Here is a 129612-nt window from a genome sequence, read left to right as displayed (position 1 = left end):
CAGTTCTCCCAACATACAGCTCGGATGTAGTTTCCTTGGTTCCCAAATAAAGGAGAGTGCTGAAGGAAATCTTATAATGATTTGCAACTTGCATGGCTGTTTCAGAAGATATCAATTATCAGCTGAGCAATGCTAAGTCATGTCTTTTGTAGCTCAACAAAACATACCTGGACCTGCTAAACGACTTTGTGCAGCAGCAGTGTTAGAAATGAGCTTCAGCCTCCCAAAACAGCAGACATTGGCACCTCTAAAAGTTAGCAAGTGCAGTCATGGCCAGACATCTCTTAATTTCAGCTTCAGTGGGCTTAAAGCAGACAAGGTCAAATTGAGAATGACCAGCAAGGTTGTCTTGGCCCCCATTCTACTCAAGCTGAGACTAAGTGGAATTAAGTTACTTGCTTAAAGAGATAAAATCTGAACCCAGATGTTTTGTTTTTCAAGACAGGGTTTGGTTTCTCTGTGTACCTCTGGCTATCCTGGAACTCACTTGGTAGACCAGGTTGGCCATACTTCTGAGTGCTGGGACTAAAGGTGTGTGTCACCACACCAAGCCGAACCCATATTTTTTAAATTGTTTTTGGTCCCATATTCTTTTGTTTTGTTTTTTGAGACAGGGTCTGTCTATGTACCCTGGAACTGGCTGCATGAACTCGTCTGGCCTCTAACTCAAAGATTCCTCTGCTTCTGTCTCTCAAGTGCTGGGATTAAAGGCATTTGCCACCACACTCAGCACCTAGTTTTTGCATGGAACAACATTACCTCCCAAAAATCTACTCTTTAATGCCCTTAACAATTGAAAAAATGGAGTTGTTAGTTGAAATAGGATCTTACTAATTATCCTAAGCTGATCTGAACCTTATAATCCTCTTGCTTCAGCATCCTGAAATCTGAGATCACAGGCATGTGATACCATACATAGATTTTTAAAGAGTTTGTTTTGATGCACAATAGTAGTTCAAGGTAAGGGAAACACGCCTGATCAGGACCTTCTTCCAAGACTGTAAGAGTCATAAATGTAGGAGAAGTTAAGCCACATAGGCTTTTGAAACAGACCCAATCTTGAAATAATTCATTACAGCCCTATTGTGACAGCTCTTAAATGCCCCACTTGACGACTATTAGTATCCCATAATGGGGATTACATTTATTTTTTCTTATAGTGTGATGGCTACAACTCAGGACTTTAAGCAAGCTAGGCAAACGCTTTACCACCAAGCCAACACTCTTTAGTCGGGAGTACTTTCAATATAAATTTCAAAATAGATAAACCATATATAAATCATAGCTAAGTCTTGTTGAAGGAACAGCTAGGCTCCCAGACTCCCTCCTAATCTGGACAGTCAGGTGGTTGCACCCTCCTACCCTGAGGAAAGGCAGGAGGACTATTCTCCGGTAGAATAAATTAGAGAGACCTTGAGTAAATTAGAGAGGCCTTCAGCGGAGTGAGTGTAGGCAGGAGGCACAACAGCCCCTTTGCTCCTGGACCCAGGCCAATGAGCCAGCCTGGATACTACAAGTTTTTCTCCGGGGAGCTAAACAGACTTAAAGTTTCATGGATATTGCCACTGAAGGTTTCTAACAAAATGTTGACCCTGAGGCCTAAAGAGATAACTGAACAGTTAAAAGCACTTAGTGCTCTTCCAGAGGACCCAAGTTTGGTTCCCAGAACCCATATTGGTCAGTTCACAGATGCCTGCAACTCAAGTTCCAGAGGATCTGATGCCCTCAACATCCACAGGCTCTTGCAAGAATATGCACTTATGTACACCCAAGTACATGCCCACATATACTCATAAAAAATAAATTAATTAAAAATAAATAATTAACAGATTCAGACAGAAGGCTAAGGAAATTTTGAGTTTGGGAGAAAAACAACAGGCAGGCAAACTCTAAATCTTAGACATCTGCCCATGTCTAAGATGCAGATAGAAAAGAGATAGCCATACCTTCTATAATGGAGGCTGGCAGATAGACCCATGGCAGAAGGAATGGGTAGTGTCAAAAAAAAAGCCAACAGCCTTTGGAAAATATGCCTAGGCTTTGGTCAGCAACCAAAAGAAAAAAAAATTATTGTCATATCCTTCACATGTGTTCAGGTGAATTAGATTTTCGGTAGGGTGGACTCCTGGCCAGATGATTGACAGACCCAGTGGGAATCAATAGTATGTAATGTTCTAATCTTGGGAGCAGATCAGAATGTCATGTCTCCACCCATGGCCAGAGATATTCCATTCTTTTGACTAGGAGTGGTGAAGCTGACATTTACCTTTCTAGTGGTTACAGTGAAATGGGAAGTGGGGCCCAAAATTCATGAGGAAAGGGTTTATCCTCAGCGACCTCTAAGAGTACTGTAACTCACTCTCCCTCCCTACTTCCTGCCTCTATTGCTGCTTTCTCCCCCAATTTCATGTTGCCCAACCCTCAAACTTTTTATGTTGCTGAGGAGAACTTTAAACTTCTAATCCTCTTGCCTCTACTTCCCAAATGCTAAGATTATGGGTGGGTAAGAGTACACCCAGTTTATAAACACCACGTTCTTTTCAAAATTATTTTCTCAAGTTTATGCCGTACCCATTCATCTGAATTTCTCATTTCTGTGATTATATTTTTATATAACTTTCTTTTCTGTTTATCTTTATTTTTAGTTCCTTGCTACTGTTAGATATTTAAAAATCTGCTGTCTGAGAATATTTATTAATCAGAAATATATAATTATCGGTATAGTTATGTGCTAGTGAATCTCTTGTCATAAATACTTGAGGAAAAACAGCTTCAAAGAGGAAAGGCTTCTGTTGGCTTATGGTTGTATAGGTTTGAGTCCATGGTCCTTTCTTCCCATTACTGTGAGGTTTTTTTTTTAAGGCAGAGCATCATGGTGAAGAAGACATGATCAAGCAAAGCTGCTTACCTCTTGCTGAGTTGAAACAGAGAGGAGTGAGGAAGGCTCTGAGGTGAGCAAGCGCATGCCCTCCAAAGGTACTTCCTTCAGTGACATGATCCTCCAATTCAGCTCCACCCCAATAACCCATTCAGCTATGATGTTATCAATGCATGAACCTATTCATGAAGCAAACACCCTTATGAGGTAACCACTCTTCAATCTTCTGCCAACTAGAAGCTGAACACTCAGCACACAATCCTCGGTATGTGTATGTGTACTGGAGAGGATAATGGAGAAGTGAACATGAGCCAAGCCAAGGTATATCGTATAACTGTATTAAAATGTTATAATTTGGTGTACACCTTTAATCTCAGCAATCAGGAGGCAGAGGCAGGCATATCTCTGTGCGTTCTGATTCAGACTGGTCTACAGAGTTCCAGGACAGCCAGTGTTCCTTTGTCCCTGCAGCAGCCATCAAAGCAGCCATAGTGGTGGAGATAGCAGCCAGCTGAGGTGGCTTGATGCCGCTGCCCCCACTGCAGGATCAGAGCAGGCCGTGTACACCCCGACCTCCAAGGGCTGTGTCTATCCTTGAGCATTGGACCACTCAAGCTTAGAGTAGCACGCTGCCAGCCCCTACTTCCTGTCCTGGGGCTGTGGAGACAGGAGGAGACAAAATGGCGGCTCTTGTCAGAACATCAGCAGGAGCTGTCCATGGTGACTATTCCTGCCTCAGCCTACTGCTATGGGAATGAATACCTTTCCTGCCTCTGAATGCCTAGTGCCGCCTTGGGAGCTGTCCATAAGGATGACAACCTTTCCTGCTCCAGCCTACTACCTCACAGTAGCTGCCCACAATGGAAGCACCTCCTCTTTGTGAGCAATTCATGCTGCAGGGAAAGGCTTCCATGCTGTGGACTGCAGATTAGTAAACTTTGTATACTTTATAACCCCTCAAGGCAGAAAAGTGATCAGACCCCTGCCTGAGAAAGCTCCAGTAGCCCAGCACCAACCCCAAAGACCTCTGTAACTGTCATTTCCAGCCCCTCAGTAGGACTCATTCCAGATTATGGTAATTTGAGGTGAAAAGTCTGGACAAAAACCCTCCAATTCCTAGCAGGAGAACTGACCAATCCCTGTGCTTCCTGCTAAAACCCACCAATTTCTGAGCAGGAGAACCAACCAATTCCCAAACAAAAAGCCCACTAATCCCTGAGCTCCCCAAGATCAGGACTTGAAGTTCCACCAATCCTCACTCTGGAAATCCTTGCCCTAGAAATCTCTGCCCCACCCCTAGGAAATGCCCAGTTCCCTGCTGTCTTCTGGGAGCATAGAAGACACTCCTGGATTCGCGCCTCCTCTCCTGGATTTGTCCCTCCAATAAATCTCCTTTAAAAGATTTACTGCCTGGTATGACTCCCTCACCAGAAGAAGCAATGAAGGAGAGAAGCAGTGAAGGAGTGGATCTTAGGCTCCTAAGCTTCAGGGCCTGGGGTAACCCTCCCCTAGGAGTTGCAACAGCTGTAGAAGGAGCAGGGCTCAAACCAGCAGTTGGGGTAACCCTATCCTGGGAGCTGCACTGGCTGGAGAAAAAGCAGGGCTCAGGCTCCTAAGCATCTCTGCTCATCAGGAGTTGGGGGAACCCTTCTCTGGGAGCTACAATGTCTCTTCTGAGGAGGCTGCCTCTCAGAGCTGTGTGGTTCCTGGGCTCCCATGTCTCATGATACCCTTGGGACACTGTCCCACTTCAGAGATGGGATATATTCCCAAGCCTCGAAGCTGTGAGTTTCCTTTTATTTGAGTACCAGGAAGGCAGGCCAACAACAACAGAAGCCAGGGATACACAGTGAAACCCTATCCAAAACAAACAAACAAAATAGAAAAAAAGTAAAAGAAAACAAGTTATTCTACCAGGCTCACATCCCAGTGCCAGTGAATCTCAGGTATTGCTGATGGACAAATAAGAAAGAGCACAGTGACCTTTACTTCCATCTCCATGCTTATTTTCTTATTTTACAGTGAGAAACTTATTTACCTGGTGTGGTGCTGGCAATTAAGTCTTCAATGTGATCCTTACTCCAGGCTGGCTGGGCTGCAAGCTTCTGTATGATTCTATCCTTGTCCCCCGTCTCATTGTAGGGGTTCTGGGAGGATAGATGCACTCCACCAAGTCCAACTTTTTTTGCATGGGCTAGGCAAGGATTAAACTCTGCTTTGTCAGGCTTGGGCAGAAAACATGTTAACCTGATAAACTACTTCGCCATCTCAATGTTTCTTTTTCTGTCTCTCTCCCTCTACCTCTCTTTGGTTTTTCCAGACAGGGTTTCTCTGTGTAACCTTGTTTGTCCTGGACTCACTTTGTAGATCAGGCTGGCCTAGAACTCACAGATATCTGCTTAACTCTACCTCTCTGAGTGGGATTACTGGTATGCACCACCTTGCCAGGCTGGTTGCACACACTTTTAATCCTAGCACTTGAGAGGCAGAGATAGGCAGTTCTCTGATTTTTGAGGCCAACTTTGTCTACATAGGCCAGCCAAAACTACATAGTAAGACCTTGTCTCAAAAAATTTTTTTTCTAAAGTGACATATGCTCATAATTCCAGCACTTGGGAGGTAGAAACAAGAGGACCAGGAAATTTAAGGTCATCCTTGTCTACATATAAATTTAAGGCCAGCCTCAAATACATGAAAGCATATTTCAACCCCTGCACCAAAGAATGTCTACCCTTCATAACCCGATACTATCATACTGGGGATCATGTAGACCAGGTTGGTTTCAATTTTGTGGTGGTCCTTTTTCTCTGTCCTTAGTCTGGGATCACAGATGCACACTCTCTCACAATTAGCTGGGAATTAAATTCAACATAGGAATTTTGAAAGATGCTATGACTGAACATATTGTGTGCAATTTCATCTATTGAAAGTTAATCAATATCCTAAAACATTTTGGGCACCAAGGACCTACCTCCCTACCCATTACTATTCTACAATTCCTACTCTAGGGCTTCTTTCTAAGTCCAACAATATATGAAGTATTTACCTCCTTATATCAGCCAATAAAATAACCAAGGCCTAACACAGTCAAACCTACAAGAAAATAAACAAATTACTCATGTGATAGTGTGAGAAGTGAGGTCTTCAGGAAGTAATTAGGTCATAGGAATGAAACATCTATGAATGGGATTTATGATTTTATAAAAGAAATACTGTTGAGAACATAGCTGAAGCCATTTTGTATTCAATATCTATTTTTGTTTTAAGGTGAAATTAAGTTCAAAAAAGTTTAACTTACTTCCTAGAAGCTGTTGTTTATAGCTAACACTAGCAAACCATGTCAGAAGGTCAAATTAACATACACTAACAAATCCTGCCAAAGGGTCGTTAACCTTACATTTGATTATGATTCAATGGCGCTCTGTTATCTTCACACTTGCCTACACTCTAGTTGCACTCTGTTATCTCTACACTTGGATGTACTCTGGTTTTACTCTGAAGACCCTAACCACTCCCTCACTTATCTCACTTTGGACCAATGAACTGAAACATTAATTGATAATACTTTGTCTAGTTGGCCAAAATGTATTACTTCCCTTCCCTTGTCTTCTGCACTTGGTTTTCCTATAAAGAGACTGCCCTAAGAATATGTCAAGGTCACAGTTTGACTTATGAGGCCACTCTGTGTCCTTAATCCAGATTAGTTTCAGGGTGTGTGTTCAATAAGCCATCCATATCTGACCAAGACCAGAGTTTGAGTGGTTTGCACAGCTATTCTTGGGCTACAAAATACAAAATTGCTATTTAACCTTTTCATCTTTCTGCCATGTAAGGACACAGCCACAGGGTCCTCTGGAATACACAACAGTCAGTCCTCTCTTGGAAGCATATCTAGCCTTCACCAGACACTGCATCTGTTAGATCCTTGGTCTCAAGACTTCCCAGCTTCCCAAACGGTGAGGAATAAACTTCTGTTCATAAATTATCCACACAGGGGAACATCACCATTCAGACCACAGCAAGTATGGCACAGATACAAAATAAGACGTTCCGACAAACAATTCTCATAAATGAACACTCCCACATAACCAGCACTCAGAATAAAACAGGAGCTAAGGGTAGTGCAGTGATAAGAATGCTTATTTGTATTTGTGGGATTTCCCACCAAAAAGAGGAAAAAATATATAATGAATTTCAGAAGACCCCTTCAGTCACTGGTTCCCATCCACAAAGGTAGTTATTAACATTACTTATAGCATTATGCATATATGTATGTATGTATGTATATGTATGTATGATTTTATGTCTAGTTTCTTTTGCTCAATACCATTTACAAAAATTATCTATGCCTTGTTTGTAATTACTTTTTACACATTCTATTTACTTGCCTAAATATCCCACCATGTATTTGCGCATGGAATGGGAAACCTCTATATATTACACTTAACTATTTTTTGTTTGTTAATTGTCGACTTACCTAGAACTTTCTATGTAGATCAGGCTGTTTGAGCTCACAGATCTGTGTGCCTCTGCCTCCCAGGTCCTGGGATTAAATGTCTGTGCTTTATTATTTGAGAGAGGGTCTATCATTAAACCTGGAGCTCCTCCCCACCCAGGGCAGGGTCTTACCATGTAGTGCTACCACACCTGGTTAAGAAACAAATTATTGGGGTACCACAAGCAACTAGATAGTTTCAATAAGCAGTATAAAAAAGTACAGGAACAGTCTGCTGTTGGAGGCAGGTGGGCGGAATGCAGAATATAAAGAAATGAGTTGTTGATCTACTGAACAGATGTACCCACAGCACGCTCAAGTGAACGTGGCTTGGTGGAAATTCTGGGAAAGGAACTGAACTAAGATTTAGACCATATCATATAACTAAGAACCAAATGGGTGAACATGTGAAACTGCCAAGGATGAGTGTGCAGAGTACAACAGTGCATGGGCCAGTGACAGGCAACAATGTACCCATTTTTAAAGTGAAAGCTGACTATTTAGTGTAGTGGTTCTCAACCTGTGGGTCATGCCCCTTATGGCAAACATCTGTAAAATATTTACAATTCATAACAGCAGCAAAAGCAGTTATTAAGTAGCAATGAAAAATATGTCATGGGGCTGGAGAGATGACTCAGTAGTTAAAGAGCACTGTCTGCTCTTTCAAAGGTCCTGTGTTCAATTCCTAGCAACCACATGGTGGCTCACAACCATCAATAATATGATCTGATGCCCCCTTCAGCCTGCAGGTGTACACGCAGACGGGGAACTCATACTTGATAAATAAAATCTTAAAATACATGGTTGGGATTCACCACAACATGAGGAACTGTATTAAAGGATTATAGCCTTAGGAAGGTCGAGAACCACTGTAGTTAGGACACAGAAAGTAAAGAGACATGATAAAATTATTCTTAGAACCACTGTAATTGTAAAGATTATTTGGGGGATGAAGGTGTTGTTCAGTGGTAGAGCTCTTGCTTTGCTCCATCCCACCCCTCTAAAATCACTGATCTTCTTTGTTCTTTGTCAGTTTGCATTGTTGGACATCTGTGGTATTAGCCTTCCAGAGGCTGAGGCTAGAAAACCAAGATTTAGATGCTAGCTTGGGCTACATAATGAGACACTGTGTCAGAAAACAAAAACCAAACACCAGGGCCCCTCCCAGCTCCTCAGACCACTGTTTTGATGTGTGTCTTGGCCAGAAAACTAGCTATCCATGGCCACTCAAATAATTTCAGCCTTAGTGACAAAACTTTAGAGGCTGTTGACATAATTCAACTCATTTCTTTTTTTGAACTAAACATTCCCAGTTCCTTCAAGAATTCTGCCTATAATATCCAGCCTCTGGTATTCTTCTCTTGGGCACCTTGAAATCTGTTAATCTGTCAATAAGCATAATACATAAAGCCATCCTCTGGTAGAATGCTAACTTGGCCATAGCACAGAAGTATTGCCTGTTTATTAAAGACTATATTTCCATTAAGGCAGACAAGTTACATTGCTAGCTATTTAGATACATAACTAAAATGTAGTCCCTTTCCTTGAACATAAACGTGTATACTCTTCTCATTAGTTTGTTTTGAGGCAGGGTCTCTCTGTGTAGCCCTGGCCATCCTGATACAGCTGGTAGACCAGGCTGGCTACCAACTCACAGAGAGGCCTGCCTTTGAGTGCTGGGATTAAAGAAACGAGCCACCACTGTCCAGATAGGACAGAGTCTCTTATGGAGCCCAGGCTGGCCTTAATCTTTCCCTGGTCTTCAGTCTTGCCCTCCTTGGTGCTTGCAGTGTGTATGTGTGTGTCCTAATAATAGGTTTCACATTTCTGCCCATTTTTCTTTTATTCAGGAAAAGCTTTCTTCTCAGCCCTTTCATTAGTTAGCAGAAACTGGTCAAGACATCTGAGAGTAGAAATCAACAACAAAACATGCAGAAACCACCAATGGTAAGTGTGAAAGGTGACACAGACTGCAAACTATTCTGATCTGCAGTATTTTGATCCAGCTACAAGGTTCCAGTTTTAAGTCCAAACTTTGAGAAGATTAATAAGGAAATGGGTTAAGGCAACAATTCCTCCCGCAGCCCCCGCCCCTGAGACAGGGCTTCTCTGTGTAGCCTTGGCTGTCCTAGACTTGCTTTGTAGACTAGGACCAGCCTGGCATTGAACTTAGCTGCCTGCTTCTGCCTCCCGATCCCAGGACCAAAAGCATGCGGTACCACTCCTGACTCTAAGGCAATGACTTTTTGATTGGTATTTCCTTTTGGATCTGCCTATTTATTGGCAGATAAATAAATATATACTTTTTGCATTACCTTCAGAAACAGAAATCTCTGCATTATTTCATGTTTCGGCAGCACAGAACCAGGCCTCAGCCAACACCGATTTCTCTCTCAAGTATCAAACATACAGAAAATTCTTACTTCTGGGATACAATAGGACACACCTACATAAAAGTCAGTCAAAGACAAGTAGCATCACTACATTACAGCTGCAGCTAAAGGTTGAGGGCCTGAAGTGACTAAGCAAACCATTTGCTGAGCCATTCATCAAGGTGAAAGGGCCAAGATGCTACTCTCCACAAAACCAGGACACTAGATTGTTTTCTTAGTTCCCAACTTCTTCCCTTGTGTGTCCATCATTGGAGAGGAGCTTAACTCTTTGCCAGCATCACCCACTGGGTTTGAATCATAGCTCCATTCTTTGATCCTTGTGAGAACCTTCAGAAAGTTAAGCTGTGTTTAAAAAATGGAGTTGAGAGGGCAACTGAGATGGTTCAGAAGTTAAGAGCTGTTCTTCCAAAGGTCCCAAGTTCAATTCCCAGCAACCACATGGTGGCTCTTAACCATCTATGAGATCTGGTGTCCTCTTCTGGCCTGCAGGCACACATGCAGACAGAATACTGTATAAATAATAAAATAAAAATAAAAAATGCAGTTGATAGCAGTATTTTTATTGTGGTGGGCTTTTTTTTTTTTTTTAAAGATTTATTTATTATTTATACAACATCCTGCCTGCACACTAGATCTTACTATAGATGGTTGTGAGCCACCATGTGGTTGCTGGGAATTGAACTCAGGACCTTTGGAAGAACAGTGAGTGTTCTTAACCTCTGAGCCATCTCTCCAGCCCTGGGCTTTTGTTTTTTGAGATAGGGTCTTCTCCTGCAGTAGACCAGGCCAGCCTGAAGCTCTCAATCATCCTGCCTCAGCCTCCCAAATGCTAGGATTATAAATGTGAGCTACTATGCTTAGCAATAAGATAATTCATTTTAAAAGTGAGGAAAAGCCTCAAAACATTAGCATATATAAATCACTTAGAATCAGCCAGGTGGTGGTGGCGCACGCCTTTAATCGCAGCACTCTGGAGGCAGAGGAGGGCAAATGTTTGAGTTCTAGGACAGCCAGAGATACACAGAGACCCTGTCTTGAAGAAACAAAAACAAAAACAAAAACAAACAAATCAACCAAAACCAAAAAACCCAAAACACACACACATACACACACACACACACAAAAGTTAAAACAGTATCAATCAAACACATATTATACTTTAAAAGATGAGATACCATTTTAAGTCTCTTGGCCTTTAGCCAGTTTATATAAATATGTACAGTCCTCCAATGCTAGTTAGTGGGCCTGTACCATTAGGATTAAATTGTTAGCATGTAGGTAGTTGACTTACAGAAACAATACCAAAGGCTTAGGCACATAGTAGGAAACAATTATTATAGCTCCATGTTTCCATTGATTGGGAAGACAAGGCAATTTCCTCCTGCATGTAATTTATTCACACATGCTAACTACATAGCATACAACCACGGAAGATGATTGAGGAGTAGGTAGGGTTGTCAGGATAATTCCTGCTTCTGGTTTTGTTTTACATCAAGAAAAATAACCAAGAGAGGCATGAGGGGCATTAAGCATGAGGAGGGGGCAAAGTGCACAGTGTAGGAGGCAGCTCACAGTGACACAGGCAGCAGCAGCTCTAGCCAATCAACACTTTATTTTTCCAGTTAACACCTACACAGATGTTACTACCCACTCTAAACCCGAGCAGGGGTCTCAACTGGTCCAGTAGGTTTTGTTCTTCTTCTCTAAGACAGAAGGGAAGTCCCTCACCTCAAAGAGAGCAGGCATGCCCATCAACCCCAGTGCTGGCAAAGTGCTATGGGGGCCTGCAGTCCTGCATCGTGTGGGCTGACTGGGCAAGGGTACAATGCAAGTTCGAGGCCACAGTGGCCTAAGCGCAGCACTACTGGCCTTATACCACTCCAGGTTTATTCCTTCTCAGAAGAGAACCCACCCTAAAACTCGGCCAGTGCCTGTGAGAAAGAGGAGTTGGAAGAGTGGGGATCACGCTGCTAAGGACAGGACACGGCAGGGAAATGAAGCCAAGGGGAGTGTGGGACAGTAGAGAAAATTATAAAGTGCCTGAACTAAACAACCAAGTGGGACATGAGGGCGAAGCAGCACAGGTCCCTGAGGATAGGAAGAAAAAGAAAGGTAGACCACCAGGGCTTTGGACACAGTAGAATGGAAAGAGATGAGGCAGGGAAGCAAGTGTAGGCTATGGAAAGACTTCCCTAGCCCTGATCACATCCACTAACCCAAATGGAAAATTATTTACAAATGTAAAACCAATCCTAGGCACAGGTACTATACCACGTCCCAGGACAGCAGGCAGGCAGGCAGAGAGTAGGCTGGCTTCCATCTGACAGCCAGCTTCTCCACACAGTGTCTCTCCCCAGCGTGGCAGAGAGAAGAGAAAATGTGACATGCCTAGTCAGGAAGCCCTAGTATGCCTGCAGCTCATTCTGCCATGGCTCATGGCTCAGCCACTGCATTAGCCTCTTGGTCTGACTGTACCAGAGAATGACTGTCTGGCCCCAGAGGAGGAGGAGGCAGAACATCAGGGGGCTTGGGGGGCATCTCTGGTCCTAAGCCCAGCTCTGCATTCAGTTGCTCCAGCTCCCCCTGATCCAGCAACTCAAAGTCCTCAGTGGTGAGTGCCTCTTCCTCCTCAGGGACAGCCAGGGGTTGAGGTGAGTCCTGGGGAAGGGATGGGAGCACAGAGGGGGACAGGAGGGAAACTGGACCACTTTCAGCAAGGCAAAGTGGGGGTGAGAGGGTGCTGGGTGGAGCCATTACATCACCACTCACTGCCTCTGGGCTTAGGGTCTCCACTGGTCCTCCAGGAGAGCATTTCACTCCATCCTGGGGGGTTCCTGCCCCATTGAAGTGCGTATTCACAAAGTGAAGAGGGGATGAGAGCTGAAGCAAGGTTTCCTTGACTACAGCCTCCTCTTCTTCTGTATCCAGGGCTTGCTTTGAGAGGGCTGGAGGAGCACTTAGCAGGTCTTCAGGAGGGGCCAGCTCTGTCTCTTCTCCCTCCCCCAGGTCTCGGCTCAGAGCCTCTTCTGGCTCACTTGGCAGGCTCTGCTGGTCCAAATCTGTGCAGAGAAGAAAGAGTTAAAAATGGGATGATTTACCTTTAGTCCCAGCACTCAGGAGGCAGAGGCAGGTGGACTGTTTTGAGTTCAAGGCCAGCCTGGACCACAAAGTGAGTTCAGGACAGTCAGGGCTACACAGAGAAACCCTATCTCAAAAAAAAAACAACAACTGAAAAAAGAGCCGGTTTCTCTGACTAGCCACAAAAGCCAGTAAGTTCATGAAGATAACTTGGGAAGCCAGCCCTGTGGCACATGGCTATTGTAATATTAGCCAGCATTTGGACAGTGGAGACAGGAGCAATTAGGTGTTCAGGTCATTCTCTGCTACAAAGAGAGTTCAAAGCAAGCCTAGACTATCTAAGACCCTTTCTCTCTCTGGGAGTTTTTATTTTTATTTTTATTTTTACAAGATAGGGTTTCACTGTGTAGCCCTGGCTGTCCTGGACTCCATTTGTAGATCAGGTTTATCTCAAACTCAGTGATCCATCTGCCTCTGCTTCTCTGAGTGCTGGTATTACAGGACTGTATCACCACGCCCGGCTTTATGATCCTTTTTCAAAAAGCAAAGCAGAGCTGAAGAGTTGGTTTAGTGGTTAAGGGCTCTTGCAGAGGACCAGGTTCAATTCCCAGCACCTAAATGGTAGCTCACAACCATCTGTATCTCCAGCTCCAGGAGATCAGACGCCCTCTTCTGACTTTTGCAGGCTCTAGGCATGCATGTGGTGTGCATACATACATGTCATGCCGGCCAATACTCACACATATAAACAGACCTAAAAAACAATAAAAGAACAAACACACCACCAAGCAAAGCAAAGCAACAGGATGGAATAGTGAGCTAAGGTCTTTGGGAACTTAGGGTAGAATTTGAGAATGTTAGAGGAAGCACTTTTAGAACTCAAAGAACACAGCCAGCAGCAACTCAGTATCAGGAAGCAGGAATACCAAAGAAGGGAAAAGACTACTCATACCCTCAGAAACATCTGTCAGCTGTGGGGTGGTAGCCCGAGACACAGAGAAGCCGCCACTCTCTAGGATAGAGGCCTCCTCGTCGGACAGCTCTGAGTCTGTAATAGCCAAGGCCAGTGCTGTTTTCTTCACATCCACCTACAGGAGAACCAGGATGAATCCAACAGGAAGAGATAAGAACACTTTACCCCTTGAGAAGTGGTAGCTCTACAGCAGATGCATTCCCGTCCCATTCTGCCTTTTTGGTTTTCTTGGAGATAGGATCTTATTATTTGGACCAGGTTGGTCTCAAACCCATAAAATGAAAACCAGGCTCCTTTTCTATGTTTTTTTTTTCTATGTTTTTTTTTTTTTGTTGTTGTTGTTGTTTTGTTTTTTGAGACAAAGTTTCTCTGTGTACCCATGGCTGTCCTGGAACACCATCTGTAGACCAGGCTGGCCTTGAACTCAGAGATTCACCTCCCTCTGCCTCCTGAGTGGGATTAAAGGTGTACACCACCGCCACCAGGCTGGTGTTGAACTCTTGGTTCTTCTCCTTCCACCTCTCAAATGGGATTATAGGTGTGCATCATAATACCCAGCTTCCCTTTAGCCTTCTATTTGACACCCCATCTTCCCTGGACCTCACCACTGGAGAGAAGCCAGCCAACTCTGCCTCACTTTCACTCTCTGTTTCAGCCAGTGGCTCGTCACCTCCTGGGGGTGCATTCTTCCCTTGCCGCTCTAGAGAAGGGCAAAAAGGCAATGATGAGCAGAGACAATGGTGGGGACCATTACAGCTAAGGAACTAGAAATGATTTAAATTCCCGGACACATCATGAGCCATAAACTGCAGGCTTTCCCACCCCCTATGCCTTTCACTGTCCTGGGTTAAGAGAATCCCTTACTCCTCTTGTCATGTTTGTGGTGCAGGGCATCAGCTTCTGCTTTCATGCTGTAGTCCAGCTGCATGAGCAAGGGCTCCAGGCGCGTATACATCCTCTGGATCAGTTCATGATAAACCACCAGCGGCCACAGGAGGATACTCAGCACTAGGGGTTGGAAAGTCCACTCAGATCTCAGGAGGCTACTTTCCCTAGAGCCTTCATTCAAATGTCCCCTGAACAGGCAGGTCTAATTAGAGATGAGATCCTTTCCCAAGACAGTGATATCCACTTCCCCCATCTACTATTCTCCTCCCCTGATGGGTAACTGACAAAGAAAATGCAGTCTTTCCTTTGGGTCAATCCAGGGAAAGAAGAACAGAAAAGGCTTTGGAAACAACAGGGATGGCCTCCACTCACAGACAATGTAGGAAATCATAATTCCTGGAACATAGTGTCCCAACACAGCTAGCACAGCACAGCCAGAACAGACCCGAGCACAGAACTGCAGAGAAGAGCACAGGATGTATGAAAACACTGGGCTTAGACTATGTGCCCAGTCACCTGGAGAAGACACTACAATTCATCTGGCGTAAGGACGGGAACCAGGTCAGAAAATCTATAATAGACACTGCTCACACCACTCCTCTCCCATCCCCTCTGGCTCCAGGAACTGTTACAGGAGGAGCTTTACCTGAGCTGGGTTCTGCCTCTTGTACTGCAACAGCTCTTGCAGGTGAATCTGGAAGGTGAGCCAGCTCTCAGCCAGGTATCTGCACAACTCGGGCACACTCAGCAGGTGCGGCTGGGCGCCTGACCCCGCACCCTCACTGGGAAGACATGATATGACCCTTGGAAGCCTCAGAAACCAGCTTTCTAAGGCACTCAAATCACTTTGAGATTGCTGATGAGATCTTCAAGCTGGAGATAAGGAAAACCCCACCTCCCCCAAAGGAGGTCATCCTAGCCCTGGGAAGCCAATTTCCAGGGTACTCAACCCTGTACCCCGACAAGAGAAGGCACACAGCATCTACATACAAAGAAGCCTAGGGCCAAGCACTTTTGCCTGCTGTAAGTCTTTCACTATAGTAGGGCCCATGTCCACAGACACCACAGAGCTGCTCCCCTTTGAGCTGAACTGGCAAGGAGACCACGTTTAGGCCTCTTCTTGAAAAGGTGAGCTGTACTCACCTGTCAGAGTGTGGTTCCTCAAGAGGTGGTGCTGTGGAGAAAAAAGAAGGGTAAATTAAGAGTGCAAGGGGCATTGAGAGATTCTAAATCAGAAAGAGCCGCTTCTCTTTGGCATTCTTGGTCTCAAAAATTTTCAGCGATCCCCTTGTCTCTCACAGGTACAAAGTGAGAACACTACAGGAGGCCCAGAGCATTTCCTTCCTACACCAACAACATGCTGTTTCTGTTCCTGTCTTTCTTTTTTGCAGTACTGGGAATTGAGCCTGGGGCAAATGCTAGGCAAGTGCTCTATCACTGAGCTGCATCCCCAATCTTCTTCTTGAGACAGGGCAGGCCTATGCACCCTCCCCACCTGAGCCTCTCAAGTAGCTTGGACAGGAGGCCAGTGCTAGCAGGCCCATCTTTGTTTCCTTCTTTAGACTTTACCTTTATCAAACATAGGAGCCCACACTTCATTCTTCTGTGTCTCAAGTAATTAATACACAGCCAGATACACAGTAGCTCCAAGATACATATTAAGTGAGTATAGAAGAGCAGAAAAAAAAAGTGACAATCCTATTATGTTCTCTGTAGACACCCATTTAACCATCATGTCCTGTGAAGTCTGCAAGTCTCGTTTGTTTTGTTTTTTGACAAAGTTTCTCTATGTAGCCCAGGTCGTCTTGGAACTCATTCTGTACGAACAGGCCGGCCTAGAACAGAAATCCACCTGCTCTGCCTCCCCGATGCTGGAATTAAAGGCCTGTGTCACCACATCCAGTACTTTTTGCAATTCTTTACAAGGCCATACACCTGGCAAAGGGCAGAGTAGGGAATGGAACTCAGGTGCTTTGGCTACAAACTCCACAATCTTTCATTTTGATTGATTTATTTAGTTTTTGAGACATTGTCTCACAATGTAGCTCTTGCTGGCCTGAAATTCCCTAATCGAGCAAACTAGCCTACAACTCCCAGAGACCCCTTTGCTTTTGTCTCAGTAGAACTGGGATTAAAGGCTTGCGCCACCACACCAAGCTCTAAACGCTACAGTTTATACTACTAAACTCACAAGACCGTTAATTCTGGGCAAGTGACCATTCTCATTTCAGGCAATTTCTTTTTTTAAAAAAAGAAAAAACAAAAACAAAAACGAAGGAGGGGCGTGGAGCATGCCTAGGAGGCAAATGGCATTGCTGTGCTGCACAAGGCAGGTGCACAACAGTGCATGTGGAGTGAAGAAACTCACCTGAAACGTCGGGGAGAAAGCGAGGATGCCAGAGATCCAGCAAAAAATAGGTCAAAAGTGAGATGCTGAGCAGGAAAATGGGCCGGAGGGACGATGAAGACAACAACCTTAGGGAGACAGGTATCTCAGCCGGGAGTAAGTGGCTCCCAAACCCATCGAAAATGACAGAAAGACCCACTGACTGGGAGATGGTCCTCTAAGCCGTCACCAAGAGACTAAGAAACGGGGCAACCTGGTGATGATGGATCACCGCCCCAGCTGACAGCCCTCGAAGGGAGGGTGCACCCGGTCCTCCCGCCCCCGCTCTCCCGCGCAGCCCGGCCCCGCCCCCTCCTCCGCGGCCGTTACCAGAAGAGGCCGTTGAGTGTGGCCGCCGTGACCAGGCTGTGCAGCGGCTTCTCCCATACCAGCAGTCTCTGTGCGGCCGCCAGCACCGCCTCCCAGCCGCGGAGCCGCAGCCACAGGGACGTGGCCAGGCGTCCCACTGCCTCAGCCGTGGCCGCCTCCTCCTCCGCGTCGCCGGTGGCCTCACCCATGCCGAGGCCCAGCCCCAGGCCCAGGCCCAGCCCCGAGGCGCCACCCGCACCGGTGTTACCGCCACCGCTGCTCGCCATCACCGTGCCGCAGCCGCTGCCCGAGCCCGCGAGGAGCCAGGGCTGCGCGGCCGCCGCCGGGGGCGCGTCAGGCGGAAGGGGGCGCACGCCCAGGCGAGCAGAACCTGCGGGCAAGGTCACGTGAGGCGGCGCCGTCACGTGACGTGGCCAAACAGCCCGGATGGGAGGCCCGCGCGTGCGCACTGGCGGCTGCCGCGATCCCGAATCCACGCAAGGTGTAGCTCCGGGCTTGCTGGAGCAGTGATCCGGGCAGGCGTCGAGGCTGCGCAGCCGGCGGTCTTCCCCCCGTACCGTCTAGGCGGCTGGGGGATTCGCGGGCGACCCGTAACTCCTGTGAGGCCCCGCCTGGAGGGAGCGGGCCTCCAGGCTCCCAGGATCTTGGCTAGGATCTGCTTCGGATCGGGAAGGGCGGCGGCATCCCCATTACTCAACCCCCGTCGTCTCCTGTCTCCTCCCCTCTCCCCTCAGCGGATAAACAAACACCGGCGCGTGACTTTTAATAACTTAAAAGCAGCTTCACCAACATAGAAAAGTTGCTTCTTCCTTCCCCGAGCGTCGGACCTCCTCCCCAAACCTTTCAGCGGCAAACTGGGTGGAAGGCGTGTTTAAAAATAAAACGTTTACGTGCTGTTTACTTTTGGGAGCCTAGTTAACATCGTGCTTTGGGGCTTCACGTCTTCTGAGCTCATTTAATTACAAAATACAGTATGTATTCGAGTTTTACAATTTTAAGTTCTTAAGGGGCGTAAAGGTTCAACAGATTCCCTCCCACCTTGTCCACAGTTCTCCCACAGGTAAGTTTCTTGTTCATCTTTTCGTGTAAGCATTGCTGATTAAGTGCATCTTCCCTACTAAAATCCGGGAAACCACTCGCCGCGTTGCCTCTCGTGTTGATCTGGTTAATAGCTGCACCACAAAGTCTGGCCACCTTCTTCACCCTTGGTTCGTCACGGTTCCCGGGGAACCGTATCGAAAATCAGAGCCGGGTGCTTGGGGTTCCCAAGACCCAGAAGCTGTCAGTTGTAGGTTGGGCCGGGCGGGTGGCACTTCCTGCCCGTGGCGCTGAGTCGTCGGCGACACGCCCGCAGCTTGTAAACGCCAGGCAGACGCGGCACGGGCACAGATCACTTCTGGCCCTCGTACCTCTTTACACCACCACGCCTGGTGAGCGTCGCGAGAGTCGTTGGGCGCCGGGAGGCCCAGTCACACGCGGAACAGGAAGAGGCATCCTACAGCTGCCGGCTGGAGGGGAGGAGGCCCTCGGGAGAGGCGGGCTGTTGGGCCAACGGGTGAGGACCGCTCCGCCAGTCACTTACAATTCCATCCCTTCCTCCACCTTCGCAGGGTGGCGGCTGACGGCGCGATGGACCTGGCTGGGCTCCTCCTGGACGAAGAAGGCACCTTCTCCCTCACTGGTTTCCAGGACTTCACGGTGAGAGCACAGGCTCCCGAGGTTGGGAGTACGGACTCCGGGGCTTTCCCCTCCGGATCCGAGGGAATGGGAGATCTCTTACTTACCATACCGGGGATTGGGCGGCTGTTCTGAGCAATGCCTACTGGAGGTTCGGGCCGCTTGGGCCTGGAGGCAAAGCCTCGGGTTATAGGAGGGGAACTACTAGTGATTAGACTGGGGTCCCTCTCGTTTCTAGTTTTCTAGTCTCCTGGAAGCCCTCAGTGACGGCAGGGTAATCACAGGATAATATCTTTCTCCCCCTATGGACAGGTCTAGTCTGACATTAGCCCTGGGAACTCGGGGCTGGATGGATTTAGCCCCAGTGGCAGTGGCAGCAAAGCCAGCTTGCTACCCTCTAAAGCTTTCCAGTCCCGACCCAGGACTTCCACCAAACCCTTCCCTGCCCTTCACCCTCCATTACTCCTGGCCCTGTTTCAGTTCCTTCCAGGACACCAGAAACTGAGCGCTCGAATCCGAAGGCGACTCTATTATGGCTTGGATTTGGAGACAGACTGCAGCCTGGAGGAGCTCTCCAGCCCTGTGGCAGGTTAGGCTGTGTGTGGCTGTGTTTGTGTGTGTGACTGGGCAAGTGAGAGCCTTGAGGACTGGATTGTTAGTAGTCAACAAATGCCTGGAGGTTAGCCCTCTGTACTGCACTGTGTCTCATCAGAGCTAGCTCGGTTGGTACTTGGTTTGACAATACAGGCCATGTTTCACATTCTTTTAGCCCACATGAGTAAAAACAGCTCATAAATCGCAGTCACTTATTTTTAGGGCCTGTGTACGCTAGGCAAGCATTCTACCCCAGAGCTCTATTTCAAGTCCTGCTGCCCTTTTTAATTTATAGGTCAGATATTTAGTTTATAAGTATATTTGTTGTATGTTGCTCAAGCAGACAAGGCACACTTACTTCTCAGATGAACATCAGTGAAAGATAAACAAGAGTGACTCAACAGAGGAAGAAGCCTTCCTGCTGGAAATAGCTGAGACCACCCAAGCTTAGAATGGGGTGGAAGTATGGTGAGGAAATCAAGGGCTGAAGAGTTGAGGCATCGTCTTATTACATAGATCTGACCAGCCTGGAACTCACTGTATAGATCAGGCTGGCCTCCACCTTGTAGTAATTCTCCTGCCTCCGTTTCTTGAGTTTTGGGATTTCAGGCATGTTTCATCTTGCCTTTCCCAGCTTAGGAGAATTTGGTTTCTGGTTTTCTGTGACTGTCATGTGCCCAGGACCTACAGACCTAGCTCTTCCCTGACAGTAGTGCGGACTGGTGTGTATGTTGGGGGTTGCTTATTGAGCTCCCCTGTCTCCTTGCAGACATTACTGTGGAACTCCTGCAGAAGGCAGCACCCAGTCCTATTCGCCGACTCCAGAAGAAATACGTAGCCCATGTGTCCCGGTGAGCCTGGGATTGCAGGGGTAGATAAGAGTGGGTGTGTAGGATGTTACTGTTCTAAAGACAAAGTGTAAAGACAAAGATGAGCATCTTGAGAATTTCAAGGGCTGAAGGCCCCTTGGGTTTAATTACTGAACCTTTCCACTTCCCAGAGAGGCTTGTATTTCCCCTTGTGCTATGATGTTAGCTCTGGTGTATATTGAGAGGCTTCGGCACCGAAACCCAGACTACCTGCAACATGTGTCGTCTTCTGATTTGTTTCTGATCTCCATGGTAAGGTTCCCCCTCCCTTTACTTTCCTGGGGAGCCAGGCACCAGGTGTGGGCTCCGCTGATGCCGCCTCTGGCTTCTCTGCAGATGGTGGCTAGTAAATACCTTTATGATGAAGGGGAGGAAGAGGAGGTCTTCAATGATGAATGGGGAGCTGCTGGGGGAGTTGCTGTGCCTACTCTCAATGCCTTGGAAAGGGGCTTCCTGAGTGCCATGGTGAGTGATGCTTCTCCCATCTATCATTTATTTTTTATTTATTTTTGGGTGTTTTGTTTTGTTTTGTTTTGAGACAGGGCTTCTCTGTGTAGCCCTGGCTGTCCTGAAACTCTCTCTGTAGACCAGGCTGGCCTTGAACTCAGAGATCCACCTGCCTCTGCCTCCTGAGGACTGGGATTAGAGGTGTGTGCAGCCTCTGCCACCACCACCACCACCAGCAGCTTCTCATCTATCTTTATGTTCCTTCATTCTTTGTTCACTCTCAGCTTTCTGTTGTCGTCTTTAACTCTTTTTATGCATTCATGCATGACTTTATGCAGGCTTAGACCACATAACCTTGAGTGTTGTTCCTGAGGACCTGTCTACCTTGCTTTTTGAAATAGGGTCTCTTGTTTGGCCTGGCATAGGCTGCCTGGAAAACCAGCAAGTCTCAGGGGTCTGTCTTGTCTTTGGCTTGTTTGTTTTGAGTTTATAAGTACATGCTATATATCATGTCCACTTCTTTTACATGGGTTCTTGAGATCAAATGCTTGCATACATGGACTGAACTATTGACAGCCTCAGTTTTTGTTTTTGTTTTTTCTTTTTTCTGCCAGGCGTGGTTGTACATGTCTTTAATCCCTGCCAGATTTCTGCCAACATGGTCCATTTCAGGATAATCAGGGCTACATAGTCAGGCCCTGTCTTTTAATGAATAAACTTTAAATCGGGCTGTCCTAGAACTCACTGTGTAGACTAGGCTGGTCTTGACCTTGTGATGAGCCTCCTGTTGCTTCTGCTTCTACCTGCTTTTGCTGATTGTAGGTGTGCTTACTGTACTGGGCTTTGTATGTCTGACTTGTTTGTGTCTTTTTGGTAGGGTCTTCCTTTCCTGTCCTTTCATGACTAGTCTGGAGGTTCCTGGAGCAGTGAGTCTAAAAGTAGAGGATATTTCCCTCTTGAAGGACATACTCTGAGGCAGAACCTGCAGTGTTGGCTTCCGAATATTTGCTTTTAAACTTTTCCTGCCTTAGATTTTGAGCTCTGTACAGGCAATGATCATTCTTAGATTTATTTTCTCCCCTTGTACTTAATAGAGGGGATAATTCAAGGTCAGGTAGGTGGTGATTACATGACACAGTATATGCAAGCTCTTCAGATAGCAGCTGGCACATCTATTCAGCTGGTGGTGGAACTGCTCTGATCAGGTCTCTGGCTGCAGCTGAGCTTAGTGTGTCTTCTTCCCTGTTCTTACTTATTTAGGGTTTGTTGAGATAGTTTTATATTATAGCCCAGGCTGGCCTGTAACTTACAGCAACACAATTGTTCACCCTTCCAAGTACTGCGATCATAGTAATGAACTATCATGCCTGTCTTCTTCTTCTTGCACATAGGATTGGCGTCTCTACACTGATCCTAGGGAGATCTTTGAGGTGCTGAGTTGGCTGGAGAGCTGGTGAGTCCCAGGAATTGGTAAGAGGGGTTTGAGGCATTTGGAGACCTAGGCCAGTGCCATAGGAACTACAGATGAGATTTCTGTAAATGGCAAAAAGGATTGCTCAAAGTGCTCATCTTGTAACTCTTCTGCCCTCCTTTGGTGGTGGGAGCAGCTTATGTACAGTTTAGGTCTTGGTCTCACCTTCTGGGCCAGTGGGTAGTTAGGGATCTGTGCATTTAACTAACTCCTTAGTGACTTCTCATGGGTCCTGAAAGGTATAAAGGTACCCTTGGGCTAGCTGCAGGAGAGTTCCTAACCCCTGGTTTCTTCCTACCAGTGTGGCTGAGCAGCAAGGACGACGGCGGGGCTGGTATACCTACACAGACCTGTGTGTGCTGCTGGAGCAGCCAGTGTGGCAGCTCTCTCTGGGCTCCCTCTGCCAGAAGCTGGTAAAGGTGAGGAAGGGTTACAGAGGGGAAGGACTTGAGTAGGCTTGGATAAGCACATGTGAGTGTTGAGAAGCAAATTCTGAGCCAGGCACCTGTAATCCACACTCAGGAAGGCAGAGGCAAACTGATCTCTGAGTTCGAGGCCAGCCTGGTCTACAAAGAAGTCCAGGACAGCCAAGGCTACACAGAGAAACCCTGTCTTGAAAAACAAAAAGAAAGAGAAAGAAAGAAAGAAAGAAAGAAAGAAAGAAAGAAAGAAAGAAAGAAAGAAAATCCTGAAAGGCTCAGAAGAAGATTGAGAGTAGATGGGAGAGTGGGGGAGGCAGAGGGAGCTACAGGGAGCTTCAGCTTGAGAGACTGGGTGTGGGAATAGTTAAAGGCAGTCAACAGCTTACTGTCTTATCTTCTCTCCTGCAGCTGTCCTGCCTGTTAGCTGTGGCATATGTGAGCAGTGTGGCCCTAGCTGTGGCATCCGTGGCTGTAATACACCAGTCTTTGGGGCTATCCTGCAGCCCCTCACCAGGTCCTCCTGACCTCACAGTGGTCTCCAAGAACCTCTTTCAGCCCTGCATACCATCCCCTGGGCCACAGTGCCTGCCTAATGTCTCTAGCTGCCTGGAAGGCAACACAGAGTTGTCTTCGCCCTGGGGCAGTCTTCTGGCCCCGCTGACACGCCCTCCGACACCTCCTCCAGACCTTCCTGCTCCATCTACTCTTTTTCACAAATGTCCCTTTTGTCAGAAGTTCCAGAGGAGCTCCCCAAACTGCCGCATCTGCCACCAGCCTAACCATACGGTGTCTACTGGTCCTTCTCGACCCTTTTACCATACTTATGGTGTGGCCCCACCCTGGCTGTGGAGCCCAGTGGCCCCTCCATTCCTCCAACCCCAGCAGTGTTCTCTTTTTAGTGTCATGGAGCTGGCCCGACTGAAGTCTTTCATTTTCCCTGGTTAGATGGGGTTGGAGGAGTGCATTAAGAGGGCATGGGAGTTCCCTGAGAACCTGGAAGAAGAAAACTTGGATTTAGATGTTTGTTACCTCTCTGGGTTCTTAGCTAGTCCCCTGTCCTCCTGGGTAGGAACCTAAGGGGTTATGGGTCAAGACAAGGTCATTCACTCCCTTAGACCTCAGAACCTGGCTAGTAGGCCAGGGCACCGATGGTGCCTGGGACAAATTCAGCTCAGTGACCAGGGGTGTGTCACAGGTGACAGAGAAGCACCTATCTGTCTGCCTTCCCAAGCCTGGGCAGGTAGATTTTTTGCTTTGAAATTTCCAAAGATGGAAAGATAAAGGTGGGAGGTGTGGGAAGTGGATGAGGAGAGGAAAGAAGCACTGATGTGGTTCTGTGTGATGTCTCTGAGTCAGGAAAACCAGGGACAGATGGTACCAAGATGGAAGTTGCTGAGGGAGGGAAGGCTTCCTGAGGCTGGAAGCTTGCCACACTCATCCTGTGGATGTAGTTGTCACAGCCAAGGATTGCTGCTGGGGCCTTCAACCTTGTCCTTTTTGTCTTCCAACTTTAGCGTCCTGCTCTAAGGCTTCCTACTCTACTGGTTTCTTTCTAGGTGTTCTCTTCACAGGCCTTTCTGGCCACCACTGCTTTGTATCTGGGTTTTTCATGCTTTTGTAGAACTGAAGTTTCAATAAACGGTTTCTGTTGCATGGCCTCGCCTTTTCCTTCTGCATTGTCCCTGAGGATCTTCCTTCCCTCATCTACCTCCCAAGTGAGATGCATGATCCTGTCAATGCATAAGCGTTTTCTCTGAGCTGTTTTAGACATCCTGTTAGGTTGGTGGTTATTGGCTCCTGTTTTGAGCTTCCTTGCATCCCTGCTGCTGCTACCGTGGAGGCCCTGAAATTGCCGGATGTGGTGGGCCACAGGATACAAGTGGTGACTCTTCTAGGCCTGGGAAAGCCTTGTCTGTTGTTTCATATTCCGGGTGGGTACCAGCCTTGTGGATCCTTATGGCTTTGAAACACATACTTAATTGAGCTCCTAGAAGGCAAGCCCTGCTGACCTCTTCACCAGAGTGACTTATGGAAGTAGCTGTTGTTGAAGAACTAGAGCTGGGTCGTCAATGGAAGAACAGTCTATGGTGTTCTGGTCTGCTAGTTGACGGCTGAAGATCATTTAGGGAGTGTGGGGGCTAGGAGTAAAGGTCTGTGGGCTGGTGGGTGCAGCTGCCCTCTAGGGTCAGTGTGGAAATGTACTGACCTTTTGTTAACAATCTTTGAGAATGCTACTGGCATTTATTCAGCTTGAGTGGAATGCCAGATATCCTAAAGGGTATAAAACCTCCTTTACTATGAACAGTTCTCAAGACATTATGTTCATGCATATGAACATCCTGTTTCATCTAAGCCTGGAGTTGCCTGCTTTTGAAAATGGCCTCGCTAAGTCCAGGCTGATGTAGAACTTACTATCCACTAACATCTGCCTTCAGAGTGATGGGATACAGACATGTGCCACCACCCCCAGCCAATCATGTTATTTTTTAAAGTGCAAACATGAAACATTTTTGTGCATTTTGAAAAAAAAAAAAAAAAAACCTGAGGCCTTAACCCTACACAAAGGCAACTAAGGAATGCTGAGAGTGGGAATAATAATAGTTTTCCCCAGAGAATAGCATACCAACTGGTTATCCAACAGCCAATGCTCGGCTCTGAAGACATATGAATTACCATATAGATTGGCAGGCTATATTTAGGAATATCTAAGAACAAAGAAAAGGGACCGTGAATTGGAAAGATGATATGGAGGGGCATATGAGAGGGTGTCAAGGGAAGGGAGAAATAATGTAATATTCTCAAAAATAAAAAATTGAACTCAATTTCCTGGGAATTATACTACCATGTAAAGTAAATGTATACTTCATTCAATGTTTTAACAAAAATTTGCTCACTGCTTTAGAACACTAGGGTCACCAGTGTCAGTACTGTTTATAAAGACGCCTGAATTACCAGTAAAGCATCATTATCAGCTGACAGTGTAGCTGCCACATCCACAGTGATCCTGTTCATGGGTGTGGGCCGCAGACTGTTGCATTGTCTTCTGGTTTACTTGTGCCCAAGCTTTCACATTTTAAAACACAGGTTACTAGGACTATTGCTTCACAGTGAACGCATTATACGTAATGGTCATTGTCATACAGGAGGTGGGCATTTTATGCAGGAGTTTTGTTTTGAACATGTCTTGTTTGGTTGAGGAATGTGTACGTACGTAACCGAGACGATGCTGAATGCTGATGAAGTTCGCAATATTTCTTGAGGCTATTTTGATAGGTCTCCCCTCAACAGGGATTTCCAGAGCCTGGTCTGTAAGCAGGGGATGTGGATGAAAATTCTTGAGGGAGGGAGGGAAGGAGGGGTCCAGAACTCAGCTGCTAGGTTAATGGCTGATGGAATTTGCACAAGAGCTGGGCAAAGGTGAAAGAGCCGTGTCCTACTCCCAAACCCTCATCCCTTCTCTCTGCTTCATTAACACCCCCACCCCCTCCCTACTGCAGCCAGCTCACTCCACCCTCACCTCTTACTCTACTCAACTACGGCAGCCAAGACACAATCAAGTCAGGACAGCATGAGCCGATCACCTCTCCATCCTGTTCCTCTCCTATCTGTGGGCTCCCAGGATGCCCCTGTTCCCCTGCCACCATTGCTGCCCCCTCTCCAGAATCCCTCCTCCCACTCTTGGGCTTCTCGGTGTGGGCCTTCTACCTGGGGTCTCAGCTGTCTTCTGGCTCTACAGGTAGGAGGTAGAGGTATAGGAGTTGGCATCAGCTGAAATGGTTATTTGGAGGGAGTCAATGAACCATGAAAAACCTACATATAGGTACTTCTGAGGCTCGCCCCTCTCCGTTCCTCTGTCTGCAGCACTTCCTGGTCCTGGCATCTCTGCTCTGTGCCTCCCATGTATTGCTGCTTCACAGTCTTCCCCCAGGAGGCCTCTCATATTCACCTGCTCAGCTCCTGGCTTCCAGTTTCTTCTCGTGTGGTGTGTCTACGGTCCTGCAAACTTGGATGGGCAGCAGGTGAGGGGAACTCCTTTGAGAGAGGGAGTAGTCTCCCAGAAAGAGACTCAAGGGAATCCTGTTGACTGCCACATGTTTCCAAGCCTGCTGGGGCTGCTCTTCCTACAGGCTGCCTCTAATCCAGGCTCCATCCTTAGAGTTTCTTATCCCCGCACTGGTGCTAACAAGCCAGAAGCTTCCTCTGACCACCAAGACACCTGGAAACGGTAAGTACAGAGTAGAGGCAGGCTAATGGCAGAGGTACTATTGCTAGGCATTGTAGCGGTCTTGGGGTTATCCCAGTTATCAGCTAGGACATTAGAGCACTGAGTCTCCATTTATGTCTCTTCTCTGTACCCCAAACTTCCAGCCTCCCTCTCACTGCGCCTGTGTAATGTGACAAGCTGCCATGGCCTGGAGCTCTGGAACACTTCTCTCCGAGAGGTGGGCACTTAGAAAAATACAGCAGGAGAACCGGATGGTCCCAGAATGGAGAGTGTCTTATTTCCGTCATGTACATATTGATGCTATGAGGAAGGGACTAGGCAGGGGCCTGTCCCTGGAATTAGTTAGAAAGCCCAGGCTGAAGTCAGCCCTATTGAAAAGAAATTTTTCTATCTTTCCTTTCGTCTACTCCATCAGGTGTCGGGGGCAGTGGTGGTATCCGGGCTGCTGCAGGGCACAATAGGACTTCTAGGGGTGCCTGGCCGTGTATTCCCCTACTGTGGGCCACTGGTGCTGGCCCCCAGCCTGGTTGTAGCAGGGCTCTCTGCGCACAAGGAGGTGGCCCAGTTCTGTTCCGCACACTGGGGCCTGGCCTTGCTGTACGTGAGTCGGAGAGATGTGGGATGGTGGCCCAGTGGGTTTGCAGGCCCTGGGGAGGGCAGAGCTGCTCAGGTTCCATGGCTCCCTGGGCAGAGATAACAGTTTTTCCATTTGGAATCCAAGGAATCCTTAATTTATTCAGTCTCTCTGAGATTCATAGTCACATGCTAGGGTACCTTAGGGTATCTCCCTACCCTTTCCATTTCTTCCCAGGTACCTCCTTTTATGATAGTCTGCTCACCTGCATTGCCATAGTTCAGGGTTCTGATGCTGCCAACTCATAAAGCTTCTTCTCTTTGCTAGGCTCATCCTGCTCATGGTGGTCTGTTCTCAGCACTTGGGTTCCTGCCAGGTACCCCTCTGCTCCTGGAGGCCAGCTTCAACCTCAACTCACATTCGTATTCCTGTCTTCCGACTTCTTTCGGTAGGTGGGGCTCTGGGCAGATGAAGTTGGAGGGGCTAGCTGCTGTGCAGCTCCAGGTGAGGTGGCACACACCTGTGATTCCACACTGACAAGGTGGAGGCAGGAGGATTCAGGCATTCAAGTTCTGCCACTTAGAAAGTTTCAGCCCAGCCTGGGATACACGAACAAAACCCATTAAGACACTGCTGCTCTTCCAGAGGGCCTGAGGAGCCCTGTTTGATTCCCAGCACACATGTGGGTGGCTTATAACTGCAGATAATGCCTGCTTCAGAAGCCAGATCCCTCTTCTGGCCTTCAAACACTGTCCTCTCCCACCCCCCACATACACAAATAAAAATAAAACAGTTGAGTCAAACATGGCGGCACACATCTTTAATCCTAGCATTTGTGAGGCAGAGGCAGGCAGTATTCTGTGAGTTGGAGGCCAGCGTGGTCTACATAGAGAGTTACAGGACAGGCAGGGCTATACAGAGAGACCCTGTCTCAAAAATCTAATCTAATCTAATCTAATCTAATCTAATCTAATCTAATCTAATCAATAAAATTGTTGAAAGTGTGGACTTACATGGAATGTTGGTCCCCCCACTTCTGAGTTTCTGTTGACCCCACCCAAGCTGACTCAGAAGGTTCCGGGGGAGGAGGGAGCTCTTTTCCATCTCAGTATTATCCTTCAGGTGCTTGCCCCCGTGGCCTGTGTGTGGATCATCTCTGTCTCTCTGGGTCTGAGTGTTAATCCCCTGCAGCTATCCGACCCCACTGAGGCACCATGGTTCTGGCTGCCTCACCCAGGTAGGTTTGCTCCTACACCCTCATTCTCTTGCTCAAATCAAGGTTTCTGTTTGTTTGAACTCAGCATTTAATTCAGCCCGGTGAGGAGGCATGCATCTGTAATCCCAGTACTTTGGAAGTAGAGGTAGGAGGATCAGAAATTCAAAGTCATCCCCAGCTATATATCAAATTTGAGGCTAACCTGGGCTACAGGAGACCCTGCCTCAAACAAACAAACAGACAAACAAGCAAGCAAGCAAACAAGGCTCACAAAAGATTTAAGGGAACTCATTTCTCACTTCTGAGTTAAATTTTCTTTTCTCAAAACGCAGGTGGAGAAATCGCCAACTTACAGGGTCTCGTCATCCCATCCCCCATCCCCCTTCAGTGCAGTGTATTATTTGGGTCAGGGCTGGGAGACTAACATGTATGTTCAGTCTCTACCCCACTGCTTAACGTCTGACCAATTAACAAGTTTACATTGCCAGCCTCGGTGGGCATTTTTTGTTGATAAACTGTGTAGTTACAGCCTTGGAGTTGGTGTATGTGAAATTTTGTCATTCATGTTAATTTGTCATGGTGGTAGGGGTCAATCAATGCTAGCCTCATGCGTACACAGCAAGTGCTTTACACTGAAGTCTCTAAGCCAGCCCTTCATTTAACAGCATAACAATGGCCCGCTGAGTTCTGATTAGGCCCTAAGCACATGGTAGGCATAGTGGTTAATACAGGAATAATGATATCTGCTTTATGGAGCTGATGTTCTGTTGGGGTATACAGACAGGTATCAAGGAAGTCCCTATGTAAATGTGAGGTTGTTGTTGTGGAAGGCGTTACCTAAGGAAATCATGGGGAATTTGATGCTATTAGAGAGTTTGAGAGAATTTTTTTTAAAGAAGTGTTCTTTTTAAATATATTTTTATTATTTCTTGACATGTTCCATACATGTATACACTGCACCTTGATCTTATCCACTTATCCAACTCTCCCACTCCCTGCCAACAGATCCCCATCCCATTTTCATGTCCTTTAAAAAAGTATTTACTGAGTCTAGTTCATGCTGCCTGTGTGAGCATGGGTGTGAGGCCATCTAGTAGAGCAAATGACTGTCCCCAGCAGCCATCATCTAACATAGCTCCTCAGCTTGGGTCCCACTCATGCTTCCATGCTGGAGTTGTGACTGGCTTGCTCTTGTACAGGTCTTGTGCAGGTAACCACAGCTGGAGTGCAAAGGTCATGTCAAGACAGCATCACACAGCACCCCTCCCCAAGCTCCAGCTCTTACTTACATTTCTTTTTCTTTTTTTTTTTTAGACAGGATCTCACATAGCCTATGTTGGCCTTGCAATGTATTCAAGGATTGCCTTAAACTCTGAATCCTCCTGCCCGTACCTTGCAAGTGTTAAAATTACAGGGATGCATTACCACACCTGAATAGCAAAAATATACTTGAAGTAGTGAGATGAAATGTAAGAGCTGAAGAGAGTAGGACTTAGTTGGATAGGAGGCAGGAGACAACAGCATAGTAGGTAAATAGCAGATGCAAGGGCCATATGGTTGCTAGGAACACAGTAAATCCACAGCCTAAAGCAAGACTAAGGTGTTTGAAGTACGGTGGAAAGTGACAGGAAATGAGACTCGGAACAGAATTTAGAGTCAGACCAAAGATGACCTTGTAGATCATCTCCTGGAGTGCAGTGGTTTTGCCTCCATAGTATTATGTTGAAAAGCTTGAGCCTCTGGGATTCTTGTGGCAGGAGCATTTAAAAGCAAGGGATGTTCCAGGCTTGGGTCTGGCCTCCAGGTGACTCCTCTTTTATCCTCAGGTGAGTGGGATTGGCCCTTGCTGACACCCAGGGCCCTGGCTGCAGGCATCTCCATGGCTTTGGCAACCTCCACCAGCTCCTTGGGTTGCTATGCCCTTTGTGGACAGCTCCTGCATTTGTCTCCACCACCACCACATGCCTGCAGTCGAGGGCTGAGCCTGGAGGGGCTGGGCAGTGTGTTGGCAGGGCTGCTGGGGAGTCCCCTGGGCACTGCATCCAGCTTCCCTAACGTAGGCACAGTGAGTCTTTTCCAGGTACGTGCATCTGAGACAGGACTGGAGGGGGAATTGGAGGTACAGGGGCTGGAACTCACACTGATTGATGGTCAGCTGGGCTATCCCAATCAGTCAGTTCTCTAAGAGAGGTGCTTTTAGAAGTGCTATGAATGTGGCGAAACAGGAAATTGCCATGCCAGGTCATTGGGAGCTCTGCCAAGGCTCATTCCAGCGATGACTGAGCTAGAAAGAGCCCTGTTCTCTTGGGAACTTCATAAAAAGGAAGTATATAGCATAATTTGAGAGTAGTAAATACTATCAGGAGAAGAGAGGTGTGTGGGCTGAGTCAAAGACCTACCTTTGGATTGAATGGATTGGATGTTTAGAAGGGTCACATTTAAGCTGGGATACAAAGGATGAGAAGTGGGCCAGGCAAGGAGGTGGCAGTGTTTTCTAGTGTCTCTTCTTCATGCAGACTGGCTCACGGCGAGTAGCCCACCTAGTGGGGCTGTTCTGCATGGGGCTTGGGCTCTCCCCAAGGCTGGCTCAGCTACTTACCAACATCCCACTGCCTGTGCTCGGTGAGTGAACAAATGGGAAGACAGATACTGGAATACTGTTTCCCCAAGTTTGGCCCAACCAGTTGGCTAGACTCATGCCGTTTCTTTCTAAATAGCTTCTCTGAGTGGCTATGAACATTTGTGCTTGTTTTCTCAGCTGAACCGAGTCTCTGAATCAGAAACAAGCCTATTGGTGATCTTTCCTCATTACAACCTGCCTGTCCTATAAACCCTGAGCTTTGCCCTTTTCCTTCTGCCTTGTTTTCTTCTGTGTGAGACAGGTGGGGTACTGGGAGTGACCCAGGCTGTAGTTCTGTCTGCTGGATTCTCCAGCTTCCACTTGGCTGACATTGACTCTGGGCGAAATGTCTTCATTGTGGGCTTCTCCATCTTCATGGCCTTGCTTCTGCCAAGGTGGCTCCGGGAAGCCCCAATCCTGCTCAACACAGGTAGGTGGGGTGGAGAAGAAAAAAGGAGTTTCTCAATAGTGGGGTTGAGGTTTTAGGCTCTCTGAATTCTTGGCCTCACAATGGGATTTTTGCATATACTTCATGATGCTAGCAGCATTCCTTGGTTTTATTTCTGTTGCTGTGGTAAAAGCATTCAGACCAAAAGCAACTTAGGGGAGGAAAAGTTTGATTCACTAAACAGTTTTGGGTAACATTCAATCACTGAGGGAAGCCACGACAGGGACTCAAGGCAGAATCTTCAAGGCAGGCCTGCTTGCTAAGCTACGTGCTTTACTTCCAAACAAGGAACTCATTTCACAATGAAGTACAGCAGGAACCATGGGGGATACTGCCAGCTGGCTCGTAGGCTGGCTTACACTTGGCTGACAGGTCAAGACCACCTGTCTAGGGATGATTCTGGGTATGGTGGGCCAGGCCCTACTAAATCAATTACCAATAAAGTCAATCTCCCACAGACGGGCTCACAAGCCAATCTGATCTAGACAATTCCACAATTGGGACTGTCTTCTCAAATGACTCCAGGCTGTGACAAGTTTACAGTTAAAGCTAATTAGTTACAAAACCCTTTCCCTAAAACACATTTAAAACAAACAAACAGACAACCCCAGCTAACTAGGTCAGGGCACAAAAGTCCTTCTAGGCTGGGCGGTGGTGGCACACGGCTTTAATTCCAGTCCTTGAGAGGTGAAGGCATGCGGATCTTTGTGAATTTGAGGTCAGCCTGGTCTACATAGTGAGTTCCAGGCCAGTGAGGGCTACATAGTGAGATCCTGACCAAACCAAACCAAACCAAACCAAACCAAACCAAACCAAACCAAACCAAAAGCAACAACAAAAATCTGTGGTACTCAATGACAAAGAGCAGCTTCTGTCTGAGGTGATCCAACAGAACTGAATTGGTCTTTGAGGATGGAAAAACTTAAACATATTTGGCAAATGGCCATTTCTGAGTGTGAGAGACAGGGTCACATTTTGGAACCTAGACTGGCTTCAAACACTTGGCAATCATCTTCCTTCAGATTCCCAAGTGGCAGGATTATAGATGTAAGCCACATGCACAGCTAATAAGGTCATTCTTGATCACATTTCTATCACATACAAAGATAAAAGATAGGGCAGAAGTAGCAAAGAGCCTAGTTTATCCAGAACATTGGTTTTCAACTGGGGGATGATTTTGTCCCACAGGGAACATTTAGCAATGTCTGGAGACTCTTTTTTTTTTTAACGTCATAGTGGGGAGAAAAAGGACTGTTACTGGCATTCACTGCTTGGAGAGGTTGTTAAACATCTTTTGGTGCACTGGACAGCTCCTTATAATAGAATCATCTGGTCCAAAGTGTTACTAGGACTGAAGTCAACTGAGAGGTTCAGGCTAGAGCACAGAAGGTCAGAAGTGGGAGAGACTGGGGCTTCTCATCTGCCACTTTCCAGAGAAATGGAACCTGGGACAAAGGTTATCTGGAATGGTATGTGGGAGCTTAGAAGACACATTGTTGAGAAGGGATGCTAAGGGAAGGGTTTGAGTGTGGGAATGGAGTGTGTAGAGGAACAAAAGGTAGGTTGGGTGGAATGACAGCCTAGTGAGATGTGTCCCGGGCCTGGGACTTAGTTTATGTCTGAAAGGGAAGACTTATTCCCTGGGACAGTATTAGTTACCTTCTTGCCTGGCCCGAACCCTTTGTAGGCTGGAGTCCTTTGGATATGTTCCTGCGTTCTTTACTGGCAGAGCCCATTTTCCTAGCTGGTCTTTTGGGCTTTCTCCTGGAAAACACCATATCTGGTAAGTTGAGACCAGATGCTAGGGAAGTGGCTCAGTACTCATTACTCCCTGGATTGGCCAGTGACCTAACCAACCCTTCCTTTTACTTACTTAGTATTTAAAAAAGAATTTATTTTCATTTTAAATTACGTTTGTGGGGGCTGGAGAGATTGCTCAGCAGTTAGGAACGGTGAATGCTCTTCCAGAGGACCTGGGTTCAATTCCCAGCACCCACATGGTGGTTCACAACTGTCTGACCCGACACTCTCACACAGACATACAGACAGGCAAAACACCCATTATACATAAAATAAAAATAAATTATAAAAAAATCATGTGTAAGTACATGTGTCTGTGGATATCAGAGACCAGTGGATACAGACACCAGTAATGCCAAATTTACCCCAGACCCAGAGCTAGAGGCAGTTGTAAGCCATCTGATATGCTTGCTGGGTCTTGAGCCCTCTTTAAGAGCAATACCAGCTCTTAAAAGAGCTGAGCTACTTCTCCAGCCTGACCAATCCCTCTTTTACAGGTACACGGACTGAACGAGGCCTAGGTCAGGGGCTGCCAACTTCTTTCACTGCCCAAGAAACTCAAATGTTTCAAAAGTCCAGGGAGAAGGCTGCTCAAGAGTATGGGCTTCCTTCACCCGTCAAAAACCTGTGTTCCTGCATCCCGCAGCCTCTCCATTGCCTCTGCCCAATGCCTGAAGACTCTGGCGATGAAGGAGGGCCCTCTAGAACAGGAGAGACAGCTGATTTGTTGCCTAATTCTGGGGAGTCATGCCCCACGGCAAGCAGAGATGGATTTAGGTTCCAGTAATTACCAAAACCACTATTTTTGTCTTTATTAGTTTAGCAGTAATTCTCAGCCTGCTGGAGTCTCACCTCCAAGGCTGTACTTTCTCTCAGCGAGAAGGTGTGTGTGGCCCACTAGTAGAATGGGCTGCCTTTCCTCTTCATGGTTTAATGTTCAGGAGTAGGGGCCATGGTTTAGTGGGTGATAAGTAAATAAACGGGATTTTTGCCTGTGAACTGCTAATGCTGCCTGAATGACCTCTAGCATTCAAATATTTACTCAGTGCTTCCCATGAGCAAGGTCCTACATCCACAGGTATGAATACGACAGGGTCCCTGCCCTCTCCATGCACTTAAGATTTAAATTAGTAATGAAAATGTAAAGCGGTCTAAAATACAGATGAAAATAATGCTCATGGGGTAGGGAGGAAGTAGTATTTCGTTTCGATTGAGGACAGCAGGAAAGGAATTAGGAAAGCCGCAGAGCTACGAGTGGTCTCGCCAAGTTAGGTTTCGGGTCCCCGCCCATCACAGGGCTTGGCTCCGCCCCGTACCCCAAGACCCCGCCTTCCCGAGTGTGTGTTGGGGGGGGTGGCCTCTACCCTAGGCCTTTCAGTTTGCGAAAGAGCAGGCCCGCCGTGAGGAGGTTGGGAGTTCCTGCAGCCGTTGACGGTAGGTGGGATCGGTTTGGAGTCGGCGCCGAGATCCGGGTCCGGCCGGCCGCCGAACACCGAAGAGGAACTTGCAAAGCGGCTCTGTACTCGGGCGCTGTTTCCCAACAGGGACCGCGCACCGCGCGTACTTTGGGGCAGGCCTCCAGGAGTAGGCGGTCCTACGCATGCGCAGTCCCCCCCTTGGCAGCTAACGCAGGAGGCGCGCTTCTTGTTTACGCCAGCTGGGCTGGGTTAACTTTGTTTCCCGCTGGGGTCCTGAGCCATACCTGCGTGCCTCGGGTGCTGTGAAAACGAGAGACGGGAGACCGAGTTCCTGCCGGGGTGGTGTTTGGACGCCTCTGGCTGCAGGGCCTAAGGTTTGCCCTCCGGTGGCACAGGGCGTGGGCCCGCCTGCTGTTCTGTAGGGCCTTGCTGCCCTCTGTAGGATGTGATAGCAACTACCCCTGAGAAGAACCCTCGCTAGGCAGAACTTCATTCAACTTCACGTTCTCCCTCTTAAAAGACAATTAAATCGGCGAAGTTGCTTAACGAGATCTTTGAAGACCGGTTTGCCCGGGTTGGGGTTTAGGAGGGGTGGTGGCGATGGGAGGGGAGTAAAACCCCGGAGGACTTAGATTCTTTATTCCTCTCTCCATGCTGGGCACAGTCTCAGGTCCCAGTCCGTTCTACCACTAAGTTATCTTTTGTTTGTTTTTGTTTTTGAGGGCCTCTTGCTCTGTTGTCCAGGTTCGTCTCCAACTCAAGATCCTCTTGCCTCAGCCTCCTGTGTGCTAGGATTACAGGGCATGCCTCATCATGCCTGACTCACTGAGTTATACTTACCTCAGCCCAGGCTAAGTGGTAGGAGCAGCCAGCCTGGGTCTGGTGCTGAATGCCTTAGACATTTTTATAGGGCCAGTGTCCCTGGCCACATTAAAACGACTTCCTCCCATTCAGACAAAACCATTGACTTGTGGGTTTTGACCTTCAGAACTTAAGGAGGGACCAGTTAGGCCAATAAACTCAGTTTTGGTGACTTAGAGTGCATGCCGGGATGTGCCTATAAGGGAAATTAGAGGGTTTGGCAACTTTGTTTGTATTTCTAATCTTTCCCAATGTAAACTCTTGCCCAGTGATGACTCTTTAATCATTCCAAGACCAGTCTATCCTGTTGGAACAGCACATGATGGAAATAACCATCTCCACATACAAAGTTTCAAGGCTGCTGCCAATAACTACCGTACATGCAGTCATGTGCCATTTGAAATGGCCATGCTTTTGAGAACTGGGCTGTTAAGCGATTTCATCACTGTGCAGTTATCATACAGTGCACATAGTTGAACAAAGATGGCAGTCATGTCACTAGGTTCCATGATCTTAGAGGATCCCTGCCATGTATGCAGTATGACCATACACATTTATATTCCTCCTGTTAATTACAGTGCAAACTAATTATCGTCCTGAGACAGTGCTTTGAAAACTAGGAAGACTGATGGCTCAGACTGAGTTTGAAATGACTCTTCATCAGATTTAAACAGGAATTCCATTATTTTCTTTGAAGTCGTAAGTTTTCGCATCCTGGGGTTTCCCTTCCTTTCATACTTATAGCTGAAATAATGAAGGAAATTATATGACTTCTTGTGTCCGCAGGAAAAACAAATTCTGTCAGACAGATTTAGTTACTACATATTTAACTAGGTTGAGGACACAGCATTCCTTTTGGAGGTAGAAACATTGGTCTCCAGGAGTTCCAAGCTGCACAGAAAGCATGATGCTGGTGATGTGGGCCTCAGTGTGGGGAGGTACCTCGTTAGTGAAGGGGAATTGTCATTCCCCGTGTCGTGAAATCTGCTGCCTGTTGGTTTGTTGACAGGGACTCGGGACAGTTCTCTTGTTCTTGTTAACTCTTGTGTGTCACTGTGTGCCTGTCATGCCACTGCATCACCGTGTCACTGTCATCACAGGCATTACTCATGTGATGACGGTCATGGATATCTTCCATGATGCATGTACACATGAATTTTCCATAATTATAGAGGATTAATTTGAATGGACTTTGAACAAGAATTTCTGTTTTAGATAAGGGGGAATATGATCAAGTACATTATGTATGAAACTGTGGGAGGATAAATAAAGACTTAAAAATGAATCCCTGTTTTAGGTATTTTTTTTGAAACATGGTTCAAGCCAGCCTTGAACTCACTATGTAGTTTGAACTTCAGTTTACTTTACTTAATTGAAATATCTATCTATCTATCTTTCTGTCTATATTTATTTTGTGCGTGGGTAAGGATTTGTGTATATGTGTGTGTGTTCATATACATGTATATATAAGCACACTGCAAGTGAAGGCCAGAGGACAATTTCAGAGGTGGTCCTTAGGTGCCTCCTACTGTTTGTTTGAGATAGAGTTTCTTGTTAGCCTAGGACTTCATTAAGTAGGCCTGGGTAGCTGCCCCTCCTGAGCCTTTCTTGGCCTCTCATCTTGTCAGTGCTGGGATTACAGGTGCATATTATCTCACAGGCCATTTCTGTAGGTTCTGGGCAATCTGAATCCGGGTTCCTGTGAGGCAAGTGTTTTACCAGCCATCTTTCCAGCTGATCCTTGATCCTCCCACCACTCCCTCCCCAGTGCTTGGATTACAGGAGCAGATCAAGTCTGCCTTAGTGTTTTTTTGTTTATTCCCAAACTTCCTGAGTTTTGCCTTCTCTCTTTTTCTTCTTATAAAAAAATTATAACACCTATTTGGTACAGATGTGGAGGTCAGAGGACAGCTTACAGGAGATAATTCTTTCCTTCTATCATGAATCCTGAGGATCTAACTCAGGTCCTCAGGTTTGGACAAGTGCCTTTTTCTGTTGAGCCATCTCACTGGCCCAAAGTTTGCTTTTAGAAATTTTTTGTTTTGTTTGTTTTGTTTTTGAGACAGGGTTTCTCTGTACAGCCCTGTCTGTCCTGGAACTCACTCTGTAGATCAGGCTGGCTTGGAACCCAGAGATCTGCCTGTCTAAAGTCTCTGCAGGACTAAAGGTATTTGCCACCATGGCTCAATCAAATAATTTGAATGTCCTGCCCACTTAGGACTTCTGATTTTTTTTTTATGAGAATCATTTTTTTTCTTTCTAAATATTCTGGGAAAGATAGCATCAATGCATATTTTAGGATTTAAATAAAGAATTAGTAGGAATGGCTTGCATTTCCATATTAAAGGCATCAATATGCTGAGTTTAAAACACTATAGAAGAATCAGATCTGCTCCTTCTTTCCCTTTCCTCCTCTCCCTCTTTTCCTTTCTACTTTCCTCTGAAAGGTGAGTCTGTCTCATGTTGTTAGGTCCAAGAATCGCTGAAGGAAGAACCCAGACTCATAGTAGTATGTAAAAGCAAAGAGTGTTTATTCTGCAAAGAAAACCAGCATGCTGGGGTCAGTCACTCATACAAAATGTCACTGACCCTGAGGGGAGCTTGCAGGCAGGCTCCTTTTAAAGCCAGAAAGAGAAATTTCTGCTGTGACTATGTGACCTCAATTGGGATTGGCTAGTGTCTATGGAGGCTATGTGACTCTGACTCTTGATTGGGTCTGCCTGGCTCCCTGGAATTAAGTCTTCTCATTACCCCCTTAAGTAAGATCTTTTTCTAATGCTGGGCATAACCATGCAAGGGGCACAAAGCATGACCAGGAGAAACAGAACTAAGGGCCTCTTTTCTGGTTGGTCAATAGGTAGCCATTTGTCCCTTATGCCAGAGTTTCTTTTGACTTAGCATTTCAGCCTATTAGGTGGGACAATGGGTGATGCATTCTCTTCTGTAACTTCATGCAGTTGACATTAGGGCCCCAGGAAGGCTGGAAGTCTAGTCAAAGGTAGGCAATGGAGCACTTATAAAGAACAGGTGGTGTACTCATCTGGGGTCTGTTTGAGCTATGGCAGGTGGATCCACATCTTAAGACTTTTTGATTTCCTGAGGCTTGTATGAATTTTGGTTTACAAAAGGAAGTATATTAGTATTACCTTTGTACTGAGATCCATGTTTTAGAAAAAGCAGCTAACAGGTGTCTGTCTGTAAGACAGAAGGAGTAGACTCATACAGTTGAGACCTAGTAAAAGCTGTAGCTTTGGATTAACAAACCATAAACATTATTTTCTTGGTCCAGAGGGCTAGCTATATAGATTGGACAGAGGTGTTTTTAGCATAATGAGAAGCACAACCAAAGGGAAATTAAAATCTTGACCTTGTGACTGAACAGTAAGCAGCTAGTGCTCCAGTAGCTTATCAGAACTCTGTTGATCAGTGTTAAAACTCTGAACTTCTGAAATCTTATAACAACATAAATATAACAATAGCATAGAGGGGAGAGCAAAATCTGAAACATTTTTTCATTTTTATATGCCTTAAATTACTTTCTTATATCATTGCAACTTGCATTTACATACCTTAAAACACCTTCCTATATCCTCCAACCTTTACACCTTGCATTCACTGACCCTCAAACACCTTCTTAGACCCTCACTTTCTTAGAATATATATATATATATACATGTATGTATGCATGTATATGTATATATAACTTTCATTTGTCAACCTTAAAACACCCTTATAGATCCTCATAACTTAAACTTTTGTATCCTCAACCTTACATACATTTTACATTTTTCTCACTGTGCTAAATTAGGACTTTCCTGCAGATGGAAGAACTAGAACAAGACTTGTTGATGCAGCCATGGGCATGGTTACAGCTTGCTGAGAACTCACTCTTGGCCAAGGTGTCTATCACCAAGCAGGGTTATGCCTTGCTGATTTCGGATCTTCAACAGGTGTGGCATGAACAGTTGGATGCTTTGGTGGTCAGCCAGCGAGCCAAGGTAAGAATGTAAGCGTGAAGAGAAGTATCACATGTGAAGTAGTATGCTTGCTACTTGTAGGACATTAACATCAGCCAACTTGGGGGCCGGGGAGATGGCTCACCAGTTAAAAGCACTGGCTGCTCTTCCAGAGGTCCTGAGTTCCATTCTCAGCAACCGCATGGTGGCTCATTACCATTAATAATGAGATCTGATGTCTGGCATGCAGGTGTACCAGCAGATAGAGCACTCATATTTGTAAAATAAATAAATAAATCTTAAAAAGAAAAGACATTACTTTGCTGAGCATGGTGTCAAACTCTTTTAATCCCAGGCAGATCCCTGTGAGTTCAAGGCCAGCCTGGTCCATAAAGAGAGCTACAGGACAGTCAGGGCTATACAGAGAAACCCCATCTCAAAAAAACCCAAAATAAACAAACAAATAGGTAAATAAATCAATACCTTGGCAAGGAAGGCTGAATTTGTTTGAATCAACTATACGTTCAAATTATAGGTTCAACATTCCCTATCCTAAAGATCCAATATCTGAAATGCTATAAAATAGGAAACTTCACATCCTCAAAACTCAAGCACTAGATCTTGGATTATTTTAGATTTTGGGTTTTGAGATAAAAATCTACGCATGTGTTCCCAAATTCAAGAAACTCAGAAATCTGAAATAAATAAATATATATTCTATATATATTCTGTATTACAGTAATGCATAATGTCTTCTATATTATGTACACAGGCCCTGAGTAAATTGCTCTTGACCAGGACAGAGCAGTGACGCAAACTAGTAGCTCTTCGTGCCGTCTTCTTGTCTCCATTCTGCCGCAGGGCTTTCCTCTTTGCTTCCCCTTCCCCTCCTTCCCGCTGTCTTCATGGGTTCCCCTTTGCTCTCCGCTTTGAGGCATTTCCTTTTAACACAGGCGCCCTGTACTGCTGCTTCTCCCCAGGAGCTGAACAAGCGCCTGACCGCCCCGCCCGCAGCCTTTCTTCGTCACCTGGATGAAGTGCTTCGCCCGCTGTTTAACGATTCTGCCCCCCAGGACACTGCTCTCCCTGGCAAAGCCACCTTCTCCTGTGATCACGTGGCGGAGGCACTGATTCTGCGGGTGCGGAGTGAGCTGTCTGGTCTTCCCTTCAATTGGCGTTTCCACTGTATTCCAGCTAGTTCTTCACTGGTAGGTGCAATTTAGATATGGGTTGCAGGTTGAGATCCCAGCTACTTCAGGTAAAGATAGGGGTGCCTTTATATTTTCTGTAAACCTTGTTTGAAATTCTTTTCTAACAAGAAAAAAAGTCTCCCTGGCTACACAGGAAGCTAAGGGGAGATAGCTTTAGCCTTGCCTTGCAAAGGGAGAAGAAGTGTTTGGGTCTGCATACTTTATTTGGTGATTTCATCTATTATTATTATTATTGTTGTTATTATTATTGTTTGTTTTCTAAGACAGGGTTTCTCTGTGTAGCCTTAGCTGTCCTGGAATTCATTCTGTACACTAACTGGCCTCAAACTCAGAGATCCACCTGCCTCTGCCTCCTGAGTGCTGGGATTAAATGCATGCGCCACCACTGCCCAGCCAATATTGTTTTAATGACGGAGTCTCCTGTAGGCTAGGCTAGGCTTGAATCAATGACCTCATCCTTTTAACTGAGTGTTAGGATTGCAGATACACCACCATGCTCAGCTTATACAGTACCAGGAGGTGGAACCCAGGGCTTTGTGCTGGGCAAGCATGATACCAACTAAGGTACAAACCTGACTTTTCTTGTTTTTCTTTGTTTTTGTTGTTTTTTTGTTTTGTTTTGTTTTTTTGTTGTTGTTTTGTTTTGTTTTTTGAGATAGGGTCTTAGTGTAGCCCTTGGCTGGCCTGAAAGTGATAGAGATCTGCCTGCCTCTGCCTCCCGAGTGCTGGGTGAGTGCTGTTACCATGCCTATTTTTCTTGATTTTTTTTTTTTTGTCTTACTGTGTAGCTTTAGATGCCTGTACAGTGTAGGTTTGCTTTGAACTTGAAGCAATCCTCCTGCCTCAGCTTCCAAATGCTGGGATTTGGAATTTTAATTTTAATTGCTTTAGTTAAATTTTTGTTTTAATTGTCTCAAGTTTTGATTTATCAAGACCACTTTGATAACAGAGTGGAGTGTGATACTTTTTTTTTTACCCATTTCCTTCTCTTTTTGTCCTTAAGATTTTCCTACAAGATAGACATTATTCTTTTTTTTTTTTTTTTTTTTTTTTTTTTGGCAGAACAGGAAACCAAGATTTAGAGAGACCCTGTCTGAAGAACAAACAAACAAACAAACAAACAAAAACCAAAAACAACCAAAAAATCAAAAGACATTTTCAAATCTGGCCATGACTATACATAGTACTAGGGGGACAGAGGCAGGGGGCTCATGAGTTCAAGGCTACATAGTGAGTTTGAGAGAGTTTAGGCTACATGATACTCTGTCTCAAAAACCAACCAACTGCTGGGCATGGTGACAAACGCCTTCAGTCCCAGCGCTTAGGAGGCAGAGGCAGACAGATCTCAAGGCAGCCTGGTAAACTGAGAGAGTTCCAGAACAGCCAGGGCTGTTACGCAGCCATATCTTGAAAAAACAAAGAGAGAGAAAAAGAGGGAGGGAGAGGGAGAGAGAGAGAGGAAGGAAGGAAGGAAGGAAAGAAGGAGGGAAGGAAGGAAGAAATAATTGACTGTGGATTTAGTATGTCTGGTTTGAAACCCATCTTCCTCTCTTTGGGGATTTGAGGTAGTCTATAAACTTAAACTAGCTAGGTGGTGGTGGTGCAAGCCTTTAATCCCAGCACCCAAGAAGCAGAGGCAGACAGATCTCTCTGAGTTTGGGGCCAGCCTAGATTACAGAGTTCCAGGACAGCCAGGGCTACACAGAGATGCTCCTCTGAAGAGCATCTAGTGCTCTTAACTGCTGAGCCATCTCTCTGCCCCATGTTTTGTTTCCAAGCTAGAAGTAACATAAAAGGTTAAACAAATGGTTAAAATAATTATGGTATATCCACAATATATGTTAAAAGAAGAACAAGTTGTCAGAATCAATAAACAGTGTTGTATTCCGTACTCTGCCACAGAGCTGTACCTCAGCTAAGGATGCTCTCTGATGTCGCCAAGGCGGGCCTCTACCTGTTGTGGACAAGACCACCTCAGTCTCACAAGTAGCCCTGGCTGCAAGTGGGCACCGTTGTGACTGACTTCATGATCAAAGTGTTTTGTGAGAGGTGTAGGGCTCAGACTGGCCAGCAGAGCAATCTGCAAAAGTATTATTTTCTAGTTCCCACTTCAATGTGTAGTCTGCTTGAAGTCTTTTATAGGTGATTCGATAGGTTGGCATCGATAAATGACTGTGGATGGAACAAGAGCTTTTTTTGTTCTTAAAGGTTTTATTTTTATTTTTAGTTATGTGTATTTCCCTGTGTGGGTTTGTGTACACGAGAGGCAGAAGATGGTGTTGGATCTCCTGGACTTGGAGTTACAGATAGTAGTGAGATGCCCAAAGTGGGTGCTGGGAAACAAACTCATGTCCCCTGGAAGAGCAGCAAATGCCCGTCCTCTGTGCTATCTCTCTAGTCCTGCGGAGGACTTCTTGAGACACTGTTTACTGGTGTTTATCTGTTTGTCTGGGACTTAGCAAAGCCAAACTTGAATGCTAGAACTACTCAGTCATCATTGGTTTGTGATGCTGGGGATCAAGCCCAGGGCCTCACACTTGGTAGGCATGCACTCTGCCACTGAGCTGTACCTCCGCTAAGGATGCTCTCTGATGTTGCTAAGGTTGGCCTTTACCTGTGTGGACCGGACCACCTCAGTCTCACAAGTAGCCATGGCTACAAGTGTGCGCCATTGTGACTGACTTCATGAAGAAACTGCTAAGGCCATCCACAGGTCCTGCCGTGTAGTAAACGTTTGCTGACTTTACTGAATTCCTTGTGAAATCTTTCATCCTGCTTTAGATACAGAATTTCATCGTCATTCAAAACCCCTGATTTTTTCCTAAGTGACACCAGGGGGCGCTGTTTCCTCAATGATGCTTGTTCTGGCATCTTAACCATTTGGACCACCTTTGAGAGTCCCTAGCCATGGCTGATCTCTGTGTATTAGATAGTCCTACAAATTCAGAATAGTGTGAAGACTGTGGGGAGGCAGCTTTCCCCAGGTTTATGGGCTCTAGTAATTTCTTCTTTCAAAAGTACAGAGTGAGTCAGGGGTGTTGCTCAGTGTTACAGCACGGGGTTAGCACGAGCCAGGCTCGTTCCAATTCGGTGTGGGGGGGGGCAATAAAGAAAACTTGAGCCTGATAGAAAATGTTTGAGGCAAATGGAAGGAGAAGGTTAGTATTTTAGCAGTCTGCCAGCTGAGGAGCTGTCGTGTGACGGAAGCTTCTGTGTTTAGAGGAGAATGAGCTCTGGTCAGCCACAGGAAGACACCAGCTTAGAGCAATTGGTTAGCAGGTATATTTTGAGTCCGCATAAAGTCCTTATCATTAAACTAAGAAGACTGTTATCCTAGGGAAACCCGCGGGGCTGAGGGAACTTTGCAGGGAAGAAGCAAGAGCTGGTAGACACTGTCAGGGGTGTAGGTGGCTACTATTTCAGGCGGATGTGTGTGTCTGTGAGGTCATGCGGTTGGAAGTTTTGTCTGTTACTCATTCTTGTGATTGTTGACTCTTTTTTTTTTTTTTTTGAATGGGCAGTTCATGCCAAAGGCAAACATTTCAAGCAGTATTTAAAGGTATACAGCTTAAGAAACAAACAGGGTTTCTGTCTACTCTAAAGCAATTACTGATATCAACTTTCTGTTTATTCAGTCTTTTTTTTTTTTTTTTTTTTTTTGAGGCAGACTCTTACGTAGTCTAGGCTATCCTCAAATTTATTATGTAGCCGAGGACCTTTAAACTTTTATCCTCCTGCCTCCACCTCCTCAGTGCTCGGATTATAAGTGTGTCACCTGGTTTCCTGTGGTCCTAGGGACTGAACCCGGTGCTCCATGCATGTAATACAAGCTCTTTACAAGCTGAGGTGCATTCTCAGCCACCTTCTCTTTTTCCCTGATGGCACGTTGTTGTGTAGCCAGCTAAAGTTTGAAATACTTCTGCCTCCATTTCCCAGGTGCTGAGATTACAAGCACAAACCATTACACCTTGTTATTAACTTTGGGGACTTAATAGTTCTTGTTTTGGTTTGTTTGTTTGCCTTTGCTTTTTTTTTTTTCTTTTTTTTTGGGGGGACAGGGTTTCTCTGTGTAGCCACAGCTGTTCTGGACTCACTTTGTAGACCAGGATGGCCTTGAACTCAGAGATCCGCCTGCCCCTGCCTCCCTGAGTGCTGGGATTATAGGTGTGTGCCACCTCACCCAGCCAACTTAATAGTTCTTAATTCTCTGTAGGAATTGTGGAATATACAAGGCTTTGGGTCTCTGTATATATAATTCTGCATCTATTTCCACTTGTGACAAATTTCTCTTCATTACTCCTTTTTCCTATTGTCTGTTCTTCCTAGCAACTAATGTAACTTTTTCCCCTGCCTTTTTTTGTGTTTACTTTACTTTTTTTTTTTTTTTTTGAGACAGGGTTTCTCAAAAATCCACCTTCTACCTTTATAGACTTGGCTGTTCTGGACTCGCTCTGTATACGAGGCTGGCCTCAGACTCACAGAGATCCGCCTGCCTCTGCCTACCAAGTGCTGGGATCACAGGCGTGCGCCACCGTGACTGGCTGTGTTTATATTTTTATTAGACTTACATCACCTTATGCATATGAGCGTTTTGCTTGCATGCATGTTTGTGCATCGTGTGCATGCCTGGTGCCAAAGAGGCCAGAAGAGGGCATCTGATCTCCTAGAACTGGAGTTACAGATGGTTGTGTGCTACTGTGTGGGTGCTGGGGACTGAGCCCAGGTCCTCTGCAAAGAGCAGCCAGTGCTTTTAACCACTGAGCCATCTCTCCAGCCCCTGTGTTTGGTTTTGAGAGTAAGACTGTCCTCAAATTTGTGATGTTCCTGCTCCTGCCTGTAATCTCCCACACACAGAGATTACAGGTATGCATCTAATATGATTCTTGACATTCCGAATTTTCACTTTCATATTTGTCACCCATTTGGTTGTTTTGTGGTCTCTAGGGGTCATAGCCCAGAGTTTCCTATTGGTAGGAAGAAGCAACAGACAAATTCAAAATCCACCTTCTACCTTTATATTATGAATATTGCCTTGGATTAGTACTGGAATGTTTATGACTCTGTTTCTCCATCTATCAAATACTGACGACAAGACTACTATGATTTAAAAAAGGGGGGGGGGGTGACATAGCTGGGCATGGTGCACACCTATAATCCCGGTGCTCCAGGAGGCAGAGGCAGGCAGATCTCTGTAAGTTTGAGGCCAGCCTGGTGTACAAAAAAGCAAGTCCAGGACAGCCAAGGCTATCCAGAGAAACCCTGTCTCAAAAAAACAGAAGAGGAGGAGGAGGAGGAGGAGGAGGAGGAGGAGGAGGAGGAGGAGGAGGAGGCGGAGGAGGAGGAGGAGGAGGAGGGGGAGGAGGAGGAGGAGGGGGAGGAGGAGGAGGAGGAGGAGGGGGAGGAGGAGGAGGCGGAGGAGGAGGAGGAGGAGGAGGAGGAGGAGGGGGAGGAGGAGGAGGCGGAGGAGGAGGAGGAGGCGGCGGAGGAGGAGGAGGAGGAGGAGGAGGCGGAGGAGGTGGAGGAGGAAGAGACGTGTGCAGCATTACTATAGGCTTATAGTGGGCCGTGAGAGAACATGTTCCAACACACATTTTTTTTTTTTCTTGATGTAAGGAATAAGGGCAGTAAAGCTGAGGTCATATGAGGTAGCTCAGGACCAAAATCTGTCCCCTGAGTCTCCAGTCTGTCAATGGTTTGTTTCACTGTACAATCTGGATGTAACTCTTATGGGGACAACTCTGCCTTGCCTGGGATGCGTAAAGATTCTGTAGGAGGCCAGAAGACTTTAGGGAGTGGGGTCACAGTGTGTCCCCTCTCTGGAAAGAGTTGTACCTGTCACACCTCCTGGCCTATCGTGGTGATCTTCAAAGGCAGAGGGCTCAGTAGGTGGGGGCTAAATTGGCTCGTGAACAGCTGGTCTTCCTATTTTGCTTTCAGTGAATGAAAAGGGGTGTCCCTGGCCAGAAACACTACACGGTTTTTTCTTGTTGTACCTTTGGAGGTACACTGATCTTTGACATGGTTGCATGTCTTTTTTTTTTTTTTTTTTTTTTTTATTGCCACTAATACTTATTTTGGGGACTTCTTACCAGCATTCATCTAAGTTTGAAAACAGAGCAAGGCTCTCAGGCCTAAGAGAAATCATTTTAATGTAAATCTAACTTTGAAATTAATTATAGCTCAGGAATTCAGGGTGATGTGAAATTATTTGGGAAGCTGAAATATTTCCTGATAAGAAATACTTTTTTTTTCTATATAGATATTTGTGGTCCAGTAGATCATCCCATTTGCCTGAGACCCTGGAATCCTATTTCAATAGACATGGCAGTGGCTAAGAACTATTTCTTACCATATTTCATGCTGTTATATTTAGCACCTCAAAGGTGGTACTCTCCAGCCCACCATGGTGAGAGACTGGTTATTAATGTTAGGAGTTTCTGTTATTTGAGGGGTGCCACCAAATGGCCACTGTGGTTGTTTGGTTAGCAATGATAATTATTTTCAGTTCAGTCCACCAAACCTCTATTGGCCTTCATACAATTATTTGACTGTTTTTGTAATCTACCTTGACCAGGACCAAACTTATCAAAACAATTTCTAGGGCATCAAGTTGGGCCTAGACCATTTTTTTTTTGTTTAGTTTTTTTGTTTGTTTGTTTTTTTGAGACAGGGTTTCTCTGTGTACCACTGGCTGTGCTAAACTTGCTTTGTAGACCAGGCTGACCTCAAACTCACAAGAGATCCACCTGCCTCTGCCTCCTGGGTGCTGCGATTGAAGGCATGTGCCACCATGGCTCAGCGACCATCTTATTTTTTAATCACTGTGTTGAGCGAGTACTATAATGTGCATGTGGAGGTCGGAGGGCAACTTGAAGGAATAAGTTTCTCCTTCTACCATGTGGGTCTGGGGAATTGAACTCTGGCCATCAAGTTCAGCAGCTTGCTGAGCTGTCTCACAGGTCCAGGATATATCTTTTTTTTTTCTAAGTTTTAAAAAATAATTTATTTTATTTTCTGTACATAAAATTTATTTATTTTCTGTGTTTTTATTTTATTTAATTTTATTTGGTGTTTTGAATGGATACATGTCTGTGTGATGGTGTCAGATCCCCTGGAACAGGAATTATAGACACTTGTGCGCTGCCGTGTGGGTGTTGGAGGTTGAACCTGGATCCTCAGAAGAGCAGTCAGTGCTCCTAACTGCTGAGTCATCTCTCTAGTGCCCCCCCCCACCCGCATCTCCCCCTGTACCTCCCTTCCCCTACAGGAGTTCTGAGCAGTACTTCTTAGAAGCCTACTTTCTGAGGACCTAGGATGGGACTCGGTACCAGCTTCGGATGTGCCAGGTGACAAAAATAAGTGACTAGGACTAGGCTGGACTAGGCTGTGGCCTTCTACCCTGTGCCAGGATACCTACATTTCTTGGCTCCTGGTACAAGAAGCTGCTGCCCTTATCTGCCCACCCATACCTCCACCTCCAGTCTTTTTCCTCTTCTGATCAATCTTTAGCTGCCACACAAGCAGCGCTTTTAGTTTTCTCTGGAGACGTAATGTGAAGTGAAAACATAGGCACCTGGGACCCTGATGCAGCTGAGTCTGCCTGGCCCCTCTGATGGCTACCTTTTCCTTATGTCAAGCCCGTGATGGGGTATCTTGTATAAAGTGCTCCTTTTTTTTTTTTTTTTTTTTTTTTTTAAGATCTAGCCAGGAATGAACATACGATTGCCAGCAAGCCAAATCTGGCCTGCTGCCTGCTTTTGTAGAGTTATATTGGAGCACGGCCACCTCGTTTGTTTACATATTGTCTGTGGCTGCTCTCGCGTGCCGCGACAGCGAAGTTGTGTACTTGCGGCAGCAACTCTGTGGGCCACAAAGCTGAAAATATTGACTATCTGGCTCTTTCCGAGAAGAGCCTGCCACCCCCGCCCCCACCCCACCTGCAGTCTAGGGCATCTCCTTTTGCTTAGTGTCTCCTTTAGTTCATGCCATTGGTGGAAGTGAAAGAAGCGGGGCTGAGGTCCTCAAGCCACAGGCTACTGTGCGCTTTGCCTAGGTGACTTAGGTTCTTCTGTATGCTGTCCATTATTGTGTGAGTGCTCAGTATAGCTGCGCTGTAACAAAGCTATAACAAAGCTACACCTGTGTCCTGTGTGGCGTGGGCTCAGGGACTGGCTTCCTTTTTTTTTTTTTTTTAATTTTTACAATAACTTTAAGTTCTGTGTTTGTAAGAGCAGGTTGAAACTTTGACCACTTATCAGTCCCTAAATGGTTCTTTTTTAAAATATTTGTTTGTTTATTTATTTCTTCTATGTATATGAGTGCTCTATCTGCATGTATGTCTGCATGCCAGAAGAGGGCTTCAGATCACATTATAGATGGTTGTGAGTCACCATGTGGTTCCTGGGAATTGAACACAGGACCTCTGGAAGAGCAGAGAGTGCGCTTAACCACTGAGCCATCTCTCCAGCCCCTGAAATGGTTCTTAATAAATATCTGATTGAGTTTGATTGCTTTCTTCGTTTTTGTTTTTGATTTTGGTTTTTTGAGGCAGGGTGTCCTGGAACTCAACATGTAGACCAGGCTGGCCTTGAACTCACAGAGATTCCACCTGCCTTTGCCCCCCAAGTGCTGGGATTAAAGGGGTGTTCCCCCACCAACACCAGGTGATCACTTTCCACTTCCTGGTGCCTTTTTTGTTCTCCTGCTGGTGAACTGTTTCAGCCACATCTTTTTCTTGAGGATTCCTTGGGTCTTCTGAGCTTATATCAGCTGTTGAAAGCTGAGTCAGCACTCCCTTTTCTCAACTAGAGCATCCTTTTTCTTTTTATTTACCTATTTTAAAGATTTTTTTTTTTAAAATCTGTGTATGTGTATGCCTGTTTTGCCTGCATGTATGTCTAGGCATCATGGGCCTGTGGAAGCCAGAAGAGAGTGCCTGACCCTCTGAGCCAGAATTACAGACAGTTGTGGGCTGTCATCTGAGTGCTGGGAATAGAATCCATGTCTTCAAGAAGAGAAGCCTGTGTTCTTAATCACTGAGCATCTCTCCAGGCCCAATATAGTCGTTCTCAACCTATGTGTCGTGACCCTTTGGGGCTTGCATATCAGATATTTACATCACGATTCATAACAGTAGCAAAATTACAGTTATGAACTAGCAATGGAATAATTTTATGGTTGGGGTCACCACGACATGAGGAGCTTTATTAAAGGGTCACAGCATTAGGAAGGTCAAGAACCACTGCCCTGTATCTTTTTCTTTAAATCAGAACTGTAGATATTTCTGTCTACCTACATTCTTGTTTTATCCTTCCCATTCCATATCTGGGCCATGAAGAAAACCCCTGAGTCTCTTGAATATGTAAATTTAACCATTATATTGGTATTTATATTCATGTAAATGAACTGCTTGTCTATGAAATTGAAAGTCCGCCTGAAAATGTTCGTTCTTGAGTAGTTTTCTTCTACTGGCTAGTGCAGTGTTTGACAGTACTTTGCGAGCATATGCTGGCTAATTAATACTGCTTCTTCATCAAAGGTCTCTCAGCATTTGATCCGTCCTCTGATGGGTGTGAGCCTGGCGTTGCAGTGTCACGTGAGGGAGCTAGCCACGATGCTTCGGATGAAGGACCTTGAGATCCAGGCCTACCAGGAGAGCGGGGCGGTGCTGAGCCGAAGTAAGCGGGTGTTCTTGGAGGAATGGGTGGCGAGGTAACAGGACAGCTAAGAGTCTTAGAAAACGGGCAACATAATCTGCCTTAAAAATACCCGTTGAGCTGGGCGTGGTGGCGCCTGTAATCCTAGCACTCTGGGAGGCAGAGGCAGGTGGATTGCTGTGAGTTTGAGGGCAGCCTGGTCCACAGAGTGAGTCCAGGACAGCAAAGGCTGCACAGAGAAACCCTGTCTTGAAAAACCAAAAAGCAAACCAAAACAAAACCCAACCAACCCAACCAACTAAACAAAAAAACTCCTTGACCTGGAGGTGGCGGTGTGGATCAGCTGGTGGGTGCTTGCTTAGCATACAACTCCTGGGTTTTAGAACTGTATAAATGGGAGAGTTGCCATGTGCATATGATCCCAGCACTCAGGAGGTAGAGGCAGAATGGCATCCTTGGCTACACAGCAAGTTTAAAGCTAGCCCAGGGTACATTAAATCTTGTCTCAAACAAAACAAAACAAAGAAACCTCAAACATTTTGTCTTGCAGGGTTGGTAGTAGGAACGCTAGTATCTGGGGACTTGATACCAGGTGTCCCCTCTGTCTTTCTCAGGTACCTTTCTGGGGCCCATGTGGCCAGTAGAAGCCATAACCAAGTCTAGGCATGTCCTAGGCAGTGATGAGGAAAGACTGGAAAGGGTCTCCAAAACTGTATTATCAGAATGTGGACTCTAGGGCTGAGGAGCCCCTGTAGCTCTAGTTTCAAGAGTAAAAGGTTCTACACAACCTTTGCCACCGTGGCAGGAAAATCTTCTAGAGCAAATGCTACTGCTGAATCATTGTTGCTAATTATCTCCAGTTTTGTCTATCTGTCCACATCGCCTCAACCTTCCTCTCACCAGCCGAGGCCTCAGTTTGCTATCAGATCACTGACTTCTTTCCCTAAAAGTCCTGGACTCTCTTTCTGATCTTCTGATAGGTATGAAGCTCATCGTTAGGCTCACGTTTCCTTTATCTCTTCTTAATTACAGGTCGGTTGAAGACAGAGCCATTTGAAGAAAATTCTTTCTTGGAACAGTTTATGGTAGAGGTAGGGTATTTGTTATTTCCTTTCCCTTCTATAAATTTGGGCAGAGTGCCTGGGTGGCAACCTGCATTTTGGGCGTTACATGGCTTGTGTGGTTGGAAAGTCCTTTGCCTGAAAAAGTTGCCTGTGGAAAGTTTGATGAAGTTTGAGATGTGTGTAGAGAAGGTGGAGGAAAGCGTGAAAAAGGTGAGAGTGGCTTTTTCTACTCAACAGCTTGGTGAAGGCAGCAAGCGGGGTGCCCTTTAGAATTCTTTAACCTTGGGGAAGTTGCTCGGCCAGTTTTACTTCTGCTCGCTGAGATCTGGATTGGTAAAAGGTGGTCTTCCCTGTCTACTTCCTTTAGCATCTAGCAGTAGAGGAAGACGTAAAAGGCTCAGAACTACCATTCAGGGACTGTCTTGTGGGCACAGCACGCTGTGGAAAATCACAGTGTTTATACAAAGGGACTGGCACAGGAATGAATGGGGAGTAGATAATTGTGGCCTGTCAGAAGCTTCTGCCTAGGCTTCCCTTCTAAGGACTGAGCTTGGCCAAAAGAAATACCCACTGGATGCCAACCAGTGGGAGTATTAATAATGTGACCTTTGATAATACCAGTCAATATTGGTCTTTCCCTTCTCGACTCTTCTGGAACTTCTTGGTTATGTGGGTCGTGCCTTGGTATTGTTGCTCCATTTTAAAGTCGTGCCTGTTAGGGACCCACACTGCTACTTTCTGATGAAAGTAGACAGTGCTTTTTATAAGGCTGTGTATGGACTGTTCATTTCTGTTTTGCCGTCTAGACTAATTGTAAGCTTTTTTTGAGGACAAAGTCTACATTTCATACTTCTCTTGAATTGGAAAGTTAGCATTCCCCCCCCCCACCCCCATAGGGGGAGGCATGAAGTGAATGTTCTTGAGTGAGAGCCTTCTCTTCTTCCTCTGAGCAGTGGCTGAGCTCTCAGATGCAGATTCTTAACACTAAGAGAAAAATCATGAGGCAGGTGCTCTGCCCTTGTCCTGGAGCACTCATGCTCTGCAGCAGGAGGAGGAGAAGTCACACACGGTGAAGTCTTGACGCTAAGTAGGGGTTAACGTATTCATTGTGTGTATGTGTGAATGGTGTGCCTGAGCGGGGGCACACATGTAGCGCGGCTTTCAAAAGTTGCTTCTCTCCTTCCAACGTGGTTTCCTGTGATTTGTGCGGCAACTGCTTCCACCCAATGATCTGTCTTGCCGGCCCCAGGTGTTAATCTTTGTTTGGGGGAAAGAGATACTATTAAACCAGAGATTCTCTAGGCCACTTCTCTCTCAGTGGCTTCTCTCTATTAAGTTGAGGCTGAAAGGAGGTTAATGTAGTCCAGGGAGGATGTGCTAGTTCCCTGCCTCAGGGACTCAGTGAAGTGGAGGAGCGGAGCTAATTTACCTGCCTCCCACCTCTCCAGCCTAACTTTTACACATTTTACCCTCTGTGCTTCCTGTGTCAGCCATATGGGATGACTATTATCTTTCCTGAATGCTGTCTTCTCTTGCCTGGATCTCTGTACACATTCCTCCCATTGTCAGGAATGTCCAGTCCCTTCTCCTTATCTACCCTGTACACATCTATTCATCCTTTTAAGCATTAGCTTCAGCTTCTTGGAGGACCTTTCTATATCTTCCTTGGAAGGGTAATCCTTCCCTGTGACTGAAGGGCTGTGGTTTATATCTCTACTTTGCCACCCACTGTTTTATATGTCTGCAAGACTGTAGCTCTCTTTTGCACTGACCTGCGAACATTTCTGAGAGCCAGGACTTGATGAATGCATTTCTATATCCTTTGTATGTGTGGTAGTGGCTAGAAGTAACAGGGTCTCAATAAGTTTTTTGAATGAATATTTTGATACATATATGACAAGAGGATCTTGTGAAAATTGTGGCAATGTCTCCCACGATACAGTGTTGCCTATTAGAGTTGTATTTGTGGACGTCTGTTATTTTCAAGGTTTATTTTTTATAGCCTGGAACAAATCACTTCCCTCAGAACAGTGATTATCTCATTTGTGAAATTGAAGGCTTATCTTTTTAACAATGTTGTGGAAAGAGAGCCCTGTAGAATGGTATGAGAAAGGATGTAGAATCAGGTGTCACCCCAAGAAGGGTGTTGTGTGTGTGTAAAAAAATAAAAGCTGCTCAGATAAGGTACTACATGCCTGGAATCCAAGTTCTCAGGAATCTAAGGTAGGAGGACCAGAAGTTAGAGGCAGCCTGGGCTATTTTGTGGATTTAAGGCCAATCCTGGCTACATGGTGGAAACCTAGCGTTAAAAAGATAACAGTAAACTGGGTGCAGTGGCAACACCCGTAATCCTAGCACTCGGAGGCAGAGGCAGGTGGATCACTTGAGTTCGAGGCCAGCCTGGTCTATAAAGCTAGTCCAGGACAGCCAAGGCTACACAGAGAAACCCTGTCTTGAAAAACAAACAAAGTAAAATAAAAGAAAATAAAACAAAGAAAGCCAAAGAGATGGCTCAGTGAGTAAAAACACTTGCTGTCAAACCTGATGACTTGCATTTAAATCTAGCACCCACACAGTGGTAGGAGAGAACCATCACCTGCAAACCGTTCTGGAACCTACAGACACACACACACACACACACACACACACACGATAAAAAAATTAACAAATAAATGAATACAATTTTTAAAGATCGAGCTTAAAAAAACAAACAATCCAAAAGGCTACAGCCACCTGTTTCTCAGATATTTTCCATTTATGTTTTTTTTAAAGATTTATTTATTATTTATACAACATTCTGCCTGCACACCAGATCTTACTATAGATGGTTATGAGCCACCATGCCATTGCTGGGAATTGAACTCAGGACCTTTGGAAGAACAGCAAGTGTTCTTAACCCCTGAGCCATCTCTCCAGCCCCCCTTTATGTTTTTTAAGTTTGTGAGGCTTGGCTGTGATCCACTCAGGTCCCAGAGGACCAGATATTTGAAGTAGTTGGTTCCAAAATACAACACCTGAGTTGTGTGTGGCTCAGGTCTATAAAATTCTAGTCATAAGGAGGCTGGGGCAGGAAGATTACTATGAATTTTGGTCCACCGTGGACTACAAAGTGAGTACCAAGCAGCTTGCATAGCACACCCTGTAAAACAAAATGTCTTGTGTTTTGTTGTGTGTGTTGAACATGTGTCATGGTGTGTGTGTGCGTGGAAGTCAAAGGACTTATGGGACTCAGTTCTTTTCTTCCACCATGTGAGTTCTGGGGATCAAGGTCATCAGGTTTGGTGGCAAGCTCTTTTGTTCTCCGAGCCATCTTACCAGTATCAGATTTCTATCTTGAAGAGAAGAAAACTGAACCCCAGCAGTGAAGTGGCTGAAGTCTATACGCTTTAAGGCCTTCTCCATCTGTCTCTATTGTATCTCACCAATCTAACTGGTTGTACACACAAGTGCGGGGGACCACAAACGATTGGTAATGAGGATTCTGTGATCTCTTGGGCGCCTGTGCTGTCTTCAGAATGTCCCACAAAGATGCTAGAACTGAAAGGTTTGGTACTGGGGCTCTAGAGCTACAGCATCTTTTCAGTTATTCTGCTTGCCTGGGGTCCTATAAACAGGACATAAAAGGGTCAGGAGGTCACCCAAGACCGGACTGAAAGGATGTGCCATCAAAATAAGCAACATTGAATAGAAAATAAACAAAGCAGGGAGACAGTTTGGGATGAACTGGCAAGAAGGCCACGTCAGTGTCAGAGGGCCATGCGGTCAGTGCCTGGGCTTCTATTCCCATTGGAAATACTGCCAGCAAGAGGCCACAGACACACAGAGCACAGGGGCAGGAGGGCAAAGAGAGTTCTAGGATGCCGAAGTTAGAGAAGACATTTGACCATTGGACACATTTCATCTTTGTGCTTTACTTCTCCTAAGAAACTCTGATTTAGAGGTGGGCGTGGTGGCGCACGCCTGTAATCCTAGCGCTTAGAAGGCAAAGGCAGGCAGGTCTCTGTGAGTTCTAGGCCAGCCTGGTCTCCAGAGCAAGTCCAGGACAGCCAGAGCTACACAAACCCTGTATGGAAAAAAACAAAAACAAACAAACAAAAACCAAAACAACACCAAAAACAAAACTCTGAATTAGCCAGGTACACACTTTTAGCCCCAGCACTTGGGAGGAATAAGCAGGGGAGCTCTGCAAATTCAAGGCCAATGTCCTCTACACGGCTATATAAAGACCCTGTCTCAAAACAAACAAACAAAAATACAACAAAATGAATAACCTTTAATTTATCACTTTTATAGAACCTGTGGACACCAATTGCTCGTGACCCACTGAGAAGGAAATTCTCTGTGGAGACTAGTTTGGTTTTGATCTGGCATAGATCTGCCTGCTTCTGCCTCCTGAGTGTTGGGGCTAAAGATGTGCACCTGGCTAAATCAGAGTTTCTTAAGGGAAGAAGTAAAGAAAAAAAGTCAAATATGGGGAAGTAAGACCCATCCAATGGTTAAATATCTTCTCTAACACGCTGGCATCTTAGAATTCTCTCAGTAATGTTGATAGTTAAGGGCTGGGTATGATACATTGGCATGATTCTTACATAGGCTAAGATGCCCATATACAGCATTTCTCAAGACTAGAGAGGCATCTTTAGGAGTGGAGGAAAAGCCAAGGAATTGGGGACTGTTATACATGCAGTGTGACTATGTTGAAGACCTTAGAGTTAATGGGTTGGTGTAGCCCCGTGCAGCCTGTTCCACGGGAGGGAGTTTCGTAGCCTGGCCCTGTCTGTGCCTTTCTCTCTCCATCTGGTTGCTATCAGGCTGTGCAGCTGCTGGCGGGCTCTTTATTTATTTATCCCGGTGTAATGGGGTGAGGAGGGAGCTGGCCTGAGGTTGGCTTTCTGAGGCCATGCCACTGAGCCACAGGCGGTTAGCATGGGTGTGTGAGTCACTGGGGCTGCATGCTGCTCAAACCAGACTCAGCCAGGCTCAGGGACAGCAGGCAGCCCAAAATAGAGCCCCGCCCTCTGCAGCTGGCAACATCTGGCTAGGAATCAGCCCTTGACACCAAAACCTGGGCAGCTGCATGATGTTGGCTTTCTCTGGGTGGGGCCCCTTAACAGAGATAGGGGCTTTGCAGCCCTCCTCAGACGTTACAGAAAGGTGCCCAGCACATCAATCACTCCCATTGCTGTACTCTGAATGTCTCAGAACACTTAAATAATCTCCTCAGTGTAATATGTCAGCCAAGGTGTTTGAGGTGATAGTTAACATTGATCTAACTCAGTATCCTAACCGTAGCCATAGTCATTGTCTGGCTCTAGCGTTATTCTAGAGCATTACTTTGGATTAAGAAGATACCCACTGCTGCTCTTCCTAAGCTTGAGGTTCTGTCAAAGGCGCTGGGCAGACTTGGGGAGACCCACAAGCAACCTGAAGACCGCTACCATGTTACAAGCATCCACTGGGGGGTTCTCCTTGTTTTCTTTGGATGGCTTTCTGCGTGCGTGCGTGCGTGCGTGCGTGCGTGCGTGCGTGCGTGCGTGCGTGCGTGCGTGCGTGTGTGTGTGTTTTAACCTGCCTCAGGAATGTTAGTGATACCCAGGGTTGGCTCCAAGATCTTATTCATTCTCTTTCCCTCTGGGTTGTCTCATTGAGAGCTCTGTCTCAATATCACCATAAACCGCGGATGGCCAGTTTTACAGCACCCTGTGATTTAGGCCCAAGCTTTTTTTCTGCATCCTTGATATTGCCACAAGGACATCTCACAAGTCTTATCACAACCCATGCATGCTCCGCACAATTGATCTACTTCTCTAAACCCATTTCTTCTGCTGTGTTCCTTACCTTGGCAAATTGAAGCATCATCAATCAGTTTTCTAAGCTAGAAACTAGGGTTTCCCCTGAATTCCTCTTGGTCTTTATTTCCAGTTATGACTTATCAACTATTGTGGAGTCTGTCCTTTATTCTAGCTTTTGTTGCCTTAGAGAAGCCCAGACCCTTTTTGGCTTGATCCTGCAACAGCCTTCTTTCCTGTGTTCCCATCATCCCCTTTTTACTTCCCAGTCGAATTTATATTTATCAGAACAGTCTCTTTGAAAAAGAAACCCAACTGTCCTGCACTCTTGCCTACAGTCCATTAGCAGTTCTTATTGTAGGATAATGATCAAACTCTGGGGCTAGAGAGTTGGCTCAGTGGTTAAGAGCGCTGGCTGCTCTTCCAAAGGTCCTGAGTTCAATTCCCAGCAACCACATGGTGGCTCACAACCATCTGTAATGAGATCTGATGCCCTCTTCTGGCCTGTAGGTGTACATGCAGACAGAACATTGTATACATAATAAACAAATAAATCTTAAAAAAAAATAAATAAAAGATCAAACTCCTTGTGCATATGCTACCCAAGATTACTCATGACCCCACCTATTACCTCTTCATCCTGATCTTCTGTGGCTCCATCATGTTGCCCTGTACTTGCACACCTAAAGTGTTGGTAGCTTCCTACTTTTATATATCTTATTCATTTGTCTGGTATTTTCCTTCTCTCGTCTTGTTCAATGTTCCCAGCTCTGTGTGGGTATTATCCATTGTGGGTCTTGCTTTTTCCTTCCCTCAGCCTTCTCTTCTTTCAGACATAATAGACCATGGTGCTATTCCTATAACCCTCAGCCAGAATGTTTGTCATATGGGAGGATCCAGATAGTAAGAATGGAGACAGGGAAAATTGAGTTGGCTACCCCTTCTCCATTTAGATTTTTCCTGTATGGTGTTTGGTAGGTCTTTTTCCTCACTTTTTTTTTTTTTAAAGACAGTCTCACTATGAGGCCAAATTTGCCTCAAACTCATGATCCTCCTCGTTTGGACTCCCGAGTGTTGGAATTGCAGGGGTGTGCAGGGTGCCTGCTCAACATCCTTTTCTTGGTGTGGTTTCTACAGTACAACTCTTTCCTCCCTTTCTCGTACCTCATTGTTTGATTCTTCTAGCGACCTCTGCCACTTCATTTACTGACCTGTTGGAGTACCCCAGGACATTTCATCCCTCACTAAAAAGAAAGACAAGAGGGTCCCAGCCCAGTAGTACAGAAAAAAAAAAAAAAAAGGAGGGTCAAGTGATTCCATGGTTGTGTGTGTGTTAGAAACAGTGGAAAGGACAGTGCTTGAAACCATGAGGATGGATTCATCATTTGCTGAGGAAAACGTGGAGAAAAAAGGCAAAGGTTAGGTGACAGAAATTTGGAAACTTTCGTAATGGGACAGAGTAGGAACCTGTGAAGGAAGCTTCAGAGATGAAGAGAGTCAGGATAGAGAGGTAGATAGCCAACAGTAAGTTACCCTTATATAAAATACGCGCTGTGTGTATTCATGTGCATGTGTGTGTGTATGTATATTAGATTTTATACTGCTTCTTCATCTAAGACATAGCTTTGTTTTTGTCTTTCCTATTTTTACTTTCCTATTGCTACGAAGAGGCACTGTGACCAAGGGAACATACAGTTTCAGAGGGTTGAGTCCGTGACTAACTGCTGTGGTAGGGAATGTGGCAGCAGGTAGGCAGGCATGGCATTGGAACTATAAACACTGGAAGCTTACATCTTGGGATACAATAACAAGGCAGAAACAACTAAATGGGGATAGGGTGGGCTTTCCAGTCTCAAAGACTACCTCCCAGTGACACACCTCCTCTAACAAGGCCAGACCTCCTAATCCTTTCCAAACAGTTCTGTCAGCTGGGTCCCAAACATTCAGACGTATGAGACTATGGGAGCAATTCCCAGTTAAACTGCAGACTCCTCATGACAAACCCAGGCACAGTTAGTGTCTTCATGGTAAAGATAGAATAGCAGTGTCAGGAGGGAAGTGATTTGCTTAAGGTCGTTGAGCGGATTCAGCCTTATTTGTCTTGACTCAGATCCTGTGCTCTTGTCAGCACCAGAGAGGATGAGCCACAGTGCCACCTGTAGGAGGGAAACCACAGAGAATGATGGACTGACGAAAGACAGGTCTTAGGAAATTTGTGACCTTGGACAGTCTCTGTAAACTGTAGACAATTCAAGAAGGATCAATCAGTAAGACAAAGGAGATGATTAGTGTATGTTTTCCTGTCAGAGAAGCTTCACAACCAAAAAGAAATGAAAGAACCAGAAAAGTGGCTTAGCTGAAATAAAACAGAGAAGCTCATGCATTTGAAGGCAGAGGAGAAAGGTAGAAAGGAGGAATGTGTTCTGGTGAAGGGAAGTGGGAAGCGTAGGGATATCAGTCTGTGGGGAAGCCTTTGGGGTTATATGGGTGGCCTGCAGGGACAGGTGTTAGTTTAAACATAGATGACTAAATTTATGCATACTTCCAGCTTCTTTCCCAAAAGAAATGCAGTCTTTTCATTCAGGAATTTAAAACTCCTTTCTGAGGGCATCCAGTTCATCCCTCACTAAAAAGAAAGACAAGAGGGTCCCATCCCAGTAGTACAGAAAAAAAAAGAGTGTCAGGTGATTGCATGATTTTGTGTGTGTGTGTGTGTGTGTGTGTGTGTGTTAGAAACAGTGGAAAGGACAGAATTTAGAATCTGAGTGATACACTTTTCCTCTTCTTAACTCCTACAACATTAGATTTTTTTTTCCTGTGTTACTGACACTGCTGATATAAAAACTTCTGTGCTTATTTTCCAAACATCTCTTGACAAAAGCACTTAAGAAAGGAAGCATTTGCTTTGGCTCATGTTTTGAATGTATAGTCCATCACAACGAGGAAGACATTGCCACAGGAGCTTGAGGTAGCTGCTCAGATTGCAACTACATTCAGGAAGTGCGGAGAGATGGGTATTGGGGCTCAATTGATTTTCTCCTTTCTCTTCATTCCAGTACCCCATCCCATGGTGTGGTGCTGCTCCAATTTAGGGTGGGTGTTTCTACCTCAGTCTAGAAACTCATCCAGAGGTTTGTCTCCTAGGTGATTTTAGATCTCGTCAGTATTATCTATCACCTGGTTTAAGGTAAACCTTCAAGAGCTCATTTGGTCCGGTTAATTTTACAGTATGAGTTAATTTTAAAGTATGAGCGATCTTGATGTTGTACCTTGGCCTCTTAGAATCTTTACTCCAAGAGCCCCTTCCAAAGTAGTACAGGTAAAGGTAGGAATGGTTCAGCAGTAAAGACACTTGTTGCCAAGCCTCACAACCAGATTCCCAAGTCCAACATGGAGGAAGGAGAGAACCTACTCCCACAAAGTGTTCTCTGACCTCCATGTGTGCTGTGGCATACATGTACCCACATACACTTACACATATGCAAGTAAATGTAAGTTTAAAAATTAATTAGTTATCAGATATGGTGATTCATGTTTATAATTCTGGCAGTTGGGGAGGGGCTGAGGCAGGAGTATTGCCATGAGCTTGAGGCTAGCCTTGGCTACATTGTGAGGTCTTGTCTTAGCTAACAAAACTAATTAAAGAAGGAGCAGCTAGTGGCAACTGCAGTATTCCATTGAGAGGGCGAGGGGGAGAGCAGAGTGACATTATTTAATTTAATGCTCTTATATACAATTTAAGAAAACTTATTTCATGATGTTTGGGGCAAGTAGTAACAAAGAAAAGATAAACCAAAGAATAACTATTAGGGCTGGAGAGATAGTTCAGCAGTTAAGAGCACTGGCTGTTCTTCCAGAGGTTCTAAGTTCAATTCCCAGCACCTCCACAGAAGCTTACAATTGTCTCTAGCTGTAGTTCCATGGGATACAATGCCCTCTACTGGTATGTAGACATAAATGCAGATAAAACACATAAGGAAAACTTAAACAAACAAACAAAAAAGAATGTTTATGTATCTAGCATCTTGGGAACGGTTGATACAGTATAACACATTTCTATCTCATAATACATGTGAACTCTCTCTAAAGCCCTTTGTTACTTTTTACTTCTTCAAGTTTTAGCAAGTGGCTTTCTCTGTGTATATTTAATTTCGCAAGGGAAACAACCTCTGAAGATGTTTCAGTTATTGGAAGAGCATAACTTCCACGTAGGAACTAATAAATTGGTTGTAAGTGTCTTCATTCATAAACGAACTAACAAAAACCAGCAAAGATGGCTATGCAGGTGGGCCAGTGAGGTCCTGGGACCAGCGTGTCCCTGCCTGATGGGGTGGGGAGTGTGGCTGGCTCTTACATGGGAAATTAAGATTTGAACTTGGGTCCTCATGCTAGCATAGAAAGTGCTCTTACTCACTGAGCCTCCTGAGCCTTCAGGGAAGGCCTTTCAATCCGTGTATCTCTTTCCTACCCGACTCTTTCTCCTGTCTTTCTTCCTTCATCTCTTTCTCCATCACTTTTTTTCCCCTTCCCTTTTATCTTCAGTGGGAGTCTGCTGCGTAAGAGTCCTTGAACTCCTGGGCAGTACCTCAGGTTTGAAATAACCAGAACTGCGTGCTTAGGCTCATTTTCCTTCTCTCATTTTTACTGTTGTCAGAAATTTCGGGGGATCCCTTCATGGTCACCAGATGATGCTGGGGAAATCAGTGTCCCCTTTTGGTGTTCTTGGTCTCATTAATAAAAAAAAAAATAAGAATGGGTTTAAGTAGAAGCTTGGGGACAGTTTTATTGGAGTTTAAAAGAAAAACCACAGGGCAGGCAAACTAAATCTCTGCAATGCCAGCAGGAGGGTAGTGGAGGAGAGAAGGAGAAAGCCCATTTTGTTAGAATTAAGCTGGAATAGAGATGAGCCACAGGGCAGCAGACAGCCACATGGTGGGAAAGGAAGCTTTGGAGAAGGGATAAGAAAGTCCAGCATATTAGGGGAAGTGTTAGAGAAAGCATGCTTAGAAAAGAGACAGAAAGAAGATGGGAAGTAACACTTTCCTGGGTAATTTAGAAAAATGGCCAGGTGCAAGGTTCTCGTCTGCAATTACGTAAGAGACATTCTGGAGGTGAGAGTTGTGAAGAACCTGCATTATCTCATTAAAAGGCTAATTATTACACCCATCTCATTAGCACAGTGTAAGGGGAACCCACTTTCTTAGGGGTAGTCCCGTCTTCCTGAGAGGTGGTTCCTTGGCCAGGTAATTGGCATGCCCAACTCCACCTATGCTAGAGGTTTGATTCTCTTGGCCTGATGAAATTTTCTCATAACAGGGCTCTTCACTGCTGCTGTGTTCAGTGTCAGTATCAGTGTGCGCACAGATCTCTGTGGAAGTGCCAGATGCCAATATTTGAGTGTTTTTTTCACTCATTCTCTCCCTTCCTTGCAAATTTATCCAGACAGGCCAGCTCACCCACCCCTGTGTTGGGATTTCAAGCATGCTGCCCTTGGCTTTTTACATGGGTGCTAGTGATCAAAATCCAGGCTTTGTGTGTACGCAGTAAGCACTTTACCAACGGAGCCATCCTGAGTTTAAAAGCGTCACAGATGTTTGGAGATGGCTTACTGCATGCTGTGCTCTTCTTCAGGAAAGTATACAGATTCAATTATCCAACCTTCATTGAACCTCACACATACAGTGAGAAATCCTCCCTCACTTCTGGGGCTTTGCCTGTCTAGAGAAGTTCTAGATAGTGAATGGGCAGCATAGAAGTTCTAACTTGGAGAAGATCTCTCTCTTAACTCCCAGCTGCCCTTCTGTAACTGTATTGGCCAGAGAAGGACCAAACATCAGTGGCCTTTTTGCCTTCAGTTGTTTTCTTATATTTTTGGATAGTTTAGGATCTAGAGTTTTTATCCCCCTGATCCTAGAGAACCCTAATGACCAGGGAATGTTCTAGCTGTACTATCTTCTCAGAATTGCCCAGGGTGGACCAGCAGCAATACACAGACCACCAGCCAGACTCTCCTAAAACTGTTCCTGAGGCTGGAAGCCTGAATCAAATGGCCATTGTACTACTCCTATCAGGGCTCCCGGTGCCAGTGTTCAGCTTGTCCTCACATATAAATATAGGTCTCTCTAGATATAAAAAGTGAGAGTCTGTGAATTGCTTTTTTTCTATACTCCCTTTCATGAGGCAAGCTAATGAGATGCATATCGTTAAAGGTCTGATGTTTTGTGGGATGGAGTCTTTTAAACTGGATGTGCCTAGCTTAGTTATGGCAAATATTTACCAAAAAAGGGGGGGGGACATACCATATAAAATTAGAGTTCTGAAAATAGTACTGAGAGAGGGAGAGAGAGAAAAAAAAAAAAAAAAAAAAACCAGGACAGAAAATACAGGCCAGTCTGTTTGGGGAAAAGGGAAAAAGATAAAATGAGAGAAGCGCCGGCAGTAAAAACAGCATCTTAGTAAACAGACTATAAAAAAAAAAAAAAATTGTGACCTGCTTTCTGGCATCCCTGGCGGCTATCAAGCGGGTGAAGGTGGCAGTGCTGGCGTCTGTGTGGACACACGGTGCCCCGGGCGCATGGCTCCCCTGGCCTCTCAGGGCGTTAAATTTAGCCACATAATGATGGGCCTGAGTAGCTGCCTCTTGTTGACCGCACCATAATTACTGCTTTGCTTTATGAATTTTATTTTGCTTATTCTGTTTCCTCCTTCTTTGGCACAAAAGAGGCCTGGAGTGGGGGGAGTCCCGCCCCTCGTCCCCTTACTGGACAAATGAGTCTTCATAGAAACTTGGACTCTGGGGCCGTCAGAGTATAGAGTAAGCACCATTGATTAATCAGAGAGGAAGGGTTGCTGGCCTCCAAGGGCTTCGCCTCCCTGGTCTTTTGCCTCCCGGTAAAAAATGTCCTGCAGCCTCTGGCCTTAGGTGGCACTTTCTCGTGAGTCTGAAATGTCAAGACTTGCTCTGTTTACACCCTCAAGAGTGAGTGAGAATCTTCCAGGTGTTGTTGGATGCCTTTGGTGTTTGGTCCAAAGCTTTCCTCCAGTCACCTCCCTCCAGTTAAATCCTTGGAAGGCTGGAAGGTTTGACAACATTCTGCATCAAGAAAAAAGTACAGCTGGGCATAGTAGCATGCACCTTTAATCCTAGCACTGGGGAGGCAAAGGTCGGTGGATCTCTGTGAGCCTGGTAAACAAAGCGTGCCAGGATAGCCAGGACTGTGTATCAGGATAACACCCACCCCAAACCAAACCAAAACAACAGGTGTATTGTTTTGCATACTTTAGTTATGGTGATAAGAGGACTTTTTACCTATCAGTGACTTTTGTTTTTCTGTTTCAAGACAGGGTTTCTCTATGTGATAGCCCTGGCTGTCCTGGACTTAGGTTGTAACCAGGTTGGCCTCGAACTCAGAGATATTCCTGCCTTTGCCTCCTGAGTGCTGGGACTAAAGGTGTGCGTCACCATACCTGACCCTATCAGTAACTCTTTAGGTAACATAAAAACGTGTGTGGAAGGCTGGGGAGATTGCTCAGCAGGCAGCTCATGAGGACCTGAGCTTGTCGTCATTGATTTGTGTGTGGAGGTCAGGGAAAGGGGTACATACGTGGAGGAGAGAGGACAACTTGAGAGTATTAGATCTCTCCTTCCACTACGTGAGCTTCCAACACAGGCCATTCAGCTTGGCAGCAGGCACCTTTACTGGCTGAACCATCTAATTGGCATGGGACCTGTGTTTGGATCCTTAACACCTATGTAAAAAGCCAGGTGTAGTGGCACATGTGTGTAACCCTTGCTGTCAGGGCACGGAGGCAGATGGATTCCCGGAGCCCAGCCAACCTAGCTAATCTGAGCTTCAGGTTCACAGAGAGATCCTGTCTCAAAAATGAGATAGAAAGTCAGTGAGAGGGCTCAGTGAGTCAAGATGCCTGCAGCCAACCGCCAACCCTGATGACCTGAATTAGATGCACGGATCACTAGAACCTACATGGTGGAAGAAGAGAGCTAACCAAGAAAGTTGTCCTCTGACTTCTACATGTGCACCCCACCACACACACACACACACACACACACACACACACACACACACACACCCCTCACACATACCCACACACCCAATAAATTGTTAAACATTTAAAATATATATATAGAAGCGCTCACCAGAGGAAGGCACTTGGCAAAGACCTCTGGTCCCCATGTTCACATTAACTCAACTTTTTGAACACGCAAACATACATGCACACCCCGTATGCGCGCTCAGAGTATTTTGGTGAAACGTCAGGTGTTCTTCTTGTACTTGGGGAGGTGCTGCTTGGGATTTAGTTTGCTAGCACATGCCATGGTCTTTATCAGATAGGTATGCTGAGGCTTAGCCTACCTATAGCCCTAGAGAGGGGACCAGAATCTTTGGCCTGAGACCAATAACAGCATCCTGGGGAGGAAACACAGGCTGTTAAGGTCATTGGAAGAGTTGTGTGGGCTAGGTGCTGGGTCACTGGGGGTGAAGTTCCTGACTATGACCTAGGCTGCCAGCTACCTATGGCCCCAGAATGGCCCTCCAACTGAGGAAGTGGTGGAAAAGGAAAAGCAAACAGGGGTTGTGGTGAGGGTGCTGGCTTATCCGTTACTGGCCAAGACTGTCCTATTTGTGTGTTGGGGGAGGTTGGACTCCTCCGAAGCGAGGCACGAACGTGTCAAGGAGAAGCTTCTTGCAGCTCTTGTTTTCCCAAAACAAAGGAAGCTCCTTGCATTGCTGGAAGTCGCGTGCTTGAGTATGGAGTTTGTTATTGCCTGATAACCTGGCCACCAACTCCTGCCCTCCTCTTCACCCCATACAGCCAGTGATTTAGTGGAAACAGCTTCCTGTCCTCACCCAGGGCAGCAGGTTCACTCTCTCCTGACCCCAGAAAGAAGGAAAAGGAGAGTTAGCCTCCTACCCCAGAACCTATTGGAGTCTTTCATTGAGACCTTCAGCAGACGCTTTTCAAAATAATCTGACCTGTGGTCTTGTTGCACATACATGATAGGCGGCATGAGCTCCACAGGACTTGCACAAGTTCAGCTGCATCCTAGCTGTTCTGTAGATACCCTGTTGGTTGAGATGAGTCCTCTGAACACATTTTTGTGGGTCATGACGAGGTCAGGGTGTTATGGATGTGTTTAAAGGCTCGTGCTCAGCGTCTTTAACTATTATCCTACTCCAGTTCAAGTTACAGATCACCACCAGTTTTCTGATCATGACGCTCAAATCTACTTTAAAGAGGGGCTCTTGCTGTGTTGCTCAGATTGCCTTTGCATTCAAGGCCCTCCCCTTCAGTCTCCTGAGTAGATTGCTGGCAGTAGAGGTACAAGCCACAGCACCTAGGCTCTGCTCAATCTCCAAATAGCATCATCCTAGAACGTAGAGACCTAATGAAGCTGGGTGTGGTGGATTGGGCTTGAGAGGCTGATGAAAGAGGGTCACAGCAGAGGTGAGGTCCACCTAGCAAGTTCCAGGGCAATCAGCGCTCCATAGGGAGACCCTGTTTAAAAGACGCAAATCGATCAAATAAAAGAATCTTGTAAGTGGAATTCATTCCCTGTTGGATCTATCAGCATAGTGATTCTACCCTAATTTGCCTGGGTGGTGGTGGGGTATGTTTCTTTCTTTCTTTTTTTTTCCCCTCAAGTTTTATTTAATTTATTTATTTATTTATTTAGAAACAGGATCTTACTATGTGGCCCTGGACGGCCTAGAATTTACTGTGTAGCCCAGGCTGACCTTGAACTTGTGACATTCTTGCCCTGGCCTTCTGAGTGCTTGGATCACAGGCATGAGCCGCCTTGGAAAAAAAGACTTCAGGCTCAGTGGTTAAGAGTACTTGTTGCCCTTGCAGAAGACCCAGGTATAATTTCCAGTACTGAGATGGTAGCTCACAATGGCTATGAACATTTCTGGGAGATCTGATGCTCTCTTCTGGCCTCCTCCAGCACTGAATACACAATATATGGAGAAAAAAATACTCATACACATAAAATCAAAACAAGTAAATCTTTGCTATATGGGTGGCCATGTGTTTAATCCCAGCACTCAGGGAGGCAGAGGCAGGTGAATCTTTGTGAGTTCCAGGCCAGTCTGGTCTACAGTGATAGTTCTAGGATAGTCAAGGCTACACACACACACACACACACACACATAACCCTATCTCAAAATAAAACAACAACAACAAAAATCCCAAATAAAACAAAATCCCCCCCAAACCAAAAACCAAACCAAACCAAACAAACAAAAAACAACAACAAGAAACCAAACAACTCCAGGACAGCCAAGGCCACACAGAAAAACCCTGTGTCAAGAAACAAAAAAAACAAAAAACAGAACAAAAGAAAAAACAGAAAGAAGGAAAGGAAGGAAGGAAGGAAGGAAGGAAGGAAGGAAGGAAGGAAGGAAGGAAGGAAGGGAAAAGAAAGAAAGAAAGAAAAAAGAAAGAAAGAAAGAAGGAAAGGAAGGAAGGAAGGAAGGAAGGAAGGAAGGGAAAAGAAAGAAAGAAAGAAAAAAGAAAGAAAGAAAGAAAGAAAGAAAGAAAGAAAGAAATAAGACTTCCTAGTAAATAATTTCTGGCTGTTAGAAGCATGGAACCTCAGTTGCCAGTTCATGCTAAAGGGCTCTGACATGAGGTGGAAGGGTAAACTAAAGATTTTTTTCTCAATGCCAAGGTTCTGGCAGTCTAAGGTTAAATGGTGTGAGCAGGAGATAAAGTTAAGGACTGTGGTGAGTGATTGATTGATTCTAAGCCTTAAACTACCCTCTAGGCAACTTAATGAGGGAAGGAAGAAACCGAAGGAGTGGAGGCTTTCATTTGGTTTATTTTCTAGTCTGTCATTATCAGCTAGATATGAGGTCTTTCTTATACAGATTGATCACATGTTTGGCTAGCATTATCTTAGTCTTCTGTTAGAGGGCCACCAAATTGTTTCTAGAGGTTGAGAGATCTAGGATTGAGGAGAAAAGTAAATATTGACAGAGTTGGTGGGACTCAGGTGAAAGATAAGAAATGAGCTTTGGATTAGAAATGTGGATTATTGGCAGAGTTACTTGACAGCCCTGTTTGGAGGATGGTGATGGCAAGGAAATAGTCAAGGAAAGAGCCAGGTCAATAGGACAGGTAGTTGGGAGCCATCAGCTACACAATAAAGGTGGGGGTGGCAATAAGGGGTTAGAGAGGGAGCCTGTTTGGAAAGTAAACTAAGAGTTTAAAGGACCAGAGAGTCCGATGAGGAAAGAGGTGGGAACCTGTGGAATTCCTCTGTTGCTAAGGATGAAAAGAATAAGTAGGCCCAGTCTGTTTCTTTACTAGGACCCAATTACCTGAGGAGATCACAGTCAGGAAAAGAAACCAGGTACCAGCTATTGGTGAAAGAGAATCTTAAAAGGTTGGTGGCTTCCAATTACCCTTAAGATAAAATCCAAACTCCCTAATCTGTCAAGGCCCTTTATAATCTAAGTACTTTTCTCTCTATTTTTATTCCCATTCTTATGCTAGCTAGGCCATGTCGTAACCACACCTATCCATCCCTTCTGTCTCAAAATCCTCATTTTTCAGTCCTGATGAGCTGCTGTCAGTTCCTGGAGCCCATTGTTTTCTTTATCTGTAGTTTTTAGCATGTGGGGGCTCCTAGTAATACAGCCAACAGTACATTCATACAACAGCAACAGAGATTTTTCAACTTGTTCTGTTTTTCCCATGTGAAGCAAGTGCTCTACCACTGAGCTACATCCCTTGCTTCTCTTCATGTTTGGACTTCAATGAAGATGTTACTTCCTCTAAGGGGATACCCCTGGTCCTCTACATTCTGCCTTCCTTTTGTGCTACTCTCCATCACAGCCATAGTCATCCCAACTACTGTCTTTTGTGGCCTCCTTCGCCAGGGACATTGGCTATCGTTTAACTTGGTTGGTTCATTGAAAGCAATCAGTAGTTTTTCTTTTGCATTTCCTCATTCTTCTCCTCTTTCATCCCATCCTCTTCTTCCCCTCCGTCACCCTCCCCTTCCTCTCCACTCCTCTCTCTTTTTTTTTTTTTTTTCTTGACAAGGTCTCACTTATAGTCTAGGCTGGTCTAGAAAACATAATCCTCAGCTTCCCTACTGCTAGGATTGCAGGCAAGCACTATCCCTACCAGCTGCCGCAGTGTGCTCATAGCTATCTGGTGAAATAAGCAGGCTCCACAGGGTAAAAATCAAGGCAAAATTTTGACCAGCTACTTAGATAAAAAGAATAAAAATAAGATGTGCATAGTGGCTCAGGCCTTTGGCCCCAGCACTCTGAAGGCTGGGGTAGATGAATGAGTTCAGGGACAGCCTTGTCTATATAACAAGTTCAAGGACTCCAGGGCTACATAGTGAGACCTTGCCTCAAAATAAATAAAATAAAGAACCAATTTACATAGTCATTGTTTTGTTCTAAGCCCACTGGAACACTTAAGGCTGAGGAGATACGATGGTTTGGCTCAGAGAAAGCGAGTGAATCAGAGACTCACTAGTCACTGTAGTGGAGACCGGAACCTCCATTCTTTTACTTTCTAGGATAACTCTTTCCCTATAAGCCCACATTGTCTCTGAGGCTCTGAGATGTATTTGAGACAGAAGAGATGTGGAATGAGAAAGCATTCCTGTGTCTCATCGTAAACCTGCCGGTTGAAGTGCAGGTTCTGAAGTTAGAGGAAAATGGGCAAGCAGGAATTATTCCCACGCAGAAGTCAAGGAAAAATGTTGTAACTGTGCAGCAGGGGAATGAGCTGAAAGGGGATTGGAAGGATCTCTATCCTGGAGAAGGATCTGAGAGACACTGACATTTTTAGCTGCCAGATGCTTTCCTTGGGGCTGAGAATAGACTGGCCAAGTCGGGTGAGAACAGAAGGGGAGCAACACGTATTTGCGAGCCATCTTCCAAGACTATCAATTCTTTAATTCCTAAACAAGCAAGGTGGAGGAGCTACAGTGTATAAAGTGGTGCTCTCGGCCCTTTTTTACCCCTTAGCTTGGGAACTGGAGCAATGAGGACTTTCATCTAATTCAGTGGACACCATTCTGTAGTCTGTAGGCAGGGCTTACCATAGGGCCAGGTTCAGAATTTACTCCTGTGCCCTGCCTTTGGGCAGAGAAGAGCGTGGCCCTGCAGGGTTAGTGGATTCTAGCCTTCAGGACCAGACACTCTCTGTCCCACTGTCTCCCGAGTGTCTCATGGAGAGTGATTCAAGGCCAAGGTGACAGTGGGTTTGGAGCCCAGATGAAAGGATTTCGGGGACCACAAGACAAGATCCCTTGTGTGGTGGCCACTGGAAAGAGGAGGGAGTGTGTGAGGGTCAGTGACGCAATTGCCCTGGCTCGCTCGCAGGCAAGGAGGAGGAGAAGGCTCGCAGTGTGTCTCCTTATAAAGAGGGCTTCACCACACGGAGCAGGGGGTGAAGGGGAGCCCACTGTGAGTCACCCAGGAAGGGACGCCGTGTGCCCGGAGCCCAGAAGGAAGAATTTGTGGATTTCCCACTCTTTCCTTCTATGATCTTGTGCGTAGTATGGGTTGTTTTAGTCAGGCCAGTTGCCTCACGCCTTTCTTGTCTCTAACCACCCCCTTGTGCTATTCTTGATACGTACGGGTTTTGAATCTGTCAATTTGTTCTTGAGTTCTAGTTTTGTTTTGTTTTGTTTTGTTTTTCTACTGAAATTTGGAATCTATTGATTTCAGGAAACCCAAACCATAACTAATTGTGTTTGTCTTTGAGAAGATGGCCCGGTGGCTCTTTGCCAAGCACAGTCCTGGCTCTTAGATTGTGTTTGCTTTTCTCCTTATCATCAGCCAAGGCAGGTATCACATCCTGGACTGGAATCTGGAGGGATTCTGGGGTACCATGGACCCAGCTGCCGCTCACTCGATGGCAGCTATAGTCTGGCCTTTATTGAGGTTTGGGACTGCAGAGAGCTCTGGGGAGTTTCCCTGTAATCAGCCAGCCACTAGCCCCACACTGCCTTGTAATAAAGCAACTCTATATTTGTTCTGTTTATAGTCTCCTCTGTAATAATGCCACAGCCCTCACTTCTCTTTCTCTTTAGGGAGATTTTCTGGGTAATAGAAAATTCTGAAATGTTAAAAGAGGAATGTAGACTCAGAAGACATTTTTATCTAGACTGTCTTCATCTGGGAAGGTGCCCAGGAAAGGCAGGCAGTCGTTGCCTTGAGAAAGCAGTGTGCTGTGGTGAGCATGCCTGTGCTCTCATGTGTGTATATTCGTATGTGTGTGTGTATTGCGTGTGTGCTGTATGCCCATGCATCTGTGTATACTGTGGCTATGAGGATGTATGTATGAAGACAGGCCAAGTGGAGAAGCTATGGGTATGTGCTGTGGCTGGGGCAGATGTGGGGTGCAGCCCTCTTGTGATGAGTGTGAGAGGTGTAAGAAAGGGACAAGCAGAATAATGGCAAACCCCATCCAGGCAGGTTTCAGAACTGGCAGGTATGTTGAATGGTGCTAGAAGCTTAGTCCAGAATAGAATCTTTTGAAGTGATATTCCCTTCATTCTTTAAGTGATAATCTTTTTCTCTATCCCACAGCCTTTTTGAGGCCTAGGCCCATTGGTTTTGCGAGTGTTCCACATTCTTCTCACCTTTTCCTCACCTCACTTGCAGTTAGTCAGAGAGAAGCCAGAGACATACTGTTGAGGAAAGGGTCTGTGTTGTGTGTCGTGTTCATGCTGCTCCCTTCCCCCACAGCGGAGGCTCTGCATTCAGATTTGACCTGGATGGCTGACACTGAGAGCTGTTGTTGCCAGGCTATTACTAACAATTCTGATTTGCCCATTTCCCTCCCCGTCTACAACCCCCCCTCCCGGATTCTATAAATACTTTATTATATGGCACTAGTAAAACTTCAAGTATTTCTTTTTATTAGAACCACATAATATGGTAATTGTGTGACAGAACACAGCTCCTGGAGCAGCCCCCACCTTCTTCCTAGGTGTGGCCACTCACCACCTCAGCTTGGGTTAGGTCCACAGGCCCCTCTGTTCTTGAGTGTGCATGAAGGGGGCTGGGTCGGTGTTTTCAGACAGAGCTGAGGGGTCAAGGCCTTTGAGCAAGATCAACCTAGGGGAATGAAGAGATACTCTATAAGGTTGTGGAGTATTTTGTTCTAGTGTGTGAGTGCATCCAGACTCTTCATCAGCATTAAAATTAACAGCACAGAGGCCTCTTGACCTGCTTTTCCTTATAGTACGGCTGTCGTGTGGCATGGAAGTAGGCTTTGAACTCAGACCCCGAGCGAGGGGCAGTAGGGTTATTTGGTTCATTTTTGATTCATTTGGTTCATTATTTTGATTCCCAGAACTACTTAAAAAAAAAAAAAGTTATTCTCCTTGATGTCTCCTGAACTCAAAATCTGCAGTTGTGAATGTCTTTGCATCTGTACATATAGAAGACCTTACTTACATGTGCTTACACATACATATTGAAGATTGAACCTGTGCATTGTGCATGCTTGGCAAGTTCCCTGCCACGGAATATACCCCTAGCTATAGGTATAAACAGAGATTCATCGTTTATATCTCTGACCTCTTCAGCCCGATAATGTCTTTCCTCTTAAACCTGTATCGTTGTTCCCTTTGTCTGCTAATCCAGTGTGTAGATTTTTTCCTTACATTACTATGTGACCCGCAAAGTCCATATTTCATTAACCGATTGAGTCTTATTATTTGAACCTGGGTTCTGTCCAATGTGATCTGACTTTGAACCTTGCCTGTCCCTCTGCTTTAGCAAGTGAATAGGTCAGTGTACTTGTACCAATGATTTTTTTTTCACCTCCTGCATTGTGTGTGATTTAGCTTTTGCATCCTAACTTGCAAAGCATGAGAAGCATGGGGATTCCTGCCTAGGTAGCAGCTAACAGAGCCTCCAGTGCCAGGGATGTGACACATGTTTCGTCTTTTCTTAATGGCCCACGTGCCCATGTTTGCGTAGAGGCAAACCCCGTCGCTGGCCCCTGCCATCCACCCGTTATGGAGGTATGGGTATATGCTCATTCCACCTTTCTGGCCTGGCCAAGGTTAATATTAGACCTTCTAGCTGGGCAGTTATTCCCGAAAGCCACAGGGCGTTGTTAATATTCATGTGACCGCAGGGACTCATCAATATTCATGAGGTATCCACAGTCTTCCTTCAGGCTCTTAGCTTGGAGAAAACAGGAATGATTAGAGTTTCTAGAACTTAAAACTAACCCTATTTCCTAGAGTCTTTTGAGGAGGAGGCAAACCTTAAGAGTAAATGTCTGGGCCAAGAGTAAGAGGAGTTTTCATGCCAATATCCTGAACCGGTCTGACAACTTAGAGTTGTCCTGGACAGCCGCTGTCAATGTTATTGTCTCTACCCAGCACCTACTGAATACTACTGGGTTTCGATTTCTTGAGTACGGGCACTTGCAGTGGGGGCTAGAAAACTAGCGTCTGTGTGTGTATGTGTCTGTATGTGTTTGTGTGTGCACGCTTATGCACGTGTGTGCACACGCTTGTGGAAGCCAGAGCTCAGTGTCCTCAATTGCTCTCTTATTTGAAAAATATTTTTAAAAAGGCTCGTGTGTGCTCATGTGTGTGCATGCGTTCATGTGTGTGAATGGAGGTGCATGTTTGCCAAGGCATGCGCGCAGAAAGCTGACAACAGCCTCCTACCCTGCTTGAGACAGGATCTCTGGCTTTTTTCCCACTAGGTGTGCCAGGCTCACTGGCCTGTGGGCTTCTGGATGTTCCCACGTCCCCATAGAAGTGCTGGGATTACAGATGTGGGCTACTGTGTTTGGCTTTACGTGGCTTCCGGGGATTCAAACTCGGGTCCTCATGCTTATGCTTTATCAACTGAGCCATCCTCTCCTCAGCCCTCGAACTTATTTATTTATTTATTTGAGACAAGGTCTCTCATCGAGCCTTGAGCCTGCAGATTCAGTTCGCCAGCTGGCCAAAGAGCTTCCTGGATCCTCTTATCCCTGCTTTCTGAGTGCTAGGATTACAGGTACAACCATCAAAGCCCAGAGCAATGTTTATATCACTAGGGATTGAACTCAGGTCCTTCTGCTTACACAACTTTGCCAATGGAGTCATCTCCTCAGACCCAGAAACTAGCATTTTTAGTACTTGTTAAGTGCTAGGAATACAAAGATCCCCTGATGTGATTCCTGCCCCAAGAGCCAGAAGTCTTAGAAGTGGGGACAGTTATTCATGCATACAGAACCCAAGGAGGAGAGCTGTGTAGGGAAAAACAAAGTGCCTAGTGAGAACAAATGGAATCATCTTCACGGGGAAGTTAGTGGCATCTCAGAAAGCTCATGAGAAATAGCTAGATGTAAGTGGTTCTCAACCCATGGGTCATGACCCCTTTAGGGGTGTCACCTATCCGATATCCTGCATATCAGATATTCACATTATGATTTATAACAGCAGCAAAGTTACAGTTATAAAGTAGCAACTAAATAATTGTATGCTTGGGGTCACAACATACTGTAAGGAACTGTATTAAAGAAACGCAGCATTTGGAAAGTTGAGAACATTGATGAGGAAGGATCATTTTATGGAACCTCCTTCTGGGTTCCTTGCTTGTTAGCCTTGACCGCTGCCACCTTTGTCAGGGGTTTGCCCTGTCCCCAGACCTGTTGAGTAGAACTTGTAAATATGCACTCTGAGGCAGGGGGTAGTCTTGTGCCCCCCCACCTTTGTTCACTTGAAAGATTTAACTTTGCCTTCCCAGCTGTGGTCTGTTCTTTGGTTCAGTTTGGGAACTTAGCGTCCGTGTTAGCCATGATGGTATTACATACTTTGGAGATGGGGCAGGAGGATTTGGAGCTCATGAGTCATTTTCTATAGCGAGCCCAGGATGCACACCTGTAATCCTGCTTGAAGACTAAGACAAGACAGTTGGAAGTTCAAGGCCAGCCTGGGCTACACAGTAAAAACAGTGGTTTTTGTTTTATTTTGTTTTGTTTTGTTTCGTTTTTAAGACAAGAAAAAAAAAAAAAAAACTATTGCCTTTGGATCTTTCTGTGTGTGTGGCTTTGTTTTTTTGTTTCTTTACTTTTTGCTTTTGAAATGGGGTCTCATGGAGCCCAGATAGGCCTCAGACTTGCTAGGTTGGCTTTGGATTCTTGATCCTACTGTCTCCAACTCTCAAGTCCTGGGATTATAAGCATGAGATTCTGCCATACACACACACATAAACAAATAACAGCTACTGCAAAATACAACATAATATATATTATGTAAGTATAATCCTAATATATATATATGTGTGTGTACATACACACACACAAACAACAATTACTACAAAACCAAAAAATAAAAGCACAAATTAATCATCTAAACAAACAAAAACCTGAGATGACAGTACTTCTAAAAAAATAATAGCATAAGGGTCCCAGGCTACCCCCCTATTGTATTTAGCATTTGTTGGCTCTTGGAATTCTAGTATCATGCTTGAAAGATTCATGGGGCCTTAGCACCCACAGGAAAACTAGAACAATAATAAAAGAAATGGATTACATATCCCATTTATAGTAGTAAAAAAGAGATAAAAGTAATAATGTAGTTGAAGCAGAGAGAATGTTTTACCAGATGAGACTATTATCAGAAGCTTTGGGAACCCCTTTTCTGGATTCCAAAGTGCCTTCTCTAATGACCAGTGTATCGTCTCACTTGGGAAAAGTAGGGAGCTAGATTAGGAGAGGACATGAGTATCTTACAATTCCATGGCTGACTGTAGTCCTCTTGACTTACCAATCTATGATAAGATCCATTAAAAACTTTCTCTTCTTCCAGAGGGAGACTTCCAGCACCCACATGACAGTTCACAACCGTCTCTAACTTCACTTCCAAGGGAATGCAGTGTCCTTTTCTGGCCTCTGTGGACACTGCATGCACGGGGTGCATAGACATGCATGCAGGCAAAACATCCGTACACGTGTAATAAATAACGTTTTTAACACCCCCCTCTTTCTTCCATTTGATGGAATCCTATGTATCTTTGAGGTGCCTATTAGAGAAATGCTTATATATAGCATAGGCGGCTAATCCTAGTGTGGAAGAGATAGCATCTCTCCTCTTTTCTTCCTACCAAAGAACTTGGGACTGGAGGAAGCTGACCTTGGAAACTGCCACCCAGCCCCTAGAAATGGCTCAGTATTGTGTAGTAGGGGAAACTCAGGCTCAGTCTTCGGAGACAAAACTTGCATACTTCCTTCCTCTCCCATCCCCACAGACTGGCCTGATGGCCTGGAACTTACTTCGCAGTTCAAACTCAGAGCAATTGTCCTGCCTCAGCCTCTGAAGTGCTGGCATTATCTATGCATTGTGTCCCTCCTCCAACTACCATCTCCTTATATTTCTTCATTTTATTTCTTTACCAAGTCTCTGTATGTTTTTTTGTCTTGATCTTTGTGGGTCACACAGGTATTTTAAAAGATGGATGGAGAATTTATACACCAAATAAGTCAATAGGTAAAAGATGCTAGAATGTACAAGAGTATAGACCTCTGTGTCCTAGCACCCCTACCTCTTGTTCACGTCTGGTCCATGGTAGGTGCTATAGAGATAGCTGGTTAATTGAATGAGCAGGTGAATTGTCTGTGGGGCAAACTGACTGCTCAGTGAACCTATTACATATCAGAGTATGAGACATAGACATGATAAAAGCAGTATGAACTGTCTTGAGTCATTGCTTATGGAACACTGTTGTCATGATAGTGTTGGATGAGAAAGCACTTGATCATGTCACGTAGGTGCAAAATTAGAATATGCACTTAAAACCTAGAAAACCAAAATAATGTGCTGTAGAAAAGATTTTAAAAATAGACAGACTGTATTAACTAGAAAAATGCCTGTTGAGTCCTCACCGTTCCCAAATCCACAAGACTCTCGGAAAAGGAAGTCTGCAGACTAATGGCACTTTAACGCTGAAAATAAATGGCTCTGGAGCAGCAGTTCTCAGCCTGTGGGCCTCAACCCCCTTGGGGAGGTTAAATGATCCTTTCAGAGGGATCTCATGCCAGATATCCCCCTCTTCTTTTTCATTTGAGACAGGGTTTCTTTGTGTAGCCCTGGCTAGTGGAGAACTCAGAGATCCACCTGCCTCTGCCTCCCAGGCGCTGGGATTAAAGGAGTGCTCCATCACTGTCCGACGTCACATCGGATAGCCCGCATATCAGATTCATGTTATGATTCATAGTAGCAAAAATACAGTTATGAGGTAGCAACAAAAATGATTTTATGGTTGGGGGGGTCACCACAACATGAGGAACTGTAGTAAAAGGTCGCAGCATTAGGAAGGTTGAGGACCACTGCTCTGGAAGGACCAGAAATGAAAAGGAACTCTAGTTGGAGTTCCCAAGATGTCAGACCAGGAAGCCAGAGTGAATTTCTCCAGCGATCACCCTCTTATTAGAAATTAAGCAAGTACTCTGCCACTGAGCTGCATCCTGCTTTCAGAATTTGCAATGTTCTCTTAACCGCTGATGAGTTAAGGCTGGCAAATGCCAGGTCCATCCTGTCCACACACCTATCAGGCAGTAGACAGCAGGTGGCGCCAAAACCTTGGGATACTTGTGTTGCCTGGGGACTGGCACTCCAGAGGGGGAGGGAGTCTCTTGAATTGGGGTTGGGGAGTTGGAGGATTGGTTGCCTGAATGTGGCCCAGGTAAGAAATTCATGTGGCTTAGTGTCTTCTAGCTGGCCACCCGCATCACACTGGTGTTATATCTCTTTTGATGGCCTACTTTGGCAAGAAGATTAATGGGGGGGGGATCCCCACTAATCTGAGTGATGAGCCTGGTCACTTCCCAACTGTCTCTTCTGAGCCTTGTTCTATCAGAGACAGTGGTTTGAAAGGCTCTGGCCTATTCCGTGAGCTGTCCTTTCCTCTCTGAATTTGTTCTGGGCTACTTGGTTTGTGGTACTGAAGACCTTGTACATAAGCATCTTCCCTGCTGATGACTGACCTCTGTCTTCTTTTTGTAGTTATTCTTTGTTTTCTTGAGACAAGGTCTCACTCTGTAGCTCAGGCTGTCCTCAAGCTTGATATGTATGCTTTGCTAACCTCGGACTCACAGCATTCCTGCCACAGCCTCCTAGGAGCTGGGAATACAGATGTGTGCCCTCACACCTGACTTGATTCTATTTTATGACCGTTTTTTGTTTGTTTCAAGATACTTCCTAAAGATAGATTATTTTTCTTTTCTTTCTTTTTTTTCTTCCCCCCCCCCATCTGTTCTCAACTTCAGTTTCTCTGAGAGGCTGGGACTTAGGGGGGAGGGGGATGCACACTGGACTACTTTAAAGTGGAGGTGCTCAGTGGGAGAGTAAGACCAGGGGAGCAAATTGATTAGAGGCTCTTTGGCTCTGAGAAGGAAGCAGTGAATGGTTAAGGCTGTGGGACACCAACATCCCTGAGCTGGCGCAGGCCTCGGTTGCCCCCAACCTTGATTGATTCCAACAGCCTAGTTGTTAGCTCCCTTCTAGCACTGTCCCTGAGACGCCCCTAATTTCCCCACTCCCTTGGCAAACCCGCCGGGCTGTCTCCAGCCTTCATTCCTGGAGCTTGTTCCTTGGGCCTCCCCCTTCCCTGAGGCGTGTTTAAGGGCTGGGCGGAGCTGGCCGCCTGAATCCCCTGTGGCTCCTTTGGTTCCTGGTTCTATATATATCCCTGTCCTTCTCTGCACAGGGTTTGATATGGCTTTATGGGCATTTCCATCCGCTGTACAGACACAGCTACCACAGAGGCCTATTTCTCCCCGAGAAACCTCAGCGGAGCCCGGCCTGTAGAGAACTCAGTCTGGTCGCTGAATCAAAGCTCTCTTCTCTTCCTGCCCTCCCCAGCCCTCCTCCTCCATCTCCTGGCTCCTTAACCCCAAGTGAACAACAGAACCCTGGGGGAATGCTCTGGCTCCTTGGCAGAGCAACTGGAGCCCCAGAGACTTGTGGAGAATTCCTCAGTGTCCATTCTCAGCCAAGTTAATTGGGGGGAGGTCTGACCCTGATTTCTGGCTTAGGCTCTGTGGTAAGAGGGCATTTTAGGGAAAGAACAGATTCCAGCAGCTTTGGCAGGTTCTGTGGAGGCCTGTGACAAGAAAGCATAGCCGTTGACGCTGAAGCTTGAGGGAGCCTTTGGAATAAATGAGATGCAGGAGCAGATGTAGATTTTAGGGGTTCAACGTGATGAAGAGGCCAGGTTACTTAAGACAGTAGAGAAATAAATACAGCATGGTGATCCACATCTGTAATCCCAGCACTTGGGAGGCTGAGGCAAGTGGATCACCAGCCTGAGTTTACGTAATGTCTTCCAGGTCAGTCTGGGCTACAGAAAGAGAGACGCTGTCTCAGGAAACAAGAAACAAACAAAGAAGACAGTAAAACAGACACTACTCCTAGGAAACTTCCTTTGGTTTATTCTTGGGTTGGATCAATCTGTGGAATCTGGTTTTGGAAGGGAAAGTTTGCACAGAATAAAGGAGAAAGCTCCTTGAAAGTTTAAATTTGCATTAGGAAGGAATAGGAACCGCTACCCTACTCCCTATTTTTTTCAGGTGCTTAACATCCCAAATGACAATAGCTACTATTTTGTGTACCCAGTGCATGCCAGGTACTCGGCTATGAGTCTGACCACCAACGGTCACATTTTTACAAATTGCCATCTTCCATAGTACAGAGGGTAAAACTGGGATTCAGGCTTGGCTTAGTCCTGTGAAGGATCAGCTCATCTGCATATATCTTCTTCTTACTGTCCAGCTGGGCCTAGGCAAGAAGACAGCTTTCTGCTGGTACCCAGAGGCCTTCATCCCTGGCTTATTCATCCATCCATTTGTAACTTTTGCTGTTCTGAGTGGCCTGGATAGGTATTTTCTTTCCCCTGTGGTGTTTGTTTACTGTTCTTTCGTGGGATTTCAGGTTTCTATGATGGCGGAAGGCTTGTAAATTGAAAGGGTGGAGAAGGGTTACCATGGCAGGAGCCAGTGCTGGGCCAGGTTGAGGCAGCAGCACAGACATCTTTTATAATGGTGTGTAGGGCTGGGAGGCTTCTAAAGGCAATGCAGGCAGATAGGGGGATAAATCATGCAAGCAGTGGGCAGGGTGGTGAAGTCGAGGTTAGGAATTAACTTTGTGTTGGATAGGGCCCAGGTTGTGGGATGGGAAGAGAGGCCTCCGCTCTCCTCTTCTCCTCTCCTCTCAGCTCTGTTCTTTGCCTCTTCTTTCTGTTGGCCCTTCTCACTCCAGGCTGTGACATGTTTGCCCTAGTCCTTCCTGTCCCTCCTCCAAGTTGCCTGAACTAAATCAACAAGGGAGAGTGTACCCCAGAGCAAGGGGGGAAAAGTATTCCATGCTGCCTAATCAGACTGCTTCAAGTCTCACAAATTTGAGTGGAACAGGCTGTCTCCTCCCCTCTTGCATCATTTTCATGGGCGGCTACCTGGCTCCTTTCTGTGTGTTCTTAGGTATTATGGTCTTCCTATAGAAAGTGGACTTAAATCCCCTGGGATCATAGGAAAATACAAGACTCCCTTCTAGCCATTCCTTATTCATCATGATGAGTGATAGTCCAGCCTACCTGCTGGTATAAGCTTCCTTTGAGAGCTGGGTGAGATCCAGAGCTCTTCATTCAGGTATTTGGTGATAGAATGTTTTCCTCCTAACTCTCTTCGTGCCGTGTCATATACAAAAAATAGTAATGATCTGAGAGAAATGCAGAGAGGCCACTTGAGTTACCCATGTGGATTTGCATCTCAAAAGAAGTGGAATTTAAAATTCCCGAAGCCTTGTACACGTGTGCATAGTGGTGAGTGCTGAGCCTGACTGGAAGGAACCCTTTCCCCTTGCTGCCGGTGGCTGAGTGGTGTGTGCTTCTGACTATCTGTTCTGGTCCTTGACTTGCAAGACCGGCCAGCCCCAACCTCTCTTCTTCTGCTCCTCCCTCCCCTCCACCATCGCTCACCATAAATTGTCCCTCTAATCATCACAGCTTTCAAGTGGATGGCTCAGCCCAAAAGGGGGACTGACTGCATTTCTTCCCCTGTGGATCTGTCAGAGCGATGCCACTTTCCTTTCTAATTAGGCCCTAATTGAAACCTGGTTGCGTTTGGACTTCTTCTTTTTCACTTTTTAGTTCCAGTGGTGGGAAGACATTAAGTTGAGGTTTGGGGTTTTTTCCTCCCTGTACCCCACCTCCATTTCTCTTCTTCTTTTTAAATATGGTGAGATGCTTTTGGAAAAGCTTTCCCCAGCCTGTCGGAGCCCCCTGCTCACAAACCCCAGCCTTCTCCTAAAAGCTTGGGTCTTTTCAAGTGGTTTGCATCGAACACATCGGAGGCCCCCAATGCCTGTGACAGTCTCTGTTAATTATAGAGGCTCTTTCCCCCTCTCACATTAGTCAAAGGAGTTTTGTATGTTTTAACAGCATTTTCCCCTGGCCTGAATAAGACTCTATTCAGGCTGTTTCCCGAGGCTGGTAAGTCGGCAGCACTCACAGGTACCCGGTAGCAATGTTTCCTTATTTGCTTCTCCGAGAGCTTCAAAGAGTACGGTGGAGGGGTGCTTCCTACTATGCTTGAAGTTCAGTCATTTCTGAGTCTCAGACAGTCCTAAGACAGCCAGAAACTTCTGCTATGCCTGGGTCTTGGACGGAAAGTAGGTTGACGTCTGTGTGTGGACACATCCACTGGGTCTGTGACTCTCTCCTTCCCTCTCTGTCTCTGTCTCTCTCTTTGAGGCAGGGCCTAGTCATGGCTGGTCTAGGGCTCATGACATAAACTAAGCTGGCCTTAAACTCACAGAGATCCACCTGCCTCTGCCTCCCTGGTTTTGGGATTAAAGTTGTATGCCCCAACATACAGCATATAGCTGTGAGTTTCTTTCTCTTTCTCTCTCTCTCTCGGCCATCCAGAGGCTCCTTCTTGTTGAGCCACAAATGCTCACTTTCCTAGAACCCTGTCTTCCATTTCTACTTCTCATACCTATGTCTAAGTCTTCTATGTTTTATTAACCTATGGAGTACTTATATTGTTACTATCTTCAGTGTTGAAGGATCCTCTGCACAGAAGCCCCAGGAGTAATATTTTGCTTGCTTAGCCTAAGACATTCTAAATAGGAATCAGTCCTTGTCACACCATCTGCTTAGGGACATCAGTGTACTAACTTGGCCTGGAAAACACAGATCACTGAAAACAAATAGTACTTAACTATAAATCTTATATGGTTGTAGTTTTCAAAACTGTTGAAGTTAGGTGGACTGAATCTTGTCTGGGAAATATCAGGATGGAACCATGGGCAGGTCGGGAAACCCCTTGTAGATAAATGGATGAGCCATGTCTTCTGCTGGATGTCTACCCTTGGTCCTATGGTGGGCCTTTTTGTTCTTTTCACAGATTTACTGAGTTGGTGCAAAGCCCTGGATTCCTTCTGAATAATGTTTTGCTTTATATGATGCTTGTTTTCAGTCCTTGCCCCACTATCCTCCTAGAACCTCCCTGCCACAGTTACTGGTTTTGGTGGTGGTGGGGGAGAATATTGTGGGAGGAAGAATCTGGAGAATGGTAGGCCAAGTCCTCTCAAGCTTCTGGGAGCCGGGGCACTTAGAAAACAATGGCTTCTCTGTCTTTCTGTCTCTGTATCTGTCTGTCTCTCTTTGTCTCTCTTCCTCTGTGTGTGTGTATGGGAGAGAGAGAGAGAGAGAGAGAGAGAGAGAGAGATTGAATAGGCTGTTTTAATTATGGGACTCTTCCTTCTCTTTCTACAAGTATGTAATACCTTACAAAACATTCTGGCTGTAGCCTAATGGGCTTGACCAGAAAGCTTAGGCTTGTATAAGTAAGTCCAGCTAGCTCTACTTTTCCACATTTTTGTAGAAGAGAGACTACTGAGGTGAGCCATTTATCCATGAGAAGATGAGCATGAGGAAGGGTTCCTTCCGTGACTGGCCAAACCTAAAGGCTTCAAGGCACTGAGTGGCTTCAAGAACAAAGCCATGGAAAGAGGGTTACAGAGCTGGCTAAAGATTATACTGATGTAGGTTCTTAGATCCACATTCATCTGGAGCTTAATTCTCCACCCACCTCTGCCCATTCCATCCATCTGTCCCTCCCCAATTTGTTTTGAGTCCATGCTTCAGCACGTATTTGGTGCAGTGGATGCAAAAACATCATTCTGCCTTGTGACCACAGAGACTGCAGCGTTGGGAATTCTTCCTGAATTGCTGACATGGCTCTGCTGTACATTGCTTATGTTTTATGACACACTTTCAACAATATAAACTGTGATATATTAAGGTAAAACATTGAATGAGCAAAGCAGGGTGGTTTATATTTGCTTAGTACCAAGAAGGTAAAGGATTTTAATTTAGTCACCACCTTTTTTAGATGTATAAGTGGTAGCTGGGACTGGAGAGATGGCTCAGAGGTTAAGAACACTTACTGCTCTTCCAAAGGTCCTGTGTTCAATTCCCAGCAACCACATGGTTGCTTATAACCATTGATAGTAAGATCTGGTATGCAGGCAGAATATTGTATAAATAATAAATAAATCTTAAAAAAAAAAGTGGTAGCTGCTTGTCCACTCCATGGTTTTAAGATGTATAGTGTGAGCAATATCTCATATTCAGGCATAGGAACATCATGTAAAACTGGAAATCTACTTTTAGGGAAGAAATCTCTTTATGGTTTGATTGTTTTGTTTTTGTTTGTTTGTTTGGTTTTGGTTTTCATCTGTTTTCAAGACAGGGTTTCTCTGTATAGCCCTGGGTATCATGGGATTCACACTATAGAGCAGGTTGTCCTCGAACTCCACCTGCCTCCGCCTTGAGTGCTGGGATTAAAGGCATGTGCTACCATGCCTGGCTTTTATGTACTTTTTATTTGCAATACTTTCTGAATTTTAATGGGTACGTTAGTCAGCTTTCTGTTACACAGACAGAAGTACTTCTGAAAGTGAACTTACAGGAGAAAAAGGATATTTTGGCTCAGTGTTTCGGAAGCTCAGTTGTAGATGTGGGCTGGCTGGGTTCCTGGGCTGGAGTGAGGTAGAAGAGCATGGCGAGGAACATGTTGTGAGCAAGGATGTTCATCTCATGGTGTCTGGGAAGCAGGGAGGGTAGAACGAGTGGGGCCTGGTGACAAGATATGGCCTCTAAAAGTGTGCCACCATGGCCTCATTCCCTAAGTTTTTTGTCACCGACCAAAAGCACCATCAAGTTAGGAATCCATTGATAAGGGAAGAGGCTCATAGTCCAGTTACCTCTCCCACAGCCTACTTCTGATGATTGACTGGTCGGGGACCAAACTTTTATCTCATGAGCCTTTGGGTGTATTTCATATTCGACTTATGCAGTGGGGTGAGGGAAGATGTGTGCATTGACACATGGAAATGAGTCTAGACTTTTATGCATCTTTTTATACCGTGTAGGTCATGAGCATAAAGGAGATCATAAGAGAGGGAGAAGGCAGCAATTTGGAACAGAACTAATTTTCTCAACATGTCTGATGTTTGTTCCTATAAAGCCTTGGGTCACTTGAATTCAATTTTTAGGGAAGTAGGGTCTCATTATGGGTGCTTTCTCCTCCTTCATGTCTGACCCAAGTCATATTTGGGGCTATATTTCATCAGGCTGCCTTCCTTCTTATCTTACTATGAGGGGAGGATCAAGGTGTGGCCCTTAGGAGACTTTAAACAGTCAGGGCATGGTTAAACTCTCCTTTCTTGCCTATGGCTTTGCACAAGGGAGATTTTAGTTAGCCCATAAGTTTGGAATATGAAGATGCACAATTAGCAGGCACAGAATTAATGAAATGACTGAGTGATACCCGTGTGGTCTGGCAAAGCATTCTCACTCATGTTGCCTTTAAAAAAAAACTTAGTCCTTTTTAAAAAGATTTAGTTCAGGTTTTTTGTTTGTTTTTGTTTTTCAAGACAGCTTTCACTGTGTAGCCCTGGTTATCCTGGAACTTGCTTGTAGACCAGGCTGGCCTTGAATTTACAGAGATCTGCCTACCTCTGCCTTCTGAGTGCTAGGATTAAAGATGTGTGCCATCACCGCCTAGATAATATATATTTTTAAAAATTAATATCCCTATTTTATAGATGAGGAAAGTGGGGGCCATTGAGTTTGCCGGGTTACATGTCCAGCAAGCAGCACAGCCAAAAACTCAAACCAGGTCAGTTCTTGTTGTTCTGCTGGGTTTCTTAAATTGGTCACCTGGTCCTCCTACCTTATGACTCTTAGTTTGACCAAGGGCCAGGGTTCAAAGGATAAGCTCTTCAGTGCTTTCTGCATTCTGCTTTCATGCATTCTGCATCTTGTTCCTCTTAGCATTTTGCCTTTTGGATATTTCCTTTTTCTTCTCTATTTCCATTTCTCTAACACCCCTTCCCCCACTTTCAGAGACTCCCTTATTTGCTTTCCTAGAAATTCCACTGTAAGGCTTTTGGGGAACTTTGACCTACCAAGAGTAAGTACGTTTCAGAAAGTATTTAAAATGTATTCTGCTCCTCTCATTCATTCCCCCTCCCCCAGAGTGGGGCCTCACCCCATCCTGCCATCATGCTGGCCAAGCACGTGGGGCAGCTGTGGTCAATCCCATTTATAAAGCTGGTAAATATGGGACCGGTTTCTGTCCCCTCCAAAGGTCAATATTTGTGCAGAGTTTAATTTTAACTTAACAAGCAGTTGTTTTCTGCAGCTGCCCTGGTATGTTGTGTTGTGTGTGCTTACCCTTCCTCGCCACTGACTGTACACGTCTGTGCATGTATGCACAAACTCTCTTTCTCCTCTCTTTCTCTCTATGTCTCTGTGTGTGTGTGTGTGTGTGTGTGTGTCTCGATTCATGCTACAGATTTAGTTCTCGTTTTCAGAGCCTGTAGCCTCTTGGCTAGTGAAGCCTCTGTCTCCCAAAGGACATTAAGCTGAAGGGAGCTAGATAAAGGACAGTGGACCTAGGCTTTTTCTAGGGGTCAGAGGACAGAAGATAGCGTCTGGTCTTCTGTGATCCTGATATCATCACCATACCTTCCTTTCCTTGCAGGAGAGTTTCTAGAATGTGAGGTTTGAGAGAACTGCTCTCTCTTTTTCAAAAGCTGTACCATTTTGTTTACTAAGGAGTATTAACCCCTTACTTAGGAAACATGAATTTTAATTTTGGTAACCATTTTTTAAGTAAGATGAGAGGGCTGGGAAAGGTAATCTGTCTTGTATATTTTTAGTATTCTGTGATTTTATTAATAGAGGACCACAGGACAGGGTAACAAGAGCAAGTTCCTATTTCAGCTCTAGCTTTAGACTCATTTAAAATGATCCCTTCTCTCCTTGCTACTTCTTAATTAAGGGATATGGCTTCTGTTCCTTACAAGGATTTTGTGGGGTTGGATGACCTTTGTTTAAGAGAACGTGAAGATATCTGAGTAAGGAGAAACCCTTTAAAATTAAGCTCAGCTTACCTTGCATGTGCTCTTCTGCCAAGTTTTTTTTTAAGTCTTTTTCTGCTTATTGGCATGTCACTAGCCTGGATGGGTTAGCCCACACCACCCTATCCAGGACAGAGGAGGAGCCCTGCGGTGGACAGTGGGATAGAGGCTCAGCTCTGCGGCCACCTCCTTGGCTGTGTCTTGTGACACACTGGGTATGTGCCCCAATTGCTTCTCATTTGCCCCCATCCACTGATTTTTTTGTTTTCAGCTACATTTTTATTTATTCATTATGTGTGCATGATGGGCTTTTATTTATTCATTATGTGTGCATGTGTGTTTGATGGGTTTGGGGCAGACATACATCAGGACATGTTTGGAGAGGACAGAGTCAGTTTTCTCTTTCCACCAGGTCGACCCTTGAGATCAACCTCAGGTGTTCAGGCTTGGCAGGTGTCAGGTGCCCTTAACTGCTGAGGCATCTTGCCGACCTCCCTTTCTCCTTCTTTAGGTCTTTTCTCAAGTGCTCCCTTATCTACAGTCGCAGCCCCACCTTCACTCCTACCCCACTAGCTCTGTTTGTTTGAGATTGTAGCCTGCGTTGGCCTTGAACTTGCAGGTCTCCTGTCTCTGAAATGCTTTGTTGACATGCAACACTATGCTCCCAGCCCTTTCTCTCCCTTTCCTTACTCTGGTTTGTGTGTGTGTGTGTGTGTGTGTGTGTGTGTGTGTGTGTGTTAGCATTTACGGGGTCCTATATTCTACAGGTGTTGCTTTCTTCTCTTGTGGGTTTAGATTCTCAGCGAGAGTAGGAATTTGGTCTTTATGTTCATGCTTGTTCCCGGTGCCCCTAGAACAATGTCTGGTACACAGGTTCTACACATGTGGAAGAAAGGGAGGGAGGGAAGAAGTAGTCTCCCAAAACTTATGTTTTTGTTTGTTTGTTTGTTTGTTTGTTTTTAAGGCAGGGTTTCTCTGTGTAGCCTTGGCTGTCCTGGACTTGTTTTGTAGACCAGGCTGGCCTTGAACTCAGGAGATTCACCTGCCTCTCCCTCCTGAGTGCTTGGATTAAAGGTGTGAGCCATCACACCCAGCTATAAATTTATTTATTTATTTATTTTAAATCTTTGAGACAGGGTCTCTCTGTGTAATAGTCCTGGCTTTCCTTGGATTTACTATGTAGACCACACTGGCCTGGAATTCACAGAGATTCACCTGCCTCTGCCTCTGAGTGCTGGAATTAAAGGTCTGAGCCACCACACCCTCATGCTCTTTCCTGGGGGTGCCAACCTCATAGAAGAGGTGGTCGGAATGATTTGGAGGGCTTTCTAAGCTACACATACTTTTATCAAAATAACTATGATATGCACCCACTTGTCCCGGGAGGATCATTGCATAACGAATCACAGTAAGGGGTGGAAACCTGTGCTGTGCCTCATGTGCAGTGGGTGAAAAGAAAAGTTGAGAACTGTTGTCCTAGGAGTCTAACAAGGTCTGGGAATCTCAGGCAATCTTCCTTCTAGGGAGAGATCTTGGGTGTTTCCTCCCTTTCCCCAACTTTTCCTACCTCATACACACCCAAACCACGCCTTTTTGTCCCTCCTCTTGTCTATATCATGAGCAGTTGCAGTTAGGACAGAGAGAGCCAGCCCTTGATGGCCACAAGTGCTTCTTGTGACATCAGCCGTGTGGCTCTGAATCCTGAAGGGAGGGGTTATTTTTCTCTTCTTGATCATTCACTTGGTGCCCGTCTGACTTATAAACTTTAATGGCCAGTTTTAAAGGTTACTGCCATGGGGCACCTTTGTTGCCAGTTTTAGTTTTTTAATTTGGAAACTTTTTCCCCCTTGTGGTCTCGGGAGGAAAGATTTGGGGCTGGGAATGGGTATTTGTGGGTGATGATGAGGTAGCGCGGCAACATTCTGGTTCTTGCTTCAGAATAACTAGAATCCCTGGTATATAAGCCAGTGGCTAAATTGAACCCCAAATGAGAAGATGACTGGCATCAGGGTGTGCAGTCTTGAGTGGTCTAAGTAAGGGGCACAAAGGGTGGAGGCTTGTAGCACTGTCTGGGAAGAACGGGGACCATGGTTTGGGAAGGAAGGGACCATCTCACTGTTATTCTACCCTTTCCTTCTCTAGTTCCTGTCCTTTGTTATGAATACAAATGTCAATAACAACCATAGTCAGTGCCCATTTTAGTATTCTGCATCTCTGGGGAAAGTATATTATTTAGAATGATACACAGATAATAGCCTCTTGGAATCAGAAGAGGGTATTCACAACACTCATAAAACTCATATTCTCAGGGTCTCTATCTGCAACCAAGAATGTTGAGGGCTTAACTATTTGGTACATGTTAGAGGAGCATTTTGAAAAGTTCACCTCTGAGCATGCCTCCTCTCTGATTCCTTTCCTTGTTGTGGACAACTGGAGGAGTAATACAAACGGATGAGTACTCTAACAGACCCAGGAAGAGGCACACGGCTCTGTGAATGCTTAGACACTTAGTCAACCCTCCCCTCTCTAATGTGGTAATGGGCTAGACTGAACTCGGGATTTCCTTTGGATGAACTTGGAGGATCCAGGAGAGGTGCTTGCTAGTGGGTGAGACAGCTCAGCTCATGCTGCACAAGGTAGCAGTCATAGATAACTTTGATACCTTCTGTAAAGCATGCATAGGCTGGTCTTGGGTTCAGGTCTCGTTCCTCGATGTGCTCATCCGGACAAAGTTGGATTTGCTTCTTGTTCCTTGTGTTGCAGGGCGGAGGAGGAGGTGTGGAGTTGGCTCAGGGTTGGGCCACAATTAGTGACCTGGAAGCTGGGCTGGGCACCCAGAGACTATAAATAGCAGCCGTGGAGCAGTCGCTGAGCAGACTGGAAGCCCAGCCAGACTAGCCGCGTTTCAAGTGGTCTGGGTGGGATTTTTTCCCCCTCTGTTAACCATTTGTACATCTGGTTTCCTTAGTATTGGTGGGAGCAAGAGACGAGGGTGGAGCTGTGAGCAGAGCCAGTTCCTATGTGGAGTGACTTCTGTTTAGCTGTGCCATATGTGAAACGTGATGCTTCTGGGGCCCTTAGGACCAGGAGGCATCTGGGAATGAGGATGGCATCACTCAGAAGGGAAGCGGGTCTCAGAGCTGGTGAGGAATACAGAAGACCTGTAGGGCCCCTGTTGCTGACTCAAGGTGTGGCAGGTAGTCCTGAAGAGAAGGAGCCACTAAGATGATTTGGGAAGAGAAGGAGCTGCTTATTTCTCATTTCGCTGAGTTATCTCCTTAATCCCCGCCAATCCACCTCTTACCCTAGCCTTACGGACACGACCATTTCTTGCTTCTTTTCTTTTATTCCTATCATCTGACTTGGATTTGAAGTGAAAATACTTAGGTTTTTATTCTAGTTCTTTCCTTTTTTAAAAATTTCTCACTTGGATATATTAATTAAGCTCCCTGGATTTTAATTCATCTGTCTAACAAGCAGTTTTGATAGCATACATCTTAATTGCTTTCAGTTAATCAATGTTCATCTTTCTTCTCTGGTAAGCTTGTCTATGACACGAAGCCCTCCTCAGTCTTACCTTCCCCACATTTCACAGCAATTAGATAGTTTATACTATATTCCCTTGTGGTATTGTATTCCTTTTTTTCAGTATTTTCTTGGGGTTTTCACATACTTATTTTTTTATCTTGTTTTTTTACAATGTGCTCAAGAAGAACGCCATGAGTTCCTTATCCCAGTCACTGTCAGTGTCTTAGGAACCACTGAAGCCCACTAGACCCTGCCAGAAGGCAGGCAGGCACACTTTATTGAAATAGAAAGTAGGAAGAAGTGAGCATGTGTTCTGCAAACTCCAGTATGAGGGTTCATTGTTTGTGGACAATGGGGGATAGTGCAGGCGAGTACACCTGGGAGATTCCACTCATTTGCCCACACATGGGGGATCCAGTTTCCTGGTTTTGTTGTTTTTTGTTTGTTTGTTTTTCTTCCCTCATCTTCTGTTGAAGGAACACGAACTCTCTGGAACAGTCAAAATCAGTGGAGTTTTGGACACCGCTTTAATAATACTGGTTATGGGACTGTATTTGCATAATTGGTAAAGGACTTCCTATTACAAGTATAAGCTGTTTACATTAAGGCTCAATTCTTCCAGCTTTAATGGTCCATCTGTTTGTAGATCTCCTTTACGCCTGATACTGAGGACAGTAACACTTGTTAGTAGTGTCTGTGAAATGTATATGGCATTGTTTTCTCAGTCCAAAGAGAGCAGTGTCTCTCTTCCTTCACCCTCCTGTCACAGGGCTTTGATCTCTCTTCCTGGTTTCATTCTTTGAGCTTACTTTGAGCTTGTTGGGCCAGGCTAAACAATTCCTCCCCTCTTAGGTGTTTACACTCTTCCATGCTGGCAGAAGGTTACTGTGTCTAGTTTTAGATGTCACCTAACATCTCTGCCTTGCTTGAGCACCTAAGCTCCCTTTCTCACCCCCTTTTCTTCCAGCCTACATCAGTTATGGCACTCTTATTTTATGTCTTTATATTTTTGTGTGTCTGTGTCTGAGTATATGTGTTTGTGTGTACATGCATGCATGTTTGCATATGTGGCCTGAGGTTGATGATGAAAACCGTTCTTCATTGCTCTTCTACCTTATTAACTGGGGCAGAGGTCTCTCAGCCAAACCCAGAGCTCACCTGTATGGCTGCTCTCACTAACACACTTGGCTCTGGAGATCCCTAGTCTTTGCCTTTGGAAGCTGGAATTTCAGGCAGGGTGCCATGCTCATCTGACATTTATGTGCATTCTGGGAACCTGAACTTTGGTCCTCCTCTTGGGAAGGCAGCATTTTAACTCTAAGCCATACCCCAGCCTCAGTTACAGCATGTCTGCTGGACCTCCCTTAAACTCACTTCTACAGCTTTGGTGTCAGAGTGCTCAGTGTTGGGGACCTGGTCTAGGCAAGGTCCGCTGCTCTGCTTCATGTCAGCCTGACACAGACAGAGTCCGTTTAGAAGAGGGAACCTCAAATGGGAGAATGCCCCCACTGGGTTGGCTTGTGGGCAAGTTTGCAGTGCATTTTCTTGACTGATGATTGACGAGGGTGGACCCAGAACACCCTGCATGGTGCCACGCTGGCCTGGGTGTTCCGGGGGCTATAAGAAAGCAGGCTGAGCGACCTCCTGAGAAGCAAGATAATAAGTAGCACGTTACCTTAGCTCTGCTTCCGTTCCTGCCTCCGGGTTCCTGCCTTGACTTCCTCCCCTGGCTTCCCTCAGTGATGGACTGTGATCTGAGAGTTAGGAGATAAAATAAACCCTTTCCTCTCCAAGTTACTCTTGGCCATGGTAGTTTATCACAATTATAGAAACCCTAACTAGGACAGTCTGCTTAAGAACAAGGGAAAGAGAGAGATTATTTCTTTATATTGAAGGCATGATGTTTCCTGACCCTGGGATTTGAAACACCTTAGTTGTGTTGGAATTACCTTTCTTTCAATTAATTCATGTAATAAACACTTGTGAGCATCTGATATATACCGGTATATTATTAGACACCAAGAGTATAATTCTGTTTTATGAAAAGTAGCAGACATTTAAGTATTAAGTATTTGTTATTATGCTAGAGGGTAGAGGCTCATGCTGGGCATGCTGGGCATGATAGTCATCCTAGCACTTAGAAGGTTGAGGCAAGAGGATGGTGAGTTCCAGGTTAGCCTGGGCTATATAAAGAGACCGTCAAGAAGAAAAAGTAAGAAAGAAAAGAGGAAGGAAGAATAGATGATGGTGGTGGTGATGATGCACAAGAATAGCAAAACTGGAACCTCGTTCTCATGGGGCTCGTAACTCTGTGGAAGAGTCAGACAAGCAGACATCATAGTTTAACACAGAATGAATGAGCCAGGCCTGGTGGTGCATGCAGGCTTTGTAACCTTTGCTACTGAGGAGTCTCGGGCAGGAAAATCGAGAGTTCAAGGGCTGCAGGGTGACTTCAAGTCCAACCTGTGTGGCTTAATTCATACATTGTCTCAAGCAATAACAAGATGGATATGGAATGAGCCAGTAATACCCTATAGAGAATAAAGAACAAAGAATAAAGAAGGTTTAATTTGAGGGAGGTAGGTCTGTGGGTATTAGGAAGAGATGTAGGAGGACGATGAGGAAGTGAAATTCGAGCTAGACTCTGAAGATGGAGGGTCTCTTCAATTAAGGAAAAAGCTATATTAGATACAGCATTCATACTTATTTCAGGAGATGCTTTTGAAGGAAGGGTTGAATGTTAAGCAAGAATAGACATTCCTTCTGCAAGCCAGTATTTCTAAGAGCCTACTGTGCTCCAGTCAGAGTTCTGGCAGCAGTGACAGGGTAATGACCAACACACAGTCCTTGCTCTCATTGAACTGCTGTCAGAATGTGGTATTTTCTCCTCTTCCCCACTGATGTTATTTACTGTGCTTGCAAAGTACTAAATCTTTTGAACAACAAAGAATGTCTCTTTTTTGTTTATGCATTATCATTTCCTTACTTGGTACCATCTAAGTCTGTCTAGGTATTTCTTCTTTGCCAGTTCTTTGACAGGTCTATAACTGAGACCAGGTTCTTCACAACCCTTAGACAACAGTGATGATTAGCACTTCTGATGAACTCTCCATGGTTTTGGAAGATTATGCAAAGGCTTATATTTTTGTATTATTCTTATTCTTACCTTCTAATTCTTTGAAAATTGGTAATCTATATAAGAAACAAATGGTAAACATTAAAGTAGAAAATGTGATTACCTAGAATATCCGCTTCTCAATCAAGCAGAATCAGGCACTCAGCTATGATCATGCTGACTGTGGCCGGAGCGTCTTCATCTCCTTCAGGCATGCACTGACTCTCGGCCTATCTTCTGCCCTAGCTCATGTGTGTTTCTGCTTTACCCATGGTCTCTTCATGGCTTTAGGCCATTTTAATTTGGTCAAGTTAAGCCTTTCTTCCCAAGTCTGCAATTGCCTTTGCCTCAATTCTAAGAGAGGCTGACAGTAGGAATGAATCCAAAATTCCATTCATTTTATACTTAACCACATCTGGGTTTCTTTTAGCATCATTTTCTCCCTTGAGAACATTTTCAAGGGTTTCCTAATTTTCAAGTGCATTGTTTTTTTTTTTTTTGTTTTTTTTTTGTTGTTTTTTTTTTGCGGGGGGAGGGGGTGGCGTTGGAAGATTGCGCAGAAGTTTCCAGGGTTGGTGATCTCGTCTTGAGTCTATTTCTGTATAAATTTCCTTCTCATCCACCTTTTCTCTTATGATGCAAGTCACTCCTGTCCAGTCTTCGTTTACTGGGTAGATGTGTTGTTCTTGCACCTGAACGTCTGTGCGCTGAGTGTCTGTAGAGCAGACTTGGTAGATGTCTCACACTCGTAGGGAACACCCAGGGCGGAGAAGGCAGGGAAGCTTTGGTGTCTCCGAGCCCACCTCAGCAGCCCCACCAGTTCTCTCAATTCTAGACTTCTAGCTAACTCGTGCAAAGCGCAAAGCACTCTCAACCACCAGGAGACACCCTGTTTCCCTGAACTCTTGGCAGCCTGTGGGCAGAAAACTTCCCGTTCCTGTAGTCAGCCTGCATGTGGTGCTGGGCAGCCATGTTGAATGCCATCTGTACTGTTCACACAGGTAAGATGCTCCTGGAACGATGCGACGCAGTGGCTGTTAGTCGGTCAAGGCAATGCCAGAAAAGAACCCCAAATACCGTAGCCCAAGTCGTGTTTGGATAGTGATTAAAATCTTCTCCATTCTGTCATCATATTATTTATACAGACGGTGTAAAATATATGTAAATTATATGTAAATTAACTGTATAGCACACCCATCTGTGTGTGCTATACAGTTAGGCAGCCCTGGATTTGAATTCTGACTATATTGCTCATTTGCTATTCTACTTGGGGTGAGCAGGTTACTTCATCTGTCTAAATGGAGGCTTCAGAATCAGATGTTCTGGGTTCAAAACCTACCTCTGCTAGGTTTCTCCTGTGTAACTTTGAAAAAGTTAATCTATATGATTTCAGTTTCTTTTTGAGCAATAAGGCTAATATTATCTATGGAGTTGTGAGAGCTCAACAAGAGAATAGAGAGAGGTAGTCTGCTGTCTGCACATACAAGCATCCAGAAGTAATAGCTTGTGACACACTGTTCCCAAGATTCCTTCCATTTAGCAGAGCATTTTTTGAAAATGGCATCTTCTTGTCTCATTGTTTTATGCATAACATGAACTTGAAATCTGTTTTCGGTCTTCTTAGACAGACGTAGTCCTCATTCACCAAAACAAGCAAATGTTCACATTGAAGCTAGAGTGAGATTCCCCTCTATCAGTGAACAAACATTAAGATTGTTATGGCTTTAGTAAGAGAGTGAGGGATTGGATACACTGTTCAAATTTGGCAGGAAGGTAAATTGATAGCTTTTTTGTGGGGGCCAGTGTGGCAGCCTCAGATATGTCCTTTAGTCTAGGAGGTAAGCATGTAATCTGAAGAGCTACGCAATCTTTCAGGTGTAAGGACATCTGCATAAGCATTTTCAAAGCAGTGTTGCCGGGCTGGGGAGGGGGTTCAGTCAGGAAGGTGCTTTCTGTATGAGCTGAATCCAACCCACAGCTCCCACATAGAAGCCAGGTCCACCTACCATCCTGGTGCTGAGGAGGGAGAGACGGGAGGACCCCTGAGGCTTGCTGGCCAGCTGGCCTCACCAAACAGATGAGTCCCAAGTCCAGTAAGAGAGTCTATCTCAAAAAGTAAAGTGGGGAGCGACTGAGGAAGATGCCTGGTATTGAATACACATACACACAAACACACACATTCAGACACACAAGAACAGCATTGTTTAGAATACAGAAAATCAGAAATACAGAAAGTAGCCAGGTGGGATGGCACCAGTTCGCTACTCCAGCAGTCAGGAGCCAGAGGCAAAAGGATCCATGCCAGTTGGAGGGCAGCCTGGTCTACTTAGTGAGTTCAGGCCAGGCAGGGCTGCATAGCAAAACCCTGTCTCCAAAGCAATAACAGCAACTCTGAAGAGAAAATATGAATACATCATGGCAGCGGTATGTAGTGAAGCCACTGGAGATAAGGGAAGCCTGTGGATACCTTCAAGAGATGGCTATGATAGACTAGAAAGGTATTTAGTAATAGACATAATGTGAAACAAAGGGTCAGGGTGCGTGCCGATAATCCCAGCCCTCAGGAGGATGAGGTGGAAGGATCACTTCAAGTTCAAGGCTATCCTGAGCTACATACTAAGACCCTTGTCTCCAAAAAAAGAGAAAGAAAGGAAAAAAAAAAAAAAAAAGAAAATGATGACTATTTCTACTGTCATCCCATTTGAATCATTGCCTGTGGATCAGTTTTGTATTTTTTTATTATTCTTTGTCAGGTTTATACACGTATGTCATATATTTGGGTCATTCTCACCTCCTGTTATAGTCTCTTATCCCCCTCCCACTCTCATTGTACCCCTCCCCTGCAGAAGTCCCCCTCATATTTTCACATCTGTTTGTCTTGTGTTGTGTTGTGTTTGTGACCCACTTAATTTATTTAACTAGGATTGCTTGCATACGAATGGGTGGGTGTTATTTCCTGGTGGCTACACCCCTGAAGAAAACTTCTCCACCTTCCCTCGCAACCTATATCGGCTAATCAATAGCTCCTCAGGGAGGGGAGGAGCCTCATGAGCCCCTTCCCCTTTCATGATGAAATGTTGATGGGCCATATCTTGTACAGGCCTTTGCAGGTAACCACAGCTACTGTGAGTTTATGAGTACAATTGCCACTGTGTTCAGAAGGCCCGCAATTCATAGCATCCTTCCTCTCCTTTATCCCTCACACTCTCTCTGCCTCCTCTTCCATGATGCTCCCCGAGCCTCGGAGGGCACCAGGGTTTGTTTGTATGTGATAGAAAAAAAAAAAGTCCATGAGGGTACACATGAAGTTGTTCACAGGAGTTTCTTGCGAAGTATAGACTGAAGAGTGGGTCATGAAATGGTTTAGTGAGTCAAAACACTCGCTGACATCCTGAGTTAGCTTCTTGGAAGCTATGATTGAAAGAGAATTGTCTCTCTTAAGCTGTCCTCTGACCTCCACATGAGTGTTGTGGCACAGGTATATCTACACGTGCGCACGCGTGCGCACACACACACACAGAGAGAGAGAGAGAGAGAGAGAGAGAGAGAGAGAGAGAGAGAGAATTAGATGTAATTAAAAGGCTTCCTTCTCTTATTTTAAAGACCTGCCCCCTCAGCCCCACCACCATTCCTTCAGGGGCCGACAGCAGATCCTGACATTCACTTTGAAGGGTCTCACATTTCCCTGTGCTGTCCTCTTCCTTCACTCTTCCGCAGTTTCCAAGCCCTTCCACTGGCTTTCTGGAGTTGATGGTTCATGTCAGCAGAACCATCTTTATCTTCAGTGTCTTCCCTGAGTATCGCTTTCCCCTTGCTGGCCAGAGCCTGGCTTTGCTCTAAGGATGCTCCCTCCTCTGCTACCCTCTCACACAGCTGGTATGCCTTTCTAGCCCTCTTCCCTCTGATGGTGGGGATTCATGAGCTCCTTGATTCTAATCACTGCCTCTGGCTGCTCTCCTGCCCTCTTCCTAAGAAGCCGCAAGGTTGAGTCTAATGTCATCTCACCCAGTCTTCTTCATTGTTACTGTCATCACTGACTGAGTCACACCATAGTGGCTTTAGCTCCTGACTCTGCTACTTTCTCCAGAACTCACCCAGTCATCCTGAGTCTTGCTGTTCCCTTTACTGACTTCCTAGAGATGGGATGTTTTGGCTTTAGAGACTATTTAGCCACACATGGAGGCATTTTTAGTTGTCTTTACTTAGGAGGTGCTCCTGACACTGGTGTGGTGGGTAGACACCAGGGACGCTACTCAGCATCTTAGGGTGCATAAGACAGCCCCAACCGTCATCAGTTCCACCGTTAAATAGCCCTGCCCTGGGGTCTACTGTAAGCCTTGTTATCACCAGTGATCATAATTGCTCCATACCTGAGACATCAGTTCTGCACACCCTACTTTTGACCACTTTTTCCACCTGTTTTGCCATTCTTCTATCTTGACCCAGCATTTCTTCAGTCTTGTGGAGCATTTTAGCCTACGGGTATCCCCTTCCTTTTATTGTCCTGACTCCTTTGAGGGCCTTCCTTCCCCCTTCCCTAACTTCCAAGGTCAATCATTACAATTCCCCCTCTCGTGCGTTCTTGATTCTATTGTTCATTTCTGGTGTATAGCTAAACTATATCCTACCTTCCTCATCCATGCGTATACATGATTATACAGGAATGTATAATTAGAACAAAACATGCTGACAATTTTTAAAATTTAAATTCTTGACTGTGCCTAATGTATTCTTTTTTCATTTTTTTTATTAATTACAGTTTATTCAGTTTGTATGCCCCCTGTACCTCCCTCCCTCCTCCCCTCCCAATCCCATCCTCTCTCCCCCTTCTCCACCCATGTTAATGTATTCTTAATACCACTAGGTAACTATATTGCCCTAAGTCATTCGCTCTCCCATCATTCAGGATAACTACTTCTCTCCCCCTAGCCCTCATCACCTTGGCCTTGCTTCCTACTTTGCTGGAGATGGTGGTACTGGTGGTGATGAGAATCACTCAAATTAACACTTTTTTAAAAGATTCATTTATTTATGTGTATACAATGTTCTGTCTGCATGTACATCTGCACCCCAGAGGAAGGCACCAGATCTCATTATAGATGGTTGTGAGCCACCATGTGGTTGCTGGGAATTGAACTCAGGTCCTCTGGAAGAGCAGTCAGTGCTCTTAACCTCTGAGCCATCTCTCTAACCCCAGAAGTTGGCTCTTGCAGAAATAAGACTCCACTTTGACTTCTTGTTAGCCCGTGTACGTCCAGACACTACCCTCATACTCATTAGCCTGGGCCACTCACTAGCAGGTCCCAGGCTGAGAGCCACCCCATGTTTGTGGACTAGGTCCCTCACTACTGCTTCCCCCAAGGAAAGAAGCTTCAATAATTCTCTTCTCCCAGGCTTTTTGCTTTCTGTAGGTTTATCATGCTAGCATATAAATGTGCTAGTTATTATTTTTCCATCTCAAAGCCTTCCTTTGCCAGGCATGTTGGCTCCCACCTGTTATTCCAGTATTTGAGGCAAGAGCATCACAAGTTCAAAATCATGCTTGGTTGGGCAGAGAATCTGAGGCCAGCCTGGTCTATATAAGACCCTGCCCCCTGTCTTTGCCCGCCTGCTACCACTCTCCTTTGACCCTTTGTGCTGTAAAACTACTGGTAAGAACTGCCTGCGTTCTCTGTGGTCTCATCCTGTTTTTAGTTAAGATTATTTCAGTCTTTGGTCCCTTGACATCCAGTGAAATTATTCCTGAAGGGTCACTACTGATTTCCTCATTGCAAAATCCAGTAAATGTTCTCATTTCTTATCCCTTTTGGTGTACAAACAGCACCCAATGTGCTTAGTCACCCAGTCTCTCTTGAATCCCCATTTCTAAGTTGGTTGCCAGAGCTGTATGCTTTTCTGACTTGATTTTCTGTGGAGCTGAACTCAGTTCGTTGGGTTCAGTGCAAGTGCCTTTACCCACTGAGCCCTCTCACCAGCCTCAGCAGCAGCGTCTTTATAACCTTCTTTGTGGATCCTGTCTCCTCTGCACCACTACAGGGCTCAGCCCTTGGCCTTTGTAGTCTCTGTTAGTGAGCCCATTCAGCCTCATGGCTTTAGATACCATCTTTATGCCTTTATTTCCATACCAGTTCTTTCCCTCATGCCCTGGCCTATGTGGGTAAGTGCCTGAGCATTCCCACGTGGAAGTCTGATGATGTCAAGTTCACATATTCAAACTGAACTCCCGATTCCTCCCCTGACTTCTCAAGCCAGCTCTAGCTAAAACCTTCTCTGCTGATGGCAGCTGCATCCTTCTGGTTGCTCAGGCTGAAGGTCTGGGAGACATGTTTGATCTGTCTTTCTCCTGGGTCCCACACCTGGTCCATCAGGAGATTCTGTGGCTCATCTTTCAAAATTATACCCAGAATCTGCCTCTGTTTCTGCCACCTTGCTCTGAGTTACACTTGTTCCTCCCTTGGCTGGCCTCCTCGGTGGACTGCTTTCACCCCGCAGCGGCCTCCTTGCTGATCTCTGGACATTCACCCCTGTTCCTGCGGTTTCTCCTAGGTGGACCCTAAGATGATCGCTTGAAGTTTTATATCTCTTCATGCCGCTTCATATGTATGTGTGTGTGCATGTGCGCATGCATTCGTGTGGCCAGCGAGCCCTAGATACCCTTCCATTTTCTCATCGCTACCCAGTGTTGGGGTTACAGCATGAGGCCACTCCTGTTTGTACTGTGGGTTCTGAGGATTTGAACCCAGGTCCTCCTGCTTGCACATTCTTAACTTTGGCTCCTTGATCCCTGGACTCTGGGGTCCAATTTACAAAGTATTTCCAGGTGAAACACAATGCTATTTGCCCAGTAGTCCCTTAATAAGCAAGGCTCTGTCTTTCCTCAGTCCACATTTTGGTTTATTGAGCCTCTTCTTTGTCTGTTTTACTGGTTATTTGTGTACATGTGCATGTGCCACTTATGTACGGAGGTCCGAAAGCAATTTAGAAGAGTCAGTTCTCTCCTTCCACCATGTGGGTTAAGGAGATCAAACTCAGGCCATCAGGCTTGTGGGCAAGCCCTGCACAATCTCACTGGTTCAGTTTGCCAGTGTTTGAAAGCCTCTCTGCCTGGTTCCAATTCCGCCATCGTCTCGTTGTTCTATTTATTGCTTCTCTCAGCTCTTTATCTAGCCTTACTGCCTCACTGAATTTTTTTTTTTTTTTGAGACAGGGGGACAGGGTTTCTCTGTGTAGTCCTGGCTGCTAAAAACATTATTCAGTGTGTACGCTGAAGCATCCCTTTAGCGCTCTAATTGCATTTATCACACTGCCCACTTTGATAGAGAAACAAATTGCTGCTCTAGCTGGTGCCATCTCATTTGAGAATTACGTCTCATTTCTATGGCAAGTACTATCTTGAAGTCAGGCACAGTGGCACACACCTGTAATCCCAGTTAAACCCACTGGAGGTGGAAAGAAAGCTCGTTTGGCCAAGTTTCCTCTCACCCCTCTCCCTTCCTCACTGACCAACCTCCCTTTCTGGGAGAGCGTGTTACAGCTAACTCTGTGTTACAGCAGCTTTTTCTGAGCCATTTGATGCTCTTCTCCACCAGCTAGTAGCTTTTGGGGTGGACTGTGGGGGTGGTTATTCCCTGGGGTGAAAATCAGAGGGCATAAAATTCCTCTCTCATCCCTTCCCTCTGCTTTAGTGGTTGGAGGGCCAAGGCCTTGACAGACCGTGTTTTATTAACAGCAGGTGTTCTAGATGCCCTGTAACCAGAGCCTAGATCTTGTTCTCCCTTCAGGCCCTCACCTGAAGATGAACCCTGGGGGAGCAGCTATGTTGCTTAGGGTCAGCCTGGTGTCAGACTGCTGGTTTTGCCTCCAAGCTTAAGGATGGGGCATTGAGAATCATATATTCGTAAGCTATGGTTCGCTACAAGTGCGTTTAGCTTTTAGGAAATACCAAATTAAATAGCCTCAGTAAAACCTATATCCGGAAGAGTGTGAGACGCACTATACAAGGTCAGAACTGATTTAGGCTTTGGGGGTACATGACTGTGGCCTGGAGTAAGGACAGGGATGCACAAAGTCTGGACTAAAAGACCGGTCTCAGGAAGTCACTCAGCTCCCAGACTGGTCACAGCTATTTAGAATTCTCTTCTAATCTGGTCCGTCTTGGCTCCTCTGCAGGCACCTACATCTCTCTCTCCCTAGCCTTTTTCTCCTTGGACCTACCCATGGATCCCCCATAGCACCACCATATTCCCGGTCTGAGTTGAGTTCTTAAAGAATAATAATACTCTGCATGACTAAAAGTCAACAATGGGCCACATTTATAATTATAGTCTCATAAGATTATATTACCTGATAACATTGTAGCCACCTCAGTTTGTGTAAGTACACTGTGGTGTCTGTACAACAGTGGAACACCTAATAATACATTTCTCAGAGTGTGTGCCCATCTTTAAAACATGCCTGAGTGTCTTTTATTCCTCACTTTGTTTTCATTCCTATAATGCATTTTTTCCTAGGAGTTTTAGAAATACTTGTACTCTTCCATAGGTGCTGGGTTTGGGGATTAAACACAACAGAATTTCAGCTGGAGAAGCCGTGAGGGTCTTGTTCCGTTTTCACAGAAGTGGCCAGGCCTACATCATCTGGTGATGGTTTACCGTTGACTGTCCTTTGTTACTTTTGTAACTCCCTCAGTGTTTCCTTCCTCAGTAAATAGAATAGCTGTGGTTTCTTCTGGCCTTTCTGTCTCCCTCTTGCCCTTGCCTTCCTGAAACCTGGAGACATCTGATTCAGATATGTGACTTCATCGATGATTATTCATCCTGCTCCATTTGTCTGGCTCCTGTGAGCTCCATGTGTATCTCCATATAGACAGACAGAAGACAGATTTCCCTCCTCTCTAGAAGCACCTGCTGTCATTCGTGTCTTCTAAGATGGTTTATGGAACTTAACAGCCATGGTTCTATGAAATGAATAGCATTTACCATCTGAAGTAACAAAGCTTTATAACCCAGTCAGGTATTAATACAGGGCAAACTTCCCTAATCCTGTATCCAAAACATGAAATGTTCCAATACTTAAAACTTGTTCGTTTTAAGACAGTCTCAAGTAGCCTACAATGACTTTGAGCTGAGTATGTGTCCCAGGATGCTCCTCCTGCTTTCACCTCCCGTGTATTGGGATTACAAACATGCACCAGCAAGTTTGGCTCCCCATATCAGAAATGCAAATATATATGGCATATGTATAATATATAATTTTTATTAAGTCTTTGAGAATTTATTATATGCATTAATATATTTTGTTCATATTTACTCCCCTGAATATGCCCTTCATATCCTCACCCCTCCCAACTTTATGTCCTCTTCCTTTTCCCCCAATCATCCACCAAGTCCAGTTTGCATTGCCCATATGTTCCTGGGTATGGAGCCATCTGTTGGACCATGATTGACCAACCAGAGGAAATACTCTTAAAGGAAACTGACTCTTCTACCCCTCAAAGCCATCAATGGACAATAGTTCTTTAGCTAGGGCTAGGGGCTCATGAGCCCCTCCTCACTCCCTACTGAGATGCTGACTGACTTGATCTTGTACAGTCTTGTGCAGGCTACCACAGCTGCTGTGAGTTCGTGAGCAGTCCAGTCATGTCCAGAAGACACTGTTCACTCTGATACTTTGAGTTCTGGGTCTTACGGTCTTCTTACCGCTTTCTTCATGGTGGTCCCTCAGCCTTGAGGGAGGGGTGAGAACACTCACAGCGACTTAATCTCTGCACTTTGACCAGTTGTAGGTTTCTGAGGTAGCCACTATCTACTGCACAAAGAAGCCTTCTTAGTGAAATCTGAGAGCGTCACTAACCTACAGGATAGGGGTATGAATTAGGAAACAACTAAATACTATGTCCTTTTAGGAGAAGAATAGTAGTATAGGTTTGTCCTGTGACTTCCTCAGTCATGGGTTCTTGGCCATATTTATAGTAACAGTCATGTATTTCCTCCTGTGGAGAGGGCTCTAAACCCAACCAGAAAGTGATTGATTACCTCTATAACATCATGCCATTATTGCCCCCATAGGCGTATCATGCCACAGCAGCTCTTCTTGTCATTGGCAGAATTCACAGCTGGGCAAGACTGTAATGACTTTTCTCCCCCAGAAGCCTACATAGAACCTTTTGGTACTATGAGAGCTAGCCAGAGTGGTAAAAGTTTTCTAGTCAGTACCGACTTGATTTCTCCATGTCTTATGACAAAAGTATGTGATGTCTTTTCTGACACTTTTTTGAGTGCTGGCATAACACCTGGGAAATTTCTCACTGACCCCATGTGACAGGTCACAGACAGAATGTGTGAGCACTAAATATATTTTATAAAATTGCTTTTAGTAAGTGGATATAAAGTATATATAAAACATAAAAAAATTAATAGCCAGGTGGTGGTGGCACATGCCTTTATTCCCAGCACTCAGAAGGCAGAAACTGAGTTGGAGGCCATCCTTATTTACAGAGCAAGTTTCAGGGCAGCCAGGTCTACACAGAAAAACCCTGTATCAAAAAGAAAAAGAAAAGAAAAGAAAAGAAAAGAAAAGAAAGAAAGAAAGAAAGAAAGAAAGAAAGAAAGAAAGAAAGGAAGGAAGGAAGGAAGGAAGAAAGAAGATTATGTTTACTTCATTAACTAGGTATATTATTATGTATATACAAGTATTCTAAAATATGAAATTCAAAACAGTTTTGGTCTGAATAAGGGGTATTCAATCTGTATAAACAAATACATGTATTATAAACATGTATGAGTAGAAATAGTCTCTGTAATTAATTTTAAGTAGTTAATTAATTTAATATTTTGATGTAATATACATTAAAGATATCTATTCATCAATAACTTATGGACTAGATGTAATAATTATAAATAATTTAAAGAGAGTGTAGGTATGTGTACCACATGCATGCAGGTGCCTGAGGAGGCAGAAGAGGATGTTAGAGTTACAGGTGTTTGTGAGATACAATGTGGGTGCTGGTACCCAACCTGTTCTGCAAGTACCCTTAACTGCTGGGCATCTCTCCAGCCACCTTTCTTCTGGTGGATGGTATCTTACAATGGGTAGCCTTGGCTAACCTTGAACTTGCAGTCTTCCTGCCTCGGTGTCATAAGTCCTGGGATTACAGTCATGCACCGTCATGTCTGACTTCAAGGGAGGCTTTCAGGGAGCATGCTAAGCTGATCACCCTAGTTAACTCTGTTGTCATTATGTTTGATAAAACATTCCCTTCCTTGGTCATATGTACCATCTGTCTTAAAAATGTGTGCCGTAATCATGGAGGAGCCAGTCAAGGAAGTGCAGCTAGGTCAGCATGCATCCAAAGTGAGTACTACTTGTTGGTGGCACTAAGTAGCTTAGTGATATAATACAAAAGGGGCAAGATGGCCCAGCAGGCAAAGGTGTTTGCTACACAAGTCTGACTCCTGAGTTCAAGCTTGGAACCCACATAAAGATGGAAGAAGAGACCTGACTCTACAAAAGGTGTCTTCTGACCTCCAGCTGTATGCTACAGCATGCGTGTTCCCACATACACATAACACGCACACACATTATGTATGTGTGTTAAAAAAAGCCAACAGCACAGGAATCGGAATACTGAAGTTTGATGCTGACTGTGTGTGCAGTTTGTGCAGTGTGTGTTTGTATCCCTAGATCCATTTCTCTCCGAATTAGAGGTTATTCCAAGATACATCTTAAAGGATGCACCTAGAACGTTGATCTAAAATTGCAAAAGTTCTCACACAAGAACAACATAACGCCTACTACTTTCCAAGAGGATCAGCGGGGATTAATGCTAAGGACATGAATTCTCCTAGCGTAGGGCTAAATTTGGAACTGAAGTGCAGAGATTTCCAGAGAATTTCATTTTCCCAGCTAGGCAGAGTGCTTTCCTCAAATGCGTGACACCCTGGGTTCGATTCCTAGCATGGAAAAAAAATACCATCTCATTTCTCCAGGACAAGCTAACATAGATTACTTGTAAAACATTGCTCCCCACAGGAGGCTGCCTCTCCTTGTCAGCGCTTGCCTGCAGTTGCATCATTAATTCTGGAAAGCCATTGGCAGCAGTTATTTGGACCTCCGTTATTAGCTGGCTGGTTCCTGTGGATTTCCTTCCTTCGTTCAACCTAGTGTGCTGTTCAGTGTTCATGGCATGCCTGGGCCCCACTGTCTCCCCCAGAACCATCTGATGCCATCCCGTTGCTCTGGTCTGTTCTGATGCAGGTTAAGGGTGAGGAGCTGGGGGTGGGGCAAGAAACCCCCCTAAGAGAGCTGAAAAATCTCATGGGCTTCCTGCTTTTCTCTCAAAGCAGGCTATATGAGCGCCTGTATCATAGAACTCATCAGATTTTGCTAAACACATAGACATTCATTCATTTCTTTGTACCTAGTATAGTCTGGCTCAGTGTAGGTGCCTGGTCTGTGTTTTTATTTTTGTTTGTTTTTAATTTTTGTTTTGTTTTTCAAGACAGGGTTTCTCTGTGTAGCCCTGGCTGTCCTGGAACTCACTCTGTAGACCAGGCTGGCCTTAAACTCAGAGATCAGCTCGCCTCTGCCTCCCAACTGCCGGGATTAAAGGTGTGTACCACCACTGCCCTAGTTTTCTGTCTCTCTGTCTCTGTCTTCCAGCTGAGGGCAGCAGCCAGCTGTAAGTCTCAGGACATTGCCTTTAGAAGGTATTGATGGCCGAGAATTTTGAGGCTCAGTTATTTCATCTCTTCAGAACCTAAGGAGACTTTGTTCCACACTTTTGCCCCACCATCCATCCAGCCAATATGTCTCTCTCCAGATATCTACCATGCATACACCTAGAATGGCCAAACACATGACTCTGTAAGGGAAGAGCTTCCAGAAAGCTCTCTGTGGTGTGCTGCATGCCCCAGGATAATCTTCTGGACAATGGCATGCGTATCCGGGGACTCAGGAGGAAGCCTCGTGGTCCCTCCTACACTGTGTTCTAGCTTCTTGCTTATTTTAAATTTTAAATTAATAGTCAAGAACCCATCCCTGTCTAGGCCAGACAGAATAGGGTTCTCAGCCAGAACAGGAGTAAACATCCATCTCAAAACTTTTTTTATGAATATAGACTCTTAAGTCCCATGAGCACAGTGACCATGTCTCTGCCCCCATCTGAACTTCAAGCTTCTGCTTCAGGGCCTAGCACATAGGAGGCACTCAGCGCATGTCAGCTGTGTGAATGGTTCCTGGATACCAGAACCTCACGGCCTAGGGGAGAGATCGGAAACGTGTGAACAGCTGGTAATTGAGGCTTGACATGGTATATACTCCTGTAGTCTCAGAACTCAGGGGGCTGGAGAGGAGGGTTGAGGCCAGTCTGAACGTGTGACCTTGTCTCAAAAACAGAAACAGCAAAGCCCCAGTAACTAAAATGCTGTAGGTGTTTGGAGGAAAGAACACAGTGCTCCAAAAGCATTCAGAAGAGAGGATATGACCCGAGTGGGGAGAGGGTCTGGGCCATTGGAAGCACAGGGGAGACAGAGATAGGCAAGGGGCGTCCTCCAGACCCCAGGCAGCTCGTAGTAACACCAAGAAGGAAGTCGGCATGGCTGTTTATCTAGACTTTCATAGGCAATTTGTGGGAAAAGAAGGGTCCATTCACTGCTGCCCCCTCCCCATAATGTTTCTTACACATCCAGCTTTGTCCCACCATGCCCAGATCTGCTGCTATTGACCGAATCAAAGGCTGCAGTGTGTGGCTGACCATGAAGAACAATGGTTGTTTATGTGTCTGACTCCCTAACCAGACTATGAGCTTCTTGAGGGCAGTGAAGCCAGTTTCATCCCAGGATACATCCTGCAACTGGCATCCTTGATAATTTTGTTCAGGACTGAATGTAATAAGTTGACATTTATCGTGTGGTTTCAGGCACGGTAGTGGGTGCTTTGCATGCACTATCTCATTTAATCCGAGGAATGACTCTAGGATGAAAATAGAATTATTGTTCCCTTTACACAGTTGGAGAAACAAAAGTCTAGAAGGATGAAGTAATGGGCCCCGAGATTTAGGTGCTAGGCGTTTAACTCAGAACCCCACTGTGGTGCTGAAATGAAGTATCTTTCCTGGTTGCCTTCAAGTAACTGAGAGTGTTTGGAACTCTCAGGGGAGCAGAATTAATACATCACTTATATCATTTCATTTGACAGTCATTATGGCAGCCCTCATGGATAAGGACTTGGTTTACGTGCGTGTGTGTGTGTGTGTGTGTGTGTACGAGAGAGAGAGAGAGAGAGAGAGAGAGAGAGAGAGAGAGAGAGAGAGGTTGAAGATTAAATCTAGGGCCTCACACATGTTAATTAGCCACTTTACCTCTGAGCAGCATCCCAGCCTTGATTTTCACTAATTTTGTTGTAAGAAAGTTGAAGCGTGAAAAGTTAAGTTGCTTGGCTGAGGCAATAAGGCAACTAGACCACAGGTCTGACCAAACAATGGCTCACTCCTGATATTCCAGCACCTGGCTAGACGACTTAAAAGTTATTCAGAGGCTGGGCAAAATGGGGCACACCTTTAACGCCAACTCTTGGGAGGCAGAAGCAGGAGGATCTCTGTGAAGTCCCAGGCTAGCCAGGGATGTATAATGAGACCCCCATCTCAAAACAAGAAACTCGTCTAAGCCTGTTGGGAGCCTGACCAGTTATTCCTAAGAGATGGACCAGTGTGGAAAATAAGTAAAGGACGATGGAAAATAGTGGAGACTTAATCATTTTAGAGTCCTTAAAGGACCTGGGACTGAAGAGATTGCTCAGTGGTTAAGAATACTTGTTGCTATTTTGGTAGACCTGGGTTCAATTCCCAGTACCAAGGGAATCTTACGCCCTCTCCTGGCCTGTGTGGGCACTGCACATATGTGGTACACAGACAAAACCTTCCTATAAATAAATAAATAAATACTTGAAAAAATAAGTGTACACCATTCGGCGATTTAAACACAGTCAGAGGATTTTAAAGTTGTAACCGACATCCACTTTCAGTACCCTGAGAGAATTCCCACACACGTTGGCAATTATTTTCTAGTCGCCCCTCACCCAGCTTCTAGAAATCACTGGCCTACTCTGTTTCCAGGAATTTGCCCGTTCTGTGTATCTCGTGTGAGTGGAACCCTGCTGTAGGTCGCCTTTGTGTCTGGCTTCTCTCATTTAGCATTGTGCTTCCAAGAGCCATGTATTGAAGCAAGTATCTATCGGTCCTTCATGCTTTATTGTGGAAGAACAATGTGCTAGTCTACAGAGACATGATGTATTTGAGGCCAGGTATTTTGTTTGCGACATGGTCTCGCTGTGTAGCTCTGGGTGTCCTGGAACTCAGTTATGTAGACCAGGTTAGCCTGGAACTCAACTCACATATCTGCCTCCCGAGTGTTGGGGTTAAATGTATGTGCCGCCACACTCAACATGGGGCTATTTTTAGTTAACTCTGTTTATTTATTAGTATATGTATATGGGGGTGCTAGAGCAAGCCTATGGAGGCCAGAGGCCAACATGAAGGAGTTACCTGACTCCTTCTACTATGTGGGTCCCAGAAATCAAACTTAGGTTGTCTGGCTTGGTGACCCCTTTAAAAAGCTTTAAAATTTTATTATATCATGTATTATTATTGTTGGTATTGCATATATGTAAGTATGTATGTGGGCATGATGCGTGTGTGTGTGTGTGTGTGTGTGTGTGTGTGTGTGTGGCATAGACTCCATGGTGTGCACGTGGTCAGAGACCAACTTTGGTTGAGGTAGTTCTTTTCCCGCCTTGATGTAGGTGCTGACGCTGAACTCGGGTCACCAAGCTTACATGTGGTAAGCACCTTTACCCACTGAGCCATCGCCCGGTATCCCGTATCCTTGCTCTGCTGATGGACATTTGTACCCACTGAGCCATCGCCCGGTATCCCGTATCCTTGCTCTGCTGATGGACATTTGAGTCCTCTCCACTTTTTTGGCTGTCATGAACAAGGCTGCTGTAATATTTGTGCTCGGCTTTCATGGCCTTAAGGTTTGAACACTGAGCTTTACACTCTGCCACAAACCCACATCCTCAGCCACACACACCCAAATGCTTGTGTGATCAAAATACCATGTGATCATGCTTACAGCTGTGAAGAGTTGAGTCATAGAGTACATTGTTACCTCTTTGAGGAATTGCCTGTTTTCAGGAGTGTTTTTTTTTCTTTTATTAATAAATATTTTGAAAAAAGATTTAAGATACGGCTAGACATAGCAGTGTGTGCCTTTCTGAGGCAGAAGCAGGTGTAGCCCTGTGCGCTCAGAGGTAGCCTGGTCTTTGTTTAAAGCTCCAGGCCAGGCAGGTCTGCGTGGTAGGATCCTGTTTTAAAACAACAAGAAAACCACTTTAAGTATAGGATGCATATTTTTAAAACACCAGTAAGCATTCAACTTGGAGAATTGTTGCAAAATAAATAGCTGTGTAGTCAGCACCCAAAAAATTAAAAATCGGGGGGCAGGAGAGATGGCTCAGCAGTTAAGAGCATTGGCGGCTTCTCTTCCAGAAGACCTGGTGAATTCCCGGCACCCCCATGGTGGCTCACCACTAGCTATTGCTCCAGTCCCAACGGATCTGATGCCCTCTTCTGGCCTCTGTGGGGACTGCACATATATGGAGCACAGGCATATTTAAGGCAAACACTCATACATATAAAATAAAAGTAATAGTCTCAAAAGGTTTTAAAAAGAATTAGAAAACTTCAGCTCTCAGAAGTTCTCCCCTCCCACCTCAGAGGGGTGACCACTGTCCTGACTTCTCATAATTTTGCCCATTTAAAAATGCTGTTATGTCACCTGCATTCATTTTTGTCTGACTCTTTCACTCTCATTGTGCAGTCTACCCATTGCATGTACATGGCATATTTTTCATTTCTGCACACTGTTTCACTGTGAGACTGTGCCATCGTTTGTCCCTTTGTATCTGAATGAGCACTAAGAATTGGAATGATTGGTTCACAGGGAAGATGTGAATGTTTAGATTTAGTATAAACTGCCAGTTATTTCTCAAAGTGATCACATTTCAAAGTGATAAATGTATTCCCATCGGGCAGTATCTGAGAGTTTAAGGATCCTTAAAATTTTTGCTATTGGTTCGTGCATGTGTGTGTGTCTGTGTGTGTGTATGTGATGGCACACGTGTGGAGATCAGAGAACAGCTTTCTGAAGTCATGTCTTTCTGTCCCCTGTGGATTCCAGGGATTGAACTCAGGTTGTCAGACTTTTGCCCACTGAGCCATCTTGCTGGTTCTAATATTGGGAGTATATAGGTTATATCACATATTTCCCAGTGTCTGATGAGCTTGTGTGTGTGTGTGTATATATGTATGTGCACAAATATCTGTGCATGTGTTTGCATGTGTGTGTGCATATGTGCTCATGTGCATGTTTGGGAAAGTGGTACATCAGCCAGTGGAATAGAGTTTCTCAGGGAGAAGACAGGGTGTCACCCTCCGGAGAGCAGGCAGCAGGCAGGTGAAGGCAGGAGGCCCTTGAACCTGCCATAGGCTGTGTTCCCAGCTGTCAGGCATGTAATTTGGATGAAAGAGAATCTCCCTGGTGGCAGAGGTCTTGCAGAGAACACTCCTGGTCCTCCACTTCACCTTTGCACCTGCAGGCCCGGCTGACTACGGTTCCTCACATCTCCACGAAACCAGGAAAATAGTGAAACTGCACAGGGCTAGTGGCAAGGGGGTTGTGGCACAGGGCAGAGCCCCGGGCCTTTTGAGTCCTGGAGCTGTGGGTTTGTTGTTAAACGCGATGCTTTTCCTTTCTGGTCCCACCACACCATTTCATTTCCATCTGGGAAGGGATGTTGAGGTGGCAGAATTTGAGAGGCGTGATAACCTGATGTTGAGACGGCCTGTCCCCCTGCGAGGCCAGCTGGAGCCAGAGGGACAGGGGCTGCTTGTTTGGGGCAAGGAAAAGAGCGGGGAGCAAAGGAAAGGAACGGGAGTTGCGATTCCACTTTCCGCGGGGCTCAGAGGACTCACCCCCCCAGGAAACCACTTTGGTCCCTCGAGCCCCTTTGCTACTCAATAGTTGATCTGCAGACTAGAAAGCCATGGTTTGTGCTGGGGCTGGGTGGGGCTCCAGGGACAGTTTGGGCTCTGGCCCTCCAAAGAGGAGGGGGTTGGTTATGGAGTGAGCGGAGGGTCACAGCTCAGTCTGTGCCATTTGCTTGTCACCTTGAGAAGTTCCACCTTGTCTAGCAAAACCTCCTTTCAGAGGCAGCCACCACAAAGGGCTCTTATAAGAGCAGCTGCCCCGCCCCCACCCCCACTTCCACTCCCGGTGCCATTATTTTTCTTTGGGGCCTTCCTGCAATGACTCTGAGAGGCTGTGCTTCTTTCTAAAGGCAATTCAGAATCGCGAGTCTCCCTGTACCACAGTCGTTTTTGTGATATTCTGGTGCCGTGGGAGGCTGTGTAGGGGTTAAACAGAGCTCACCTCCTCTAGAAGGCATTTTGTTTCTTTGCTCTCTCTGCAGAGAGAGAGTCATTTGGGTCATTTGAGGCCTTAAGAAGGGAGAGAGAGAGCTTTCTGGTAGCTGCTGGACCTCAGAACAGGAGCCTTCTTCTCAGGGGAGAAGTGGACTGGTCCATGGTGGTTCTGTGAGGCCTTTTGCCTAGTGGGTCAAGCAGAGACTCTAAAGGTCACCTCTCTGGATCTACATTCTCATTCTGCTGTGCATCAGGAAAATTAATATATTTTTTTTCATGTATGAAATGAGAATGACTCTAGTGCCTGGCTGGTAAGGTAAATATAGGGGTTTGTTGGGTTAATTGAAAATGTTAGTTATTCTTGACAGAAGTCGTGCAGCTCGGCAGTAGAGGATGTGCTTAGCATGTGTGGCTCTCCCGCATCACATCGTTGTAAAGTTAGCCACGTGTGGTGGTATTCACAAAAAGATCACAAGCAAGTCCAAGACCAGCTAACCCAGTGAGATGCTGTTTCAAAAACAATCGCAGCAAATCAACAAGATCCTCAGTCTTGGGAGTGCTGTTGGACCTTTCCTGTGTGGTCTTTCTTCCAATCTTCCTTCTTTTCAAGCTGAGCAAGAGAAGTCTGAATACACGAGCAGACCTAAACTGTCTATCTGTAACTGCATGAACTCTTCCCTGTGTCACCTCTGTGGTCGTTCCAGCATGGGCAAGAACCAGATGTGAAACATCTCCCAGGCCCAAGCAAGGCCTCAGAGAGTGATCAGGGAACCTGCTGAGATGGTACACACGATGCTTGCATGTGCAGAGCCTCCAGGCACCCACCTCAAAGTAGCAAGCAGAGTAGGCTGTACGTTAAATCATTTTCAAGATCACGAAGCCGCAGTTAATTTGTAAGGCCTCTAAACACAAGCTTACTCCCAGAAATCTCAGTGTTGTTTCTCTCTCTAGCCCAGCACTGTGTGGAAGCGAGAGGCTAACTGTGGAGGTCGGCAGTAGCAGGGCAGAGTGGCCAGAGGCGGCCTTGTGACAAGCACAGACCCAAACAAAGCTAAGTCAGACCAAACACTGGGCAGTGTCAGCTGCCTTGCTGACCTCCCACATGGGCCCTCAAGGACAGTGTGCCCTTAGAATGCTCTGTGTTCCTTCTCCAAGACACCAGGGTTTCTCATCACCGAGCAGATAGGGCGGCTGATTTATTTATTTTTTCTTTCACATGTGACTATTATTCATATGAAACAATGGGTTTCATCATGACATTTTCATGCAGACGTACAGGGTGATTTGTTCATATTTATCTGATATGGGACTATGCAGACAGTGAGGGACAAAGCTCCTGGTTAGGTCTTCCCTGCAACTCCTGTCCTGTTGAGAAGCAGGACAGGACAATTGGCAGTTGTCATCTGAGGCCAGGCCTCACCACTGTATTACTGTTCTCAGTCCTCTTCATGTTTTCCTCTCATGCGCCAAGGAATCAAGAGATTAATCCCACCCAAAACCATCTGGCCACCAACCCTTTCCCTTTTGGTGGCAGAAAAACAGGGTGAGTTTTTCTCTTTCCCACATAGCCCTTATGGAGTGGTGTAGCAGAGCCCTTCCACAGCCCTGAAAGGAAGGAAGCAGGAAATATCAATAGTTGTGAGAAGGCATTTCCAGTTGAAACATTGCTAGGTAGCTTGAGCTCTGTTAATACTTCAAAAATTACTCAAATTGTTTGCCCATGTGTGCGTGTGTGTGCAAGTGCCCAGGCAGACATGTATGCCATTTCACGACAGTGGAGGTCACTCTTTGTGTGTTTCATGGACAGAGTTATAACTGAATTTCTTTTGTCCCTGTTCCCTCCCTGCAAAGGTCCAATGAATGAGGGTAAAGCCTTGGCCTCTTGAGTGGGTTCTGAGAAGTGGGAGAACAAAGGTGATTGAGAATCAGCAAGAGTTGATATGAGGAGTTGAGGAGCCATAGCTCATACTGGGCAAGTGCCTTCACAACCACTAAGGGCTAGAGAGATGGTGGCTCACCAGTTAAGAGCACTTGCTGCTCCTGCGGAGGGCCGGAATTTAATTTCCAGGTCAGGTGGACTCACTACCTCCTATAATTCCAGCTCTGGAGGAGCTGACACCCTCTTCTGGATGCCACAGGTACATGCACTCCACTAACAGACCTTCCCCATGTAGCCTACAACTAAAAAAAATAAAAATGAATCTTCTAAAAGCCAGTATTAATTAATTAATCATCTCCTACGGTCCATGCACTAATGCTCCCAAAGTTGATGTTAGTCTTTTTTCTGGTGAGGGAACAGGGGCTTCCAGCCACAGCAGCTAATAACACAGCAGAGAGCTGCCAGAGTCAGGGTTTAGACCAAGGCCTTCTCATGCTGGAGACTGAAGAACAGGCTGACATGCAGTAGGAGATGGTGACCCTGGACTCTGTTTCCTTCACCAGCATCTTGACTGATCACTGGATTGTTTGGAAATCCTGTGCTGGTGGATACCAGTTGCAGCAAGTTAATGAGAGCACAGCCTGGCTTCTCTGTCTGTGTTATCATTTGACATGCCTTGAGTCAGCTTGGCATAGGAATAGGACCAGGCAAGAGAAGGCTCCATCGTTGGTCCCACATCATGGTGAACGCCTGGCGGGGGTGGGGGGGAGAAAGAAAGATCAGAATTTCCAATTGGTCCCTGACACATTGTAACATATGTGAGGCCTGCAAAGGGAAACACTCATTTCCCCAAATACTTGCTCTGTTCTCTTATTAATCACCTCACTAGCTCTGTGGTGTAGGTGTTCAGTCTTAGCATCCTCGCCTTCTCTCTGTCCTCTTCCCCTTCCTGACCCTGGGGGATCTATCTATCTATCTATCTATCTATCTATCTATCTATCTATCTATCTATAGATATAGATATATAGATTGTTGTGGGCCCAGGAGTCAGCTCAGATTACTTTTTTCTTCTTCTGGTTTCTTATATATTACTGGGGATTGAACCTAGGGCTTCATCATGCCAGACACACATCCTACCACTGCCCTGTGCCTGACTCCTGTCACGTGACACCCTGTCCATCAGCTTGAAGGTGTGTTGGCCATCCTTTTGGATTCTCCCTGAACCTGTTCTTGCTGCCTGCTCTGCTCTCACCCAGGCCATGTCACCCTGAAGCCTCTCTTCTCTTCCTCTTCTGAATGTAAACAGATCATTTCACCCTCTACTACAGCACGTCACAATTTCAGATAACATAGGAGCATATCCATGGACCTGCCATGCTTGTCCTCTCATGCAGGGAGACCACCTAGTTCATCATTCATATTGAGACACTGGTAAAAGAGAAAGATGCTCTAATAATAAGTGAAATGGGTAGTAAGCATAAACTACACCATCTAGGAAAACTGAAAATAACTCAACCACATGGATATCTCTCTTACTTCTATTTAGAAATTTTTGAAATGTACTCCATGATACCTTTCTTGACCTCTGTTTAAAATTGTATCACAGGGCTGGAGAGATGGCTCCGCAGTTAATAGAGCTTGCTGCTCTTTCAGAGAACTGAGTTCAGTTCCCAGTACCTACCTCAACTGACTGTAACTGCCTGTAACTTACCTCTGGGATCTGACATTCTTTTCTGACCTCTGGGGGCATGGGCACACATACAAACAAACACGCATGTGTATGTGTGCATGCGTGTGCGCACACACACACACTGCACACACACACTGGGCAGTGATGGCACAGACCTTTCATCTCAGCACTCAGGAGGCAGAGGACGGCGGATCTCTGTGAGTATGAGGCCATCCTGGTCTACAAAGCAAGTCCAAGATAGCCAGGGCTATTACACAGAGAAATCCTATCTCAGAAAATAAAACAACAAAACCCCCAAACACCCAAATACATCCCCCCAAAAACAAAACAGTGCATAACATTCTTACCCCATTCCATAATACTTTGGCTAAGTTATTTATTCCATGGACTGTTTTCTATTTTTTCCTATGACTCTACTCTGTGTGTGTGTGGGGGGGAGAGTGTGTGTGTGTGTGTGTATATAGAAGTCAGAGGACAGCTTGTGGGAATTGCTTGTCTCCTCCTACCATGTAGGTCCTGGGTATTGGCTCCATCAGGTTTGGAGGCAAGCGCCTTTCCCCCACTGCGCCACCTTGCCAGCCCCTGAGAGTACGAAATTAGCCCTGTGTTTGTTGCTGGTCTTCTCTCAAGAGGGCGGCACCTGCTCAATCCTGAGCATCTTAGTAGATGCTCAGTATTGTTTTAGACTTGACAGTAGGCTGGCAGAGGGGAGTGAGTCATGTTTCTTGAAAAGACTTTCTCATCAGGCTGGTAGTGCATGCCTTTAATCACTCAGGGAGGCAGAGGCAGGTGGATCACTATGAGGTCAAGGTCTACAAAGTGGGAAACCCTGTCCTCAAAAAACAAAAAGAAAACAAAACAAAAAAAGACTTTCTCATTAGATGCATCCTAACTCATTTGTCTTGTTCCCAGCTACTCATTTTGGCAAACCATTTAGTAGTTAAGGCCTTAGAAGAGTTTTCTAATGCTGTTTCTTGTCTCTAAGAGAAGATAATTGACAGCATTGCCAGAACGGACATGTGGGTTCCCTGGGGAGAGAGCAAAGTTTGCCACAGTACAGGAGGGAGGTGAGAACTTATCTTTAGAGAAATACTATGCTGGAGGCCTGTTCTTGTCTGTAGCAGGGTGGGGGTTAGTCCATGAGCCTTGGAACATGATAGCTTCTGGGGCAAATGCCAGAAGCAACCCAAAGGAGGATGCAGGAGGGTTCTGGTTAGCTTCTTTCTCCTTGTCTCTCCATCAGATGGAAGCACATATCTGTGGGAGAGCTGTGTATTGGCATGAGTCTTTTTCAGGATTCTAGAGGTTTCTTTTCTGGAACATCTCAGAAGAAAGAATGAGGGAGCCACACTGTATGACACTCCCATCGGCCACTGCATAGCCCTCCCATCCTCTAGCTGGAAGTGCCCATTGGGATCTTGCCAACAAATCCTCTGGGATTCCTTGAATTTCTGCACCATGGGTGTATGTTTTAGACTTGATGAAGTGAAGTGACCATAAAAGAAGGTAGTGAGTTTGGGCTCTAGGAAAAAAGATGGTCTGCAGCAAGGGGCAAGAAAATAAGACAAACCTTGGTGGTTCTGCCATTTTGGGTTTCCCAAAGTTTCTGATATGGTTTAAGTAGGAGCCAGGGCCCTAGTGTTTTATCTCAGGAGGGTAAACATTTGTCGGCAATGGAGAGGTTATACAGTGGCTGATGGGAGTGTTATGCAGTGGCTGATGGGTGATTATACAGCAGTGATGGAGGTTATACAGTGGCAATGAAAGGATTATATAATGTTTGTGACTATTGAAGTCAGTAATAAAGAAGGACTAGGAGTTGAAATAAATGTAACAAAAAAAAATCTAAAAGTGGGACCTGGAGGAAGTTCTGAGTCCACACCTCCGTTTCAGTATTACCTGGGAGCCGAGAAAGCTTTGGCAAATACTAATGAAGCAGAGAAAGTCGGTCGTGAAATATAAGGAAATCTCCAGGCATTACTCTAATTCAGAAAAAGTGGGCTGCAGTCCAGTGGATGTGAAGTTAGCTTTCTAGCTGCACTTGGAATGACACATCCCACTTTGTCACCCTTTTGACCTGCACGTATTTCCGCTGCGCTCAGAGTCCAACTTTGTGAGGCTCACCTTGATATCACCACTTCTGAGGTCTTTTTTCAAGACTCTCCGTTTGAATTCACCTTTCTTCTCTGGGTCCTTGTCACCATTGATTTATAATTCTGTTACAGTAGATCACTGAAACACAAAACCAAACAGTAAGTACCTCTCACACACATGCAAGTGTGAATTCTCAAAGGTAGGGCTTTTACTTATGGCTGTGTTGTTGACCTTTGAGATCTGTCCTGAGGTGGGACAGGCTGAGGTGTCCAGCCCCTGGACCTGCTCCTATAGTGCCTGCTATCGCATAATCCCCACTCACGTTCCCCTGGCTTGAATTGTCTCTGGGCCAGTCAGACCAATGGTCATGCTGCAGGCTCACCTGACTCTTCTTGCCCTGATGTTCTGGGCAGTGACCCGATCCATGCTGGTACATGGTGCTCCTGGCTAGCTGTACCTACAGCAGGGGACACTGTTTACTTTGTTTCTGTTCCGACTCCAGCATTCTCGCTTTGATCTCTGCGGCCTGCCCCACCTTGGGCCTGCCATTGTCCTGCTCTGGAAGCTAACCTTGCGCCTTTCCTAGCTCAGGTGGCCACATGACCTTCTGGGAAAATGTCCAGGGACTCAGTGATGCTGGAGAGCCCCTAAGGACTCCAGTCTGTACCCGTTACTGCTTCCCCCACTCCCACGTTCAGTTTTTTTTTTTTAATCTGTTGTTTTCTTGTCACTTTAGTGACAGCAAATTATGTAAAAAGTATGATGGAAGAGATTGTAGATTGTAATCCTACAAAGACTAGATTTTCATTTTGACTAAATTCTGCTATTTAGAGAAGCAAACAAGTAGCGGTTTTATGATTGTTTCCTGAGGACAGACTGCTTAGAATTTAACTCTGCTTTCCTGCTTTACTAGTTGAGACTGACTACCTCAGCCAGATGGGTCGGACTAGTGTCATTCATGGACTGCCATTTTCATTCATTCACCCAAAAGTCAATCCCCTGACATGGGAGGAGCTATTGTAGATGACAGGAAAGTGGTAATGAAGAAGGGGGGGGAATGGGTTAATAGTTAAAGTACTTAGAGCAATGTGCATGGTGGGCATTTAGTAAATGGTTTCACTCGTGCTTTTGTGGGACTAGCTGTGTGCGTGGGATAACCGTTGGCAACTCCAGGACTGGATCCTGTGAGAAGGGGAGGTTAGAGGGAAGACGAAGAGTAGGCTCTAGACTTGGATATAGGTTAGGAGTAGACACCGCTTGAGTTACCTTTTACTTCTAACACTCTTTTGGGGGGGGCTAAGGACATGAGCTGGATTGGATAAAGATCAGCCTAGAAAGTGAGTCTGTTTCATTTGGTGTAAAGGGCAAGTGTCAGTGACCCTGGGTGACCCGGACTCTGCCAGACCTGTTTATGCAGCTGTGCTGTGCTGGCCAAGTTGCATGTGAATGACCGGAGAGGGTATACATCTCCTGAGCAAAGATCTCCGACACTGAAGAAAGGAGAGGCTCTTTTGGTACCTATGCTGCCAGCATCTGCTGCCTGCCTATTAGAGGGCTATCTTTCAGAAGAAGTAGCCTGAGGATGAGAGAGCTGAAGCTAGCAGAGAGGGAGAGGCCGGGTAGAGGACCGTGGCCTGCTGCCTTGCCTTTGGCTCCAGGTCACTCCTTAGGGAGTGTAGCTGCAGATGGCTGGTGCGATAACTCACTGGGATTACTGCTGGAGGCAAAGTTTAGACTCTAGGCTCCCTGATTCATTGTCTGTGGTTTCCAGTGAAAGTCCAAGCCTTATTGAAACCTGGGTTATATTGCAATAAAATGAAAGAAAGTCCAAGCCTAAGGTAGCCTTCGTGAGGTGAGGTTGGAGTAAGATGACTTTATTATCCCTTTGGATCCACAGATTCTTCAACCTCTGCCTGGTTCAGGGGAGGCTAACTGCAACCCTGGTAGTCCAGGGCCTACTGCACTGCTTCTCCTGAGCTCTCTACTCCACTCTTTCTTCAGTGGGCTCAGAAATGAATATCAGGCTGAGAATGCCGCTTCTTCGTGGTAGAGCTTCCACCTAACATGGGGTGAAGCCTTGGGTTCGATGCTCAGCACTGGAAGGAAAAGTCCTGGCACAGGAGAGGTGCCCTTGCCATGAGATTTTAGGGTGCCAAGGATTTTAGGGTTGATTCTCATGTAAGCTTCTGACTTGACCATTCTTGTGGACCCGCTGATTTGGCTGGGAACTGTGGTTGTTGACATTCCTAGAGACAGATAAAGTACTTTCTGGATCCATTCCAGGACTCCGAAGTACAGCTAGGTGTGGGACGCCATACTCTCCTCACATTTTTTTTATTGCATTTAGTTCAGTCTGCAGCCATTCTTTCATCTCAGCTCACCTGAAATAGAATTAGGAGAAGCCTGTAGCTGTGAGTGTAAGTTCACCATTCATCCCATGGCAAAGGTAATATAATTAGAGCACTTTCTCAGTTTTCATATCATCATCATCTCCTTAAGGAATCTTTTTTTTTCCTAACCACTCCCTCTCAGGAAATTATAATTCCACAGATACAGCAAAGGTCTGCTTACATACAAAGTGAATAAACTGTGAATAATTAATAAAAAATTAAATATTTTTTTAAAAGTCTGCTTATGGAGCCTGTAAGATGGCTCAGGAGATAAAGACACTGACTGAGTTCCACCCCCAGAAGCCATGTGATGGGAGGAGAGATCCGTCTCCCACAGGCTGTCTGCTGACTACTGCACTTGTGTTTGCATATATGCATAAATAAATAAATGCAAAAATAACGTCTGTGTGCTATATGTGCCTTTATGTTATTACACTGTAAAGGAGAAACTTTTTTCACCCCTCAAAAAACTTCTCACCCCCTTGGGAGAAGTATCACCCCCACTGAGGGGCACATGGGGTCTAGGAAATCAGAGCTGCGTTACAGCCCAGTATGTAAGCTGGCAGGTGGGTCTCCAAAGTTCTGCCGACTATATTTTCCGACTCTCACATCATGCCATCATAATTTTTTCTCCTTTCTCAGTCTATTCCTATTTTGCTGCCTTCCCCCATCCTAGATTTCATTCTTTTTCTCATTCTGCTGCAGAAGTTCAGGAGTAAACTTAGTTAAGACAGCAAACCCTACAGCCCGGGGACCTTTGGGGCAGAGGCTTTCTTTTGTGTGTGGTGGTGCTCCAGGGGTGCTAGGCAAGCTTGTCGTGCTAGGCAAGAACTCTGTCAGTGAACTGTACCCCAGCCCAGGAAGGTAGTTTCCTAAAATAGTCCCCCACTCCCCTCCCCACGAAATCATCTTAGAAAGAAAGACGCCAGAGAGGTGTAGAGTATTCACAGGAGAGTGCAAGAGACATGAGTGGAGGAAACAGAGACAGACGTCAGAGGCCTTTCAGAGAGAGAGCCTTCAGCAAGGCTCTGTGCTGGCAGTGCCCGCAGGCTTTCAAATGGAAGCCCTGTGTGGGATCACACTTCTTCATATCGATTTGTTTGGGGTTGAAGGCAGCTCTGTCAGTAGGATATCAGCTCTCTTTTCTCTAGCCGGGCAGACCAATGACAGCATCACCTTTTCTCTAGAAACTGCCAGAGGCATGCGCTGTTGGTGATGGAAAGCCTTTTGCCGTGAATCTGCAGAGTCTGTATGTGGCTGTCACCAAGCAGCAGATCCAAGCAGCGCAGGAGAGAAGAGGCTCTGGTGAGTGTGCCCGGTCACAGCGGTCTGCTTGGGGGAGAGTTTGAGCTTAAGGCTGGGCTATCCAGCTTAGCAGTTCTAACCGTATAATAGGTACGTGTCTCAATTAATAAAAAGTAAATAAAATTAAAAATTCATTTCCTTGTGAAATCAGCCACACTTCAAGTGCTCAGTAGCCAGTGCAGATACAGAACATTCTTGTAGAAAGCACTGGCCTGAATGCTTAGGAGTTAGCAAGACAGCTAGTGGGAAGATTGATCTCCTGACTGAGAGAAATCAGGAGACGCATAGAGATTTGGTCACCTCTTGTGAACCAAGGAGACTCAACCTACGTGCTGAAAGTGGGCTTGGGAATCTTTGTAGGAACAGGGTTTGCTCAACTGGAGTCAGCTGGAAGCTGGCTCCTTCAATCTGTTAATATATTAATAGCAAACCCTGCCCTTCGTCCGAATGCCTGGAGAATGCTTCTGTCCTGAGAGCCCTTCTCTCTGCCTTCTGTTGACCTGATTTCAGGAGAGACTCAGACATCCAGCAACAACTCCCCTCAAGGAACTGATAGCCAGCTTCCGAACCAGCCCGAGCAGCCAGTGTCTTCCACTCCAACCCTCACAGAGCCTGAATATGAGCCCCTGGTGAGTCACACATACACAGCTTCCTGGATGGCCACCTGAACACTGGCAGAGACTTGGCACCAATAACCTCGCAGCCATTGTCTCTGCAGCTGCTGCCTAGCTGGCACCGTCTTGATAGCATGAGAGAGATTGTGAGCTGCTTCCAAATCATAGGACACCCTGCCATCCCACATCCTCCCTTGCCATTTCCTGCCACTCTTGGGCTGAATGATGAACCTTGACCCCCTTTTTACCTTTATCTACTTACAGTGAGGGTCACTTAGACTCTTGTATCACTAAAATAGACCTCAAAACATCTGTCAGATACTTCAACCAACCTGGAGCTAAGAGATCTGTTTCAAAACCCGACTAACTCAGATTCCTTTTCCTCTAGGCTACTTCAGGCCCTAGGCATAGACCTCAGCTGGCAAAGCCCAAGAGGAAGAAGCCAAAGGGACTCTTCAGTTAACTCGCCATGTCTCAGCCACCAAGAAAGGAGCAGAACAGCTTCCCAGCATCCTCTGGAAGGGAGCTTGCATGGCAGAGCATCCCTCAGAGCTGCAGTGGGAGACGCCAGTCTGTGTCGATAGGCCGCCCGAATGAGGAATTCATCAGTGGAAGCCTGACTGCAACTCAGCCGGTGTTGGCGTGCCGAATACGAGTGGAGCCAGCTTCTCATCCAGTGCCATTCTTCCTCCAGAAGCAGCACCCTGCGGAGAAGTTAGATACATAAAGCAAGTGCGCAAAGAGGCGCACCCTCAGGATGCCTGTCTGCCTCTCGCAGGGGTCCCCACATGTCCTTAGAAAGCCGCTTCTGTCTCAACACAGAATAAAAAGATCCCCACACTCCTCTGCTGTTGAGGACATCTGTCCATGCCCCATGGCCTGTTCACTCCCCAGGTCCTGTTGATGTCCCTGGGTTACCACTGAGCTTCTCAGTTCCGTCCTACAGATTCTTCACCAGCCTCTCTGACTGGCCTGAGGTCAGTCACAGTTAGGAACCTTGATCTTGAGAACGCTCATCACGGTGGCACAAGACAGATTACTGTTCTGTCAAGCGTGGGTGTGCTTTTTCTGTCCCCTTCCAAAGCATAGAGAACAAGCTAAACCAAAAATGTCAGGCCAAATTACAAATGGCTTCAAGTATTAGGACTAAAATCAGGTCCCATGGGTGGGAGAAAAAGAAATTTGACACTCTGTGTATGTGTGTTTGTGTGTGTTTGTGTGTGTGTGTGTTTGAGTATATGTGTGTGTCTTTCTACACACACACCCTTGCCTTAAGACAGGGTCTAACTGTGTAGCCCCAGCTAGCCTGGAACTCACTATGTAGACCAAGTTAGTCTATGAACTAAGATGTGCCTCCCAAGTGTTAGGATTAAAGGTGTGTACTGGCTTGAACTATGTACAGGAGGCTGGCCTTGAACTTCTGGTCCTTCTGCCTGTACTCAAGTGCTGGGATTACAAACATTTGTGCCACCACACCTGGTTTATGCAGTGCCAGAGATAAAGTTCAGAGCTTCCTGCATGCTAGGCAAGCCCCCTACCAACTAGGCTACAGCCTTAAAATTGACTTTCCTCACTCCGCTTTAAATAATGAAGTAAGTATAGCTATGTTGCCAGGGAAGAGGAGCTCAAGGTTAGACCCCAGGGGTCCCTTAGAGCAGAACTGGCATCTAACAGTGTCTAGTAAGAAGAAGTATTAAGGCTAGGGTTCACCAAGAGGATTGTTATGAGTTCAAGGCCAGCCTGGGCTACAGAGAAAAATCTTGTGTGAAAACAAGAAATGGCTGTGTGAGATGAACAGAATCCAAAAATGTCTCTTGGGTACCTAGGCTTGTCTGCACAGCCCTAGACCTTCTCTACCATGTCTTCCTCCGTAGTAGGACCATCTGACAATTGAATTGGGGTTGATAGCAGCCCAGAGGTTCACTGGCAACACTTAGGTACAGGGGAGAGGCAGAGGCAGATGCCGAAGCCACTTTGGTGTGCTTGTTTTGGAGGGCTTCCTCATCCACATCTCCTCCCTCTCTCCCTGAGGTGGATGTCTTTGTCTCGATGTCTGTCCGTGGAGACAGGACCATGCAAGCCATGGCGAAGTACTAATCACTACAACAGTTAGAACAACAGTAATAAATAGCTAATCACAGCATCATCTGAAGATGGTACCAGTAGCCCAGGAGGAAACCCAGGCTTGAAACTGTTGACTTCTTTAAAAAAAAAAAAAAATCATGCAGCTAGTGAGTGACAGGCAGAATCAGAGACTGAACAGCTCAGTTCGTCACAGCTTATTAGGTACTTGACTGAAAATATTTCCAGGAGGGTTTTGTGACTTTTTGCTATATTCCACAGTCCACGCCTCTCTCCTGGACCCTGCCTTCAATCAGGATGGCTCCCTTCCATGCAGCCTCTCCAAGGCAGGAGGCCCTGGGGATGCTGGGACTTTGTGCTGGCCACACACTCTCCTGCTGCCGCTCAATTCCATTTACCTTCGCAGCAGCACCTCAGGGTGTGCCCCGTGGCAGACACTCTCAGCACAGTGAAGCTCTGTGTCCTACCCTGGCTAGTCCTTCTGCCCAAACGGTAGCCGCAAGCAGGCTTTTTAATCATGGATCCCCTAAAATTGCAAGGAAAGTTCTCCAACCATAACTTTGTTCGTCTTCTTGTCAGATGAAGGGACTCTCTCAAAAGGGTATGTATGCCTAGTCACCTTCTAGTCCATTGCTCCTGTGTCCCCCAAGGCTGTTCCTGCCCCGGGGATATTGCACAAATGCATTGTTAGGGAAACGTTACTGCCAGAGCCAGAGGCCCTGGCTCAGGCATCACTGAAGCCCTTACCCCGGAGCTAGGGTGGTGTTTGAGAATCATTCATCCCAGGGCAACTCCAGGGAAATCCCCGATTTGACAAATTGGCCTAGCAAGGCTCTATTCCAGCCCTGCCCCCTGGCTTGGGCCCCTCCCTGAGGCCCCCAGCCTGACCCAACCCCCATTCCCCATGCACATAAAAGGGTCGAATTCTCGTGGCTGCTCCATAAATTTTATTCCGTAAATATTAGTTTTCCCTGTGTTTAATAAAGCAGTGGCCCACCTCCCCGCCTACCCACCCGCTCCCCGGGGCCGGGGCTGGGGCCAGGGCTGGCTGGTGGGAGAAGGGGCTCTTTCAATTGCTTTGGAGTATTTTTAGAAAAAAAAATAATATAAGGTGGTTTACATGAGCTGGCCAAGCAAGCCAGGAGCAGGGCTTGGGACCTCGAGGAAGTTCCTGCAGCAACCGGACCTAAAAAGTAGAGAAACAGCGCCACCTAGGTCGCAAGGCCTATTTGGCTGATTTCCCCCAGGCTTTCAGCTAGGGGACTAGCCAGCTAGCGCAGGTCAGGTCATTCCTTGCTGTAGGGAGAGCCCTCTACTCCGGCTGGGTGGCACCCGCTGGGGTCTCATAGGGTTTCCCAGCGGCCCTTCCGTACAGAACCCTAGCTGGGTCCTGGAAAATCCCACCAGCATCGTTCCTTTTATCTTCACGCTAGGAGCCAGCCTTCTGATCAAGGAGTGTGTCCAAGGGATTGTCAAGTAACTGAGGAGGGAACCACCTTGTCTACATCTTCCCCGGAATCCCTAGAGCCCAAGGTGGCAAAGAGAGAGGTCTGTGCTTCCCTGCTCCGGACTGGTGGGGTTCAGCCTGGCTAGACCAAGATTTTTGCAGGATGGCTCATCCCCGGGGTACTGAGGGAGGACACTCCTCGATCATTGAAGTCTCCAAAGCAGTTACCACGGCTACATTGGTAAGGGCTTGCACAGTCGCAGAGCCCCTGTTCATGCCGCAGAGATAACAGTGGGGATGATCAGGACAATGAAGAATTGCACCTCTTCTCTTACCTGGCTCTGGAGTCTTTCTCCATCATCCCCGATGTCACCAGGGACAACTCCTTCTCTCCACTCACTTTGTCTTTTATTTCTTTTATTACTGACAAAACTGAGAAGATTTGCTCCACAGAGTAAGGAGACCCTGAGTCCTCTAATGGCTTCTCCCTGTCTTGAGCTAACCTCTGCTAACCCCATCACCGCTGCACCATTAATGTAACCTATGCCAACAGACACTTTTCTCCTGCGTTTTGTTTTCCTCTTTTTTTTTTAACTGTAACTGGAAAATGTCACTGTGATGATGTTATAGTACTAAAGGCATAACTGTGTTAACAGTCTTTTAAGCAATCAGAATGTATTTTTGTAAGTTCCTCTCTGAGTAATTTGTCTTTTGTAATATTCTTTGGGGTGGGAGGAACCTATTCAAAAGGAACTAGTGACATAGTGTGAGGAAGCCATCAACCTTGGTCACTCATCCCTGCTACCTGGAAAAGTTAAAACAGATTATACTAGGCCCTTAGATATAGGAGAAACTTCGGGCAAAGAGGAAGCAGCTTCTTTGGGGAGGAGGGATCCCTAGTTGCTGGTCCTAGGGATGCTATATAATACTCAAGCTCAGCGTTCTTTGTTGCTCTTGGTTCCCTCCTTGGTCCGCTGCCCTGAGCCTCAGAGGATTGGCCCTCGAGAGAATGAGAGGAATGGGTACATCCTGTCTGTATGGGAGGGCTTGGGACCCCAGAGAGTCCCCTATCAGAGAAGCTCTGGCCACCATGCTCTGTCTAATCTCAGAGCCCTTCAAGGAACGCTTTCCCTCACAGATACATTGTGCTGGTTCTTTACATATCTCCCCGGCTCTGTGGTCGCCACCTCTCTACCCTGGCACATGGGATGTCATTAGATGGTACCAAAGTCCTCTCTTTACTCTCCTTTCTGGACTGCTAAGTCCCATACTCTCCCTCAGTTTTGGGTTTTTTTGGTTTTTGTTTGTTTGTTTGTCTGGATTCCAACAGACCTTTGGTTGCTTTCTATACCCCCGGACCCTTGTGAATGAATGCTGGGCTCCAGGTACCCAACTCTCATGGACTTCTGAGAATTGGACCGACCTACGAGGGGAACCAGGAAGAGGCATTGAAAGAACTCCAGGGTGTGGGGAGCACACAGCCATTGACTCACCTGGGAAGATTGTGCCAGGATTACTTGTCCTGCTGGGCCAAGGGCCAGTAGTTAAAGGAGCATGCAGTGCCACTCCACCTCCTTGAACTTTGGGGCCCCAAAACAATGGCAGAGCTGGAACTGGGGAGTGGGGCTTGGGGGCTTCTGGGAGTCTCTTCTGAAATCTGGGTGTTATATTTACTTTTTTTATGTTGGCAGCTGGAAGGGGAAGCCCATCCTAGCTCAGCATTGTTGTCTAACATGGTTAATCAGATCCTATAATCCTGCTGTGGAAATATTGGGCCTCACTCAAAACAATAGAGACCAAGAATATTGTAGTTAAATTTCAACCAACTGCCTCCCTGGCCTGTTTGCCTAACCCCTACCCCCCTCTCCCGGGCCAGAGTCCTCCCAGCTTTATGGACCCCTGATAGGATCGACAGCCTGGTCAGAAATTGGTGACAGGAGAGGGGAGAAGGGAGTAGGGGAGAGACAGTCCTCTTGACTGCTGTTCCGTCCTTCCCTGCTTCCCCAGGCTTTGAATGGTGAGCAGGAGTGATAAGAGGGATCAAGAGCAGTACTGCTTGGAATTGTAGGTGGGGAAGAAACTCCGTACCTAAGACATGAGCATGAGATATTATCTTACCATCTGATGCTCCCAGGGCACACACAGAGCAGTCTTGCATCACCCATGGAGGAATGGGAAGACACTGGTTGGAAAGGTGGAGTGCTTATAACCCAGAAGAACAGCAAACTTAGTGCTAATAACCCGCAGGTCTGTGGAGGTGATGCCGAGGACGGCTTGAGTGGTTTTGTGGTGGTAGCTAGCTCCACTGTGTTGCTAACTTTGATAGCTATGAATCCAATGTAGCAAAATAATTGGAATAATTATAATATCAAGCCAAAGGGATAAATCTTTAAAGTAAAAATAAAGAAGTGTGAGTTTTGAATTGAAAGAAAAAAAAAATGCAGTGTCTGGATTATGACCTGTTCATCAAGGGACAGAGACAGTTCCCTCTGCAGACTCGGAGCCTCTTTAGGTTTGCACCTGGTGGTCGTACACCCAGATGTACAGGCCACAGGTTGCAGCCACACTGCTTCTGGAGGTGTCACCAGTCAGTGACGTGAGTTACAGTGAGGCCCCAGTTCCAGCACCGTGGACTATGGAACGGTCAAAGTGTACATGCATTTTTAGGATTTGAAGAATGGAAATAGCAGACCTGTGCCAAGTGAAACTGTATTAATCTGTCCGTATAGGGCGGGGCAGTACAACAGTGAAGAAGTCTTGAAAGTATTTCCCCCCCCCAAGGGTGCTAAGTGATATCTAGGGAGTGCCAGTGCTCCTGGGGAGAACTCTTCAGAGCCTTTGTAAAACACACTACTTGGTGGGAAGCTCAGCTCCCAAGAAAGAGGCCTGGAGAGCAAGCAGTCCCTGGAAGCAAGCATCCAAGGCATACATATGTGTCTGGGTGGGACTCCAGTTGGCGGCCGACATCTGAGGGTGAAGCCCCATGGAGGCACGAGCCTCTTGATGATCTAAAGATGACAGAATCACGTTCACATCTGAGTGGTTGAGATGATGAGAGGGAAATTTCAGTGGGAAGAGTGGTCCCCATGGAAGCTCTAGACAGTGAGCCATCTCGCCGACAGAGAGTAGGACATGAGAAGCCTAGGCGGCTGTTTAGACCTCATGGCGCCTGTGGACTTGAATTGCGGGTGAAAAGGACCAAAGGGGAAGAACGGTTCAGATTATTACAGAAGACTTGAAGGGGCTGGGACAAGTTTGTTGGGAACAGGTAGAAAACAGGAATGACTGAACACGCAATAACTCAAACCAGGTATATAACGAGATCTCTGCTAACGGGCATCGTGTTACCTCTGTGTGGCCTCGTAGACACACACCTCGTTTTCAACAGCTCTGCGGAGACCCGGAGCAGACATTGAAAGGACGGGTTCTATCCTCCCAGCTTACTCACGTGTCTGAAATAGACTCTCTCTCTTACTCATTTCAAAATCTTATATGTAACTATTATTCCATACTTCCTCTGAACGATGTTGTGCTAATCTGCATTTTCATAGTAGGACCTTTAAAGGTGCTAATTATCTTCACTTTGAGCTTCATAAAAAAGCCTGGAAATGATCTTCATGGGTTGGAGGTGTAGTTCAGTGGTACAGTACCCACCTAGCATGCAGGAGGCCCTTGGCATGGTGGTGGGAAAAAAAATTACTAAGGTGGAATCTTTAACAATAAAACTACTCTTTAAAAAGGAAGAGAAGAGGCTAGATTGATGGCTGGGGGTGGGTTCAGAGCCCTTGCTGCTCTAGCAGAGGACCAG

At 45.7% G+C, this 129612-nt stretch overlaps 4 protein-coding genes and 1 long non-coding RNA gene across 10 annotated transcripts; 3 read left to right on the top strand and 2 right to left on the bottom strand.

Moving 5' to 3' along the window:
- Positions 1-11359: 11359 nt before the first annotated feature.
- Positions 11360-17826, bottom strand: Retreg2 (reticulophagy regulator family member 2). The gene is made up of 9 exons (XM_021664725.2): positions 17422-17826; positions 17074-17180; positions 15849-15879; positions 15352-15487; positions 15078-15162; positions 14682-14825; positions 14423-14517; positions 13797-13932; positions 11360-12825 (listed from the first exon to the last, which is right to left on the bottom strand). Exons 1-9 carry the CDS (start codon positions 17685-17687, stop codon positions 12200-12202), a joined length of 1626 nt encoding a protein of 541 aa, XP_021520400.1. The 5' UTR covers positions 17688-17826; the 3' UTR covers positions 11360-12199.
- Positions 17827-17879: 53 nt separating this feature from the next.
- On the top strand, positions 17880-24554 carry Cnppd1 (cyclin Pas1/PHO80 domain containing 1). Of its 2 annotated transcripts, none has more exons than XM_021664740.2 (9): positions 17880-18481; positions 19032-19119; positions 19579-19687; positions 20462-20543; positions 20693-20813; positions 20898-21026; positions 22400-22461; positions 22781-22898; positions 23310-24554. In XM_021664740.2, exons 2-9 carry the CDS (start codon positions 19051-19053, stop codon positions 23844-23846), a joined length of 1227 nt encoding a protein of 408 aa, XP_021520415.1. In that variant the 5' UTR covers positions 17880-18481; positions 19032-19050; the 3' UTR covers positions 23847-24554. The 2 variants fall into 2 exon arrangements, with proteins under 2 accessions (XP_021520415.1, XP_021520424.1); XM_021664749.2 differs by lacking the exon at positions 17880-18481 and adding an exon at positions 18500-18851.
- Positions 24555-24661: 107 nt separating this feature from the next.
- On the top strand, positions 24662-34790 carry Slc23a3 (solute carrier family 23 member 3). 3 transcript variants are annotated; one of them, XM_060368644.1, is made up of 12 exons: positions 24662-24832; positions 26763-26920; positions 27029-27126; positions 27270-27343; positions 27542-27723; positions 28028-28148; positions 28823-28937; positions 30743-30996; positions 31433-31538; positions 31799-31966; positions 33672-33767; positions 34282-34790. In XM_060368644.1, exons 2-12 carry the CDS (start codon positions 26910-26912, stop codon positions 34569-34571), a joined length of 1515 nt encoding a protein of 504 aa, XP_060224627.1. In that variant the 5' UTR covers positions 24662-24832; positions 26763-26909; the 3' UTR covers positions 34572-34790. The 3 variants fall into 3 exon arrangements, with proteins under 3 accessions (XP_060224627.1, XP_021520381.1, XP_021520372.1); XM_021664706.2 differs by lacking the exons at positions 24662-24832; positions 30743-30996 and adding exons at positions 24855-26637; positions 28284-28286 and having other exon boundaries at positions 28059-28148; positions 28892-28937; XM_021664697.2 differs by lacking the exon at positions 24662-24832 and adding an exon at positions 24858-26637.
- A 309-nt stretch (positions 34791-35099) lies between these two features.
- Positions 35100-123118, top strand: Nhej1 (non-homologous end joining factor 1). 3 transcript variants are annotated; one of them, XM_021664710.2, is made up of 8 exons: positions 35100-35218; positions 39872-40061; positions 40973-41227; positions 50769-50907; positions 51919-51977; positions 121544-121661; positions 122172-122290; positions 122664-123118. In XM_021664710.2, the coding sequence occupies exons 2-8, from the start codon at positions 39885-39887 to the stop codon at positions 122736-122738; spliced, it is 942 nt and encodes a 313-aa protein (XP_021520385.1). In that variant the 5' UTR covers positions 35100-35218; positions 39872-39884; the 3' UTR covers positions 122739-123118. The 3 variants fall into 3 exon arrangements, with proteins under 3 accessions (XP_021520385.1, XP_021520390.1, XP_060224628.1); XM_021664715.2 differs by having other exon boundaries at positions 35101-35218; positions 41000-41227; XM_060368645.1 differs by lacking the exon at positions 35100-35218 and adding an exon at positions 35274-35576.
- LOC132648097 (uncharacterized) lies at positions 113468-118358 on the bottom strand. Its single transcript, XR_009586472.1, has 3 exons — positions 118198-118358; positions 117997-118104; positions 113468-114932 (listed from the first exon to the last, which is right to left on the bottom strand). It is a non-coding gene; the product is annotated as an uncharacterized LOC132648097 (long non-coding RNA).
- Positions 123119-129612: the final 6494 nt, after the last annotated feature.

The sequence above is a fragment of the Meriones unguiculatus genome, chromosome 15, assembly GCF_030254825.1.
Source record: "Meriones unguiculatus strain TT.TT164.6M chromosome 15, Bangor_MerUng_6.1, whole genome shotgun sequence".
Classification (NCBI taxonomy): domain Eukaryota; kingdom Metazoa; phylum Chordata; class Mammalia; order Rodentia; family Muridae; genus Meriones; species Meriones unguiculatus.
This window is presented reverse-complemented; position numbering and strand designations above follow the sequence as displayed.

Bases quoted from the DNA above. Each gene is read 5' to 3' on its own strand.
- Retreg2 (XM_021664725.2), bottom strand. From the start codon at position 17,687: ATGGCGAGCAGCGGTGGCGGTAACACCGGTGCGGGTGGCGCCTCGGGG. The intron at 15,880-17,073 runs GTGAGTTTCTTC...TTTTCTCCACAG, and splicing joins CTTTCTCCCCGACGTTTCAG to CACCACCTCTTGAGGAACCA. The intron at 14,826-15,077 runs GTGAGTGGAGGC...TCCAACCCCTAG, and splicing joins TATGATTTCCTACATTGTCT to TGCTGAGTATCCTCCTGTGG.
- Cnppd1 (XM_021664740.2), top strand. From the start codon at position 19,051: ATGGACCTGGCTGGGCTCCTCCTGGACGAAGAAGGCACCTTCTCCCTC. The intron at 20,544-20,692 runs GTGAGCCTGGGA...TCCACTTCCCAG, and splicing joins TACGTAGCCCATGTGTCCCG to AGAGGCTTGTATTTCCCCTT. The intron at 20,814-20,897 runs GTAAGGTTCCCC...GCTTCTCTGCAG, and splicing joins ATTTGTTTCTGATCTCCATG to ATGGTGGCTAGTAAATACCT.
- Slc23a3 (XM_021664697.2), top strand. From the start codon at position 26,470: ATGAGCCGATCACCTCTCCATCCTGTTCCTCTCCTATCTGTGGGCTCC. The intron at 26,921-27,028 runs GTGAGGGGAACT...CTCTTCCTACAG, and splicing joins CAAACTTGGATGGGCAGCAG to GCTGCCTCTAATCCAGGCTC. The intron at 27,724-28,027 runs GTACGTGAGTCG...TCTCTTTGCTAG, and splicing joins CACTGGGGCCTGGCCTTGCT to GCTCATCCTGCTCATGGTGG.
- Nhej1 (XM_021664710.2), top strand. From the start codon at position 39,885: ATGGAAGAACTAGAACAAGACTTGTTGATGCAGCCATGGGCATGGTTA. The intron at 40,062-40,972 runs GTAAGAATGTAA...CTTTTAACACAG, and splicing joins TGGTCAGCCAGCGAGCCAAG to GCGCCCTGTACTGCTGCTTC. The intron at 121,662-122,171 runs GTGAGTGTGCCC...ACCTGATTTCAG, and splicing joins GCAGGAGAGAAGAGGCTCTG to GAGAGACTCAGACATCCAGC.